This window comes from Miniopterus schreibersii, assembly GCF_964146895.1.
Source record: "Miniopterus schreibersii genome assembly, chromosome: 6".
In the NCBI taxonomy this organism is placed as follows: domain Eukaryota; kingdom Metazoa; phylum Chordata; class Mammalia; order Chiroptera; family Miniopteridae; genus Miniopterus; species Miniopterus schreibersii.
The window spans coordinates 14,407,991-14,538,972 of record NC_138107.1 but is presented as its reverse complement, the minus strand read 5'-3'; the positions used below and the strand labels follow the sequence as shown (position 1 = coordinate 14,538,972).

At 52.7% G+C, this 130,982-nt stretch overlaps 3 protein-coding genes across 12 annotated transcripts in view; 1 reads left to right on the top strand and 2 right to left on the bottom strand.

Annotated features, from left to right (window-relative positions):
• Positions 1–7,823, bottom strand: part of CAPN11 (calpain 11) — a gene marked incomplete at both ends in the record, with an annotated part of 13,482 nt that extends 5,659 nt beyond the window's left edge. Inside the window, 6 exons of the mRNA XM_081140605.1 lie at positions 1,145–1,313; positions 1,507–1,640; positions 2,666–2,784; positions 4,238–4,307; positions 4,670–4,923; positions 7,820–7,823. Coding sequence (XP_080996731.1) covers positions 1,145–1,313; positions 1,507–1,640; positions 2,666–2,784; positions 4,238–4,307; positions 4,670–4,923; positions 7,820–7,823 — 750 coding nt within the window. The remainder of the gene's footprint in view (positions 1–1,144; positions 1,314–1,506; positions 1,641–2,665; positions 2,785–4,237; positions 4,308–4,669; positions 4,924–7,819) is intronic.
• A 9,387-nt stretch (positions 7,824–17,210) lies between these two features.
• On the bottom strand, positions 17,211–41,795 carry TMEM63B (transmembrane protein 63B). 4 transcript variants are annotated; one of them, XM_081141577.1, is made up of 24 exons: positions 41,454–41,795; positions 35,017–35,199; positions 34,660–34,739; positions 34,389–34,427; positions 33,385–33,475; positions 31,964–32,001; positions 30,948–31,090; positions 30,803–30,854; positions 30,267–30,375; positions 29,281–29,351; positions 26,197–26,277; positions 25,573–25,696; positions 24,817–24,950; positions 24,548–24,685; positions 24,266–24,419; positions 23,259–23,365; positions 22,922–23,008; positions 22,667–22,732; positions 21,324–21,486; positions 20,658–20,763; positions 19,516–19,683; positions 19,156–19,271; positions 18,906–18,986; positions 17,211–18,632 (listed from the first exon to the last, which is right to left on the bottom strand). In XM_081141577.1, the coding sequence occupies exons 2-24, from the start codon at positions 35,173–35,175 to the stop codon at positions 18,447–18,449; spliced, it is 2,493 nt and encodes an 830-aa protein (XP_080997703.1). In that variant the 5' UTR covers positions 35,176–35,199; positions 41,454–41,795; the 3' UTR covers positions 17,211–18,446. The 4 variants fall into 4 exon arrangements, with proteins under 4 accessions (XP_080997703.1, XP_080997702.1, XP_080997705.1 ...); XM_081141576.1 differs by lacking the exon at positions 41,454–41,795 and adding an exon at positions 40,872–40,997; XM_081141579.1 differs by lacking the exon at positions 34,389–34,427 and having other exon boundaries at positions 41,454–41,748.
• MRPL14 (mitochondrial ribosomal protein L14) lies at positions 41,122–53,283 on the top strand. 7 transcript variants are annotated; one of them, XM_081141584.1, is made up of 4 exons: positions 42,245–42,335; positions 48,524–48,606; positions 50,621–50,712; positions 52,773–53,283. In XM_081141584.1, the coding sequence occupies exons 3-4, from the start codon at positions 50,642–50,644 to the stop codon at positions 53,137–53,139; spliced, it is 438 nt and encodes a 145-aa protein (XP_080997710.1). In that variant the 5' UTR covers positions 42,245–42,335; positions 48,524–48,606; positions 50,621–50,641; the 3' UTR covers positions 53,140–53,283. The 7 variants fall into 7 exon arrangements, with proteins under 7 accessions (XP_080997711.1, XP_080997706.1, XP_080997709.1 ...); XM_081141585.1 differs by lacking the exons at positions 42,245–42,335; positions 48,524–48,606 and adding an exon at positions 41,122–41,197 and having other exon boundaries at positions 50,622–50,712; XM_081141580.1 differs by lacking the exons at positions 42,245–42,335; positions 48,524–48,606 and adding an exon at positions 41,185–41,484.
• The last annotated feature ends 77,699 nt before the right edge of the window (positions 53,284–130,982 follow it).

Genomic DNA, 130,982 nt, shown 5'->3' with positions numbered 1-130,982 from the left:
TCTAAGCGAGGATGTTGGTGTGGATGCAACTGATCAATTTTATACAGATTCCCTCACTTTTACTAGTACTCACGTGTGCGTCCTAAATAGTTTTATCACGTGTAGTTTCTCATATCCACCACCAGTTCACGGCAGATTTCCATCATCCCCAACACCCATCTCGTTGCCCTTTTATGACCTCTTCTTACTACCCTGCTCCTTAACCTTCGAGACCACTAAGCTGTTCTTCATTTTTCATTTTGTCATTTCAAGACTAATATAAATAGAATCATACAGTATGGAACCTTTTGGGATTGGCTTTTTTTATTCAACATAACTCCCTTCAGATTCACCTAAGTTGTTGCACTTGTCAATAGTTCGTTTTTTTAAATACTCACCTGAGGATAGCTTTTTATTGTTTTTTGTTTTTTTTTTAAGAGGGAGAGAGAGAGAGAGAGAGAGAGAGAGACATCGAAAGCGCCATGACCGGGGATTGAACCTGAAACCTAGATATGTGCCCTGATGGGGAATTGAACTTACAACCTCTTGGTGCATGGACGACACTCCAGCTAACTGAACCACCTGCCAGGGCTAGCTCTGTGTTTTATTGCTGAGTAGTGCTCCATGGTGCCTGCACCACGGGTTATTCACCCTTTGAAGGACCTCTAAGTTGTTTTTAGTTTCTGACTATTTTGAATAAAGTTGCTATAAACACTTGTGTTCAGGCTTTTGTGTGCACATGTCTTTATTTCTCTGGGGTAAATGCACAAGAATGCAATGACCGCATCACATGGTAGCACTCCAGGTTCATTTATTTATCTGAACAAATATTGCTGAGTAGCTATTGCATACCAAGTGCCTTCCTAAGTCCAAGGATCAGGCAATGAATGAGACAGTAAGACCACTGCCTTCATGGAATGTGAACACAGTCTGGAGAAGACAGACTATGAGTAAGTAAGAATTTCATATCATAATTTCAAAGTAGAGAGGAAATGGGGGTAGGGGCAACTAATTTAGATTGGGAGGCAGGAAAGACTAGCCTGAGGAAGGGGAATTTGAACTGAAATGTGAATGAGCTAGCTATGCAGGTATCTGGGGAAAGAACCCTCTAGGTGACAGCAACAGCAGGTGCAAAGGTCCTGAGGCAGGATCAAGCATGGCTTACTTCGATGGAGCAGCCCATGAGAGAAGATCGGTCTATGGCCTTCCTAAGCATTCTCAGCAGGTTCTTAGGGGGCCTCTGGAGGTGGAAGCTCTGGGTCACGCCCCCCGTGAAGTCCTCAAAGCCCTCCACCGTGTTGCCCCCTGACAGTGCTTCATAGGACCCGTTCAGCCTGTGGGCACAGAAAGGGCACTGTTTGGGCTTTGGGATAGAGATGTGAGCTTGGACATTAGAGGGTATGGTAAGGGAAGGGAAAGATGCCCTGCCACCCCCTCCCTTTTCCCTGGATTCCAGCTGCCCCCATAGCTGCCAACTGGTGGGGCAAGTTTAGAGGCAAGCCCAATTCCTTGGCTCAGGGCACTCACTTGGCATATGCCTTCTCCAGCAGAGCACTCCAGAACTCAGTGCGCTGGCCTGAGTGCACGAACACCAGCTTGCCATTCTTGGTGGGTAGCAGGTCATCCACCACCACATTCACCCACTGCCCAAACTGCCAAATCTGTGGGCAGCAAGGTGGGCTTCAGTGGGCCATGAGGCATCTGGCTTCTGTCTGCCCCTGCCCCGCCTCCCTCTCCCACCGCCACACACACACACACACACACACACACACACACACACACACACACACTCCTTGCATGAGAGCTCTGTTGCACGGGTGCCTCCTGGTGGTCAGGTTTAGTGGTGACCGGCCAGCATCAAAGAGCTGACTTCCCCAGAATGGCTGACGAGTGAGTGAAAGGAAATGAAAAGCAGGAGCTTCGCCACCAGCCTCAGCTCCAGGCTCCGCCAGGGCCTCCAGGGGCACCCCGCCCGTCTTTTTGACCTTGGCCGACTTGAGGATTCCTGAGGTCTTAAAAACTTGTGATTCTCAGAAATGTTTTATGCCATGGGGAATTTATCCACATGTTGCTAAATTTAAAGAGCAGATTACAGAAATTATGTGCTGAGACTTCCAGTATCATACGTACACTCATTATGTATATGTATGTGTGTGTATCTACTGGGGGAGAGAGAGAGAGAGAGAGAGAGAGAGAGAGAGAGGGAAGGAGCAACTGTGGTAGTGAGCAGATCTGTCCCTGATAACTAAGTAAAACCCCACCCTATTAAAAGTACTTTTTAAAAAATCTTCGCCTGAGGACATGTTCATTGATTTGTAGAGAGAAGGGAGGAGAAGGGGGGGGGGAGAGAGAGAGAGAGAGAGAGAGAGAGAGAGAGAGAGAGATGGATGTGAGAGAGAAACATCCACCGGCTGCCTCCTGCACGTGTCTGAAACCAGGGCCGGGGATCCAACCCGTAACCTAGGTGCGTGCCCTGAAGAGGGATCGAACCCGCGACCTTTCAGCGACAGGACCACGCTTCAGCCACCTGAGCTACACTGGCCAAGGATTAAATGTCACTTTTTTAAAAAAAGAAACACAAAAAGGTAAACTTCACAGCACATAGTAATTCTTTCTCTCCCTCCATACTTCCCCTCCACATACACACCCCACACAAAGCACCCCTGGCTTTCCAGTCGCCCTTCACCTGAAAATGGAAGATGCCAGCATAGTTTTTCCTGAAGTTCTGGCCCTTGGGTACCACGCGGTACAGCAGTTTGGGGCACGTGGTGAGGGAGCCGATGGCAGCCAGCAGCCAGCAGTCCCCTGGAAGGACAGACAGGAGCTTCACGCCAGCACTCCATATGTGTGTGCGCCCCAAAATCCAAGCCATTGAGGAGCAGGAACTGGTTCTGTGGCCCCCTCCCTGGCAGGCCTTCCCAGCTTAGGAAGCTAGCAGGGCAGAAGGGACAGCTTTTGGGGTGGAGTAAACTCTACCTTTTCTTTTAAGTGAGGGATTTACAAATTAGAGCCAGGTGCTTTTGTTTTGGGATTTGAGGAGGGGGAATTTTTGGCCTTGGTGTTGCTCCTCACTCTGGGACCAGCTTCCTTTGGGAGAGAGTCAATCATCTCCTGTCCCTTGAACAAATCCAGTCACCTTCCCCCACGGCCCCCACCTCGACCCCATGGTTACACTGGTGTAGCGATCAAGATGTTTCTCCCTGAGGTCACCCACATAATACTGGAGACTCAAGGGGCTCAGCCTGTGCCCCAGCGTCTCTGGGGCTAGGTGTTGGGCACAGGGCAGTGTGCCTGGTCGGAGGTCATCCACTGCCATCTGTCTCCTGGGATCTCAGGCCCCATGGGCTGGGGCTGGGGGGCAGGTGGTGCCAAGTTGAGGCTGAGGGCACTGGGAAAGCCTCTGTGGTTACCAATGGCCTCCTGGCCACTGGAGGTACCAGGAGGGAGGCAGAGGGCGGGGAAGGAAGGTTAAGGACACTTCGATCCATCATTGCCAAAAGGGCACCCAGGGAAAGGCCAGTTTTCTTCTCCGATAGCCCAGGACTGCTCCAGCCCAGGGAGCCTCAGAGGTCTCCTTGGCCTGTGCCCCGCCCCGCACTCTGCTCTTTCTTCTGCCGCAGATCAGACTGAATTCAGCCGCGTGTTTGTGCACGCGCGTGTGTGTGTGCGTGTGTGCGTGTGCGTGTGCGATCTGAGACTAGGTGGTAAGGCATCATGGCTTCCTCCTGGTTCTCTCTCTTGGGTCACTCACTTGGGTGGAAGCTGGCTACCATGTGGTGTGGACACTCGGGCCTCCTGCCGTGAGACCGCACAGTCCAGGAGGCGGGCCCTCCAGCTCCCGCCCAGCCTTCGGGTGCCCGCGGCCCTGGCTGGCCGGCTGACTGCAGCCCCACCGAGCTATGCTGCTTAGGAATTCCTGCCCGCAGACGCTGTTGCACGGCAGCACATTTGCTGTGTTTTCAGGCACTGAGTCTTGGGGTGATTGGTTGCACAGCAGTCCCTAACTAATGTACCACCCAGCGCGCTCCCAGACCCAGACCTCAAGGGGCGGGTGGAACCCAGATTAGGGGGGAGCAGGAAGACCCGCCTGACACTCTGCTACCGGCTCCTCAGAAAGGGAGTGACAGGGACACAGAAGAGGTTATCGGAACCTAAGGGGTCCCAGCCTTAAGAGACATTTTGGCACTCCCCCCATGACCCCCTCTTCCCTGATTCATCCTCTCTCCAGTGGAGATCAGCCTTCCTGCTCCCCACTTACCGAGCACCCCCTGGCAGATGTCCGTGGGGCTGACTCCATTTGCAATGAAGTGAGGGTTTCTTGTGATCTCCTGCAGTGAAAGAATAAAGGTTTCAGAGAGCCCAGGAGACCCCCTCCTGACCTCCCCCACCTTTCCTGGGGAATGATGCCCACCTCCAAGCTCTAGGGAAAAACACGAATGGGGGAGGAGAGAGGGTTCAGGACCAGCTTGGCACAGTTGTAGGTTGTGATAGCAAAGGGTAGTGAGTGACTTTCCCAGGGGTTATCTGAGGAGTTTGGCTAAGCATGTCCAGAACTGTCCCCAGCCCTGAGGGAGGTGGAGCCTAGTGCCAGAGCCAGGATAGGGCAGTGGGGGACTGGCAATGATCAAAGTGACTGGGGCATGTCTACACTCTGCTCCCCGGGAGTCCATGCTCCCCTCCCAGTGCCCACATTGGGCCGCAGCCAGTAGATGTTCTTCACATTTTTGGAGTTGGGGCCCAGATCCTTGAAGCCCAGTGAAGTGGGTTCAGCAGGAAATACGGGGTCCTTGAACAGTTCCCCCTTCTGCAGGCAGAGAGCTCGCAGCTCCTCAAAGCTCTGGTTACTGTAGTTCTGGGCGTTGCTGTGTTGGCCCAGGCCCTTGGCCTTGAGTCGGGTGTAGTTTATGTGAGCTGCCATTCCCTTATCGACGAACAGCGACTCCACTTAATAATGAAAAGACAAATAATCCCATTAAAAACGGACAAAGGATCAGAATAAATATCTTTCTGAGAAGGTATATAAATGACCAATAATCATGAAAAAATGCTCAGCATCTTTAGTCACCAGACAAATGCAAACCAATGATATGCCACTTCACACCCACTAGGATGGCTGTAATCAAAGACTGATAATAGCAAGTGTTGGTGAGAAGGCAGAGAAATCGGAATCCTCATACACTGCTTGTGGGAACGTAAATGGGTGTGGCCACTTTGGAAAACAGTCTGGCGGGTCCTCAAACAGTCAAATACAGAATTACCATATGACTCAGCAATTCCACGCCTAGGTACATATATACAAAAGAGAAATGAAAACGTACGTTTATTCAAAACCTTGCACACAAATGTTCATAGCAGCATTATTTATAATAGGCAAAAAGTGGGGGAAAACCCCAAATGCACATCATCTGATGAACGGACAACTAAAAGGAGGAATATACATACAATGGAATATTTTTCAATGATAAAAATAAATGACGTATTGACACATGTATGAATCTTGAAAACATGATAAGTGAAGAAAGCATTCACGAAGGACCGCCTATTGTATGATTCCAACCATATGGCCAATCTAGACAGAGACAGGCGGTGATTAGGGGTTGCCGAGGACGTAGGAGAATGGGGGAGAGTGCAAGTTGATCCCTAAAGGGTATGAGGTTCCTCTTGAGGGATAATGAATATGTTCTAAATTTGACAGTGGGGATGGTGGTACAAAAATGGACAAAAAGCCACTAAATGAGTGAACTGTATGGTATGTGAACCTATTTCAATAAAGCTGTTTTAAAAAGTGACCCCAGCCCTGGCTGGCGCGGCTCAGCTGGCTGGGCGTTGTCCCGTGCCCTGGAAGGATGCCAGTTCGAGCTCCTGTCAGGGCACATGCCTGGGTGTCGGGATCCCCGGTGGGGGTGTGCAGGAGGCAGCCGATGGATGTTTCACTCTGAGACGTGGATGTTTCTCTCTCTCCCTTTCCCATTCTCTGTCTAAAAAAAAAATTAAAAAATCAATAAAAACACTTTTTAAAAAATGACCCCCAGACCTTGCAACAGACACTGCCCTTTGAGGAGAGTGGAGACAATGGAGTGTAGAGGGCGGGAGGGCAGAGGGGAGGGGGCTGCTCACAGGGAGAGTCCAGTCCCGGGGTGCGGTGGCTGAAGCTCTGAGAGGAGAGGTCAGGCTGGCTGGCAGACCCCAAGGCAGCCGTGCAGCTGGGGACCCAGGACACCCTGCACACAGGTCCTCCCATGGAGAGACTGCAAGCTGCTTACATCCCTTCCTGAGGGTGGCTCCCCTCCTACAACACATGGGACCAACTCCCCTCTGTCACCAGCAGTGGACCCAGGGGAGGAGGAATAGGAGGTGAGGCCACAGAGCTGAGATCAGCTCTGAGTCTCCAGTCCTACTCCGTCTGGCCCTGGGGCCATCCTGCCTCAGTCTCCTCACATTCTCAGCTGATTCTGGAATAAGGTGGAGCTTAGGGGGAAGGGTATGGTCTAAATTAAACAGAGCCTGGCTGGGGCCAGCATGTGGGAGGAATCTGAAGGAGGAAAGGAGGGGACAGCTACAGAGAGGGGCTGTCTGGAGGTGAAACTGAGCCCATAGAGGGCTGAGTGTCTCAGAGGCAAGGGCAGAAGCCTCAGTGATTCTTCCCCATTGAGCTGACCCACAAGAAGGGTTGTAATGGCAAAGCTCAAGGTTCTGAGCACCTGCTCTGTGCCTAGCACATGGGCCCTGAGGTAGGACCATGCAGACCTCCACTTACCAGAAGAGGAGGCGGGAGCCCAGAGGTCAAGCAGCTTGCCCAAGGTCACAGAATGAAGGCTGGGCCTGGGACTGAGTCTGAGTTTAGACCCCAGACTAGGCTTGTGACCTTGACCCTTCCACGGCCTCCAGAGGGAGGTGGCTCTCCTCAGGGGGAAGGCTTGTGGAGCCAGAGCCGCCTTCCTCAGCTAAGGGAGTCAGGCATTTGTGGCTGAACTAATCTGATATCCCTTACTCTTTCCACTGAGCCAACCCATTCTCTCATCCCACGTCAGTGTTTCCTTGGGACTTCCCTAGGTCCAGTAATGACCCCTGTTGTCTCCTCTTGTTAGCCTGACAAATGCAAACTAGGCTGCCTGGGTCCAGCCCAGCACCTTCTGGGACATACTGCCTTGGGTCAGCTGCGTTGGACTGTTCCCACCGCCGTGCCTCTGCCCAGAATCATTCCTGATCCTACGTACACACCTCGTGCACTGGGAAAGTCCTACTAGGCCTTCCAGTCCTTGCTCAATGCCACCTCTTCCTTGAAGCTTCCCTTGACATGCCCCCACAGTTTGGGGCCACTTGAGCGTCCAGCACTTTTCCTTTGTTGTGACACCCATCACTGTCTGCCTGCTCTGAGTTGACCTGTATGTGAGCTCTCAAGGGTGGAGGTGGGGGGCCCAGGCCCACCATTGGGTTACTTCTGTCTCATACAGGGCCTAGCAGGGGCTCAGGCAGTCTTTCAGTGGATGAATGAATGAATGAATGAATGAATGCCTCGCCTTGCACTGTAGTAACTTTTCATCTATTTGCAAATCTATTTCCTCTCTCCTGCCTGCCCCCCTAACTCCCTGTCCCACTATAGTCCCCAATGTACTAGATATTTTGTTCACTAGCTGCCTCCCTCACTAGAGGGAAAGCTCACGAGGATGGAGAGTTTTGTCTATTTTGTTGCGGCTGTGTTGGGCCCATAGTAAATAATAAATGTTTTGAATGCCTTTCCCCGGCAGCTCCTGGAAAGGAGGTCTGTGCATCTTAGTTCCCTCACAGGATTAGGGCCCAATAAGAATCTGGGGAAGGGATAGATGGGTGTGTGGCTCACCCATGGAACCCTCCATTCCATTAGGGACAGCCTCCCAGAGCTGGTGCTCAGTATATGGTGGGACCTGCAGACTCGGGCCCAGTACTGCCCACAGGCCATGCCCGGGCTGGGGCCAAAAGGAGCCCAGGGAAGCCAGAGCATTGGTGCAGGTGATGAAGAGAGGTCCTGGCCACAGCATAAGGGCCTCTCAGGGGTGCCATTGGGGTACCAGGGGCCTGGAGGCTCCTGGCCACACTAAGGAAAGTTTATTGGCCATAAGGATTAGGGTGAGTTTGCTGAAGAAAAACTTGGGGTCCTATCCTTTGCTTCTGCCACAGAGCCTGCAGCTTGTGATGGCATATTAGGAATTCGCCCTCAGTTAGAAAAGTAACTAGCATTTACATGGCATTTATAAAATGATAGTTAACCGTTGGAGGACTTGGCACGTGCGTGACATGGTTATAAACACTTTACGTGCATCAACTCATTGAATCCTCACAAACCCTTCTGGTTAGGTTTATTATTGTCCCTGCTACAGAGGGAGAAACCGAGGCACAGAGAGATTGAACTTCCTCGAGACCGCACACCTGGTGGGCAGCAGAGGCAGGGTCACACCGAGGCTGGCTGGTCCATGCTCTCACCCATCACACCCGCTGCCTCACTGGGAGGGAGCTTTGTGGAGGGGCAGAGGCAGAGGCTGTGTTGGAGGGTGGGTGGGTGGGTGGTCCATCCCTCCCTCCCCACCTTTTTAAAAAATATGGGTTTATTTGTTTGTTTATTTTTAAAATATGTCTTTATTGATTTCAGAGAGAGGAAAGGAGAGGGCGAGAGAGCAAGACAGAAACATCAGTGATGAGAGATCATTGATCGGCTGCCTCCTGCACACCCTGTACTGGGAATCGAGCCCACAACCCAGGCACATGCCCTGACGGAATCAAAAGGCTATCTCCTGGTTCATAGGTCGACACTCAGCCACTGAGCCATGCCAGCCAGGCCTCCCTTCCCCCTTTTACTCCAGTCTGTAGGCAGTCTTTGTTAAACCACTTCCCCTCAGCTGAGAGGAGATCCAGAGGACGGATAGGTGTTGGAAAGGGGCTGGGAGGCAGCTGATTCCTCTTCAGCAGATCTAGTGCCCTGGCTGCACTAAGCCAGGGTGAGTAGCTGTGTGATCTTGGGCAAGTTGCTTGGTTTTCTCATCTGTATAAAGAGGCTACTGTACCCTATCTTGAAAGGTGTTTCAGGATTAAATGATGCAATGTACATAAAAAAAACTAGTGTTCAGTTGGTACTTAGAAAATCTTAGTTACCTTCTCCCCGCTAACCTGGCTGGTCAACTAGTATTGTTAAAAAACATTCATATTGATTTTTAGATAGAGAGGAAAGGGAGAGGGGGAGAGAGATAGGAACACTGATCGGCTGCCTCCTGCATATCCTGTACTGGGGATTGAGCCTGCAACTCGGGCATGTGCCCTGACCAGGAATCAAAACGGTGACCTCTTGGTGCACAGGACAAAGTGCAACCAACTGACCTGCTAAGCTGGTCAACTAGTATTTATTGAGTTCCTACTAGGACCACATGGCCCCCTGTACACCCCTCCTTCATAGGACTTACTGATCAGAGGAGAGCAGCAGACACACTCAACATGTCAGGAATACCTGTGTACTCTTCTGTCTCTGCCACTAGGTTTGAGCTCCTTGGAGACAACAGGAGCTCATGTCAGCCACCCTTTGACTCCTGTGCTGGGCACTGAGGAGTCAGAACTGAACCCTTCCCCACCACATGGAGCTCTGAGAAGACCCTCCCCAGGCTGTCCCTCCTCAGGGTCAGCTCCGTGGGCCAAAGAGACAGGGAGAAGGTGCCTGGGCAAGAGGCATCGCAGGCCGGGGATAATCAGGGAGGTTCTGGGGAGCGACTGCCTCCTTTTACCTGCTCTCAGCTCACCCCACTCTCTTGGGGTGGAGTGCACCCCCAGATCCTGGTTCCAGAAGAGTCAGGGTGAGGGGCAAGGAGGCGGGTGGGTGGAGCCAGAATCTGGGAGCTCTTCCTCCTGCCCTTTCCTTCCACCCTCTCTTCCAACTCGAGCCCTCTGGGCTTCTCTTAGAAATAGTCCAGGAAACCCCTTCCCACTCCCTCAGACTGGGGGAAAAGGAATAGTATGTGTGTGTGCATGTGTATGTATGTGTAATATGCGTGTGTCTATGAAGTGTGTGTATCTGTGAAGTGTAAGTATGTGTTTGTGAAGTGTTTGTGTCTGTGACATGTAAGTATGTGTGTGTCTATAGAGTATGTGTGTATGTGAGAAGTGTGAGTCTGTGAAGTGTGTGTATGAAGTGTGAGTGTGTGTGTGAAGTGTGATTGTGTCTGTAGAATATGTATCTGTGAAGGGTGAGTGTGTATCTGTGAAGTGTGTGTGTCTGTGAAGTGTAAGTATGTGTGTGTCTGTGAAGTGTGTGTGTGAAGTGTGCGTGTGTGAGTGTGTGTGTTGGGGATACGTGACCTACTTCTTTGTTTAAGAGCGGGGGAGGCTGTGAGGGGAGCCTGTGGGAGACCAACAGCAGGGCTCCTTCGGATGACGAGGCTTCAGAGAGGAGGGTGAAGGACATTCCTGAGAGCGGTGGGGACCCAGAGCTTGTTTGTGTCTTCACCGGGTCCTTATCAGCGTGGCTGGCAGGGCCGGAATGACTGTTCCGTCTGACCCAGAGCCGCCCAGGGCCCGCCCAAAGAAGTTAGGTCAGTGGTTATTTACTGGGGAGGATCATGCCCCGGGGAACGCTTGGGCATGTCTAAAGACATTTTTGGTTGTCATAACTGGGGAGTGGGGTGGGGGTGCTACTGGCATCCCGAAGGGAAGAGGCCACAGCTGCTGATAAGCATCCTACAGTGCACAGGACAGACCCACGACAATTATCCTGCCTCAAATGTCAAGAGTGTCGAGGTTGAGAAACCTGGGTTAAGTGAATGGCGGAGGGCACCCACAGTGAGGTGAACTGCTCTGTGCCCAGGCTGTCCCCAGGTGTGTGTGCCGAGCTCTCTGGGGGTCTGGAAGGACCACAGAAGGTGCTGGTGCCAAGAGAACATCGGAGGGCAGACAAGGCGATCAAAGTTAAATGTCACTTCCCTCATCTCCCTGGAGGCCTCTGCCCTGGTCATCGCCCAGCTCCAGAAGCCACTGCTCACCTTCCTGACTGCAAACCTTGAGATCTAGTCCCCGGGGCTGATCTCATCACTCAGCCGGCTGGCAGGGAAGCCTCACACCCGCCCACTCCACCAGAGTTATCAACAAAGTCTCCCCAGAGAGGGCGACAGGCCCAAGCCCTGTCATGCAGGCTAGGTAGGGGCGTGGACAAGCTGAGACAGATAGACAGACAAGGCAGGCTATGGGAAGGACAGGCAGATGGCCAGAGCATGAATGGATAGGAAGCTTTCTGTCCCCATTCATGTCCTGCCCCCCCCCATCAGAATGAGAGTGGGGGCTGCAGCTGTCCCCCTCATGACAGGACAGCTGAGTATCCACAGCTGCGAGGAGATGAAGGTGTTGTCTGGATTCTCAGGGAACTTCTGAAGAGCCAGGACTGGGTTGGGGTCTTCTCCTGGGGCTAGGCCTACACTTCCAGGGCTCAGGCAGACGAGAGGGCCCGAGAAGCCAGGAGGCTGGGTCCAGGGTCTCCTCCTGGGCTAGCTAAGGAGCAGGGCTGAGCCCTTGCTGGCTGGCCGGTTGCCTTCTGACACTTACCTCCCACCCCACAGAACAACTCAGTTCTGCCGGCCCCTTCCTTTCCTCCACTGCTGTCTGCTGTGCTCCCCTAGCTACACAACCCCCCACCCCACGCCCCCAGTCCTGAGGTCTGGTCCCCGGCTGCAGCTGGATCCAGACTTTCTGCACCGAGGGGCCTGCTTTTCTAGGCTGGGGAGAGGTCCTCTCTGTTCCTTGAGCTTTATTTCTGTCGTTGGGGTTTCTCTCATGCAAGCCTTTTCCCCAGGCGGCTGTGACAGTGGGTGACCGGTTCCTCTCCTCTCTCCAACTTCAACCTCTCAGTGGGGACGCAGGGAAAGGGCTCCTATGGCCTGACCACCAGCAGCCTGTTCCTTTCCCAAACTGTCTGAGGAAGAGTCACCCTCAAGGGGATACAGCCCCTTTGCCGGGGGGACCCTAGTCTGCAGAGGTGTGGGCATGGGACAAGCCCCCATCAGCCTACCTGAAGAGTACAGCATTTTGGTGGCTGGTATGGTGCTTGACAGTTGAAGATTCTGGGGGGAGGGGAGGAGGACCCCCACCCCCACCCCCACCCAGAACTCTCCAATTGCAGTGGGGTTCCTAGGTCAGTGGCCTGTTTTAACAGCTGCCTTTCCCTTCTCTAATTCTTCCCACTGGGCCCCACAGGCTGGCCCTACCAGTAATGTAGCCCCTTTCTCTTTTTATAAAATGTTTTTATTGATTTCAGAGAGAGGAAGGGAGAGGGAGAGAGAGAGAGAAACATCAATGATGAGAGAGTCATTGATCGGCTGCCTCCTGCACACCCCCTGCTGAGGATCGAGCCCACAACCCGGGCATGTGCCCTGACCGGGAATCGAACCCGGATCTCCTGGATCCCAGGTCGATGCTCAACCGCTGAGCCACACTGGCTGGGCACCCCTTTCTTTTTAAAAATAATTTTTAAAAGATATTTTTACTGATTTTTAAAGAGAGAGAGAGAGAGAGAAAAACACTGATGTGAGAAACATTGATCGGTTGCCTCCTGCACACCCCCCAACAGGGGATTAAACATGCATCCCGGGCATGTGCACTGACCAGGAGGGAATCAAACCAGCAGCCTTTGGGTGCCCACGCCTCCGCCCAACCAACTGAGCCACACGGGCCAGGGCAGTCCCGTAGCCCCTTTCAACCTGCCTGGGCCTCACCCTCCAGCCTGAGGCCGTCTCCCTGCAGGAACTGGCGACAGCACCCCCACCCCAGAGGGCCTCTACCAGGCTGGCTGTCCTCACTGCACAGGGTGGGGCAGAGGTGGGTTCACAGTTGTTTGTATAGAAAATAATACAATAATTAATAAATAATAATACAGGAATAAACTCTGTGTTTCTCGGACTCACAACTTTTGCCCCACTCTGTATATCCAGCCAGGACAAGTCCTGGTCCCTTCTCCTTCAGCCCCAGGCTTCTGGGAAGCAGTTGTCCCTGACACCCCAACCTGACTTTTCATCCTGAAAGCCTCTTCATTCCCAAAAGCCACTTTTGCACTGACACGGTGCTCTCCCTGCCTGTCCCTGTCTTCACATGCCGTCCCCTGCATCTCTCTCCTCTTCTTACCAAGACACCAGCTGTACTGGATTAGGGACACCTTATTCCAGCATGACCTCATCTTAACTCTTTACTTCTGCAACGACCCTGTTTCTAAATAAAGGCACAGGCTGAGGTACTGGGGGTTAGGACTTCAATGTATCTTTTTTGGGAGCTACAACTCCACCCATGACACTCTCTTTGGCACGGTTAGGCTGCCGGCCTGCCATGTCTCCCCATGGCACGGAGTGACTCTACATGGGGAATTCTGCCTTGTAGGACAGCTTTATGGCACTGAATGAGGGCTGCTGAGGACGGGGGTGTCCTGGTGCCCCTCAGCCCCGCCGGGCGGTGCGTTGGGTGCAGGGCAGACCCTCAGGCACCTGAATGGAATCCCAGAGCCTTGTTCCAGGTGGACTTCGGGGAAGTCCTCCCTGCCTCCCTTTCTAGGTCTCAATTTCCTCACCTATAAGAATATAAATTACAGCTTATTAACTTCTTATTATGTGCCAAACACTGGACGAAGAACTTTCCACTTCTTTAACCCTTAAAACAGCTCGAGAACATGGTATCATTATTCCCACTTTATAGATGAAGAAAGTGAGGTCCAGAGGGGACATAGTAGAAAATATATATTTGGTCTCTGCCCTGGCTCCTGACACAGAGCTCCAGAATCTGTGAGAACTTCCAGAGTGACAGGAGCACCTTTGGTTCTGATGAGGTGACTTTTGGGGGCCTTCTCCATAGCCTCAGGATGGAGGCTTTCGAGTCTCAGAAAGACCAAGCCACGATTAAAAGTTTGGAACTTTCTGCCCCAACCTCCATCCTCCAGGAAAAGGAAGAGCATCTGGAGATTGATAATGATAGATTAATAATCTATCATGCCTAAACCTAAGATGGGAGGGAAAATAAGCATCCAATGAAAAGCAGGTCCGTACAGGAAGAAGGAAAGGGACCGGAGGCAACACAGGTGGAAGCTAAACCCAGAGCCTGAGTCACCCCTTTGCCCAACGTACCTATGATGCAGACCAGCAATTTGCAACCGGTGTGCTGCAAGAATTTGTAAAACATGCAATGCCTGACTATTTAGTCAGGGGCACTGACCTCTTTTTCCTTAGGCTGTCAAATAAAAAATGACAACAGCCCGGCCGGGTGTGGCTCAGCGGTTGAGCACTGACCTAGGATCCAGGCAATCGGGATTCAAGGTCAGGGCACATGCCCGGGTTGCGGGCTCCATCCCCAGCAGGAAGTGTGCAGGAGGCAGCCGATCAATGACTCTCATCATCGATGTTTCTATCTCCCTCCCTCTCCCTTCCTCTCTCTGAAATCAATAAAGATATATTTAAAAAAAAGACAACAGCCAACACAATGATAACCATTGGTGTGAAAGAATCAAAACTATACCTATTTTTTTTTGGTCAGGTTTTCAGGAAATATATTTTTGGTGTGCCGCAGAATTTTAGTAATTAGTTTATGTGTGCCATGAGATGAAAAGGGTTGAAAATCGCTACTGTAGACGCTGCCTGCCTGTTAGTCGCTGAGTAGCCATCTCGTTTAGCAGATCGGTTATCAGAGAGAGACTGAATTTACATAACTTTTACTATAGTATATTGCTATAATTGTTCTATTTTATTTTCAGTTATTGTTGTTAATCTCTTACTGGTCTTAATTTATAAATGAACCTTTATTGTGTGTGGATGTAGGAAAAACATAGACTATACAGGGCAGTACTCTCTGCAGTTTCAGGCATCCACTGGGGCCTTGGAACACATTCCCACAGATAAGGGGACGACTGTAGTAGAATACAGTACATTATATAAGTTACAATGCTATTGTCACCAGGAACCAATATGTTCATTGTAAGAGAAAAAGGCACATAAAATCAAAAGAGTAAAAAAAAAACAAACAAAAAACCTACCATGCCTGTGTGATGAAACCTCCACAGCACCTCCTAAAATACAAGGTTCAGAGAGTTTCTGGGTTGGGGACACATCCACATGCTGGAAGGGAGGCAACTCCCATCTCCACAGGGACAGCTCTGTGGTTCCTCCTGGACCTCGCCTGGTGTACATCTTTATCTGCCTCTTCATTTGTACCTTTATCAATAATAAACTGCTAACTATGTGTCCCCAAGTTCTGTGAGCCGTCGTAGCAAATCATGGACCTGAGGAAGGGATTGTGGGAACCTGCTTATAGCTAGCTGGTCAGTCAGAAGTACAGGTGACGACCCAGGATTTGTAGTTGGTGTCTGAAGTGGGGTAGTCTTGTGGGACTGAGCCCTTAACCCACGGGATCTGACACTAACTCCGGGTACACAGTGTCAGAACTGCACTGAATTGTAGGACTCCCGGCTGCTGCCTGGAGAGCCGGAGCATTGGTTGGTGTGGGAAAAGCTCCCCCACATTTGGTGTCAGAGGTACTTTGTGTGTAAAGGGTGAATTCTCCTTTTTGAGAGGAATGAGACAACTGGCCCAAGGTCACACAGCTGGTAAGTGGCTGAGCCAGGATTTGAGCCTAAAGCCTCAGCTCCTGTCCAGCTGTAAAGAGAGGAAGTGAGGTGGACTTTGGGGCTCCCTGTGGCCTCCAGCTTCCTCCAGTGATTCCACCACTGTGCCTCTTGGCTCCTTTGCAGCACCCGGCATGGAGTTGGGCGCTCAATTCCTGCTCAGGAAATGTTTGTCAAACGACCTGTGGTAATTCAGCCCTGCTTGACCTGGGTTCTGCCCATGAGGAGGCGCCAGGGGCAGGGTGTGGGCCGGAGCAGGCGCTCTCGTCTCTTACAGCCTCCCACCCTGGGGCAGGGCTCTCCTTGGACCTTCATTCTGTCTACTGTTTGGGCATTACCTGGAGTTTCACATCTTGAAACACCTGAACTTGGCTTTCAGCTCAGGTCCTTCCAGCAGACCCTGTAAGGTGGGGTTAGGGGAGACCCTCCCCAGAGGAAGTGAAGGCATGGGGGCAGTGAGAACCAAGGGGTCTAGGCTGACCCGAGGTCCAGGCTGAGGTCTGTCCAAGCCATGCTGTACAGATGGACAGTGATGCCAGGCAAGTGACGGTGGTGTGTCTGCCCCTGTGAAGAAACAGGCTTCAGGAGTCCCGAGGGGCCTTCTTGAGCCAAGGTTCTTGGTTCCAAAGCAGTCCTGGCTGCTTCTTAAAGCCAGCCCTCTGGCTGCCGCTTTGCTCCCTCGTCCTTGGCCTGGTGGCTCTTGCAGCCACAGGATTTTGGGATTTTGGGACTCATCCCAAATCTGCAGATCTGCCCTGAAAGCTGAGGCCTGGACCACAGCCTTCATCTCCACTGTGTTTGGCCCACCCTCTACCCACAGCCAGCCAGCAGGAAACATTGGCCATCCAAGCTGTTTGTTGTGCAGGTGGCATCTCTCACCCCAGGCACTGTTTGCTTCCTGCCCCTTGCTGGCACCTGGGCCATTGCTATCAGGCTTTCTACTGTTTGCTGTTCCCACTCTGTTGTTTCTAGTAGACAGTCTCCAGGCCTTTGCAGACCTGTTACTCCTCCTCTGAGCTCTCTTCTCCCCTGGGAGTTCCTTGACTCACTTTCTCCTTTGTTGGGTCCTGCTGGTAGCTGGTAGGGGGTAAGAGAGTGCTCCAGGGCCTTAGGGGTCACCTAGTCACACTCCCTGATTTTACTTATGAGGAAACAGGTCCAGAGAGGACAGGTGGCTTTCCCAGGATTGCACAGCGAGTTAGTAGCAGGACCAGAGCTGGGGTCTATGTCTCCTGGCTCCCGCTGCATACACAGTATATATATGTACATACTCGTGTGTGTGGTGGGGAAAGGGCTGACTGTGTGGCTCTGTGGGCCTCTGGGGGACGGGCACAGCAGGCACAGGAAATTTCTCAGAGAAGGTGAATTTGAGTTGGGTCTTAGAGGATGAATAGGATTTGATGGGGGGTGGGGAGGGGGCATTTTGGGGAGGGCCTTGAACACTCCTGAGAGGTAAGGAACAGATGGGCTGGGGCCAGCTCACTGAGATATTCAGCAGGATCTTTCAAGATCCCTCCCAGGCTGGTAACCTTGGGCAAACCCTAAAACCCTCCCTGGGCCCGTGTCCTCACCCACAAAGAGGAAATCCACACCTACTTTGTAGGTGCTATTAATGATCATAGTATTAATTATAGTTGAAGTTTATTGGGTGCTCATCGTGTGCCAGGTGCTGGGCCAAATGAACATGTGACATATATTACCTTATGTAGTCCTCACAGCAATCCCACACCTGCAAGAGTCATTTAGCATAATCCCAGGCACTTAAAAACTGCTCAATAAATTGTCCTAATAGTGACAATAATGATGACAGAATTTGGTGGACTACTGTGGCCCTCTTTTCTTGTGTCTCTTCCCCTCCAGAGCAGCCTGGTGAGCCCCTTCCTGGAAGCAGCTGTCCTGGGACCTTCCTCCTCCAGGAAGCCTTCCTGGACCAATGTGGAACTTGCGGCTTTTCATGGCCTTTCTCCCCTGAATCTCTGTTCTATTTGCGTAGTTCTTGGGGATTCAGTGTTGGCCTGTGTCCCTGTCCCTCAGTTGGAGTGGTCCCAAAAGCTCCCCAGGGCAAGGGGTGAAGGCAGAGCGGGCAGATGTGTGTGTGTGTGGGGGGGGGGCAATGTTAGCACAGCAGGCCCCTCCCTGAGATCCCCCAGAAGTCTCCTCACAGGAAGGCTGCCCAGGATCATCTGGGGACTCCACACAGGTCCTCCAGACCCACAGGAGGGTGGCTGGACCCCAGCCTGTGTCCAGGGCAGCAGCACAAACCAGCACCTGTCTCAGAGCTTTTCTTTCCGTTTTTATTTTAAAGGAAAAAAACCCCAAAAAACCAGTGCAAAAACCCATTTTCCAGTGTCAGCCATGCCCACCCCCACCCCAGGTCACCCCCTGGCTCAGGCCTGACTCTTCCTCCCACTCGGTGCCCCCTTCCCTCTCATGCAACCCTTAGGGGCTGGAGGCTCCACTTCCCTGGAGTGTCAGATCCCAGGGGGCCTTGGGGGACAGAACTGGGGGCTGCCCTGATCTGCCTGCACCCCCGCTTGTCTCCAGCCATGACACCAGGTACCCATCTTGGCTCTCATTAACCCTTTTCTGACCACACTACTAGCCTGGGGGGGGCACTGATCTGGGGGAACTGTGTCCATACCCCTCTGCCCCGGGGCCGGCTCGGGGCTCTCCTCACTGAGGTTGGGGGGCTTCCTCCCCGTCTGTGGCGGGGGAGAGCAGCAAAACCCCCAGGTTTAAATACCTTAATGAAAGCAGGGGATGGGGAGGAAGGGGCTTTAGATCTAATAAATTATTAGCGTTTTTAGTGTCCACGAGGGGTGGATGGGGTGGGGCAGGGCGTGGCCTCCAGGGCCCCTCCCTCCCCTTACTGGTGAATCTCATTCTCTATGAGGCTGTCCTCGCAAGACTGGAAGTCTGTGTCCGTGAGGCCGTCGGGGGGCATCAGCAGCTCCTCATCTTGGGAGGAGGATGACGGGGGCTCGTCCCCCGAGCTTCCAGGGCCCCCGTCCCCGTCCCCCTCGGAGTCCTGCAGCACCTGAGCGATGTATTTCTGAAGAGGGAAAGGAGCGAGGCGTGAGGTGGCCGGCCGCCCCCCCTTGCAGGAGGGGTGGTGCGCGGTCGCAGGGCCGGCAGGGGAAGGGGCAGCACCCCCTGCCCAGGGCAGGCGGGCAGCCCCCCGGGAAGCCGGGCCTCTCCTCGACCCTGTTCCACACAACCGTGGGGTCTGGAGCAGGCCTCCCTTTCTGGAGGATAAGGGGGCAGCCAGCTCTGGGGCTGTCTCAGAGGTCCCCTCTCCCCCTTGGCCATGGAGTGGAGCACTTACCGCAGATTTGGGGACAGCGGCAACAGTGGGGGGGCGGCCATTGCTTCTGGAGTCCACGGCATCTGTCTCTGTGTGCTCAATCTTGGGGGGCCCAGAATGAGTCACGGGTTGGGGGGAGTGCCCTTTCCGTCAGCCGCAATCATGACCCCACACACACCCTTTCGGCAGCGTTGCCCTCAGCTCCCAACCATGCCCCTGCACACCCCTGAGCTCTGCCCTCAGCCACGCCCCTGCCCCCCTCTCCCCACACCTTGTAGTTGTGGGCACTGAGGTATTTGAAGTGTCCGAAGCAGACGTGGCAGAGACAGATGACAATGGTGATGACCAGGACCACGAATGTGAACATGGACGTGGGGGCTAGAAATCCTGTAATGGGGGGCAAAGAATGGGGCTGCCACCTCTCTTCTGGGCCTCCGTTCCAGGGGCGAGCACCCCACTTTGCTGCTTCTGAATGTAGCCCCGCACCCCCCTGCGCTGCTGACTCTCCCAGGCCTCTCGCCTGTGACCCCTGCCCCCTATCAGGGACCTTCCTGGGGCCTGCTTCTGCCTTGACTCTGGAGGAGAGTCCCCTCTGCCCCCACCCCAGCTCCCCGAGGGGACCGGCCCTCACCCGTGCGCATGGTGGAAAAGAAGAGCAGCCAGAAGAGGCAGAGGATGGGTGCGGCCACCACCTGGTTCACAGCCCCCGAGTGGATCTTCTTGTCCAGCTTGGCCGGCAGGTAGGCGTAGTAGAGATTGTACCTGTCTACCAGGTGCTTCAGCAGCATGTACATGAGCCCTGGGGGAAGCCACACGGCCCTGACCTCGGAACCAGTGTTGCAGGACTTCTGTGCGTCCATCACAGGTTGTCCTGGTCCTTCCGAGGTCCCGAAGGGCTGGCCTCCCTTCTCCTGCCTCAGCCCCATACAGGGGAGTTCCCCGAGCCCCCAGCAGGACCAGACCTCAGCTCCCTCTGCTTCGACCCTCCGCCTGCAGTCCCTCGCTAACAATTCTACTACGAGAAATCCATTCATTTGGGTCAACAAGCATCCTGTTAAAATCCATACTGTTTTTTTCCTACCCCTGCTCCTAAACAGATGAGTATAAATTAGGAGGTAAGTTCTATTTTCCTGCAAACTGAGGGAATGGAAGCTTTTGAATGAGAACAAGGTGGTTAGTTTGGGAGTTTGGAGCCTTCAAAAACCAGGGAAGGTAGTTAAGGGGTTAGGATGTTATTGGGGCAAAATAAAGGCCACTAGTGAGGGCAACAGTTAGAGAAACTGCTAAATTCAGAAGGAAGGACTTGCCTAAGCCACACAGCTCAGTTATGTAAGCAGGGATCTCCATGAGTGGCAAGGACCCAACCCACCCTGGAATCCAAAGGTCTTTCCTGAGTTTATAGGGTTATGTACAAGTGTGCCCATGGGTCCTGTATAGACGTGTGTGTGTGTGTGTGTGTGTGTGTGAACACCTGAGTAGGTGACGCGTGTCCCAGGATGTCTAGTTGAGTGAAAGCCTTGGTGTGGGTATGGTCATGTTGGGGTGACTTTGCCCAGGGGTCCAGCACACCAGGTGGGTCCAGCCTGAGCTGACTTTTCCCCTCTTCCCCCCAGGCCGGGTCCCAGACTGAGCCAGGAACCAGGCGGGAGGCCGGAGGGGCCGGTCTCCCAGCCAGGGCCCTGTCCACTCGGGGTGGCCTGCCTTACTGGAGTGGAGAAGGTGAGGGCTGGGTCCCCCCGAGCAGGGCCCAGGTCCCGGCGCGGCGGTGCCTACCGAAGGGCACGATGATGGGGCAGGTGATACTGTAGGTCATGACCACCGTGAAGACGCACATCATCCAGGCGTAGGCTGCGCCAAACTGGAACTCGTAGGCCTGATGCTGGGGGGGAGATGGGCAGGAGGGTGGCTCAGGGAGGGGAGGGGCAGGCTGGAGGGGCACAGGGCAGGTGGGAGGGGAGAGGGAGCCAGGAAAGCAGCAAGGGGTAAAAGGAACCCATGTCCGGGGTAGGGGAGGAAAAAGCAGATGGAGAGAGGAGCTGTGGCTGAGGAGGAGGTCAGGGTGGATAGTGACAGGGCTTGGGGAGGGGCCTTCAAGGGATCAGGGGCTGGCAGGGGCGTGGGCTTTGGAATGGGAATGCTCAAGAGTCCTCCGGTGGGGTTAGAGGACCCAGGGACCCTAGGTGTAGAGACCTGGATCTCCCCCAGCTCCCACCACAGAGCACTAGACTGTCAGAACTGGCCAGGGCCTTCAAGGTTATCTATGTCGACCCATTCCTGCGCATAGGGGAAAACTGAGGCCCAGATGGCAAGGGGAGAGCCCAGGGCCGCGGAACTGGGCGGTCCCAGCACCCTTAAGCCCCAAACCCCTGCACGCTGCCGCTGTTTCCGGCTGGGCCCGCCAGGGGGCGCCGTGCGGGCCGCTGCGGCCGGCGGCCGTACCCGCTTCACGTTGCGCCTCTCGGCGGCCGAGCGCGCCAGGCAGAGCCGGATCATGTACATGAGCAGGCCCGGGATGCGCAGCAGGTCCATGGCGTTGCCGATAAAGGCTGAGGCAATGACGTAGTTCACGAAGAAGGCGCCGTTGTCGGGCAGGAACACGCACCTACGGGCACCAAGTGCTCCAGCACTGCACCCCTGGGGGACCTGGTGGCCTCCTGCCCACTGCCAGCATGACAGTGCCACACCTTCACCCCCACCGTGCCTGTGAACGCCGTCTGCCCCAGCTCAGCCCTCCAGCGTATGGGTGTCCCAGTGCCCCTGAGTGTGAGCCCCCGAGGCAGGCACCAGAGTGTCAACAGACACCTCCCACACCCTCGATGTGCATGGATACAACCTGAGCGCCTGAGCCCAGAGGCACCTGAGAACTTGTGTCCCGTGAAGACTCACGGAGAGAGTGCTTGAGACCCCTAAGGCCACCGATATTCAGGGCATGACTGCCCCAGATCTCCATAGACAACCCGTGAGACTCCCCCTTCCCGAAGATCCCTGAGGGCGTGAGCCCCAGGAACACCCAGAAGGCTCCCTTCTTCAGGCCTTAACTGAACCCAAAGTCACCCCAGAGTATGAGCCTCAGCCACCTCTAGAACACAGGCTCCAGAGACCCTCCCCTAGAGACCTTCAGAGGGAAGAGCCCAGGACGCTTCGTGACACCCCAAGTATGAGCCCAAGATCACCACAGATGGCCCAGAGCAAGACCCTGAGAGCTTGCACCCACATTATAGCCCCTAGACACCCTCCCAGGGATTCCCAGAGAAGGGGCTTCAGAAAGAACGTCACATCTCTGAAGAGAAGCCTGAAACGTGTTCCCAGAACCTGTGCCTTTTAAGTACTCCAAAGCGTGAGCTCTGGAGTCCCCCATAGATACTCAAAAGTGTGGGTGCCGGAGACCCCCAGGGATACCTCTAGGAACCCCCAAGTCACTCCTGCAGTATGACCATAATCCCGCTACATATACCTCTCCAAACCTCCTGAGTGACACTCTAGATTCCCAGAGTTCATCCCAGAATATAAACCCGGAGCCTTTACAACCTGCCACCCCCCCTCCCCAGTGGGGGCCTCAAATACACCTTGAGGGTGACCTTGGAGTGAGCCCAACACAACCCCAGGGACACCTCCCAGGTATAGGCCTGAGCCACCCTGTGAGTCCTTTGGGATGATCCCGGCAGCCTCTCTCCTGCCAGCCGCAGGGTAGGGAGCGTTACTGTACCCTCCGGAAGGAAGTGTCTCTCGGGCATACCCACCCCTCCATCCAGTCTTCTTCCCTGGGGGCCCCGGTCACTCACTCAAACCGAATAGCTGCCTCAGCCAAAAATTTCTTGTCAAAGAGCCAGCGGAAGAAGAGGTCCAGGCTGGAGAGGAGGAGAGGTGTGGTAGGGGGCTGGAACAGGGATGGGGCGTCCCAGCCAAGAGAGCCTCTGAGGATGCCCCCTAGACATGGGGTCCCTGGCTTGGCAGGGGAGGCGGGAGCCCGAACTGCTCTCTCTCCCCATCTTGCGGTTTCCCCCTACCCCAGCTCCCATCCGTTCCTCCGAACGCACCTGCTCAGTCCCAGCGAGGGCAGGAGCAGCACCATGAAGATGAGGAAGGTGTAGCACTTGTGCATGGTGGTCCTGTTCTCCCCGGAGCTGAGGCAGGGGCAGAGCAGCAGAGGTCAGGTGGGCCAGCCCCCACGCTGCTCCCCTAGCCAATACAGTGCCCCAGAAGGGTCCCCTGGGAAGAGGAGGGCTTCCCAAGGTGAGGGTGCTGGCACCATCCCTTCCCTGCCAGCTCTGGGGCCCCCGGGCCAGGGAGCCTAAATGGCAAAGGACTGTCCAGTGGCACGGGTGTACCTCTAGGGGGCCATAGCGAGGTGCCACATATGTGGAGGGGTCTCACCGTGTCCAGTGGGCTTCAAAGAAGGCAGAATAGTAGACGATGGTGGGGAGCAGGGCTGAGAAGCACCACAGCAGCAGGGTGGGGAAGAACTGAGTGATGATGGGGTTCTGCGCGATATGGGGTTGGGGGGCTGCGTCAGGCAAGGGTAGTCTAGTGGGCCCAGCTGGCTTTGCTACCTGCCCCTCCCCACCGAGCTCTGGGTCCCACAGCTCTCAGGGCCCCGTCAAGAGTCTGGAACATCTGGAGGCCAAGGGTTGAGGGTAGGGGGTCAGGGCTAAATGCACAACCCCAGGGTGCAAAAGATTAGTATTTGTTGAGTAGGCACCATGTGCTAAGCACTGATCATGTACTTTACATGTATTCCTCATAACACTATTACTCCATTTTACAGATGAGCAAACTGAGGCCAGAAAAATGATTCAACAGCTTGCCCAGCTTGTAAGCAGTGGGGTGGGGATTTGGACCCAGGCAGCCTGGGTCTTACCTACTGTGCTATTATCACTCAGTGATTTTTTAAACTATCTTCCTTTGAACTGTGTGGCAGGAAGGGTGAGGGGAGACCAGGTGAAGTGTCCCCCCCTGCACTGACACCTGTGCAGCCTTGCTTTCCCACGTTGGGTTTCATGTAAGATTCCTTTGGAAAAAGGCTCTAAGTTTGGAAGCCGCTGACCTAGTCTGAACCTTCCACTCTGCCGCTGGCTGGGGAGAGCGAGGGATGCGGGGAAGGACTTATCCTGGTCAGTTAGGTCTGGGCCTAGGCTCTCTTTCTTCCCTGGGTGTCTCTCTAGGTGTGTGGATACGAAAGGGTGGCCTCTCCTGGGGGGAGGTGGCAAGGAATCCAAGGGACGCACACAGAGGGACTCGCAGCCCATGGTCGTGTGGGAACTTCTCAGTGGGGCAGGGCTGGGCAGGAGGCATCCTGGTTCCCGCCCCTTCCCAGGAGGGACTCAAGAGCCTGATTTCTGTGTCTCGGACACGCAGTGCAGGGGCGGGGTACGTGGCCTCACGTTGAGGTACTCCACGGGCTTGGTGACGTTGAACTTGTCCATGGTGGTGATGATGATGGCCGGGGTGGTGAGGAAGAAAAGGAGTATGAAGAGGATGACATTGATGACCAAGCAGCGCAGCCACCAGATGAAGCCACGGATGGAGAGGTGCTCCCTGGGAGACAGGAGGCAGTCACTCCAGGGACCAGATGCTGATTGGTCCCCAGTGACCCCTAGGACCTCCCTCTCCCCCTCCCCCCACTGGAGCCCACCCAGGCCCCATGAAGGCTGCCCTTTTCTCACCAGTAGATGTTCTGGGGGTCAGGGGCATAGGACACGGTCCAGTTGGAGATGTGCAGGGAATCGCTGCAGGACGAGGCGCGTGGCTCCCCGCGGCAGGTGCAGCCCTGGCATTTGCACACGTTGAAATCCTTCAGGATACTGTGGGGATGGACACCAGTTACCGTAGCACTGGCCGATGAGGACCCCGCTGCCGACAGCTGGCCATGAGCGCAGGGACCTGGGAGTCCCGGCGGGTCCCTGGGGGACTATGGCTGAGGGAGGAGGCTCACATGGCGGTGATGGTCTCATTGTGGAAGGTGACAAAGGCCATGCCAAGAGGCTTCTCGTTCACCTTCTCCCTCTCCCGCTGGTAGTCCTCCTTCAGCTTCTGCTCCAGCTTCGTGTAGTACTCGATGGCTTCCACCTGCCAGGGAGGTGTGAGGCAGGCTCTGGGCAGAGCGCTGGGCTGGGGCCCATAGCACCAGCCAGCACTGACCTGTAGCTTCCTACAGGCCGGGCACTGCTTTAAGCTCTCTCGGTCTCTCACAACAATGCTTTGAGGTAGGTACAATGAGCCCCATCTTACAGATGAGGAAACTGAGGCACAGAGCTGTCAAGAAACTTGCCTAAAGCCACTGAGCCAGTAAATACAGCACAACACTGTCCTCTTGGCTGACTTCTTCTGATTCAGGTTTTGAAAATTTGGTCACTGTAGGGACAGGGGACAACCCAACAGTGGGAATGGGGCTGCAAGGATTATAGAAACAGGTAGAGATCTGCAGAGAGAGGGGCTGTGCCCTGCTCCCAGCTCTGGCTCCAGCCCAGCCTGTCCTCCTCTGGGAGTCTGTTTACCCTTGGGTGTTTATGTGCAGGCCTGTTTATGTGTGTGTTCCCAGGGTTGTGGGACATGCATCACAGGAAACATCCATCTCTGCTGTGACCTGTCCCTCCAGGACCTTCCAACTCCTCCCCATGCCACCAGCAGCTTTGGGGCCCTGAGGTCTGAGCCCAGGCTAGGCACGCCCCTTGGCCAGCCCACCTCATACCTGCTCACAACCTCGCACCACACAGCAGCAGAGGTGGCCACAGGGCTTGGGGTTGATCATGGTGGGGACATTCTCTTTGCTCTGGAGGTTTGTAAAGTACAGCTTTCCCCGCTCAGCCTTCTTCCTGCAGAACCAGGTGCCTAGTCACATACTGCCTGGCTGGGGCCGAGGCCTGGGCCAGGGCTGGCTGGGAGGACGGGTAGGGAGCCCAGCTCAGGGATCATCTAGTCCACCCCCCAAGGAACTGCTATCTTGCTCTTGGGTTTGTTGAGGATGAGTGGTTCAAACATGTCTCCATCCTAGGGTCTCCTTACCCATTCCTTAAAGGCCAGAACTTCTTCCTATAGTCTGGCCTCAATTTCTTATACTGTAGTTAAGAAAGGTCTATCCTCAGATAGGGTGGGGATGGTGAGCGCCTTTCCTTCTGTAACCAGCTCTAACCTCTAGGCCTTGCTCTCTCCAGAGCTCAATTGATAAGCACTCCAGGGACTGAATTAAAATCAAATGCCCTGGGAAACACCTGGAAGGGGTGCCAGGCTCCTTTGTGGCATTCAAGACACCCTCCACAATGGGCAGGGGGCCCTCAGGTGTCACCTCCCCACCTCCAGTCCCTGGCCCCATTACCTCTCTGCATCGAGGAACATAAGGCGAGCCACGTTGTAACATGGGCGGGCTTCCAGAACCGTGCAGTTGGGGTAGGCCTCCCTGAAATACAGTCCGCCGTCATCTTCTGCAGGAACCCTGCCCACGTGCCCCAAGTTTCATGCATGACCCCATCACATTCAAGACCCCCCCCCAATTCAAGCTCCCTTTTTCTTAGTCTACAAAAATGAGAGTTCCCCAAGAATAAAACTTTGGCATTTCTCCTCATGCTTATCTGAGTGGGGGAAGTGTGCACACAGAGGTGTGGGGGACTGTGTGAGTGTAGTGTGGGCTGATGACCCAGGACGTGAGTGTACAGTGCTTGATGCTAGGGCAGCCACAACTGTGGTCTGATTCTTGTCCAAGGCTGTGAACTTTGTTGAGAGAGGCTTTCTACTCATGGGTTGGTCTCTTTACCCTGTTCCAGAATATCTGGGTACAGTTCAATACTTAGCCTTGACCATGGATGGACCCCAACCAACCCAGAGCCCCGTCTACAGAATGATCTCTGCCCCAAGACCAACCAGGGATTGATCCTGAACCCTGACCTGAGATTGACCTCTAACCCTAGACAGAGACTGATCCTTTACCCTGACCCAAACTGATCCATAACCTAGACCCAAGAATGATCCTCTAACCCTGACCTAAGATTGACTCCAACCTTGGCTTGAGACTGACCAGAGATAGGCAGTTCCTGGCTCTCAGTACCTGGTACCTGGCAGGGCTCGAGAGATACCTGCTGACTGAGTGTAGGAGCAGTTCCTTTTTCATTCTTATCACCCACTGGTCCTTAATCTTAATCCCTAATCTAGGCTGAGACCTATTAAAAATTTTTTATGAAGGACCAACCACTAAGTGTTAAAGATGCATGAGATATGATTCTAAAGTAACACAATAGATCACACAAACCCATGAGAATTTGGAAATTCAGGAATGAATTCTTGAAAAGCACTCCCTGGCCTTTCTCCCTGACAATGTTGTTTTCAAACCATTTTAGGGTTCCTCTTGGGAAGGGCCTCACCCCTGTGGCAGGATAGGCCCTCATTCTCACCCGACTAATCTCTAATCCCTTAATCCCCACCACACAGGCTCCCTGATTTTCCACACAGAATATTCCCTAACTCTGTTGGGTCAGTCCTTTAATCCAGACACACCCCAGACCTGGACCACAAGCCCTGCTCAACACTGTCAGCTGGCCCAGGAGCTCCACTAGGACAGGCTGCCTCTTGTGTATCACCATTTACCCATGCCTGAACCAACAGCTTGCACATAGTAGGTGCTTGATAAACATGTGCTGAATGACTGAATCAGTGAAACGGCTATTCCTTAATATTCACTGCATTGATCCCCCAAACTCCAATTAGGACTACAGTCTCCTCACCCCTGCTTACAGGCTAACCACCAATTTTAATCACAGACTGTTTCCTCAACAGAACCACAACCCAGACCCCTGAAACAGACAACTTGGACCATGAGCTCCCCACAGACAGCCACCCTGTCTTCTTCTTCTTTGTCTCCCTGGTATGAAGCACTTAGTAGGTGCACAACGAATGTGTGCGGAATGAACGGATGGTTGGCTAGTGGGGTTCACTCCCTCACTGCATGCAGGTCTCTGCTCAAATGCCACCCTGTCAGAGTCCCCCTGCTCACCCCATCCAAACACCCTTCCTGACTCTCACTCTGCCCCTCTTCCTGCTTTGGTTTTCTTAACACCTACCCCTAGTAGACACAGCATTTGTTTGTTGTCCTCCTCAGCCCCCTAGAACGTAAGCAGATGAGGGCAGGGCTTTTTCTTTTCCATTTACTGTTATTTCCCCAGCTCCTGCTCTAGTGCAGCCACATGGCAGCTAATAGATATTTGTTATTAAGGGACTCATCAGTATAAGCTGATGACGGATTCCAACTGGACAGTAATATTAAGATGTCACCTAACGCTGAGCACACACTGCCCTTAATCCTGACCCAGATTAACCCCTCTTGCTGATTACGGCTTGAACTCCACAGAGAGGACCCCAAATCGTTCCCTCATACTGACTGGGTTTGATTTAATTTTGACTGCTGTTCTGTAAATTGTATGAGGGTGGGCCTGTTTCTCACTTACTTATGCCTGGGCTATAGAAGGTGACTAGTAAATGCCTGCTGAATGAATGAGTGCTTATCTACCAATGCTGATCACAAGTCAGTCATTCTCCTGTAATCCTGACCAGATGTGGATTCTCAACACTGTCTGCATCTGGAACAGCACCTGACCTCTGATCCCAGCCAACTGACAGTGAATCTAGACCTCGATAAATCCTGATCCTGACCAGGGACAGCCCTGATCCAGACCATCAATGCCCCTTATCAAGACCACTGGCCAACTCCTAATTCTGACAACAGACTGACCTCAGACCAGTCTTTGATCAGACCCTGGACTGGCTCCTAAAGCTGACCTCCATACTGTGACCCCTGAGAGTTCGATGATCTTTTACTCACTTTAACAGTCCCAAGGCCTGCCTGACTTAGGCCTTAGCACTTGAGGAATTTTGCTGAGTGGACAGAGGAATGGATGCTAGGATCCCTGATCCTGTACCCAGGTTGTTCTGGCCACTTGGGGCTCCCAGAGGTGTACATTCCCTTCCCTGCTGAGACAGACTTCCAGAGTTGAAAAGAGCCTCAGAGAACACACAGCCCAGGTACTCCTGGGCTCCTTGATGATCCGCTGCTAGTCAAGAAGCTTCTCCCTGCCAGTCTACATACAAACTCCAGACTGTCACATATAATTTTGAAGAAGCTACACACAATGGATCCTCAGGCAACAACCGATGACCCAATTCAAGTCAGAGAACGGCGGTTGTGGGGTTGGGGCAACCAATCAAGGTCTCTTGTTTTCCTAGAGGTGCCTATCACCCAGCCCAAGTGTTAGACCGCCCTAGAGTCAGAGAATTCCTTAGTCTAACCTCCACGCTCACAGCGGGCCAGACCTCTGAGCAAGAGGAGTGAGAGGCACGTGAAGAGGGTCTTGGGGGTCGAAAGGCAAAGAAGAGTCTGCAGGGCCTGGGGATGGGGGTTAGAGTGGCTACTCACTCAAAATGCTTCTTGATCTTTTCTGACTCTGCATATTTGGAGATTCCATTGATGAAGAGAGTCCGCTTTACCTGGAGAGGCAGGTGAGAGGGACCGGAAGATGCAGGGAGGGGGTGGGGCATTGGGGAGCAGACAGGGGCAGACACGGGTGGGAGAGGCCTTTCTAATTTCTAACAGAAATCAGGCAGTGAGTGCCCTGGCTGGTGTTGCTCTGTGGTTAGAGCATTGGCCTGAGCACCAAAGGGCCATGGGTTCGATTTCCAGTCAAGGTCACGTACCTGGGTTGCAGGTTTGATCCCCAGCCCTGGTCCGGGCACGTGCAGGAGGCAACAAATCGATGCCTTTCTCACATCAGTGTCTCTCTCTCTCTCTCTCCCCTTCCCTCCCTCCCTTCCTTCCACTCTCTATAAAAAAAAAAATCAATGGTAAAAATATCCTCAGGTGGGCATTAACAAATAACAAAACAAAACCAAAACCCAAACAACAAAAAAAAGAAATCAGGCAGTGAGCCTAACGAAAGAGCCATCTGGCCCCTTGTTCCGTGAGGGGTTGGGGGGGAGGGGAGTGGGGTACCGGTCTCAGATCCTCAGGATGTGAAGATCCAGAGCAATGGCTGGCATGGAGTGTGGATGCTCACTACTAGTTTAGCGAGTGTTAGAAGGGGAGGGAATTTTACTACCATATCATCAACCGTGGCTATTTCCTGAGTGCCAGGCACAGCACAGGGTGCTTTCCATGCATCGCCTCATTTCACCTTCCCACCAACGTTGGGAGATGCACTGCTGTTATTTCATTGGTCAGAAGAGGAAACCGAGGCTTGGGGAGGTAACTAACTTACAGGATGGGGGCTCCTGAGCTGCTGGGCCAGAAGTCAAACCCAGCTGACCTAACTCTGGGGCCAACATACCTTAGAGCTGAGGCAAGAGAGGCCTGGGGGGAAGGGAAGAGGCGGGGTGCGGGGCGGGCCGGGGCCCTGCTCTGCTCACCAGGTCGTCCTCCTTGTAGCGCATCTTGGACGTGTGCCTGCGCATGCTGTAGACAGTGAGCAGCAGGTACAGGAAGGCGAAGGAGGTGTGCAGCCATAGCAGGTTGTTCCTGGGCGGAGCAGAGGGTGTGGAAGCCACAGGGGCTAGAAACACACTCAGAAAGCCCCCACCTCTCAGTGCGAATTAAACTCTGGTACAGGGCCCCTCTACTGCCACCAGTCTTCCGGATCTGGCCCCAGGGCAGGCCCCACACGACACATCCTCTAGACCCCAAGACTGCTCCATTCCAACTGACATGGTCCCGGAGGTCATCTCTTCACGCCCTGTCCCCCGGCTACACTGCCCTGCTCCTGCCCCGAGTCAGCCTCACCGGCCCAGCCTGCGGTTGCCTCCTCCTCTGCTTCCAGCCTCAGTCCTCAGGGCGCCACAGCCCCAGCCTCGGCCACCTGCCCCCGCACACGCCCCCGTCCTCCCCGCCTCGTTAGGGCTCAGGCTCCGACAGGCCCTGGCCTCACTGACCCGCTTCTCAAACTCACCCTGATTTCAAGTTGGCAATCGTGGTTCTCCCGAAGCTGTAGGCATTGTTCTCTGGGGGGGGTGGGAGAGGACGGCGGTGGGTCACGGCCTGCCCCTCCTGTCCCTCCTCGCCCCGCCCCGGCCCCCGTCCTGGCCCTCACTGACCCAGCAGGTCCCCTGAGAAGTTGACGGGCAGCACGATGCCTACGGAGAGGACGCCCACGACAACCAGCAGCCCAATGATGTGCCTCTGGAAGGACAGGTAGTGCACCGCGTCGCCCCCGCACTTGTCCCGGATCTCGTCATCCCTGGGGTGCGGCGGACAGAGGGGTCAGGTGAGGACCAGGGCCACGGAGGCGCCACGATGTGCCTGCCCTTGCCCACCCCCACCCCCAGCCCCCAATCTGGCAGCAGTGTGGGGTTGAAATGGGGTCTCTAAGTCCCCTCTTTTCTGGGAAGAGAAGGGGAGGGAAGGGAAAGGGGAAGAACAGAGAGAAGGGGGAATAACAGGGGATCAAGGGGGGAGAGTTAGGAAGGAAGGGGTAAAAGAAGGGAGGCTGCAGAGAGAAAGAAGAGAAACGAGGAATGGAGAGAAAAGAGAAAGGAAGAGGGAGGTTGAGGCCAGAGGAGGAGGAACGGTGAAGGAAGCAGAAGCAGGAGGTTGGATGGGGGTTCGAGAAGCAGCGGCACCTTACGGTGCTGGTGCAACACGGTACACGGTACACGTGGGGAGGGGCCCTGGGGCTGTGGGGGTGGCGGTGCTGACCTGTCCGGCTTCCTGCCTCTCTCAGCGCTCACTGCCTGCCTGCCGCACTCGGCTCGATCTCCTGACTTCTGCCTGCTGGAGACTGGCTCCTGCCTGCGGCTGGCGGGCTGCTCCCAGCCTGCCTGCTGCCCCCACCCACGGGGGTAGGGAGAGCTGTGGGCAGAGTGGGGCCTCCCCGGCAGGGGGGGCGCTCAGGAGACCATGCGGGGTCAAGCGAGGCTAGCTCAGGGACAGCGGAAGAAGCCAAGGCCCCAGGGCCCCAGGGCCGGGCCTCCTGGAGTAGGGCGGAGGGTGCCGGGCTGGCTAGGAGCGCTAAGGCCCTCAAAGCTGCTGGCCTCTGGGTTTTGTGGGGAGATGACAGGTTCTGAAGTTTTTCTCTGTTTCTTTCTTTAGAGCCTGAAGACCATTCACTTACTTTATCCTGAAGATGGCTGTCAGCCAGGAACAGAAACCCTGGGGGGACAGAGGGCTATCAGCGGCAGCCCCATCCCACTCCCTGAACCTCCCCTCCCCCTCAGGTCCCACTCACCCTGGCACAGCTTCCACAACCCCCCCGAGAAACCAGCTCACCCCAGAGAGGGAGAGAGGGAAAGAAAAGGCCCAAGGCCAAAGTGGGTTATCTGTGCACTCTCATGCCCAGAGCTACGGATCCCCGCAAATACCCCACAGGGCAACAGAGCCAGAGCGAGTCCTGCAGTCCTGTGGGCCAGGGTAGGGATGGGTGGGATTTGGGGTTCTAGGAAAAGTATTGGGAACTTCCTGACCTGTAGCTAATAAGAAGAGTTTACAATATGCTGCCCAAAGCAGAGGGCTGGCCACAGTGCCTGAGATCCTGCCAATTATCCTCTAGCGCTCCTCAGAGGGACCAAAACCCCAGCCGCTGTGAGCTGCAACCTCCCACCCATGAGTCCCGAGACGTGCCTTCAGGCAGAGACCACCCTCAGAGGAGAGGACATGAGGGGGACGGCTGGGCAGGTGGCACCCTCCCCACCTTCCTACCAGGAAAAGGTCGAGGCTTAACACAGGATGGGGGAGAGAGGCAGGACTGTGCTACCTGTTGCCAATGTCACCTGAGTCTGGGGACCATCTGGACACCTCTGGCTGGCATGGGTGATACCTTCGCTTAGCCACTTACCAGTATGAGTCCAGTTCAGGAAGCTGACAGACTTCTTCTGCTACAGCTCTCAGGAGCTGCTGCCCCTTGGGCCCCCAGCTTAAGCTGGAGTGACCAGGGCCACCCTAGGGCCTCAAGATTAGAGTTCCAACCAGGACGTTTGCCCTGGCGGAATGATAGGTGGCCAGGCAGATAACGCCAAAGTGTTGGATCTGATGTGTAAGGGGGTCTGGGGACTGCTGTGAATCACCAAGTACAACCAACCCTTATCTTCAGGGGCCACAGCCACTCTGCTCCAATCCACAAGTAGGTCAGCTGGCCCCACCCACTCAGCCAGGGGCTGCCAGCCTGCAACCTCTGAGAACACAGTGGATCCTGCATGTTTTGCTAGGCAGAGTGGAAAGCTCATTATTACTTCTAAGACCATGTCTAAGGAAAAAGGGGTGCTTGGAATTAATCAACAGAAGTGGGCACAGAACTCCACTGTGGTATAAATTTGAAACCACAGATTAGGCTTGTGCCAGTTTGGAGCTGACATGGAGGGCAGAGCCAGGAGTTCTGGGTCTGGGTGGTTACCCTGAGGCGCTCAGAGCAGCACTGCCTTTCCTGAGAAGGCCACACTCCAAAGGTCCCTGACTCTGTTCACCGGAAGCTAGAGGCTGCTGAGCCCACCTGCCCTGGAGGACCAGGGGGTGGCTGAGAAGTCCGGGGAGGGCACTCACATTGTCTCTTTGGTCAAAGTCGACGGAGCTGGAGACAGACGTGAGACGCTCATACCGGTCATGACTGTCCCCGTGCATAGCTGAGGCCACACTGGGGGTGAGGGGATGAGAAACGAGAGAGCCTGTGAGTCTGAGCCGCTGGGGAGCAGGGGTGAAGTGGGTGGGCTCCCGGTCCAGAGCTCCAGGGGTTGGACAAGGCACAGAAAGCGCAGTAGCTGAAGCAGGAAGAAATGACTGCCCTCTCCCAGCCTCCCTTAAATCCACCTCTTCCCTTCAGGGGGTTCTGAGGGCACAGACACAGGCCGTGGGGGAAGGGAAGAGGGTGTCTTCATCATCACCCCCTGGGGGTTGAAGTAAGAATGTGAACTGGCCCTGCAGCTCAGAGCTGACAGAGAGCAGGGCAAGGCACGGGGCAATGGGGCGGTGAAGGGAAGGATGCACTAGGAGAGCCCCAGAAGGGTGTCTCACAGATGGGTCCTGATCCACCCTCTTCCCTGACCCCAGTAGCTGCCGAAATTCCAACACCAGTTCTATAGACAGAGACCGTGATGTGACACAAAGGGCCAGGCTCGGGGCTCCTTGGGCAGCCTCCCTCCCAGGCCTCCAGAAGAAGTGAGCGGGAACCCTGGAATATGAAGAACTAGCTGTTAGGGAAGCCACGGGTGACACCCAATCTTGTCTCTGTGACCAACAGTGTGAGCATACTGTGAATTTCCGGGAGGATGGACCCTCCACTCCAGCCAGCCATGGCCAGGAAGGCTGGGTGCACGAGGCGGGGCTTCTCCCAGCCAAAGAGCCAGAGAGAGAGATGGGGGATAAGGCAGAGACAAGTTGGGGTGCCCCCCGCTCTGCAAAGCACACCGCCTGTGTTAATCCGAAAATGAGCCTTCAGAGGAGAAAACTGCAAAGAGAAACCAGCAACTTGGCAGGAAGAGAAGAGCAGCATAAGAGAAGAAAAGAGAAAGCTGGTTTAGTGGGGGTGAGGGGGCTGGTGCCCCACATACTATTCCTGTTCCACTCGGTCCCTCTCCTGCCGCCGAAGCCTGGGGGCAGAGAACAGACAAAGTTAGCTGGGGGGGGGGGCGCCCTGGGGACTGGCAAGGGACCAAGGCCCGACTGGGGGCCCTCATGCCCCCTTGCCTGCTCTGGGACGGGTCCCTCTTTATCCCCCCAACAAAGGGGGATGACAGAGGGCTGGCTCTTTCCTATACCTGAGGAGTGTGGAACAAGGTGTGTGTGCGTGTACAGGGGTGGGGAAGAGTCCCAAAGCTTTACCTGTCTGCATCTGTCACCAGGGCCAGCCGCCCATAGTCCCAGGCTACCTTCCGGAGAATGGAGAACAGGAACAGCAATGCCTGAGGGAAGAGGGAGCGGCTGGCAGGCGGAGGGGGCCGCTCACCCACTGGACTAGCCAGGAGGGCAGGGGCAGAGGGGCTGGGATCTTGTCTTAGAAGGGGTGACCCTGGCTTGGGTGAATGGTCAGAGGCTAGGCTTGGGCTGTGTGGTGGGGATACCTCCTGCAGTTAAGCCTGGGAGTCAGGGTCGGGTGGGGGAGTGGCTAGAACTGCAGGTATTAGCAGGCTATGTACAGAGTGTGGGTGCCAAGGGAGTGGGTGGCATGTGGGCACTCACAAGGAAGCACATGAAGTCAAGAGCCAGCACGGTGGGGACGCCCCCAAAGGGCAGGCCCTGCAGGACGGTGCTGCGGATGCGGGCACTGTAGCAGTAGTCCTTGGGGTTGCTGTTGTTGAGGGCCGTGGTGCCCAGTGTGGCCAGCAGGAAGGGTAGCATGGCTGCTACTGCCGCATGGTCCTCCTGGGCAGAGGGCAGAGTGGTCAGCGAGGCTTGGCCCCTAACCCTCTCATAGCTCTAGCAGGGTGGCTGTGGGGAGGGGGAAGTGAGGGCAGGTCACTGGGCTGCCTGGGTGGGCGGAAGCTCTGGCTTCCAGAGATAAGAGCTGGAAGGGGACGGTTGAGTCACATAGATTTACCTTCACTGGCTCTCAGGCTGTGGCCCCACCCTGGGTCTGGGGAACTGGGCCCAGATCTGGACTGGGGAGACTGGTTTTTCTGAGCTAGAAGTCGTCTGTGAGTCTCTAACACCTATTGCCCACCGCCTCCACACACACGTGCAAACACTCTCCAAACACACGGTGTCTGTCTCTGCCTCTCCCTGTCTCAGGCAGGGGGCAGAGCTGAGCCTGACGGAAGGTGGGAGGTGTCCTCGGCCTGAGGATCCAAGGCTAAATGGAGGGGTCTCCAGGCCAAGCGAGGATGGGTCAGGAGCCAGCTACCTCACCCTGATCTTTGCGTTCTATCTTTATTAGGAAAACGGCATGTTTTCATTTGCTTCGAGTTTTCAACTCCGTTAATCACCTTCCCAATATAACTGACTTCAAAATAAGATATCCAGCTTCAGAGCTGCCCCCTCTGTTCCCAGAGCAGGGGGTCTGAGAATAGGATCAGAGTGGGAAGTCAGTTAAAAAGCAGGACTTCTGGATTTGCGTTACCTGCTGACTCAATCACTGCTCCCTACTCTCATTCCTTTCCCCCCGCCCAGGCAGCAGCTACACGTTTTTCCACTCCGACTTCCTCACCTCTCTCCAGTTCTATCTGCACGGGAGTCACCTGAGTGGTGTGAGACCTGAGTGGTGTGAGGACTACAACTCCCGGAGTGCCCTGCTCCGGAGGCAGGAGCAGGGCAGGCTGGGAATGCCTTGCCTCCAGCGAGCTTTTCCATTGGCAAAGGAAGGGCGAGTGGGCAGGGGCCTCTCAGCCTGCCTAACCCCCTGCAGCCAGGGTACTGCCCCAAGCCCGGTTCCCTGCCACTGCCCGGCTGTCCTGTCCAGGATGGTCCGAGGCTCCCGGCGGACAGGGGTGCGAGGGAGGAGGGGTGGGGCAGGCAGCCCGCCAGGTGCCTGGGTTCTGGAAGTGCCTGGGGACCGAGTGAAGCTGGGCTCTGGGGAGGCTCCCAGGGCGGAGAAGTGCGGCCTTGGCTTCACTGCCCCACCCCCGTTTTACTGGAGGGCCCCTGGGGGCCCCTTCTGCTGACAACACTAAAGCTCTGCCTTTGGGGGGGTGTCTCCAGGGAAGAAAGGAAAGCAGACAAAGAGAACAATAAACTCGGAATAGGTGACTGCAACTCTGGGAGCAAGTGTCCCCGCAGTCCCCTGGGGTGACTCAGAGAGTTTTTCCTGCCCACCAACCCCTGTCCCCCTCCCCAACTTTAACCGCAGGACAAGAGGCACAAGCTCTTAGATGCAGGGGAAGCTGGGGTTGTTTATGTGTTCCACTGGGTCCCAGGGAGTCTCTGAAAGTCTGTGTTAGGAAGACCAAAGGAGTAGCTGCCCTGTGTTATGCCTCCCTCTTCCTTTCCAGCCTAACTTGCCTTAAAAAGAAACAAACAAAAACACAAAAACCCACTAATTTAGTAATTGTAGCTGATGCCATTTATCAAGTACCCACTGTTTCAAGAATACATACATGAGCCCTTGGCAATCCTGAGTTAGATGCCATTGTCATTTTAAGATGAGGGCACAGGGGCACAAAAAGTTTAAGCAACTCCTAAAGTTGTTAGGGGCAGAAACAGAACCCCGGCTCTGCTTAACTGGCTCATGTAGTGACAGGCAGCCCGGAACCATTCGTCATCTGGTTTCAAAGTCACACTACTAATAAAATGATGGGCCTGAGATTCAAACCTAGTTCAACTTCTTTCTAGTTCAAAGCATCACAGTGCTTTTCTGATGTGCCTAGAATAGGACTCTGCAGAGCGCCGAGGTTTTGTATATGCTCATTAAATGTCCTCTGGCTAGAGAACACTGGAGCACTGTGGGCGCGTATTTAGGTTTGTAAATGCATGTTGATGTGTGTATTTGCTAGTGTGTGGGGTGGTGGTGGGGGAAGCTAGGTGACTGCAAGGCCCTCCGCAGAAATGAAGTGTGTTGGTCTCTAAGTGGGGGTGTGTATATGGGTTTGTCTGGGAGCGTTGGTGTGTAAACATAAGATGCTCAGAACTCTGGGGTGCCAGGGGAGGTCACAGGTATCTTGGGTCTGTGGTAGTTGAGGGGCATGTACATTAGTCCTCTCATAACCCCCAACTCAGTGCACTCCAGAAATCAAGATAGCCCATTTCCACTCCTTGCCTGTTTCTCTCCCCAACGCCAAGGCTCCACCAGGCCAGAGTATAATGCGTACAACCTCCTGGAGCACCCCCACCCCACCCCTGCCATATTCTCTCCACTTGGAAGGAAGGTGTGGACCATTCTGGGAGCTTCTATATTAAAGGAACCGGGTAGGGTGGGTGAGGAGAGTCTAGGTAGAAACTTAGTAACTGAAATCACCATGTCCATCTGGGGACTCCCCTTTTATAGTCACCAAGCACTCTGCCCTCCAAAATTGCACTGATCTTCCCAACTACACCATGAGGAAAGCAGGACAGGCTTGCTCAGATCACTATCCCCATTTTCAGGGACCCAGGGAGGAAAAGGCAGTCAAAGGAGGTCACAGGGCAGGTAAGGGTGGAGCAAGGGCTGGTGGCTCTGCTTGCTGACAGGGTTACTCCAAGCTCTTAATTGTGGGGGTGGGGTTGCTGGGTGGTTTCACCAAGGGCAACTGTTCCCTTACTGAAAGCAGTGGAGAGGGAAGAGAATGAAGCAGAATTTTTTTGGGGGGGGGAGGGGGTAGGTAGTTGAGGAGCAGGGGCAGTTCCTCCACTCCACTGGGTTGCCAGAGCCAGCTGTATCCCAGAATTTCTCTAGTCTGACACTGAGGCTTTTAGCTGGAAGTGTGTAGAGAAAGCGATGGAAAATTTTATTTCTAGCTAACGGAAGGCTATTCTTTTACCATCAAGAAGAGTGTTCATGGTAGGGGTGGGGGAGTTATAAGTTCTTTCTTACAGAGTTACTTGGGAAGATTTAATTTAGGGCTTGGGATCATAGGAAGGGAGTGTGGTCTAATGAGAGGAGATGAAGGAGGCTAGCTCCGTTACTATGTAACCTGGGCCACAGTCTTCTAATCTGTAACATAATTAATATCCTCTCTCTGCTCCTACTAACTTCAGAGGAAAGGGCAAAAATGTATCCACATATGAGGATAAAACGAATAGCAAGAATGCATTTTCAAATACTTCTTTAACTCTTATTCTGTGCCAGGCACTGTTCTAAGTGCTTTACAAATATTAACTCATTTACTCTGCATCACAACTCTAGGAGCACAGTGCGATACAGAGAGGATACATAACTTGCCCAATGTCGTACAGCCAGTCTGTGGTAGATTCTAGGCAACCCATTTGAAGTTTATGCTCTTAATCACTGCACTTTGCTGCCTGGGCCAACAGAGCATCCACTTCCATCAAAGAGCTGGGGGCTGTCAGCTACCACTCTGGAGAAATGCCACACCCTATTTTCTACCTGTTTGCCTTCCCTCTTGCTTGTAACTCCTAGACCCTCAGGCCTTGGGTTTGTGATTTTAGGTTCTGAGACAAGTGTAGGGAACAAGGCAGAGAGCCTGGTGATTAAGAGCACAGGCTCTAGGATGAGACAGATTTGGCTTGACCTGGGCAAATTACTTCACCATCCTGAGCCTCAGTTCCTTCATCTGTAAATTGGGATAATAACTCAGCCATATGGTTGTTTGAGGATTAAACAATATGACTTACGTAAAGCTCTTAATACAGTTCAAGGTACATAATAGGTTCTAAAACAATAGCTACAGTTATTAAAAACTGTTAAGAAATCAAAATAAAAGAAAACAGAATTTAATATGACAGAGCTCCTCAGTTGGGATGGGCTTCTTGTTTCAACCTAAGGGCTTATACCACATTTGGAACTCTGCCACTGGGAGGCAGGGAATGTTCCCAAACTCTTCAATCATACCGCTCCATCGGTAGCAGGCTGGGAAGTGGGAGTACAAAAGGGTGATGCTATGCTAGAATGGGTCAGAAGTTCAGAGAAGAGAACCCATTATCGATCAACTACCAGGCAGGGTGTCAGGCTCTACCTATGTTGTCTGGTTTGATCCTCATGATAAATCTTGAAAGGAAGTGATAGTAAACATACTTCTAAATAGAAACTGAGGTTCAGACAGGTTAGGTAACTTGTCAAGGTCACACAGCTAAAGGATGGCAGAGCTGGAATTTTAACCCAGGTCTCCAAGGCTGTTATAATTGGGGGGAACTTGTTGGATGTCCAAATGGGGGTTCTTAGCTACCCACCACCTGCCTTTTGCCTTGCCACATACCCACCCACCCACCCATGGGCCAAGACTGAGTCAGGTGAGCCAACAACAGGCCTCAGCATGTGCCACCTGGGGCGTGCCAGGGCTTGGACCCTCTGGTGCCCTGGAGGACAGTCCTGCTGCCAGCACACCCCCGCTGGAAGCCTGGCAGACACTCCCACTCCCCTACTCACAAGTGCCCCGGAGGGAGGGCAGGGGGCCCTCCTCAGGAGAGGATGGGCACAGCTTCATCCTTCCTCGGCTGCTGGAGACCCAGAGTGGTCCTGGGCAGAGAACCCGAGTACCCCCCCCTCCACCCCACACCTTTCTCCCCCGGGAAATGTAGTGCTCAGCAGCCAGACTTCCGCCGAAGGGACCCAAGCAGGTGGCAGCACAGAGCCCCAAGGGCAGTCGGCCCCTCTGACCTCTCCTCTCCACTTCCCAAGCGCCCTTCTCTTCTGGGACACAAGGTGCCACAGCCTCGAGACCGTCTTCGCTACGTGGTCAGGAAGGCCAGGAGGGACAAAGCGCGCCCCCTCCCCCAAGCTGGGCCTTTGCCCTGCTCCCGGCGGCGCGTGAATCCTCTGCCCACCGCACCCTCCGCGCAGGCCCGGCGGCTCATGAATGAACTGCACCGTGCGGGGCGCGGGGAGAGGACGCGCTCCCGGGATCGCCGCCTCCCCAGCCCGCCGACCGGTCCCCCGCCCGCCGGGGGCAGCGCCCGGCCTCGAGCCAGCACCGGGGACACATGCCCTTCCCCGACTCCAACCCCTGCCCCGCGACCGGCTCCGGGGGGACTCGGCCCCGGGAGCAGGAGAAAATATAAAAGAAACCGAGGCCGTCAGACTTGGAGACCCTGGAATCCAAAACTCGGGGGCGGGGGCGGCCGGTTCCCCACAGCGGCGGTGGGGTGACCGGGCGCAGCTGGAACCCCGGAGGGCCGCGGAGGGGAGGCGCACCTGGACCCGGCAGGAGCGAGAAGACCGGCCCTGGGGTGGCGGGGGGTCCCACCCCACGGGACCTCCGGAGGGGTGGGGACAGAAGGCGGTGCACATCTGGACCCCTGGCAGGGGTCGGAAGACTCGCATTCGGCTCAAGATGGTGTGAGGGCAGGGGCAGCGCGCGGCACCAATAGGTCCCGCGGGCCCGGGCACCTCTGGGTCCCGCAGGAGGTGGAAGGGAGGGGACGCGCAGCTGAGCCTGGGGTTTTTTCTTTGGGGGGTGGTGGGATCCTCAAAGAAGAGAGAGGGGGCTGGGGAAGGGTCGCGTACTCACCCCCAGGCGCAGACTCGGCTCCAGCTCGGAGCCCCGGGTTGGGGCGGGGCGGGGCGGGGGGAGGGGGGGGAGTCGCTGGGCGGCTCGAGCTCCGGGCTCCTGCGGCGGCCGCGGCAGAGTCAGGGGAGGGAGGGGGGCCGAGGGAGGGGGCCGCGCAGGCCCCACCCCCGACGCAGCTCACGCAGGACGCGCGCGCACGCTCAGATCGGTGCCCTCCCCGCGGAGTCGGCCGCGCAGGCGCAGAGAGAGAGGCGGCGTGGGGTGCGAGGGGAGGCGGCGCTTGGCCTGTGGGGCCCGCGGCGGGCTATTCCCGGGCTGCGAGAGCGGTATGGCGCGGGGGCGGGGGCGGGGGCGTCCTGCTCCTAACTCTTTACCTCCTCTCTCCTCTTCCTGCCTGCGGTAGGGGAGGCGCGATTCCCGGGGGGGGGGGAGCGAGGAAAGGCCGGAGCGGGCCCTTTGGGACGCGGGCGGGGGAGGGGAGGGGAAGCCTCTGACGCGGACCCTCCTCCCTCCTCGCTCCCGCCCCCGAGAGCGGCGGGGCTCCCTCGGCCTCGGCGTCCCGCGCCCCCGGCCGGCGCTCACCTGCCTTCCCAGGGACTTGGGGCCCGCCGAGGTAGGGGCGGCTGCGGTCAGGGCTTCGCGGGGTGTCCTCGGCCGGTCACTCTAGCGCGGCTCCTCGAGTTTGTCTGCTTCGCTTGCCCTCCCCCCCTTCCCGGTTTGGATCTGGAGATGACTTTGTGACTCGCTTGTCAGGCGCTTTTGTGGTGTGGAGAGTGAGTCCGCTGCTTTCACTGTCGTGCGGATGAGTGCTTCCCGCCTCCAGGGGCTTCCCTGGTTTCTCATTTCATCGGCGGCAGCGTCTGCCGGGGATTAGACTGGGAGGGAGACCGAGATCCACGGTGCGTGCGGGCGCGCCGCGCATGTGCATACCCGGGGCTGGGAGGACATCACCCACACACACAGGCACGGGGGACCAGCCTGCTCATTTAATTTTGGGTTCCTGGAAGGTTCTCTTCCCTTCAGTCTTGAAGGGGGTTGGTTTAGGGACAGAAAGAGAAGTATTGCTTTTCACACCTTTGCCACCCTAGGAGATTGAATGGACTGAATTTATAAAGAGGTTAACAGAAGGGCCCATGATAGAGTCATTTTGGGTTATTGGGAAAAGCTGGGAGGTTGGGAGATGCTTAAACCTGGGCTGCTGGACAGGGGCAGGGCACTGCCTACCTGGGTGTGTCTGGTACTTGTGGGATGTCAGTGCCTCTGTGGGCTGCTTGCTTTTTAAAGGGTTCATTAGTAACTTGTGGAATGAGGCTATCAGGTTTGACCTATTGCAGTTCAAATTGAACTCCCACTTAAACTGAGTCCCATTGGTTAGTTGGAAATCAGTTTAGTGGATCACGACCATCATTAAAAAAAAGAAAAAAAAGAAATAGAAGATATCAGAGCGCATTTTACTTGGTAAGGGTGAGTATTGTTTCTTGACACTTGTTTCAGGTGTACACACATGCCTGAGCCGTATTAAGAGATGTTAGACAATGTTTCTTTCTGTGTGTAACAGAAAAGGTTGAAACATATTGGCCTCCTGTTTGCCTTCTTGCCTTTCTTAACTTGAGTTTTCACTAATTTAAAACCATCCTCAAGGATGTAGTTAGCATACCAGGAACATACAGTATAGAACAGAGTGGGTCTCTTTCTTCAGGAGGATACTGCCCAAGAAGAAAAACAGCCACTCTTCAGTCATTGGAAATGTGTGCAATTGAAAAACAGAATTTTGTTGGAGGGGTAGGAAGTAGGCTGGCCTACATGCAGGGAACAGACCAGTGATGGGGTGAAGCTATCTTTGTAGGTTTAGATTCTTTTTTTAAAAATATATCTTTATTGATTTCAGAGAGAGGAAGGGAGAGGGAGAGAGAGAAACATCAATGATGAGAGAGTCATCATTGATCAGCTGCCTCCAGCATGGCCCCGCCGACTGGGGATCGAGCCTGCAATCTGTGCATGTGCCCTGACTGGGGATCGAACCACGATCTCCTTGATCCTAGGTTGATGCTCAACCACTGAGCCACGCCCCGCCGGGCTGTAGGTTTAGATTCTTGGAGTTGTTTTGGGAAGGAGCAAGCAGTTTAGATGAAAAGGCATCTACTCTAGTTATTTGTTTTTTTCCCCCTTGGATAGAATTGTCCATTTTACCCTTTGAGCTTCTTGGATGTATATTTCCTATGAAACTTTTTTACATATTGAGTTGATTTTATGGTTGTAAAGCTGCCATGAACCATTGCCAAATAGCACTTGAGGTGGATATCTGGAAAGTGGAAATGGAGGCATACTTATCTGGTTTTTTTTGGACCTGTGAGGATCACGGAAGGCATTTATTATGTATTATTATTTTTACTAATATTATTAATCTGAATATGTGGATTCCTGATCTATTTCTGCCAGCGACTAATTAGGGTCACCACATGTTAACAGACAGAGAGAAGAGGGGACATTTCGGAAAGCCTGAAATGAGAATAGAATTAAGTGCATTGTGGAATCCATGAAGGAACAGTCGCCAAATGTTTCATTACTGACCCTGAATATGAAAGGTAAAAATAATTTCTGGAGTCCATTTTTCAGGAGGTACTCTCATGAACAGTGAACATGATTAGTTAGGCTCTCCTTAGCAACTAGGATCTTAGATGATGCAAGAGTTCCTAAAGCCTATCTTGCCCCACTCCTGTCTTGGGGGTTATGACAGTTGGACCCACCTTAGGTGGATTTCCCTATTGTTTAGTTTTTATGGCTGTGTGGGAGCTTAGGAGGGTCTCAAAAACCAGGTTATGATTTAGCCTTTTTAAAGGCTTATGGTTTGTTCTGGGTTGTAGCTTACCCTGGTGCGATTTTACATGTGTGTTAACAGTAACAACCAGCATGTGAGAGAGAACTGTGATTTAGATCCCAGAAATGTTGCTCTGGGTCAGGTAATATGCTCTCTTATTAAGAAAGGTACTAGGTTGCATAATTATTCTTCACTAGTGAAACAACTCAGAGTGAGAAAGTGTCCCTGTCAAAAACTTTAAAAAAAAATCATCTATGTCCCTAGAAAAGAGAGGGAGCACTTTTTCATGTCTCCTGTAAGCCGAAAAACACTTTTAGGACTGAGTGATCTTAAAGAGGCCAATAGTGCTGCCCTGAGAATCAGGGAGTGAGGCTGTTCTCCCTGGAAACAAACTGCTTACCCTGCACACCTAGTCCCTACTGGTTAATTCAGAAAGGAATTCTCCACTTAAAAATGATCACTTACATGAATGAAGCTAAAGCACGTTCATGTCCATGCCTCTTTGCTCTTCCCAATTACCCTTGCTTGGCAGGGAGTCACTGAGGCCTGGAAAAGTTGATTCCAAGGTCACAGACTTAGCAGAAGAGGGGAGGGTGGGGTGGAGGAGATTCACTTTCTATCAGCAGCATTTCCTGTTTGAGTCCAAGGACTCCCCTAGGCTTTTCCTTTCCGTCACTGCCCATCTTCCCAGCTCCATGAACCTGGCTCCTTGCCACTGGCCCACTAAAGGTGGTAATGGGAAGGAAATACGAACATGATTAAGTAGAACTGAACTTTGCTTTGTGCACTTTCCCTGAGTTTGACCGTATTGATTATTACAAACTTATTTCTGGACTATAGATGTTTGCATACTTATGAAGTGGGGATCAAGGGGGAACAAAGCCAGAATAAGATAAAATCTACACATTGAAAAACCAGCCTGAATAATTGAGAATTGTCAGGTATATTTTAGAACCACAGCTTTAAGTACTTTTGTGACAAGGTGGGGAGAAGTGAATAAATAAATACAGGACAAGAGCCCTGGAAACATTTTTCTTTTGTGAAATCAAATTGAGAAATGGGGTCCTCAGTGGCAGCCCAGGCAGAAACAGCTCATCGTGCTATTGAGGGGTACTTTGCTTATTAATAATGACACTTTGAAGACTCACTTTGGCAGGTCAATCAGGTCAGTTTTAGCTTTTGTCCTAGGCTGTGCTGGGTGTAGTGCAGATGTTTATCGAAAAGACAGCTTTTTAATTCCTGTGTTTTTAGAGATTATGTGACAGCCTTGATAGAGAAGAATGAGTCCTTGCCCTGTGTGGGGTGTGTTTTCTTCCATGAACTTTATTAGTAGTTAAAGCAGCATCTTAGCTGTGCAGGTATTGTGCAGGGTGTAATGGAAACAACCTTCTAATCTTGGACAAGTCAACAAGGTGCTTAGTATTTCAGACTTCATTTCTAGTCCGCAGAATGGTACTTACACTATTGAGCCCCCAGAACCATTCAGAATCCTTAGCTGATTCAGTCCCCTGCAGATTGTTGCTCTTTGTTATTTGTCTTTGTGTTTCCATTGGGTGCTCAGGTATGAAATCATCCAAGAAAGTGATCTGTGTGAAAGTACTTTGAGAATTGTAACATGTTATACTTGTGTGAGGTTAAAAAAAGATTCATGAAAGAGGATGTTGGACAACAAAACAGGAATGAGTTTTTAAGCAACAAATGAGAGTACTTGTTGGTCCAGAATAATTGGGGTGAAACCTGCAGGAGATGGTAGGGTCCTGGGCTTTCTTTTTCTTGATTCCTTGAAGCTTCCAGGCCTCTGCTTTTCCCTGCTTTAGCTAAGGACTTTTGCATCCTCAGGCTTGTGGAGTTTGTCCTCTTTGTGGCTGCTTGTTGCATTTGATTTCTCTTAGTGTTTCTTTTCTGCACTGTTACTTAGTAACATAATCTCCTTTAAGCACTCCTTTATGATTGCGGAACTTTTATTTGTTTAGTCTCTTTTCTGTAGAGCCCATTCCTGTTGAAAGGCCTTTGAAATGTATGTAACATGCCTCACCTAAAGATGGAAATTATTCACGTGGAAACATGTATAATTACATATAGGTCTGTGATACCAAGTGCATTTCCACGATCCTCAAGTTAATGATCCTCAAGTAATGAGCATCCGAGGTATAGGCCTTTGTGTTTGTTTTTTTTTAGCTCAATCTCTGTGTATTAAAATTAGTTAAAAATGAGCTCTTGGTGGGTAGGAGGCTCCCCGAAGTTACTGGGAGCCTGGGAAAAAGGCACAAGAAAGACCACTGATACCCCACCACGGAGCCTTCTGGAGCTGGGGATAAACTGCAATTGCAGAGTAATTGTATTCACTTAACAGATACTCACTGAGCTGCATTTGTGTGCCAGGCACTGTTCTGGGTCCTGAGTGTGTAGCATTGTACAGGGCAGGCAGGCAGGCACAGCCCTGCCCTCACTGAGCGCCCTTCCAATGGAACCTATAAGTTGATGCCAAGTGAAAAACTCACCTATGTGTACCTGAAAAGTTCACTCCTCCCTGGCTTCCATAGAGAAAGGGAGATCTTAAAATTAAACCAGGGTGGAAAATGCACAGGGCTCCTGGATTGTAAGTAGTTTATCCACCCTCCCTTTTCCCCTCCCCTCCCTCTTCCCCTCCCCTCCCCTCCCCTCCCCGCCCCGCCCCTCCCCTCCCCTCCTTTTTTCTTTATTTCCTTCTTTCCTTCTCTGCCTTCTTCCTGCTCTCCCTTTGCCCTCACCTCCCCTCCTCCTCCCCTCCCCATCCCCCTTCTGGAGAGGTTGTGATTCATAGTCTAAACCTGAAGGGCAATACTCAGTGTTCACCAAAAAGTGACATGAAAAGCTATCTCTGGCATTGGAGTCTTCTGAACACCTGGCCTCCTCTGAACGAGAGTGTTGTAGAGGAGGAAATATCATTGGGGTTATTTTCCATGCAAGCATAAGACTCAGTGTTGAAACAAAGCATTATATATAGACTACATCTGAAGTGAATCAGGGCCTGTGTCTACAGGAAGGATTTGTGTTAGGAAATAACATCAAGGCCAATCAAAGTTGCTTTGAAGTGAATTGCTGCCTCCATTCTTACCTGATTCAAACCAGTTATTTAGTGGTAGGATGAGGTGTTTTTCCACAGTGGGCAGTGTAGGCAGCAGGCCTGGGAGATGATCCCAGGGGCCTGTAAACGTAGCATGGGCTAATCCTCCCACAGACAGCACCATGGTTCTCCTAAAGCAGAAGTGGGACCCTTTTTTCTGCCAAGGGCCATTTGGGTATTTATAACATCATTTGAGGGCCATACAAATTATCAACTTTAAAATTAGCGTGGCTCAGCGGTTGAGTGTTGACCTATGATCCAGGGGATCGGGGTTCGATTCCCGGTCAGGGCACATGCCCAGGTTGCGGGCTTGATCAATGACTCTCTCATCATTGATGTTTCTATCTCTTTCTCTCCCTCTCCCTTCCTCTCTCTGAAATCAATAAAGATGTAAAAAATAAAATAAAATTAGGCATGAAAAAAGCTCCAGATTTATTGAATTTCTAGTCCTGCTTGCGGTTGCGTTGGCAGGGCCAGACCAAATGATTTCTCAGGCTGTATATGGTCCTTGGGCCTGATGTTCCCCACCCCTGTCGTAAAGCATGTTTGCATGTGATGTCCTGGTTCCTTATAGACAGATAAGAGCTCTACAGTGTGTCTGGAGCTCTGAGTGGAGATGTCTTTTCATTGGCTACTTCATTTATTTTATTCAACAAGTGTTTATTGCACTGCTAATCCCTGAGGACCTGCTGAGGTCTTTTGCTGGGGCGGGAGTGGAGGGGACCACATACTTTTTTTTTTTAGGAATAAGGGATGTATATGCAATAAGTGAATATATTTGGTTCCTTTGGTCTTTCAAGTTCAAAGGAAGGTTTACTGTTGTCCATTTGGTGTCTTAAGTCCTTTGGGTTTGAAGATCATTATTAGGTTACCAAGAGCTCTGGAGAAGTCTTTGAATCGGGCCCTTTCTTATGAAATCGTAAGTGCTCCCTGGAGACGGGAGTGTGTTACTCTTGTGTTTGAGGACAATATAAGTAACCCTCATGACCTGAGTCTGTGTGATCCCTGAATTCCTGCAATGAATTCAGATGCCAGGTTATCAGATTTCTGTTGTTTCTGAGTTTGAGATAGTGAGTAGCAAGAACTAGAATGTTAAGGGATATCAACTTTATTTCAAAAACAGTATCTAAACTTATTCAGTGTTTGTGTTTGGATTGTGAAAGTTGGAGCAATGAGAGTTCCTTTGGCATGGGACGCTCAGATGTCCTTGGTGCTCAGGAGGGGTAGCATCTGATGCTGTGGTTTTACACAAGGCTTCATGGAGGAGGTGCACTTGGAGCCGGCTCAGACTTAGCTGGGTAGAGATGGGCGTAGGCCAGGGGTCTGTGAGCAAGGCACTGAGAGGCCTGGGTTTGAATTTGTTTACAGACTGCCCTGAAGAGTTTAGGGAGGCACCTTGAATGATGGGGTTTGTTATACCCAAGTCAGGAATGTTCTGGAAAGCCCCCAGCACTTCTGCAGTTCTTGGACTAACATAAGTGTTATTGAGGAAGCAGAGTGGTGTGAAGAGGCTGGGTGTCTCCTCATAAGAGGAAGTGTGGGTGGTGCTGGGCTAATCTTGAGGGTTCTGTGGGGGAGATGAGGAGCCTCCTCTCTCTCAGGGAGGCAGAGCAAGTGCCCGCCAGCATCAGATGGGAAAGCTTGGCTGAGATTGGAGTTAACTGCAGCCTGGACCAGAAGAACTGCTTTTCAGAGCTATGGTGTGTGTGTTGTGTGTTTTTTTTAAAGCCAGTTTTCAGTTATTACTCAAGTATGGAGCGCTTCTTGCCACTGACACCTCAAATTGCCTTCGAAACTTAAATTGGACTAAAGTGAGTAATTTTCACCTGGTGTTCGTCTACATTTCAGTAGATTCAGCAAGCGTTGAGTTGGGTTTGAGTAAAATGTGCCTGCAGTGTCACTATTCTTGATGAAACCAGGATGATTTAACAGTTGGAAAAATGTTAATATTTAAATTAAAGTTACCATGTTAATTAATTCTGTTGACTAAGAGCATGGGTTCAGGAAACCAACTACTTGGGTTCAAGTTACAGCTTTGTCACTCCTAGCTGTGTGACCTTGGCCACATTATCTAACCTCTCTGAGCTTCATTTCCTCATGTATAAAATAAGGTTAATGATAGTGCCCATTTCATAGAGTTTTGTGAGGTTTAAATGAGATGATAATGTAAAGTATTTAGTCTAGTGCCTGATACATTGTAATAACTCAGTTTTCATAAAGGAAACAGAAAAAGACCAGATTACCCTTAGAGCTGCTGATTATCCTGAGCTTCCTCGTGTGAAGTGAGTTTTGTATGGTAGAGTAAGGCTATAGGGTGTAATAAAAAGAATCTTGGACGGAAGCTGGGTTCACTTCTGGTTCTGCTGCTGCCGTTGGCTAGCTGTGGGCTTTACACAAGTCACTTCAGCTCTCTGTATCTCAGTTTCCTAATCTTTGAAATGAAATGTGACATGATGATGATGATGATGAAGACAGCTAACAGGTACTGAGTGCCAGACATTGTGCTCTGTGCTTTGAACGGATTGCATCATCACCACTGTGAGTATGTGATACAAGTGGGGAACCCTGTGTTACAGATGGGGAAACCAAAGCTAGTCCTTCTGCAGGGTTACCTAGCTATCAAGGTAAAGCTTGCCTCATGTAATAGTTCTCAATTCTGTGTGTCAGATGCTAGTAGTTCTGTAAGGTAGCTGACTCCTTTTGCATTTAATTTTCCGACTATAATTCTCTTTTGGCCAGTGCTTACTGGGTTGTCATAAGGAAAACATTGGAAAGTAAGCTTGTGATTTGAGGCTAAATTATAGTTTAAAAGCATTTCTGAATTGTCTGTATATTCTGTGGAGGTAAATAGTGGAGTTTCCCTCATCTTTATGAAATAAAATCTTATCTGAGGTGCTTTGAACTTGGGCAAGTCAGACCTGTATATGTAAATACTGCAGTGGTAGAGACCTTTTTCCCCAGAGCACTCGAATGAGGCTCTCTGCAGCCAAGCATTTGGAGGGAAGACCAGGCATGTTTTGCAGTTGGAAATACTGGCTGGCTGTAGGTTTTCCTTAAACACGCCCCTACCTGATGCCCAGGTGTTCCATGATTGTCATGTTGTTGGTCCTAGGGAGCCAGTGGGTTGAGGTTCTGCAAGCTGGGTCAGGGTTTGCTCTTTTACCTCCAACTTGCTCTTCCAAACCCTCCTTTTAGCTGCAGTATGGGGCAGGTAGTTTTTGTGTTATAATGTTGTTTGGGAGACTGACCCAAATAGAGACTTTGGTCAGTGACTTGGCAAGGGCATCGTTTGGCTCTGCTTCCCTAGCCTTGAGCTGTTGAGGTGTTCAGGCTTTCACATTTGGGGGAAAGGTGATGTGGTGACAGACAACCTGGGCAGTTGCTCAGATAATCTGCTTTCTTTCAGGGACTAAAAGTTCTGGTTTCAGGAGGCCATGAGTGTCAACAGGGCAATAGTGTACAGATTTTCCTCTGTGGAGGACTTGGAAAGTGGTCGCTGGCTGGGTGTGTACCAGGGACCGTGGAAGTGATGTGATGGTGAAGTCACTCTCTGTGCTATTGTCCTTCTTGTGGGAACTGCTGTGGGCCATCCCTGCTCTCTGATCCCAGTTAGAATATGAATCAACAAAATTGTAGCTGGAGTTCTAGCTAATCATCTGCGTATCTTTTAACCACTAAGATTTATATTTAGTGACTAATGATCTTGTGCTGGACGTGCCATCTCCCACACAAGTCCCCAGCAATCTTTTAGTAAAAAACAACAAAAACTGGCTCTGAGTAAGGACACTGACTTAAAAATAATCCTTTCCCTTTCTTTTTCTGCAGGATTTGCTCTCTTGGGATCCCATGGCTTTCTTTACTGGGCTAAGGGGTCCTTTTACCCATGTAAGCAGAGCATTCAGCCAGCGCTGTTTCAGGTAATTTTTCCCAGTAACTTTTCTCAAAGCTGCATCGTTGAGTAAACCTCTCATCAGGGCTGGGTGTTATGGTGACTAGAATGGGGGTGGAAACTCAGGGAGGTGGGCTTGGGGTCAGGGAGACTGAAGAAATCAGACTGAGCTGGGGCTTGGTGAAGGCAGGTGAGGGGCAGAGATAAGGAGATGACAGTGCTGTTAGAGGCAGGATCGGGAATGGCACTTGGTGGAAGATGAAGCTTTTCAGTCCTTGCCAGACTTTAGTGAATCTGATAAATCTTGACCCTATGATTCCCCCAGTGCATTACAACCTTCTCTTTTAAAAATGGAATTATTTTTTAAAAGTTACTTACTACCAAAAACTCAAGCATGATAGGAGTGTGACAACCTTCCCTCCTTCTAGATGCTAAACCAGGGGGAGAGCATGGGCTGCATTCCTGTTGGCAAACATGCCTTTTGGCCCTGTTTGCGCACTCCTTTCACAAGCATTTACTGAGCACTGTGTCTGGGGTTGGTCAGAGAGAGACGAATAAGCGTTGCTTCCTGCCCTGAAAGAGTTCTCACAGTTGGCCATGGGAGCAAACTTGGAAACAAGTAATTCTAAGAAAATGTGACAAGTATAATAATAGAGGTTTGTATGGTGCTGGGAAGGCCTGAGACCAGAGCTGCTAATGGAGGAGGAGGGGGGAAAAGGAGAGTGGAGGCGGCCTTCCCAGAAGGGGAGAGGCTGTGAGGGTGGTGAGCTTAGAGCGCTCCAGGGCTTCCCGGCCACTGGGACGCGGAGCAGGTGTGTGCGTGGTAGGAGATGATGGACCTCAGAAGGCAGGTAAATTGGGACCAGGCTGTTGACAGTGTAGAGAGTGGAGAACTATTGAACACTTCTAAGCAGGGGAGTGGCCTCGTTTTATATTCTAAAAAGAGCTCTTGTTGGGCAGAGTGAGATGCGCTGGGAACCAGCTCGGACACTAATGCAATAATCTTGATGTAAGAGAGAGAGCTGCTGAATTCAGGAAGTGCTGATGGGGTGGAGGGAGAGGGCAGAGATGCTTAGGGGGTAGTGTCAGTAGGACTTGGCAGAGGTGGATGTTGATAGAGAGGGGTGTGCGGCTTGCTATGGGAGCTTCTGGAGAAGCCATTATCTTGATATGAAATGCAGCCGCAGGAGGAGAATTGCAAGGGGAGGCAGCGAGGTCAGTGTGGGACCTCCTGAGTTTGCAGTATCTGTAGGACGTGTTGTGAGTTTAGAGTGGAAATATAGGACTAGAGTACAAGAGACAGGTGGGGCTGGAGCTAGAATTTACTAGTAGTAAGCAATGGGAATAGATAAAATTGCCCAGAGTGGGCTGGTAGAAGGAAAGGAGAGGAACTGGGATTACCCTGGAGAACATCTGCACTTAAGGTGCCAGCATCGAGAACATAGAAATCCCACTGTCATCAGATTACTTAATAATAGCTTATCTGCCTTTAATAGGTACCCATTTAAAAACAAATTTCTAAAAATAAAATCAAAAAAGTAAAACAGATTTCTTTCTAGTGGGGAAAAATGCATTGAAACGGAAGATTGTCACCTTGATGTATTTTCAGTTTCTGCTGGGCTGTGCCAAGGACTCCCGTAGCAACCTGCTCATGCATATCTTCTGGTTCCCAGCAACATATAGATGAGAAAATTTGGGAATCAGTATATTCTGGGGGAGCAGGTTTTGCAGGCAAGGCAGTAGGTGAGGCCTGGCCCATAAGATATTCCCTTAATACTCGGAGTCCTTTTGGAAATCAGAGGCTTTAAATTAAGGCTGCCATGAAGTTTCTTTAACAGAAAATCGGGTTCTCTTTAAAACCCATCCAAGTCAAGATCTTGACCTGGTAGCAGAAGGTTTTGTCTGTGTGGAGACTGTTTTGGGTACAGAGAAGTCCTCAGAAGCACCTGCCTCTCTGTCAGAGCCCTGGGTGTCCTCTGTGCAGCATGTTGTTGCTAACATGTGCTCTCTCCCAAGCCTGGCCCTTGCAGAGGCCTCTGCACCTTGTCCAGGAGAGATACAGACCTCAGACTTTTTCTTTCCCACCAGCACCACCGGGACCCTCAGTGCAATTCAGAAGATGACTCGGGTACGTGTGGTGGACAACAGTGCTCTGGGGAACACCCCATACCACCGGCCTCCTCGTTGCATCCACGTCTATAATAAGAATGGGGTGGGCAAGGTGGGTGACCGGATCCTGCTGGCCATCAAGGGACAGAAGAAAAAGGCGCTTATCGTAGGGCATCGCATGCCTGGTCCTCGGATGACCCCCAGGTTCGACTCCAATAATGTGGTCCTCATTGAGGACAATGGGAACCCTGTGGGGACCCGAATTAAGACACCCATCCCCACCAGCCTGCGCCAGAGGGAAGGCGAGTTTTCCAAGGTGCTGGCCATTGCTCAGAACTTTGTGTGAGCAGAGCCCAGGCTGCCGGCTGCAGTTGGGCTCATGAATGGAGCAGTTCCAAAAACCGAGCCCATGCTGATGAGCTGGGCGTCCCATGGCTGGGGAACAGTGTCCTGTGAGAAATAAACATTTTCACATATGTTTTCTTCCTGAGCTTTCTGGAGTGTGGTTGTGAGGTAAATGGCACTGAAGCAGTTAAAAGGTGGCCAGCCCATGTCTGCCCATACAAGACTGCAGGTTTTGCATGGAGCAGCCTAGGAGCTCCTCCAGGAGCATCAAGCTCTGGAAAATGAAGGCACGGACCAAATGCCCATTTGTAAATGCACAATGGAATCTGTCCCTTCTAACCAGGCAACCCCCCCCCCCCCCCCAAAGTATCCTCTTCCTGGGCCAGAGGGCTTGAGATATCAAATGGTTACGAAGATTACTGGGTTATCGTGAAAAAGAGCAGAGCGACTTTAATCTAGTGGGATGTTGCCTTTAGGCTCTTGACTGGACCCAGACAGTAATCCTTTCTCTACTGTGGAGTACCCTCTGCTTGGGACCAAAGCGCTCCTCCGTGCCCGCAGCATAAAGCTTCCTTCCTTGATTGTTGGGAAAACAGACTAGACCTTGTTTTTTGCAGGTCTTGTCATTTGGATTCAATGACAGTTTATCTCCCATTTATTTATCAGTCTCTCTGGGGAGGTTTGAGGTCTCTCTTGGTTCCTTTGATGCAACCTCATGAACTCATTTATGAGTTCATTTATTCATTCAAAATATCTTGGGCACTAATTCAGTAGATATTCCAGTGGCCTCTGAGAAGCAGAGTTGCATAATGATTAAGAACTCATGCTTTGTAGCCAGACTGCCTGGGTTTTTTATCCTGACTCCACCACTTAACACTTAGTGACTTTGGGCAAGTTATCTAACTCCTCTGTCCCTCAGTTTCCTTACCTGTAAAGTGGGGACATAATAATGGTACCTGCTTGACAGGGCTGATGGGAGAGTTAAATAGGCTAGTGCCTGTATGTGCCTGGCAATAATAAGCACTGGACAGGTATTAGCTATTTTCTGCTATTACTGAGCATGTGCAAGCACTGGGAAACAGGTGAGTATAAGCAGGTACGGCCCTTACTCTTGTGGAGCACGCAGAATCTTAGGGGAAATCGACACAGATCACAATACTTAAATGCAGATCCTTCAGTGTAGCAAATGCCTGTGAGAGGGATTAGACTTTTTCAGGCAGCTTCCTGAGAGAGGGTTGCATCAGCCTCATTCTGAAGCATGAACAGGTGTTGTCTTAGAAGTCCAAACAGTGGTTACCTGGGAGTGGGGAGTGTAGACTGAAAAGGAGCAGGAGGAACCCTATGGGTGCTGAATTGCTCCAGACCGGGATCTGGGTGGGAGTTACATGAATGTGTACATCTGTAATTATGAAGCTATGTACTTACTTTAATGCACTTTCTGTACTTTATTCCTTAGTAAAAATAAATGAATAGGCATAAGCTGGGTGAGAGGAGAGGGAAGAGCATGTGCATAAACCCTGTGGTAGGAGGGAATGGGGTAACTACCAGGGACCAAAGGAAAAGCCGGTGTGGCTGGAGCAGAGAGAGCAGAGTGAGCATGGTGAGGGGGAGGCTGGAAGAGGAAGGAGCAGGGCCCAACCCTGCAGGGCCTCATAAGCCCCCGGGAAAGAGGTTTCCTTGTTGGAGGCCTTGGGATACTGTTGTAGCATATTTAGCAAGCAGGGCAGGGGTGGTGGGAGGGGAGACATGGTTATGTTTGCTCTGCGGAGAGGGCCTGGATGGGCACAGGCTTGTTGGAGACTGCAAGAGGATGACATGTTAGACTAGGATGGTGGTGATAGAAGGTGGTAGAAGCCTTTAGGAGGTAGAGTGAGTTGGGCTTGGTAGTGAGTTAATATGACAGGGGGGTGCCAAGAATGAGTCCTAGGTTTCTGGCTTCCTTGTCTGTATGGTTGGTCCTGACAAGCCCTGATCTGGGCTTCCCTAGGAGAGGCCTGAGGTGGGGGGGATCTGAATGGATGTGCCTTTGAGACATCCAACAGATGTCAAGTAGGTAGCTGGATATAAATAATCTCTTGAATTGGAATAGCACTTGGCATCTGTTTTGAAAGCATTTGTGTGTAGATGCATGTTCTTGTTCCCCAGTCCTTAGGTTTGACAGGCAGTGGCCTCATTTTTTAGATGAAGACACTGATTTCTCAGGGTCTTACAACTAATAGGTGGTAAGGCTAGTCTCAAAGCCAGATCCCCTGACTTCCAATTCAGGTCTTCCCACAACGTTCTGGAGTCTTTTATTGTTGATGAGTCCTCTCCATCTTCAGTTGGTTCTCACTGGCTGTGATCTTAGGGGGGAATGATCTGATTCTCCCGTGTTCAGTGGGTCACTTGGGAGCCTCTTACCTGCTAAGCCCTGACTGCAGAGACACGAACAAAGGCTTTTAGTTTCTGTCTTCCTGGTTGAGGAGTGCACTGCTCCCCAGGGCTCCTCTGACTGAGCTCGATTCCGAGCAACTCCAAGTATTTTAGGAGCTAATATCCCTCTCCATCTGGCCTCTGGAAGGGCCAATAGAATCTGACATGCTCTGCTACAGTAGCAACTGTGGCCAAAGAGGAGGAATCACACCCAGACCAGGCCTGCTTTGCCAGTGGTGAGTGTCTCTTCAGCTGCAGCAGCTGGTACTCAGCAAGCTCTTAATTTCTGTTTTCTGGGCTGCTTCCCAAAGGCTGCAGTAGGAAGAGACCCCAGCCTGAGGTAAAGGAGAGGTGGAATTGGTATTCTTGGCCTGGCACCATCTGCTCAGTGGCTGGGCCTTCGCTCTGACTGGGGCAACTTGACCTGAGTTGCTTTCTAGCTTTGCTGGTCACTTGCTTTCTATGGTCAGGCTCACTTCTTTATCCTTAGTCAGCAGAAAGTGTACTCATCCTTTCACGAGTTTGCAGGCAACTGGCTGCTCAGCCGCATCCCTTCACCCGCCTTTCACGTGCTAAGGTTTATCCAAGTCATTCAAGTGACTGTCCTTGCTGCCCCCTCTTCTGGTCTTCCGTGGGCTCACCACTCCTCCCAAGGTGTTCTTGCTGACCGCTGGACGGCTATGGTTTCCACAAAGCCACTGGCCAGAGCCCACACTCCATTTGTGACGCAGGCCCTCGCAGCACACAGCCCAGAATAGCCTCGGCGTTACTGCTTTTCCAGCTGCCCTATCACTTTGCAAACTGGGATCTAATTTGCTGTCCACCCTCCACACCCCAGTCTCTCAGCCAGTACTGCTTTCTTTGCTCATAAAATATTTATAATCACAGATTGTGTTTCCCTATAAGTATAAACTTGCTTTTGTTTTTTTCCCTTCTGTGCTGTTAAGAAGCTGCTCCTGCCAGGTCAGAGAGCCTCATTTCTCTGGGTTCACAGACTTCATCACAGTGTCAGCTGAACTATCTGCCAAAATGTCCGGCCCCACTCATGGTTTGAATCCTTCTGCTACACCACTTCCAAAGAAGTGTGGTGGAAAGGGCTGCAGATTGGTGGTTGTGGTTGGGAGGCCTGGGTTCTAGTCGGGCCTGTGCTGCTAACTTGTGTTACTTTGGGCAAGCCACACCTTTGGGGGTTGCATGGAGGCCTGGTGCTCAGGGGACCCAGCAGTGGGCTGCCTCTGGAGTAGATCAGGTATGGCTCTGACTGCAGTCCTTGCGCAGCCACCTTGAAGGGCGTGCCCTTGGCTGCAGTTGGGGACCCAGCCAAAGAATGTGCCGAGATCATCCTGTCACCATCAACACTCCTAGAAAAACTGAGAAGCCAGCCACCTCTGGCAAGGGTGGCCAGGCCACTTCCTGGATGATAGGCAGTTCCCTCCAGAGACTCTGGAGCTCAGCTTTGTTTTAGTGAAGGTGGCTGAGGGCAGTGAGAGAGCTCACTGTTAGGCAGAATTCATCTGAGGCATGTCTCCTCCTGCGTCCCAGTGAGGAGGGAGCTCCTCTCTCAGCAGGGGAGCAGGTCCCCAGGCTTGGTTGGGGCCAGTGGGGTTCTCCGGCTTCACCTGACACAGCCTCCTTAGGTTCCCTACTCCACCCTCTCATTGCCTGTCTTGGCTTCTCATGTTCCCTCACGTTCTTTGAGAATTCTTGGTTTTGACGAAAATTGCATGATACTGGAATACTACACTGAAATTCAAATCTGCCCCAGCAGCTGCATTTGCTTCCTCCCTCTAACTTGGTAATTCAACCTTTAACAAAACGTTCAGGGGTTTTCTCTTCTTTCCCACCTGGAGGATGTATGGCTATAGATCACAGTTCACTTCCCCTCAACATTTTAGACAATTGCTGAATTGTTTTGCCAAATATTAGTAATTTTCCAAATCATTTGGGCTTCCTAGGGTCCAAGTGGTAATAAGTTTGCTTCTCAATTTTCAACATCAAGGCAGTTTCTCTATGTTTAAGCCAGTGGTTTCCAGCCAGTTTCAGGAACAGGGATAATCTGTTGTCATTTGCTTGATATTATGACGGGCTACTCATAAGACATACCAGGTGCCAAATATTTCATAAGACATACCAGGTGCCAAGTATACCAGGTGTCAAGTATTTCATTTAAAAATAAAAGTTAATTTGAACTTATTTTGTTTTGAGAATTTCATAAGAGCTGTTGAATAATTGGGATGCCCTTGGATATTATGAAACCTTGATTGGCAGTTGATTTTAGGCCAAATGTTTACATGGCAAATAGAGTCAACTCTTGGTCAATTGGGACTGATCAGAGCCACCCGTCCTGCTCCCCACTGATTTGTACCCCCATCTGAGGGCAGGGAGGGGAAAGAGAGGCCTTGAGAGAAGGCTGTCCCTCCCACGTGCTGGCCTTTTCAAGGGATGCCATGCCTGGCCTCCAGTGGACTTCCCGGGCTGGGAGTGGGCTGTGCTGCCCCATCCCCACAGGCTAACCCAGTGCCCTTGCTGGCTGGTACCCATGGGCCAGGGAGCAGGCTCTCATTTGTCCACTTACCTCACTGGCACTGTCCTTAGCCAACTGAGTTAACTCGTCATTTTGCTGCCAGCTCTGGTTAAAGGTTTTCTGGTTGAAAAAGAATGAAACCCTTGCTTGAAATGAGGTTTTAGGGTTGTCTGTGAATTTTGTTTCTCCAGGCTGGTCCCCACAATATACAAACAATTGAGAATTAGTTATGTTGGTCTCCATTTATTTTGACAGCCTTTGCTGCAGGTCTGTCCCATAGGCTTTCCTTTTTACTTAATTAAATTGCTTTCTGGTAGATAACTGCTTGCAGAGACATAGTCCGTTTATCTCTGTTTTTTCTTTCTTTTGTTACATATAAAAATTTTAGTTTTACCCATTCCCTTTATAAAATTATGTATTTATGTTTTTTTATTATTTTTGCTAATCTTCACTTGAGGATATTTTTTCTATTGATTTTCAGAGAGAGTGGAAGGGAAGGAAGGAGGGAGGGACAGACAGACAGACATCAATGTGAGAGAGACACATTGATTGGTTGCCTCCTGCATGTGCCCCGACCAGGGTGTGGATCTAACCTGCAACCCAGGTAAGTGCCCTTGACCAGGAATCGAACTCATGACTCTTTGATGCATGAGCTGATGCTCTAACCATTGAACCACACCGGCCAGGTCTTTTAAAAATAGTTTTATTGATTTTTTGAGAGAGAGAGGAAGGGAAAGGGAGAGAGAAAGAAAAATCGATGTGAGGCTGCTTCCTCCACCCCACCCCCCACTGAAAATCAAACCAGCAACTTTTTGGTGCACAGGACAATGCCCAACCAGATGAGCCACATCGGCCTGTTGCTGAAATACTTAGTGAATTGTCATGGTATCTGCAGAACATCAACTGATGAATCTAAATGAGTATGTGGTGATTGTACCATTCTTTATACTTTTTTAAAGTTTGACGTTTTCAAAATAATGTTAGGGATAAAAGAAAAAGGAGTTATTGCTTTAGAAAAATAAAAGTAATAAAAAGGAATTATTGCTTTAAAAAAGTTCTGATGATGAAATCAAACTTGTGCTTGAAATGTGTTCCCCCTGGTCAGGGCCCAGACTGGGTCTGCTGAGCTCGTAGCTCTACACCGACCAATGGGGATCAGATGGTTCAGAGAGCGGGAGCCTGCACCTGCTGTCCACACTCCACCCTCTGGCTCTGCCTTTCACCCTACCCCTCTCATCCCTGTGGCCGGGGCTTGGGTCGTATTTTTCTTCCAGTTTAGGAATGTGACTTTCATATTTCTTTTAACTCCGTGTTCTGAACATCTGGCACATAGTAGGTGTATGTGGTAAGTTTCAAGTTAATAAATTGCTTCTTTTCAAGTTTGTGGTGAGTTTTTAAGGGAAAGGAGAACTTTGTGTTTTCTAAGTAACCACTACGAGGAGTGTGTACTTTGAATTTCCCTCTGGTGACACGTGGTTGGGAATGCTTAGGGCACCTTTCTCACCAAGGGCAAGGGCATGGCAGAGCTCACCCACCTGTGGCTTGAGTTTATTTCAATACAAAACGGGTATGATTTGGACCTTTCACTATGGCCGTGTAGACTTGGGGGCTGAGGAAGCCCCTGAATTTCACAGATGAAAGTAGAAGATTCAGGATGAGAACTCGGATTTTCTGGTTTCCAGACCAGTTCTTTTCAGTGTACCTCACAGCATCAGTGAGCACTATTTTTGACCACTGAGTTTAAAAACATTGGATGGGGCTATGCCTACCTGGCCTGTAGGGTGGAGAGCAGCGTGGCTTGTGAGGAGTTGGGAGAATCTCAGCTGCCCTGATGAGCGGGAGGTCTCCCCAGGTGTGGTGACATGGTTTGGGTGCGGTGGTGAAGGGTCCGGGAGGAGCAGGATGCCTGTGCTGCTGTGGTCCGAAACCTCCCCTCTGACCCCTTCATTCCCCACTGGGCGCCGGAGCTTCGGAGCTTGGGGCAGCCTCGCTGCTTCCTCTTCCTACTGAGGAGCAGAGCGCCTCCTCACCGGGCCCTGTGGCTTCTGAATAGCGCTGCGGCCGTCTGCCCCTGCCGAGCGCTTCCATTCTACACCATGGTCTCACCTTCGAGATCTCACCTCCCCCTGCTGCTGTCTCCTCCAGCCTTGGTGACAACTGTGGGTGGCAGATGGGGCTGGCGTCCTTGTTTTATAGATGAAACGAGTAAGTGCACAGTGGAGTTGGGCCCAGGGGTCTTTCCGCTACTACTCTGAGCCCCGCTGTACCCGCGCACTCCAGCGTAGTGCTTTCACACCTTGTAACTGGCACTGGAGCAGCGGGGCTCGCTCACTGCTGCCCCCTCATGCTTAGTTGGTGTGCACAAAATATTGGGTGCTCAAAAGTTAAATTTGGATTCTGAATTTAGGAGTCTGTGTACAGATAGATGTCTAGTGTAGGAGTTGGCAAAAATTAAGACATTTATGGAGTATTTCCAAGGACTGGTGCTGGACAGGGTTGCATATCTCTGTAGATCCTTACCCAGTGGATTTCACCCACACTGGCCGGACGCCCAGTGCTTCCTGCTCGTGGGATATTCTTTCCATGCCAGGACTAGACTGATAACCCTGTTAAACTGGAGTTCGCATTCATGTCCAAAGAATCCACGTGTGCTTTCTTGGAGGGAACCCATGGTGAGGTGTGGCTCTGGCCATACCTTTGATGTCTGGCCAGGACTAGCCAGAATGAAAAGGAGCCCTTAACTGGAACTTGGTTTCTTTCTTTTCCAAGCATAAAATGCTGTACCCTATCCTAAACTTGCTTTCAATCACAAAAAATTTAATACCTTCAAATATTCAGGCAACAATGAAAAGATAGCTACAGGTGAGTTGTGAGGCAGTTTTTTCTGCAGCGGTTCAGAGGGCAGCAGTCTGGGTGGATGTGGGATGGGTGTAAGGGCTGGAAGGGTAAGGTGAACTGAGACAGCTCAGGCCCTGGCTCACATTCAGTGGTGTCCTAGGAAGCACTCAGTAGTCCTCAGGCTTAGGCAGGGACAGAAAGAAAGGGAGTAAGGGTGGAAAGCGAGTAGGAAGATGCAGGTGGTGGAAATGACAGGGCAGCACCCTGAGTTGGCCTCAGCTCTTCAGTACCCAGGCTGCTGGTTGCTCCTTGCTGACAGCGCTCTCCCACCTCGCCCATCTGATTCCCTCCACCCTCCCCACCCAGAAGGCTGTTGAATAAACATGCTTACTAATGGGCTACCGTTGGATTATTAAAATCTTCACATTTAGGAGAAAAGAAAGCTGTGGAAGGGATACTGCAGTGGTCTTCACCTGGGGACGCTGGTCTGGAGACACTGTTGGCTGTTACAACCAGGGGTGGCATCTGTGGGTAGGGGCTAGGGATGCTGCTGGACATGCTGTGATGCACAGGACCTCCCCCAACAAAGAACCATCCAGCCCCAAGTGTCGATGGGGCCACAGGCGAGAAACTCTGGGGTAAGACTAGATGGGGCCTTTTGTGTAAGGGGACAAAGGATATCTGGAGATCAGTGAACTGTTGTTTCCTAAATAATGGTGTAGAACTATATTGTGAAATCCACAAAACTCTGCACCCGACCACTGTTTATCTGCCCATGGCCCTGACTTGAGCCTTCAGGTGGAGCTGGTTAATGGGGAATGTAGAAGGGCTGCAGTTTACTGAAGAGTTGAGAAATAGACCAACAGAGTCGAGGCCACCAGAGCACTGGGGCGTTTGGCTCACAGTGCAGATGGAGGGACTCGGTCTGTATGAAGGCTGGGGTGGGGTGGGGTGGGGGTTGAGGGCAAGGCTGCAGTTAGGCTCAGCCTCTTGCGCATGGCTGGGCCACCTTGGCGGGTCACTTTCTCAGAGCTGCCCATTCCCTCGTTCCCCACGTCTGCTGCAGCAGTGGCACCAGCAACCTTCCTACCTTACAAATCTTACAACTTTGGAGTCACTTTTGCGTTTGTCCCGCTTTTCCTTGCCCACTTTTAGTTTTCAGAAAGTGCTGCCTGTTCTCCAGTGGAAGGCGCGGTCCTCCTTGCCCTCCATCTCAGCGCCCTAACCCAGCCTTGCCACGCTGCTGCCAGTTACTGTGACAGAGGCAGAGGCAGGGCCCGTGTGGAAATCACCCAGGGGCTGAGAGGGATGTGGTTGTAGGAGCAGAGAAAAGAAACCAGTGTACCGAGGGCTACTTTGTGCCAGGTTTGTACCAGGGCTTTACACGTCCTGTTCCAGATGATCCTCATGATGACACTGTGATCATTGTGCCTGATGCATGAGTGAGAAGCCCAGGCTGAGAAGAGTGAGGGGACAGACAGTGAGTGGCAGGCTGGCTCGCCTGACCTCACAACCCCTGCTCTTTTCTGCTGCACTGACCTGTGGTGGAAATATTTCTTGGTAGTTTGCCCTCCCTCAGCTATTAAAATCGCCTTCCGGAAGCATCAGTTGGATGACCACTGCAGATACTCACAGTTGCTTCCAGTTGCCACTTAGGTCAGCTTCTTCCAGCCAGCCAGCGGCAGAGCTTCCTGCTGTAAGCTTGCTCCCTGCCTATTTATCAGCAGCTTCCTGTCCCTTTGAACTCGAGCATCTACTCTGGCCAAGGAAATGGGCCTCTGCCTTCCACTCTGCACCCAGCCAACTGTGGGCTCCCTGGGCTCCCCGTGCAGCCCTCACACCAGTACTGAGTGGGCTCTCAATGTTCGCTGAACGTTTGTGTCCTTACCCCTATGCAAGGCTGCCTCTGCTTCTCCAAGCCCATCTCTCAGCTGGAAAACCCAGGCCAAGGAAGTCCTGTGTAGGCCAGCCTCATGGCTCTGCTCAGCCTGTCCCTCCAGGGTGGCGGTGGGGTTTGTCATACTCGCTCTTGGTTTCTCCAAGCCCATCCACGGGACTGCCCCCTCCATGCCCAGCATGAGTCAGGCTGAGCCCAGCAGGAGGCAAGCTGCACCTGTTAGGCTGGGAATGCCCTTTTCTCCTGGAGAGGCGGTCACTCATTCTGTGGTCACGCATCCTGTGCAGCCCTGCTCAGCCATCTCATCAGTTAAATTCTGATCTGCTGACATTTATTAAGCCCCGGGATTTACATCTTAATTTGCCCTTCAGGGTCCCTCTTGCCCCTCCCTGCTCCGTGCTGGGAGACTGACTTGAAAGGACTGCATGCTCCCATGCCCTCTGACTTCCAGCAGGGCTGGGCCAGTGGGAGGCACCAGCAGGAGGTGGAAGGACCGGAGGAAAGGGTTTGGGGTATTTATCACTGCTTTCACCCTCCCTCCCCGCACCCTCCCTGCATCCCCCACTCCCACCACTTGCCACTTTCTCCCAGCAAGGTTGGTCTGTGTCACCACTCCTCCCAGAGGCATGGCCCCAGGGCACCGCAGTACCCACTACAGTGGCCCACACCCTTGCAAATAGTCCCTTTGTTAAACCCTCCTCAAATTATCCTAACTGGAGTGGGCCACCTGGTACCTTCTTGAACCCTGCCATCTGTGTGGACCCAGATGGGCAAAATATGGTTCCTGCCCTGGAGAAGCTCCAGGGAGGTGCTGGAATTGGTTCATTCTACGGTGTCAGGATGCCTGTTTGCCACGACTCCCATTAGCCTGGGAGAGTCAGAAAGGCTTCCTGAGGAGGTGCCTGGAAGCTGGAGGATTAGTCAGAGTTAGTCAAGTGACCGTCTAAAGTGCCAGTGCCTTTCAGCCCAGCCGGAGCTGAGGGTGACACCCAGTGGGATATACCTGGACCTGCTGCATTTTGGTTCCTAGGGGGCAGCAATGAGTGAGGTAGGAGGTGGGAGTCACAGGATGGGCTAGGACTTAGACCTCCTCACTGCTCTGCCTTAAATGCTGAATGACTCCTCTTCCCAGATACGCATTTGTGAAGATTGCCCAGCTGCTGTGCAGAGGAGCCCTCTGAGGGGACAGGGTGGGGCCAGGCAGATGGCAGGGAATCAAGTTCAAGAGATGGTAAGAGCAGTAGGGAAGGGCAAGTCAAGGATGGAGGATGGCAGTCACAAAATATTTTGGGGAAAGTAGATATTTAGCAGGTTGAAATAGGCATAGAGGAGTCATGTTGGGAGACAGGGCTGGGGTTCAGGAATTCAAGTTAGCACAACCAAGCCTGGGGGACAGGTTATTAAGAGCTGAGCTTCATGTTCAGAGGAGCTGTGTGCTGGGAAGCAGTGAAGGAGGGTGGGTGGGGAGGGGAGAGCCACTCCTAGGGCAAGCTACAGCTCATGGAGGCCCGCTTGGCCAGCTCAGGGGTGACTGGCGGTGGCCTGGGCTGAGGAGGGAGGAGGCGATGCCCCCAGCATCCCTGTGGTGGTGGGAGACCTGTTCAGACTTCCCTGTGACTGGGGTCATAGGGTTTGCGCCCCCCCCCCTTCTGTGCAGCTTCTCAGCCCTGCCCTTGCTGCCCCTCCTCTGAGCCACGTCCTTGACATAAATGCATCTGTCCTTGAAATAAATGCATCCATGCATCCTGCACCTTGACTGTTAAAGCTGCTGGGCCATCTGATTGTCAAACTGCCCCAAAAGTGGAATAGGCTGGATCTGGTGAATGATTGCAGCTGGGAGGGGGCCAGGGGGCCTTCTTTCTAGGCCTACCAGTGTGGGGTGTTGGTGGGGGTCCCCATGGGATCCTGGATCCTGGTAGGGGTGGAGAGGAGGAAGGGCGTTCTTTTCTGGTTGTCGAGCTGTAGGTGTTCGGGGGGATAGTGGGCTATACTAAACACAAGGCTGGGGAGAGAACAGAGCAGTTTTCAGAGCCATCAGGACGCACATGGTTCTTGACCGTGAGGTCACCTGGGGAGAGAGGGAAAAAGGAGCAGTAAGATGGGGCAGAGTGCTGAACACTGATGCTTAAGAGGCGGATGGGTGGAGGGAGGAGCTGGGCAGGAGATCAAGAAGAAGTGGTCGGGGAGGGAGGAAGAGGGCTCGGGAGTGGAGTCCTGGAGAGAGGCACGGTGCAGGAGGAAGTGATTGCTTGGTGAGATGTGGCAGGGCCATTTGAAGTGAGGTCTGCAGAGGGCCGGGGGCCATGACCACACGGCTGTCACGGTGGAGAGCTGGGTCAGAGGCAGCCCACAGTAGAGGGTTAAGTAGAGGATTGGAAAGGGGGCGGTCACTGGGAGTGTGGGGACTTCTTCAAGAGCAGAGGTAGGGGGTGACATGAGACCTGAGCAACTTTTGTAGACAGGTGGGCTCTTCCTCTCACTGTGAGGGGACCTTTGGTAGGATGTCAGCATGTGTTAAAATAAAAATCAAACGGAAACCAGCCTTGAAATTTCCCTGAGCAGACAAGACCAGTGTAATCATACAAGCAAAGCTTAATTTAGGTCACTGTGGGAGAAGAACTTCACCTGTGTCATTTCTTGTTTGTGCTCTGGAATTCATACACAAAACGTAAACCGTTTCCCAAGATTGATATGAGGTATTCCCTGATCAGTTCCCTACCGGTTAAGGAAATTCTAATATTATAACCCAAATCTGTGAAGAATAAACTGTCACTGCCTTCTCACTGTATACGCTACTTTACAGCAAAACACCCCTGAGCCTCAATCCGTGTGTCGGTTTGAGTTGTCCTGGTTTGCAAACTGTCTTGGTGTGTGCACAATAAACTTTTACTAATTACTACTTGGTGATTCATTGGTGTAACTTCTGTTATTTCTGAACTTTTGGCGCATGGTAAAGCGATTAGCATTAGCAGCCTGAGAAGACCCATTGGCATGGTCGGTGCTTCACTCTGAAGACCCTCCCTCTAGTGACACCCAGACCCCAGGAAGCTGAGCCCTGAGAGGACAGTGGAACAAAACTGCCTGCTGGAGAGCCAGGCCCTGGGTGGAGATGGCAGCCCCCCTAGGAGGGATGGATTTGGGGGTTCATCTGACTTAAGCTGAAGGATGATTTAAAAAATTTTTTTAAAAATATGTTTTTATTGATTTCAGAGAGAGGAAGGAAGAGGGAGAGAAAGAAACATCAATGATGAGAATCATTGATTGGCTGCCTCCTGCACGCTCCCTACTGGGCATTGAGCCTGAAACCCAGGCATGTGCCCTGACTGGGAATCAAACCGTGACCTCCTGGTTCATGGGTCAACATTCAACCACTGAGCCACAGTGGCCAGGTGAAGGATGATTGGATGGGGACAGTAAACAGCCATACAGTGCCACCCCAGATTCTGCACCCTGATCACCTGACGATCTTTACTGGTGTGTGTGCCCTTTCGGATACTGTGGGTGTTGTCTAGGGGTTAAGGCAACAGCAAGCACATTCAGTGAACACTCCTGCCTGTGAGCTCCCTTCAAGCATTTCGTGTGCTGATACCACCTTGTCTTCCCAACGCCTTAGGAGAAGGTCTGTCAGTCTCACTGGGTTTTGCCCCATGCTACAGATGCAGGGACTGAAGCTCAGGTTGGTGGAGTAACTGTTTGAGGCCCCAGGGCTGGGAAGTGGCAGGTGGGGGGGGGGGCGTAGCCTCTGCAGTGCTGCTGGAGGCCAGAGGAGGCCTGGCACAGGGAGGAGCAGGGGAGCTCGACCAAGGGCACCTCGGTCCCTGGGCCTGGAGGCAGACTGGGTGCTCAGGGAGCCCAGTTTGTGTGTAGGTGGGGACAGTCTGCAGTCCTGAAGTCTGCAGTCCTGAAGGCCTTGCGGGGGGGAGGCTGTCTGCTGAGAGTGGGAGCGGGGAAGGAGGGGATCAGCTGCCCAGAAGGAGGGAGAGCCGAGCACGGAGAAAGGTCTGTCAGCGCGCTGCCCGCGGTTTCCCACCTGTGCAGCGGAGGGTCTGCCCAGCAGCGCTCAGTGGCCACGGGGGTGGGGAGGAGAGGCGGTGGCTGGGTGGTCCTGAGGCCCTGCAGGGGACGTGCCCTCTCTCCCCACCGGGTGGTGGCCCCAGGATAGAGTGAGTGCCAGCTGCCTCTTCTCTCTCTGGGTCTTGAACACACCTCGCTTCCTGGGGGCCACACACGGTGCTGTGCTTGTTGAATTAGGAGTCTGCCTCCAGAGGAGTGTCACGTCAGACTCCAGAAGGAAAAACAAAGACTTCTGTCCCCAGCACTTCATACGATGCTAGCACCTGGAAATCTCTCTTGAACCCAACTGTCTTGTTTCTGTCCCCTGTTAGTTTCTCAAGGACAGGAGCAGCTTGGCGCCTAGTAGGTGCACTCAAATTTGCTCCACCATCCTGGAAACTCCTCCAGGGCAGGGGCTGGGGCTCCTGTCTCTCAGAAACCCTGACCCTCCTTTGGTCTCTGCTTCTCCCAACACATCTGTGTACGCTCACACACAAACACACACTCACACACACACACACACAGGCACACATGAACACATACACACTCATGCACATGAGCTCACACTCACGTGAATGTACACCCACACACATGCGCACACATACACTACTTCAGTCTGAGCTGCCCCTGAGCAGGACTCTCTGGGTGCGGAGCCTGTCCTGGGGCCTCCCAGTGGCCTCACTGTGGTATGACCCAGAGAGGGTGGGCGGGAATTCTGCTCACAGCAAATCGCTCCTAAATTTGCCCATGGGAGATTTAGACTCTGAGCCTAAGGGGGTTGGAGGCTCTGGGTGAGCCTTGGGCCCTGCCCTTGAGAAGGTTCTGGTTGCCTGACGGGCCTGGCCAGAAGTGCAGCAGCACGTATGTGGGCTCTAGACAAGAGGTGGTGTGGGGCAGGGGAAAGCCTTCGTTTCACTCACTCTTCATACCTCCGCAGCTGGGGTTACCCCCCTCACTTTGTAAAGTGGACACTGAGGCTCAGGTGTTAATTAGTTGCCCACAGTGAGGGATGGAGCCAGGATTTTGGCCTAGGTCTGGCTTCAAAGGTCCTCTCAGCCTTAGATGGAATTCTCGTTGGCAAAACCTCTGGGAGGAAGAGGCTACGCGGCCTCCCTTGTTCCTCCGAGCACATAACATGGTATTGCTACGGGAAGGCACAAACATTAACGTGGGTCAGTGCTTCTTAGCTTTTAGGGGCCCTTTGCAAACCTGAAAGCTGGTAAGGGTAATGGACCCTCTCCCAGAATAGTCCATACATGCAGAGGCACGCACAGATAACTTAGGGTACGATTTCAGGAGTTCAAGGCCCCCCAAGGCCTCCAGTGGTTCCCAGGTTGAGCATTCCCATGAGAGGTGTTCCTTAACAGTGTGATGAGAGGAGGTGACTGTCCGTCCCCTGCACAGGATACATATCAGTGCACAAGGAGGTCTGTTCGCAGGCATTCGTTTCTGCCCCATTTAAAATAGCAGGACCTGGAAACAACATGAATGACCATCGGCAGTGGGCTGATGCAATAAACAAAGCCCTTCCATGCAAGAAAACATCGCACAACAGTTCCAAGCAAGGATGGTGTAGGTATAAATAGATGTAACCCTCCCAGGCATATGGTTGTGTGGGCAGAAAGCATGTTGAAGAGTGATACACACACATCATTTATGCAAAATAAAACAAAATAAGGGCACCCAACAATAGTACTTATTTCCTACACATGTAGAAGGTCACATGTGAATGCCTGTATAAAGGAATGATATCCAGGACGCCGCTAATAGTTGGAGTACTTTGGGGAGGGTAGAAGGTCCTGGTCAAAGGTGACACAGCACAGCCCTATCTAGAGTGCTTTAATTTTTTTAAAAAGAAGAATATATCCCTTTATTATTTGTAGACTTAATACTAATTTTAAAATGTGGCACACATACTGGGTGTATGGGGAAGGAGGGATGGGGGAAGGGGTTCTGAAGGAGGTGGTGTGGGGCAGGGGAAACCTTCATGTCAGACAACCTTGTATTCCAGTCTTCACCTCGACAGTTACCTGCCAGTGGCCTTGGGCAAGTCATTAGGCTTGAACTCTGAATTCTTTTTCTTTAATATATCTTTATTGATTTCAGAGAGAGGAAAGGAGAGGGAGAGAGAGATAGAAACATCAATGATAAGAGTCATTGATCGGCTGCCTCCTGCACGCCCCCAACCGGGGATCGAGCCTGCAACCCGGGCATGTGCCCTGACTGGGAATCGAACTCCGATCACCTGGATCCTAGGTCAACACTCAACCGCTGAGCCATGCCCGGCTGGGCGAACTCTGAATTCTTGAGGCTTGAGGGTGAACTCCCTGAACCTCAACCTCCTCATTTGTGTAATGGGATGATAATATCTGCCTTTCAGGGCTCCTGTGAGGATGAAGCAGGAAAAATAACTCATAGCATATAGTAGGTGCTTGATGAATTATAGCCATTATTGTTATTTCAAATTTCAGCCCCAAAAATAGGAGCTCTTACTAGTTGACAGCTGGGTTAAGGGCTTTGGGACCACATCTGATTCAATCCAAGATGACTTCCTGGAGGAGGAGGAGTTTGAGCTACTTGAATATATGGGAAATAGAGCAGCAGTGAGTCAGAGAGAAGGCTGTGCACAAAGGCTGAGAGGAAGATCACAGACAAGGACACTTGGGGTTTCTACATTAGTTGCCCATAGACACAGCGAGGAAGTGCAGAACCGATCATATGGAAGGGATGCGCTTAGGAAGGAAACTTGGGAAAATGCAGAAAATAGGTGGTTCTGCGGGAGTGAAAAGAGGGAAAGAATGGGCTTTGGTACCAGAGAGACTCCTGAAGGCAGGGATGTGGGGCATTTCATGGGCCAGCGTAGCCTTGGTGAGCACCCAGTAGAGGCGGGGAGGGCAGGCCCAGGGGAGACAGCAGGACCTAAGGTCTTACATTTGCAAGATGCTTTTGACGGAGGCCACCAGCCAGCAGCTCTCCAAGATGACTTCCTGGAGGAGGAGGAGTTTGAGGCCCTAAGGCCCTAGTGGAAAGGATTTGGGAGGGATGCCAGGCTGCACCATCCTAGGAGGCTGATGGTCTCCTAGGTGAGCTGAGAGCTGGCTGGTGGTGCTACAACACATGTTGGCAAGTACGCTGTGACCTAGCAATTCTGCTCCCTAAGTTCTCGGAAAGGGTCACAGGGGTCGTGTGCAACGATGCTCATGGCCAGGTTATTCAGGGGTGTTGGAGGGAACCTTGGTGCCCAGCACCCTCAGAGTGCGGAAAGAAATGTGGAGGGTGCCCACCAGAGACTGAATATGCCCATAGCAACATGGTTGGATTTTTAAAATACTAACTATGAAACGGAAAAACACATGCTCATGTTTTGCAAAAATACATACAAATCTTTGACTGTGGGGTAGGGGTGAGGAATGGGGATAAAAGTGAGATAAATACAAAGGGTGTGGGGTGAAAATTCAGTCTCTCTTTAGGTGAGAGGGGAGGCCCACGGGTCAAATCTACATTTCTGTGCGCATCTCGCCATCTAGTGGGCACGAGGGCTCCCTGCTCCCTGGGTCCCAGGGTTGGTGTGCGACCTTGGTGCCCCGCCACCCTGGGGCGCCCCTGGAGCAGAGGGGCTGCGGAGGCCTGGCTGGGGTTGGCTGTGGGTAGGCTTCCAGGTCTGGGCGGGACCTGTACTAGTGCAGGGTGGGGAGGGTACAGGCAGGCTTGTCTGCTTCCCCAGAGGGGCCCTCTGATATCAGGGGAGCTCTTCACCCCAGCTGTAGGCAGGCAGGTGGTCCCTGAGGGAGCAGAGCCTGAGGCCCAGATGCCAAATTTTCACAAGCAGCCTTCACTTCTGGCAGGATCATCAGGAAAGCAAAGAGTAGAGAGAACATGACTAAGTGAAGACCGAGCCCAGCACTAAGTAGCGCCTACACCCAGATCCTGGCACCAGATGGCCCGGGTTCCAATCCCTTGGGCAAGTCCCTCATGACACAGTTTCCCCTCCTTGGAATACAATATGTTTACCTTGTAGGGATGTTGTAAAGATGCAATGAGTGAAAATAAAGCACTTAGAGCAGGGGCCCTCTCACTGAGGGCTGTTAAGTGTTGGCTGCTATCGGTATCTGAGGGTCAACCAACACTGTGAAACTGACACCCCACCCTTTATGCTCCCAGATAATGGGGCTATGCCTGAGCAGACAGCCCTAGGATGGTGAGGGTTCAATGGCATCAGGGCCTGGGGCTATCGGTTAAGAATGGACCAAGGACCTAGGCCAGGCCTGAAGGGGGGTGGTGGAGCAAAGCAGGGTGGGGTCGTGGGCTGTGGCACCCCATTTGTGGAGTCTGCAAAAATCCCTCCCCTACCTACTGCCTGAGCTTCTCTGCTCCCCGAAATATCCCCAGCCAGGTCATGGAGGTTAAGTGTGATCAGGATAAATATGCTGCTGGGGGGTGGGGACTGACAATGCTGGTTATTTCTGGGGTGTGAGGGGCCCTCCCTGCCTCCCCGCCTCCCTCTGCAGTTCATGACTCACCACCTCTTTCCTTCTCTCCTTTCCTCATTTATTTTAGCCGTCTCTTCCCCCGAGCCCCAGCCTCTCCTGGCTCCTGCACCAAAGGCATCTTCCTGAAGCACAGAATAGCTTAGCCTGCTTGAGAACCTTCCTTGGCTTCTCATTGTCTGAGAGTCAATTCAGACATCCTGATAGTCATTCAGTTTCCCTTGGCCCAGCTGCCTTCTCACACCTGACTTCCATTCTCTGCAGCTCATCGCTTCACCCCCCAGAGAGGCCATGTACCCCCCATTTCTGCCTTTGCACCCGCTCTCCCTTCACATTGAATGTACTTCCTACCCACTTTTCCACCCGGTAAAGTCCTCATCCTTAAAGGCCTGGTTCAGTTGTTAGCTCCTCCCCATAGCCTTCCCTGGCGAACTGGCCGCCCCACGCCCCTGTCATTAAGTCAGTTGTTATTGATCACTCACCAGTCACATTTGGAACAGCCAGCCTAGTGCCTGTTCAGTGGTCAGAGGAAAGATGTCACGTGCGCTTTGAAGTCAGATTGCAAGGTGGAATTTCAGCTTGGCCACTCACCAGCTGTGTGACCTTGGGCCAGGTAGTTAACCTCTCTGAGTCTCAGTTTTCTAATCTGCTAAAAGTGAATAAAGCTCTTTTTTTATCATTATTTTTTATTTTTTCAATTACAGTTGACATAGAATATTATATTAGTTTCACTTGTACACCCTAGTGATTAAACATTATAAAACTTATTATCTTCCCCCAAAATCTCATACCCATCTGACGCCATATATAGTCATTAGAATATTATTGACTATACTCCCTATGCTGCACTTTACACCCCCATGACTACACTATAACTACTAATTTGAACTTCTAAATTTCTCCCTTTTTCACCCATCTTCCCATCCCCCCTCCCATCTGGCAACTGTCAAATTGTTCTCTGTATATATGAGTCTGTTTTTGTTCTGCCTATTCATTTATTTTGATTTTTATAATCAATCATTATAGATATGTATTTATTGCCACTTTATTGTTCATATTTTTATCTCTTCTCCTTTTCTCCTTCTCCTTCTCCTTCTTCTCTTTCCTCTTCTTCTTCTTCAAAAGATCCTTGAACATTCCCTGTAGTGCTGATTTGATGGTGGTGAGCTCCCTTAGCTCTTTCTTATCTGGGAAGCTCTTTATCTGAACTTCAGTTCTAAATGAGAGCTTTGCTGTGTAATCTTGGTCGTAGGTTCTTGCTTTTCATCACTTTGAATATTTCTTGCCACTCCCTTCTGGCCTGCAAAGTTTCTGTTGAGAAATCAGCTGACAGTCATATGGGCGCTCCTTTGTAGGTAACTAATTGCTTTTCTCTTGCTGCCTTTAAGATTCTCTCTTTGTCTCTAACCTTTGGCATTTTAATTATGATGTGTCTTGCTGTGGGCCTCTTTGGGTTCCTCTTGTTTGGGACTCTCTGTGCTTCCTGGACTTATATGTCTATTTCTTTCACCAGGTAAGGGAAGTTTTCTATCATTATTTTTCCAAATATGTTTTCGATTTCTTGCTCCCTCTCTTCTCCTTCTGGTACCCCTATGATGGGAATTTTGGAATGTTGGGACACTTGAAGTTGTCCCAGAGACTCCTTACACTGTCTTCATATTTTTTGATTCTTTTTCTTTTTGCTATTCTGGTTGGGTGTTTTTTGCTTCCTTATATTCCAAATTCTTTATTTGATTCTAGGCTTCCTCTACTTTACTGTTGATCCCCTGTAAATTATCCTTCATTTCTGACTGGTCCTTTTTTATGTTGTTGATGTTCTCACTAGGTTTCTTGAAATTCTCCCGAAATTCCTTGAAGTTCTCAGTAAGCTCCTTGAGCATCCTTATAATCAATGTTTTGAACTCTGTACCTGGTAGTTTTCTTGCTTCCATTTCATTTAGTTCTTTTTCTGGAGATTTCTCCTGTTCTTTCATTTGTGACATGTTTCTTTGTCTCTACATTTTTGCTGCTTCTCTGTGTTTGTTTGCATGTATTAGGTAGAGCTGCTATGTCTCCTGGACTTGGTAGAGTTGCCTTGTGTTAGTAGGTGTCCTGTAGGGCCCAGTGGTTCCCTCCCCAGTCACCTGAGCTGGGCACTCCAGGTGCACCGCTGTGTGAGCTGTGTGCACTGTTCTGTTGTAGTTGAGCCTTGATTGATGTTGGCATCGCTGAGAGGGATTGACTCTGAGCCAATTGGTTGCAAGGATTGACTGTGACTATAGCAGAAGAGGAGCTGACCCTATGGAGCAGGACTTGCTTCAGTGGGGCTTTGGGGCTCACCAAGTCTGCACCTTGAGCATGTCACTCATGGAGGTGGTAGAGTTGTAATTCAGTGTGATATAACTGACCACCAGATGCATTGGCTCTGGGGACTCCCGGGAGATGCAAAGTCAGCCTCTGCCTGTGCCCTTCCTGGGGCCACCTAGCATGAACTACAAAGCAATCTGTAGATGGTTGCTACTTGTGTTGAGGTTGGAGATACCCTGGAGATACCCAAGCTGTGAACCAGGGTGGGCTACCACTAGTGCCAGGACTGGGGCCACTTTTTGAGAGGCACAGGGCATGCTGATGCTAGTTGCTGCTTGTTTGAGAGATTTTAGGAAAGTCTGAAGCATCAGGCAAGAGAGGCCAGTTGTATGGAAAAGCCACTGGAAATAGCTTGGATGAGCCTACAAGTAGGGAGGGACAGGGTCTCACAGAATTACCAGGGCGGGGTGAAAGGTGTGAGCCAGGTTGATGGTGATTCAGGCATGGTGCAGCCTGTTGGCTCTGTGGTGGGAGGGCTCAGCAAAGGAGCAATGGCTTCTTCCAGCACTTCTATCTGGGAGAAAGCTGCCTCTCCAGCTCTTGCCCTGAATCTAGGCAAGTTAGTTCCCCCCGAATGTCCCAGATTCCTTTCAAGCTGCTGCCCTAGTGCCGGAGTTCTGAGGGAGTGAGTCCAAGTAAGTCTGTGTGCCAGCCCTTTAAAGGGAACATCTGGGACTCTAGCAGCCTCCATGTCACTCAGTCACAATCCAGTCACAGTCCCCACTGGTTTTTACAGCCTGAAGTTGTGGGGACTTCTCTTCTCTGCACTGTAACCCTGGGCTGGGGGGCTTGATGTGGGGCAGGGACCTCTAGAACCTCAGGGAAACCTCCATAGCCAAGATATCCCCTCCTGACTTTATTTTATTATTACTTTTAAAAATATATCTTTTTTGACTTCAGAGAGAGAAAGAAAGAGGGAGAGAGAGATAGAAACATCAATGATAAGAGAGAGTCATTGATTGGCTTCCTCCTGCATGCCCCCTACTGGGGATGTGCCCTGACTGGGAATCGAACCACGATCTCCTGAATCCTAGATCAAAGCTTAACTGCTGAGCCATGCTGGCCAAGCAATCCCTTCCAATTTTAAACCACCAGACATGACGTGGGACCAGCCAGTTCCTCGATTCTATCCCATATCTCTGCCCCTCCTACCAGTCTCCATGTGCTGCTTCTTTAATTCCCTAGCTGTAGGACTTCCATCAGCTAGATTTCAGATGTTCTGAATAATGGTTGTTCTGTATTTTAGTTGTAAAGTTTGATGTGGTTGTGGGAGGTGGTGAGTACCACGTTTACCTACGCCGCCACCTTGACCGGAACCAAAAGGGGATAAAACTCATTATACAATGGAAACTCCTTCCCATGGCCTGCAAGGCCTCGCCTGACCCAGCTCCTTCCTGTCTCCCATGGTTCCCACGCTGTGGCCAAGCCAGTCTCCCAGCGCTTCCTTGAACATGCTAAGACCTTTCTTGCCTCCTGGCCTTTGCACTTGCTGCTCTCCACCTAGAACACTTTTCCTCCTCATCTTCCTCCGCCTCATTTAAAAATATATATATCTTTATTGATTTCAGAGAGAGGAAGGGAGAGGGAGAGAGAGAGATGGAAACATCAATGATGAGAGAGAGTCATTGATCAGCTGTCTCCCGCACACCCCTGACTAGAGATGGAGCCTGCAACCCAGGCACGTGCCCCGACCGGGAATCGAACTGTGATCTCCTGGATCCTAGGTCGATGCTCAACCACAGAGTCACACCTGGCCGGGCCCTCCACGCATTTTTAATGTCACCTCTCAGAGAGGCCCTCTGCAGCTACCCTCTAAATCGCCACCTTTGTCTCAGCTTCTCTTTAGTTCCTTCTGGGGCTTCCCCCAGCCTGCACTTTCCCTTCATTTTGAATTGGTTGTCAGCTCTGAGGAGGGGGCTATTGTCTCTGGGATCCTAGGGGATGAACAGACTTGGTAAGTGTCAGCAGGCCTCGCCTGGTCCACCTGCCCGCCTGGGGCGTGCCTCCTGTCTGTGCATTCTCAGCACGGGGCCTGGCCCGGAGCGGGCCCTCTGTCTGAGTTTGTCGCCTGCCCTCTCATCCTGTTACCCTCCCTTCTTTTCCTTTCAAGGTCCTCGTGCTCAGCTAATGGCTCCTAATGCATGTCAGGCTGAGCCTGGCATCTCCCCGAGGGGGCTGTGCTGGACAGGCCCCAGGTCTCTGCCACTGACTTTGCTTCCAAACCAAAGACAGGATTTTAAGTGGGGAGTTTGGGGCATATTCCTGGCTGTAATATAGAGGCCTTGGCTATGCCCTCAAGACAGTGACCTAGAATCGTTTAACCTGAGAGTATTGGAGAAAGCCAGAAGGTCCCAGAGATGCCCATGGACCCCTTTCAGGTAGGGGAGCATGAGCTGTGAGTTGCCCAGGATGAGTGAAGAAACCTTGTTTGGTTCATAGAAAAGCTGGTCCCTGAACATGGCTTGTCCCTTCTTAAGCCAAACTGGAGGTCTCGTAAATGGGAGAATGCCATGGCTCCACTTCACCCTCTCTGCGGCTGGAGGACAGGCCTCTGGAACCAGGACCAGGCACCAGTCTGTTGGTATGCAGAGATTGCCTCGAGGCTGTGGCACTGAGTCAGTCCATGACTGTGGGGACCTGGGTGGGGGTGGGGTGGGGCTCTGAAAAAGCTACCCTGGCAGGGACAGATCCCAGAGCCCCACCCTCCTCCCACCCGCTGGGCAAGTGAGGCAGGATTCACCCTCTGCCTGAAGACGGAGGCTTGTGTGACTGGCAGGTAGAGCCATGCTCCTGGGATTTGAAGATTTGCCGATAAAATTTCAAAAAGTCATTTGGGGAATTCATGTAAGGGTTGCTGGCGTCTTATTTTGTTAAATAAAGACACAAGGATATGCCCTGGCTGGTGTGGCTCAGTTGGTTGGGCATAGTCCTGTGCGCTGAAAGGTCTCTGGTTCGATTTCCAGTCAGGGCACGTGCCCAGGTTGCAGGTTTGGTCCCTGGATGGGGCACGTACAGGAGGTGACCGGTCAATGTTTCTCTCTCACATTGATGTTTCTCTTCTTGCTCTCCCTCCGCTCCTTTTCTCTCTCTCTCTCTCATCAATTAAAACATATTTTAAAAAACGACATAAGGATAATGAAAAAAATAACTTCCTATTATACATCCTAAAAAGTGAATGTTTTAATACCCCCCAAAATTGAAATAAAGATTAGTTAGTCTCTCCTGAGAAAGGTAGATAGACATCCGTACACTGGCATTTGAGCTGTGGACAGGTGGGAACACGGGCAGGGAGCAGCTCTTGGGAAGTGTTGGCTCAGGGGTTTGGGCGTGTGTGCTCGTGTGTGTGTGTGCGTATGTGTGTGTGCACGTGTGCGTGTGTGTGTGCACGTGTGCGTGTGCTGAAGTGGTGTGGAAGCAGGTAGCCGCCTAAGTGGTGTGACTGGAGGAAAAAGGGGAGTGCTCCTCCACCCCAAATATTTCTTGGATGAGTCCAGGAATTCTTTACTTTTCCATATCACTTAGGCTTTCTGTGGATTAACTAATTTTCTCTTTGAAAGAGCAAACATCCCATGGGCAGGGTCCATCAGGGAACCTGGATGAAATGCTGCCACGTGGACAGCCCCTGGGAAGGTGTTTTTCCAGGTGAAATCTGGTTGAGATAAATGTCAAGGAGATGTGTGGGTAAAGGGAGGGAGGAAAGGGAGCAGCCACGGCGGAGCCTCACTCTGTCAGGTATTATGTTTGGGCTGTTCCACGGGTGCGAGCTCCCTGGATTCTCCCAAACACACGGAGAGCTGCTGCTTCTTATCTCCATTTTCCAGATGAGGAAACTGAGGCCCAGAAAGGCACAGTGTGTGTCCAAGGTCACACAGCCAGTGGTGGAGCAAACTGGCTATAAAATCCAGGCTTCTCTGAACTCAGAGCCAGAGCTTTTGTTTCTCGAGTGGGCTGAGGCACAAACATGCTTAAGAACTTGAGAGTCTCGTGTCTGTGGCAGCACAGTGTCTGGGAAACTTGTGTTGGGCTTATGCCGCCTGTCCCAGGCACTGTGGCTGACTCCGTGTCCGCTGCTCCCAGGCCCGCGGGGAATGCCGAGAGCAGGTCTGTCCAGGCTCTGCTTAAGTCACTTAAAAAAAAAAAAAACTTTTTAGAAAATTGTGGTAAAAGACACATAACACAAAATTTACCATCTCTTTTTTTGTTTTGTTAACACTCACCCGAAAATATTCTTTCCATTGATTTTTAGAGAGAGCGGTAGGGGAGGGGGAAGAGGGAGAGAGAGAAACGTTGACGTGAGAGAGACCCATGGGCTGGCTGCCTCCCAAGCGTGCCCTGACTGGGCCAGGGATCGAACCTGCAACCCAGGTACGTGCCCTTGGCCAGGAATCGAACCCCTGACTGTGTGGTGTGCAGAACACTAATCACTGAGCCACACTGGCCAGGGCAAATTTACTATCTTAACCATTTAAAAGTGGACACTTCAAGGCCCTGGCTGGTGTTGCTCAGTGGTTAGAGCGTCGCCCTGTGCATGGAAGGGTCGGGGGTTCGATCCCAGGACCTGGTCGGGGCTTGTGCCGGAGGCAACCAATTCATGTGTCTCTCTCACAGAGAAGTTTCTTTCTCTTTCTCTCTCTCCCCACCTCCTTTCCTCCCTCCCTTATACTCTCTCTAAAAAACAAACAAAAACCAAAACAACAACAACAAAGTGTACACTTCTAGTATACAGAATTCAGAAGCATTTAGTCCACGCCCAGTGTGTCTGGCTCCAGGGCCCGTTAAGCCGTCACGCCCTGTTCCTCCTGCCCCGCCCCCGGCAACCACCCATCTGCTGCCTCTATGAACTGGCCTGTTCTGAACACGTTATAGAAACGGAACCGTACAACATGGCCTTTTGTGACCGGCTTCTTTTACTCAGCACGATTTTTCAAGTCTTATCTCTGTCGCAGAATGTATCACTACGCCATTCCTTTTCGTGGCTGAATAATATTCCACTGTGCGATGTGCCCCAGTTTGCTCATCATTTACCAGCTGACGGACATTTCGATTGTTCCCACCTTTAGCTACAGTGAATAGTGCTGCTGTGAACATTCTTGTCCAAATTTGTATCTGAACACCGGTCTCAATTTTTGGGTACCCACTAGGAGTGGAACTGGCGGGCCGTAGAGTGATTCTGTTTAACGTACAGAGGCACCGCTGAACCGCTGGCCTCTGCAGCAGCCTGGTCCCACTCTCCCGCCAGCAGTGCGTGAGGGGTCCAGTTTCTCCAGCTCTTTGCCAACACTTGCTATTTTCCTTTCTATAGCCAACCTAGTGGGTGTGAATTGGTGTCTCATTGTGGTTTTTCTTTGCATTTTTTAAATGACAAATGACTTTGCCCTGAAGTCTTTGGGGCAAAGTCTCCAGCAGGCCCCTCAAGCTATCTATTGCCTCAGTTTCCTCATGTCTAAACCAGGGTACTCCCTAGAGCTGTAAGGATAAAATGAGTGAATCACATGAAGAACTTGGCATCCATGCCGGGTGGGCACAGAGTAGGGACTCTCAAGGCCATCTCAGGTCACCCAAGCCCACTCTTGCCCAGCTAGGGGAGAGGCTGGCCTCTCGGGGGACCTTCACGGCTCTGACCTGCTGGGACTCTGTGGGGTAAGTTAGAGCTGCTCGCCTCTGCCTGGCGGTCCCCGTCCCCTGCACCGCTCCACAGCCCTGAACCACACAGGAAACCATGACCCTTCCGAGGCTGGGCCAGGACTGATTTCTGTTAATCCCAGAAGACATTTATGGAGAGTAGCAGAGCCCCGAAGACCCCTCTTCTATTTCTGTGCACTCTCCCTGCCCTCCATGTGCGTTCCCTTCTGTGTGCACACTCTCTCTGCAGGCCACCACAGCCACGGGAGCACAGTGGAAGTGGAAGTGCCTGGAAGTTTATTCCCCAGGGTGACACCCGCCAGCACGGTGTGCGGGGTCCAACTTCTTGTGAAACACACTCACAACCAGCCACAGAGTGGCCCTGGAGAATCTCTGTCCTTTGTTAAATGAGAGCAGCTGGGGCCAATGACTGGGGTGCAGTTGAGAGAAGGTTCGTTCAGCTCCCTGACCTCCAATGGGACAGTCCTGAGGTATAACTTACACTCCAGAGTTCCCTGCAGGACAGGCATCCTCTGTACCTTATGCCCCTTTCTCTCCCGTCCTGCTTCCCCCAGTCCCTCTCCTGTCCCCGGGCAGCACTCCTTCAGTAACTCACGCAGCCAGGAATCCCCATCTCAGGGTCTGCTTCTGGAGAACTCAACCTAAGACACAGAATACCTACTGTGTGCTAAGCCCTGTGGAAAATGCTGAGAAAGACAAAGATAGACAAGATGCAGTTTCTTCCCCAAAGGAGCATACAGCTTGGTTGGGGCTGGTTCTGACATCAGTAGTAATGCTAATAGACAACATTGCATGCCTACTATGTGCCAGGCACCAGGCTGAATGCTTTAAATACATCACTTCTTTTAAACTTCAAAACAAGTCTGTGAGGGGATGGCATTATCCCCACTTTACAGATGAGAAAACTGAGGCCCAGAGAGGTTAACTAATATATGTTCTCTCTCGGGTTGTACAGGTTGGAAGTGGCAGCACTCACCTGAACCCCAGCTTTGTCTGCCTCCAAAGACCGCGCTCCTGCCCACTGTATCATGAGTTATTTCTCTTCAGAGGAACAAGCTTCAGGGGAAGGGGGAGGGGAGGCCCCAGCTGCTCTCATTTAACAAAGGACAGAGATTCTCCAAGGTCACGTTATAGCTGGTTGTGAGGGTGTTTCACAAGTAATTTGTTACTGATCTTGGTTAACTTTCTTTTATTTTTATAATTTAATTTTTTGAGTGGGTTAACTTTCTGTGAAAGTTAATTAAGGAAAAATATAGTGAATTCAAGCCCATTTCTCTGATAGTGTCACTCCCTGTTCAAGCAAGAGCAAGAGACGAGTGCAGGTCCTGCCCGCCTGCCAGTGCTGGCCACTGGCTGGCCCGGGGAAAGACCCCATCCCACGTGCTGTGGTATAAACAAGGCACCCCCACCATGGCAGATGGGGAGTGGGTGTCTCAGGCTCCCGTGGGGGAAGAGAGTGTGGCCATTGGCCTGTGCCCCTTTGTGATAAAGCACTGCCCCCACTGTCAACAACCATCAGACCCCTGGAAATCAGAAGTACTGTTTAGGAGAAGCCAGGCTGTCGCTCTCTGAGAGGGTATTGGGTGGTCAAGAGCACAGACTCAAGGCAGACTGCCTGGGATCCAATCCTAGCTCTGCTGTTTATGAGCTGAGTGACTTTGAGAAAGTTACTCACCCAGGGCCTCAGCTCCCCCATCTGTAAAGTAGAAACAAGAATAACATTGGCCTCTTAGGATCATTGTGAGAATTAATTGAGATAATATACACAAGGCAGATAGAACACTGCCTTGTACATACAGTAGCCCCCTCACCTTCTGGGAATACGTTCCAAGACCCCCAGTGGGTGCCTGAAACTGCGGATATCCTGAGCCCTCTACATACATACCTTGATTAAATTCAATTTATAAATTTGGCACAGTAGGAGATTAACAACAATAACTAATTATAAAAGAGAACAATTATAACAATATACTACACTAAAAGTTACGTGAATGAGACATTATTAAGTAAAATAGGGGTTACTTGAACACAAGCACCACGATACTGCTACAGGCCATCTGATAACCACTGAATAACTTAATGAGCCGGTGGTGTAAATGGTGTGAAGACACTGGACAAAGGGACAATTCACATCCCGGGTGGGATGGAGTGGGGTGGGGCACGCTACTCAGAACAGCATGCCATTTAAAACTTACGAACTGTTCATTTCTGAAATTTTCCATTTAATATTTTCAGACCGTGGTCGACTGCGGGTAACTGAAACCACAGAGAGCAAAACCACAGATAAGTGGGGGCTGCTGTAGTAAGAACTGTAAGTGCTGGCTCTTCTTATCACTACTGTCATGGAGGGAGAGCCTGGGCCCGGTGGAGACTCCTGACTTAGTCACCCAGCAGCCCCCTAGAGAGTCCCTGAGTCTGGACAGAGGCTCTGGGTCGGTCCCTCTGTGTTCCTGGGGGCAGGATAAAGGCTTTTGCCTTCCTTTCTCCAGCCCCCCTCTCCCTGGTTTGCAGCTCACCCATGCAGGGCTCCTGGGGGTTCTGGGGGTGGGACTGGGGGCTGAAGGGGATGGTCCCGGGCCTGCCACCCTGGGCTCTGACCAGGGCACTCTGTCTACCAGCCTACAGGTCCATGGTGGTGGTGGGGGGGGTTGGCCTCTGGTACCTGTGAATAAGCCAGCTCTGCCACTACCCGGCTGTGTGACCTTGGCTCCCTCCTCTGTCCTAGTGACAGAAGGAACATTTATGAAACATTGCCTCATTTATTCCTCAAACTCCCCAGGACTCTGGTTCTCATTATACTGACGTGGAAGCAGAGGAAGCAGGAGGGGAGTAACCACAGGAGCAGAGGGAGTCGGTTGGGGAGAGGCTGGGCTTCTCCTCACTCGCAGGAGCTGAATTCACCGGCGTCTCCTGTTCCAGGCTCGGGCTGTTAGGGTGAAGAGCCTGGGGCCGCCGGCAGGTGGAGCTGGAACCAGACCCAGGGCTGCTTTGGGGGACCAGGGCCTGAGCCTTGGGCCATAGTAACGAGGGCCAGGTGTGGGGGGAAGGGGGAGGCGGTGCAGGCCTTGGTGCCGGGGCCAGGCCTCTGTCCCCCATGCGGCCCCTGGCCAGCAGGGCTGCCTGAGAAGATGCAGCTGGGAGGCCCTGGCCACACAGAAGACGGGGGCCTGCGTCTCCCCTATCAGAGTGGGGGCTCCCTGAGGTCAGGGGCTAGTCTCCTCATATGGAGACTTTCTCCCTGGGAATTTTTTTTTAGGTTCTACTATAGAAACTTTCAAACATACGTGTAAATAGAGATAAAGCATAATGAAGCCCCATGCACCCACTCCCAGGCGCAGCAGCCACCATTCACGGTCGATCTGGTTTCACCAATCCCCACCCTCTCCCCTGCCCACCGTTAGGCGACTTTGAAGCACATCTCAGACTGCGTGTCATTCACGGATATTTCTGAATGTGTGTCTAGAGATAGACTCTTCAAGAAAAGGGGGGGAACCCCTTAATTAAGAGATTGCTTCTCATACTCCACCTGTGTCCTGCTCAGGTAAACCCACTGCTCTAGGCGCTAGAGAGCAGCGCAAGCTGGGTGGGGCTGAGTGTGCATCGGACTGATCTTGGCCAGGACCTTTCCCTGCCAGGTGGTGGGGGTGGGGGCCTCTGAGGCCAGCCCAGCCCCGACCCTCGTGCACGTGGCTCCCCCTGTGAGCCTGTGCTGAGGTCCTGGGGACCACCCGCCTCAGGGCCCTCAGGTGCAGAGTTAGCTTCACTCAGTCACTTGGGCATCGCCGGCCTTTCTTGTTTTCTTTGTATGTTTATTACTTTTCACCCCCTTCCACCCCTTCCTTTCTCTCTGCGTTTGCTGCCCATCTTTCTGTTTGTAGGTTTCCTGCAAATGGCTATTGCTGTTTTATAAACATGTTTTGTTTTTTTTTTAAATATATCTTTATTGATTTCAGAGAGGAAAGGAGAGGGAGAGAGAGAGATAGAAACATCAATGAGGAGAGAGTCATTGATCGAGCCCGCAACCCGGGCATGTGCCCTGACCAGGAATCGAACCCAATCGCCTGGATCCTAGGTCGATGCTTAACCACAGCCATGCCCGGCCAGGCTAAACATGTTTTTTATTTTGTTACTTTGGTAAATGTCGTGGTGCAATAGCTCCCCTTCGCTCAGCACTGTTTTAACAACCTAGCCTTGTTGCTTCCAACAGTTTCATCGCACTCCGTGATGTGCAGACCCACACATTTCTGCCCCCTCGAATTAACTGCATGACTCCCCGGGGTGGCTGGCGTGGCTGGGCTGAGATTCTGGGGTGTAGTCAGGAGTGGAGCTGCTGGGTCACAGGACATCTGGTGTTTCATTTCACTAAGCACGGACAACCCCGAGTGGCCGACCAGGCTACACCTGCCGAGCAAAGGGCTTCTGTGTCCCCACGGCCCTGCCAGCGCTGGGCGCCCTCCAGCTTTCCCCTTGCTGCTCATCTGCTAGAGGTAAAGTGATGCCTGGTTTCCAGCACCTCTTCTCCGGCTCGTCGGCTCCTGGGGTCTTGCCCCTTTCTCGGCCTGTCCAGCGCTGTCCACTCTCGGGCGGGGCTGCTGGCCTCTGACTGCTCTGCGGACGCTCCTTGCACCATCCAGCCTAGATATTAATCCTTTGTCAGTCCTGACGCGGCGAGCACTCACCCTCATTCTGTCATCCTCGAGCCCTTTGAAACCTAACTCCTCTCCCTCCTGCCTGCCTCCGGCTCCTTTCTGAGTGGATGGCACAGGTGAGGCCCTTCTCACTGTCTCTGCCCTTTCGGTAAATGCCAGGCGTCCGGAACAGGGTACAGCCTGCACCAGGAACTTGCTCTTAGCACGGGGCCCAGGCGTGGGGGAGGGAGAGACTGGCCAGGGCAGGACAGCAGCTGCCTCGGAGCCCTACCCCTACCCCGTGGGCGCCCTTGCCCCTGGCGGGTCTGGACCCAACTGCTCAAGGTCCCTTCATCCCCCCCCCCCCCCCCCCCCCGCCCATGAGCACTGTTTGGATCATGGTGTTGGACCTGGGGCCCCCTACTTGACTAAGACTGTGACTCTGGCTTCAAAACCTTCAGCTCAGTGGTGGGGAAACAGCACGCTCACTGACCAGGGTGGCAGCCAGGCCTCAGAGAGAGGGCACGGGGTGGACCACTGCTGGTGCTGGTCAGGGAGGGCTTCCCAGAGGAGATGACTTTGGTTTGGGATTTGGAGGAAGCACAAGCATTTTGCAGGCCTCAGCAAGGTCTTAGTGAAAACCCTGAGCGGGAAGAGGAGTGGAGCTTTCCACCCCCATTCCAGGAACATGGTTTCTTGGTCTTTCTTTTTCGTGGCATTTGAGGGGTCCTGGCCTTGGCTTTCTTCCTGCTGGAGTCCCAATCCACTCTCCCAACCTCCTTGTTTCTCTGCGTCTCCCTAGAGTGTGCCCAGGGGCTGGATGCCCATGAAGCCAGAGGATCCCTGAGGCTCCTTGGTAAGCCCCAGCCCTGCTGCACATACTGGCTCTGAGGAGGGGCTGGGGTGGGGGCTCTGGGCCTCACATCCTGGGAAGTCACCCCCTTCCTGAGGTTGAGAAGGGTCAGCCATGGAGGAGGTCACCCTAGAGGGACTGGAAATGTGGGCTTTGGCACTGGCCTGGCATGTGCCAGATGTGGGCAGCCTGAAGGGTACGTGCCTGTCCTGCCGGGAGCTGCTAGGCTATCAGAGGGGAGTGAGGGGGCTGGGATACCTGGGACGTGCAGGGACTCATGCCACCTGGGAGTGTGTGTGCACACATGCATGTGCTGGTTGTGCTGGCCCAGGGCACTGCAGGCCCGGTCCCAGAGGCAGTGGTGGGAGTTCTGGGTTTAACACTTAACTTGCCTTCATTTAACAAACTCAGCAATGTCTGGGACCTAGCAGGCCTCTGACCTGTCTGCACTGCTATTATTTTTAGTTAGGAGCCTAAATCACATTTTCATCCCCCCTAGGCAAAGCCTGTTTTCCACAGGAAACCCCAGCTGGTGGAGGGCTGGGAGTGGGTAGTAAAGTGAGCACTGGGCTGGGAAAGCAGCGACTCAGCTGAGCCCTGGCTCCACCTCTCTTCCAGATGCAAGGCTGTTCCCCTTCTCTGAGCCTCAGCTTCCACCCCTCCAGGAGGGCCACAATCACTTGAGAGGGTAGTGATGAGTCTGAAATGAAACCCAGCGTGCAAACTGTGTGTAAAAGCCACAGCACAAACCTTACTTCTTCTGGGAGCTGCGCAGGCCCAGGAAGGGTGATTGATGGACCCCGGCCTCCATTTGTTAAGGATTTAGCCCATGCCCTGGAAAATGGTTGGGTTGTCTTCGCCCCTGAGATATAGAAGATGGTTGGGTGAGGTTCGCTGGATAACTGAATGAGTGAATGAATGAATACATAAAGAGACTCCATCAGTGCAGATGCTGAGGCAGAAGGCTGCCCCCCACTGAGAGATCATGGGGATGCTGAATCAGATGGTATCTGAGGTGACTTCCCACTGCTGGTCCTCTTCATGTTCTGTGACTTGAACTGAGTTCTGAGCACTTTTGAAGACCTTCTTGTTCCCAAGCCTTCCTGTGGCTTGTGCTGAGCTGGGTGTACCTGGGTCAAGGGGTTCTGGGGTCAAAGTCTGGGGAAAAGCCACAGCTGGCAGAGCTGAGACCCATGCAAGACCTAGGTGATGGGTGATGGGTGAGCAGGGGAAGGAAGGATATATATAGTTAGAAGGTTGAGGCTGGGTATGTGTTGGGTGGAGGGGAGCACTGCAAACCCTTTGTGGATCAGCCTGGAAGGCTTCCTGGAAGAATTGGTATTGGATCTCAATGTGGGAAGCACTGGGCTGGCTCCTGGTCCCAGCCACCATGGGCTTGGGGTGACTAGGATACACCTACACTCTGCTTGTCCCCCATGTCCGGTCCATAACTCTAGAGGGCAGGAGGGAGGGATGTTCTGCTGTGGTAGCAGAGGAGTTCTGGCCCAGGTGAGCATGGGAACTCCTGGGCCTTCAGGTCGCAGTTTTGCTGGCTCACTTGGGCAGTCTCTTGGGAAGCTGGGGCCTCTAGGTGTGGTTCTGACACTGCCTGACCTTGACGGGTTCTAATCTCTCAGAACCCATTTCCTCCCTGCAAAAAAGTGGTTCGAAAAGGTGATCAGGCCCCCTGGTGTTAGGACTCTGGGTGGGTGTCTGCTGGGAGCTACCCGGTCAGCTCAGCTTGAGAAATTGTGCCCTGGGGTGAGCTAGGGGTGGGGGTGACTTTTCTCTTTGCAGCGCCAGTACTGGAGGGCCTTTTGGGGGCTGGAAAGAATCCCCAGCAAAGTTCACTCCCTGGCGTCTGCCCCCCTCCAGGTCCCTCTGCCCCATTTTGTCCCCTTGGTGTTACATTCCACAGAGGAAAGTGATCCTTCACTCAAGGCCTGAGGATTACAGGTCGAGGAAAGACTGGGTTGCCCTGGGAACCCTCACGTGGTCCTTTCCCACTGGTGCCCTCCTCCTCCTGCTAAAGGCCAGGGTGGGGCGATGATCCTGGCACACCCCAGGCTGAGGGAGCAGCAGAGCCTCTGGGGTTGGGGGTTTGGCTAGCCCTTCCCTTCCTCCCTGGGGATTAGTGACCCCAGGGTGGGGGTGAACTGTGCTGAGCTTCTAGTGGGACCTCTGAAGGGGTGGCTAGGGAGTAGGCCTTGGGGCCTCCATGAGCCTGGGCTTGCCTGCCTTCTCACTTCTGTCCTGAACCCCCTTCTAGGGTGACGCCTCTCTTCCATCCCTACTAAGCTGGGGATTTCCGCAAGCTGAGCCAACCGCCTGACCCTAATTATGGCGCCTTCATCCTGTTGGGGTTAAGCTCCCAGTGGCCTTCCCTGCCCCCACCCCAGAGGCCAGGCCCGGGGTCAGAGATTCAGGAGGCTCAAGCTCGGTAGGCCCCCTCTGGGAAGGGCCGATAGCCAGTAGTCTCCCTGGGAGCCCTGGGGGTGGGTGAGGAGGCAGCTTGTCCTGGGGTCATGATGGACAAGTTAAGATGCCCAGGGAATGTAGGGGACAGGGGCAGGGTATTCTCTGGAGAGTCCTCAGGGCAGGGGGAGCCCTGGGGAGCTGACCTCTGGAGGGCAGGGAAGTCTGAAGATGGGAAACTCCCAGAAGCCCCATTCTCAACCCTGGCTTCATGTAGAATCACCTAGAAAGATTCTAAAAAATGCCTATACCTCAGCTCCACTCTTACTGATTTTGATTTCATCAGCCAGGGATGAGGCAAGTATTTAAAAAATTCTCCCCAGGTGATTTTCATGTACAGTCAATTTGAGAATCACTGTCCTATCCAACACCCCATGGTGCCCTCCAGGAGACTAATGCTCAGCCATCAAAAGCCCCTTGAGGGAGGTCACTCTTACTTGGGCAAGGCTGGGTTGGAACTTGGGCCTTCTAACCCCATAGCAGGCCACTTTCTCTGTCCCCAGAGGCTTGCTGGATGTCCCACCCATTTCATTGTTTGGGCATTAGGAGCTGTGTGACCCTGAGCAAGTTGCTTAACCTTGCTGTGACTGATTTCCCTGTTGTGATAATAGGCCGAAGTGATAAAAAATGAATGAGATGGTGCATATAAGGCACTAGCAGCACTGGGGCCAGGGCAGGGTCTGAGCAGAGGCTTTCTTCATTATCCTGCCCATCAGGATATGCAACCCGCAGGGCTAGAGCTGCTCTCAGGGAGTGGGGCGTTCCCTGGAGGTTCTCTGGGCCCCAGGAGGAAGTTGGGAAGTGCAGGGAAAATACTGGAGAGAATGGCTCCCTCACCCACCAGACCTCATGCCCTTCCTGTTGTGGGGTGTCACTGGTCCGGGTCCTGCAGCTCCAGAAATGGCCACCAGGTGTCACCCTCAGCTCATACTTGAAGTGAAGGCAGCACAGACGAGAAACTGGGAGGAAAAAAGGGGTGGAAGAGTGGCTGAGCTTGGAGAGGGCCCAGCCTGCTGGGATGGCGGCTAATTTCTTCAGGAAGGTGATCTGCAAGGGTTTATTTGTCTGCTTTCAGAATTCTCCTTCCTATGCTGACAGCAAATCACAATTCAACAGGTTTTTTATGGGCACCTGCTGCACACAGGAGGTAAGAATCTTATTGAACGCCTACTATGTGCTACACCCTGTGTACACAGTAGGCATTAAATATTCACAATAACCCTGTATAGTAAGTATGACTATTAGTCTCATGTTACAGATGAGGAAACCGATGCTCATAGACTGGCCCAAGCTGGACAAGGATTGAGGCCAGTCTAGAGCCTGAAATCTTTCTCCTATACCAGGCTAACTTCCAGAGAGTCCTGTACCATGTTGGGAGAGAACTTGGCAGGTGGCAACCCTACCTGGCTCTGCTAATCAGGAGCTAGCGAGGAGCTCAGACAGGCCATGCTACTAGTGGGCAGTGTGGGAAGCTTTGGTCACTGGGGTGGGTGGAAGTGAGGTGGGGTGCACGCTGGATGTTAAACATGGGCAGCCTGCAGACACAGCAGCAACGAGGAGCTTTCTCTATCTGCCCATGTGTTCCTCTGAACAAACTTCCCAACCCAGAGTTATTATATTTTTCTTACTTGTCAATTCCAAGGGTGGATTTTATTTGCTCATCACTCTGTCCCTGCCCCCTGCCCTCTGCCAGGCTCTGAGCTGACCACTCCTCAGGACAGATACTAAGGTGGACAAGACAAGCCACCCCCTCCCACAGCCACCCCACCTTAAGCCTAGACCAGTGGTCTTTAAATTTTTTTGATCATGCCCCTAACAATAAAAAATTTGTTGAGCATATACCTGTAATATAAGCATATTTTTATATTGTTTACCTTGTAAAACACACTCACACTAAAGGAAAAAAAGATGAAATGGAAAAAAAATGATGTCCTGATATCTTCCTCCTGCACCCCTGGTAAGACCCAGCTGTTCCAGGAGACGGGACGGCAGAGGCGGTCCAATCCCATTCGGGATGGGTGTGTGGTCAATGATGCAGAACACCCCTGCCCACCCCTTGGTGCCCTAGCAATGGAAGGGAGGAACCTCAGGGACAGGAGGCAGCAGGTGGGATACAGAGGCATGACCGGGGAGAGACCCAGATGATTTTTATTTTAGACCCTGATGCTGAAAGTTTTGTGATTCCTTTTTATACTGTGCCAGGACGTGCAGAACCAGGACACTGTGTCTCAGGTGGTATCAGATTTCATGTACTTGAGGTGTTTCTATTACATTTCCAACAGTTTAAGACATCCTCCGCCCCCCCCCCCTTCTGGAAGTTGGGGATCACTCCCCATGCCACACACACTTGGGACAGAAAGGACAGAGCCTGGCTGGGGAGGCCCTTGGTGCCCCTCCTCAGGGGCATCATCCCCCGGTGCCCCTCCTGGGCTGAGGGCCCTGTGTCCCCTTTGCCTGGGCAAGTCCACGCAGGGCCCAGGCCTTGGGGGCCTCCATGAACATGGGCTGCAAGAGAGGAGGGGGCAAACGCGGCATCTGAGGTACAGAAGGAGCCCCTCTCAGAGGCCCCCTTACTCAGAGAAGTCTGGCCCGGCTCTGGAGAATGACCAAGTGGCTTGTGAAAGCGTCTGTCTGCTCCCAGGGTGGCTGCCAGGGTGGCGGCCATGACGGCCGAGTGGTGCGGGTGCCTTTGTGCTCAGTGACTGGGTGTCTGTTTCTCCAGTCACTGGGCGCTTGTTCTGTGGGGTGAGGGGTGTGGGGGTGGGGGCACAGCCTGTGGCTGGGCATGTACGTGAGTCTGGGCACGAACAGCCTCCCTCACCAGCCCTGTTCCTGCCAGGTAGAGCCAGCTGCTGGGACTGCCGGGCGCCCGCCTCCTCCCTTCCCTGCGCATGGCCAGGCCAGGGGGCAAATACGTTGGCGAGCACCTTCCCTGGCCTGGACGCACTGGGGCAGAGCAGGATCACCTGGGGCACAGCCTGGGGTCGCAGCTAGGCGTGTGCTCTGCCAACCCCCGGCCCCACTCCTCACCAGGGGGACGGGGCGGTAGGCACAGGACGGGGCGCAGGGAGAGCTGTGTCCCCGCTCCTCTGCCAGGCTGTAAATGGGTAGAGCAGGGCCCAGGGAGCTGAAGGAAGGGCGAGTTTCTCTGTTTGGGGCCGGGAAATAATTCCATGCAAATGAGATGCAAACTCCCTAATGAGTTTGCAATTAGGAAACCGAGGCTGTCATGCCCGGGCAGCGCCTGCGAATTTTATGAATGGGCCGGCGTGGGGGATGGGGCGGCGCCCGGCGTCCCCACGTTGCCGCGCCGCGCCGCGCCCGGACATGCCGCGCCGCACGTTGCCGCCTCCAGCCCCGCCGCGCCCTGGCGCGCCGCCAGCCGGTCAGCTGCTGCGGATGGGGCGCGGGCGGCCGGCGGCCAGAGTCCCCGCCACGCCGCCGGCCAGCGACGCGTCACGCCCCCTGGGGCCCGGCGGGGCTCTCTGCCGTTGGGACTGGGTTCCTGAAGCTGGAGGGAGTGAAATTAGCCTTCAGGCCCTGTTTCCCTGAGGATGGGCAGCGCCGGGAGGTCACAGGCCGCAGGAGGGGGGTGGTGGCAATGACCTTGGGCAGGCTGGAAGTACAGTCATTCCTAGGCGTCCTGGGGTACCCAGCGAGGGATTGGTCTCAGGACCCCTGGGAATACCAAAATCCGAGGATGCTCAAGTCCCTTACATAAAACGGCAAAGTGTTTGCATAGAACGTGCATACATCCACCTGTATATTTTAACTAATCTCTAGATTACTTATAACACCTAATACAATGTAAATACTATGTAAATAGTTGTTATACTGTGCTGTTTAGGTTATGACAAGAAAAAATCTGTACATGTTCAGTACAGAGCAACCATCATAGGCTTAACCATCAGTAACAAGGTAACATTTTTAAAAAAGAATATTTTCGATCTGCAGCTGGTTGATATGAAGGGCCAGGTGGCCAGCTGTATAGATGTAGGAGAGGGACCAGTTCCCAGCCCAGAACCCCCTGCACCTCCCCATTCCTTCTCATGCTAGTTCCCACCAGCCTAAACCTCAAAAGGCCCATTCCCACCACCCCAGGGCACCCGCTTTTTTCTACAGGGCTTTGGGCTTTGCTCTGAACTGGGCCCCAAGAGTGTATCTCCCAGGTGGGTGGGTTCTCTCAGCTCACTCTGGTCTGGACTCACCAGAGTTTGAGGGGTTGAGCCCTATATGACCACAGACCCTCCCTTCCCTCATTGCTTTCAGAGAAATTAATTACCTCCAATTAAAACGCCCTGCTCTCTGTTCCCTCCTGGGCCTCAATCCCTGCCCCTGGGAGTCCTCTTCACCCTGGCTGGGTCTGGAAGAGGGCTTGGCCAGTAAGGGGAAAGTAGTGCATCAGTGAGTAGAGTAGGGGGAGGGATAGGAGGGAGGAAGCCCACTTCTTGGGAGTGGTCCAGGCAGCCAAGCCCTCTGTCTTCCTTGGGGTCTGGGGACTTGGGTTCTTGTGGGGCCTCTGAAGGTCAGAAGCAAGGGCTGCCTTTGGAGGTAAGACCTGGGTGAAGGGCCTGTTTACATGCTGAGGCCCTGAGGGCAACCCTCTTAAGGAGGAACAACTTGAGAGGCAGGTTCTAGAAACTGTAGTCTCTGGTGGCACCTGCCGCCTCCCTTACCCAATACACCAGGAGAGACCCCAGATGTCTGTGTGTGGGGGGGGGTCCACCCCATCCCTCCTCTCTCTAACCCCAGTCCCTCTTGCTACAGCAGTAAGAACTCCTTCATTTTCCCCCTCCTACCTCTCAGTGGCCCTGAGGCACAGATCCTAGGTTTAGCAGGGCCCGCTCTACCCTGACACCACCCTGGCCCACGTGTGAGACGTGATTGGGAGGATGCCTGGTGGCTGGAGTCAGGGTGATGGGTTGTTGACCTGGGTCTTACCTCTTGCAGAGCTAGCCTTTCCTGAGACACAGCAGAACCACAGGAGGCTATGACTCAGGCCCCTACACCACCTTGAGCCCGGTCATGCCAAAAACCTGGGTTTGGGCCATCCTTGTGTATTTGGGGTGGGGGTGGGAGCAGTGATTTGTCAATTGCAGACTTCTCTCTAGAGCCAGGCCATGACTGGAAGGCTCAGAGCTTCCAGCCCTGGTTGTTCCTTCCAGCCCACCACCCCAAATAGAGGCTGATGTGAGGGCCCCTTGGCTGGGCAACAGCATCATCAGAATTAGGGGCAGGGCTCTGCATACAGGAAGGGCTGCCCCCGGGGTGTCTTGAACCCCCATCTGCCAGCTTTGCTTGCCCTCCTTGGTCCAATGAAAGCTGGATCAAAACTCCCACCTCCAGGAAGGCTTCAGCATGCCTCCCTGATCTGTGACCAGCGGGCCACCACTCTCAGCTGGCTCGGGGTTTTCACTGTTTCCCAGCTTCTTACCCTACCTCCAGACCCTTAGCTTGGGCAGCACTCTGTTCTTTCCTGCACTTCCTAGTGGCCAGCAGAGGGCGCTGCCCCAAAACTAGGGAGGGAAGAGGGGAATCCGCTTCTCTAGATCCAGGCACTGTGCAAAGCACAAGCTCCTGTGTCCGTTTGTGTGAAATGAATGTGGCCCAGGCTGCCTTCCTTCATGGGGATCTAGACTTAACCTGTCAGCAGTGGGCTAGAGGTTAGGCCAAAGATTGAACCCAGGTGACCCTGGCCCGGAAGGAGAGGATGGTGGCGCTGCCCCCTCCCACCAGCTGAATGGGAGAGGGGCACTGGAAGTCCCCAGCTTTCCTCCCTCGATGCTGGGAGAAGGGTTGGGAGGAGCTGCATAGAATAGCTGGGGTCTCACCCTGTGGGAAGGGCTGCTGTGGACACCTGGGCCACAGCTGGATTCCTGGCAGGACAAGGGAGCTGGTCTGCTTGGGATCCTACAAGGATATAAGATCCACGCCTTGGTGGCTTCTCACGGTTACATTCCTGGGGAGCTCTTTACAAACAGGTGTATAGGGCACGGCCCCCATAGTGCGGTGAATTCATCCCAATCTAGGAGGGTCCCTCCTGACGCGCATTCCTTTGAATATGGCCCTAAGGGCCTGGGCAGGAGCCTATCCTTCTGGGTCACCCAACCTTTCCGCTGACCTGTCTGAGCGCGCATGGTGAACTGCTGGCTTTCTCCTTGTGGAAATACTGGGACATGGGCTCTGGTGTCCATCCTGTCCATGCCTCTTCCTCCGGGTGGGTAAGACAGAGAGAGAGAAGGGGAGGTAGGTTACAGTAGCTCTTAGGGACCCCACCCCATGAAAGGCGGAATGGGGTAGGGTGTGCTGTTGGGTCATCTCACACAAAAGCCTGGGAATGGGCTTGGGACCTGCAGAAGGGAGAGGGGGCAGCCGGAGTGATTCTTTCCTGAGTTTGGTTTCTTGGTTCTGGGGAGGGGACGGCACAGAGAAAAACCCTCTTGGTCGGCTAGGTTCCAGGACGCCAGGCAGCGAACAGTGGAATGGCTGTAATGGCCTTGCAGAAGGGAGCGACAGCGAGGGGGGAGCGGAAGGGGGAGCGCTGCGCCCACCCGGGCTCTCCCGCAACCCCTCTCCCCCAGCTCTCTCTCGCCCCGCCGTCTGGGGCCCCTCCTCCAGATCTGGGCGCCGCCTCCCCCTCCCCTCCCCCGCCCACCCCGCGCCGCAGCTGCTGCCGACGGACCATTCTGCACGTAGCGAATGGAGGAGACGCACGAGGGAGGCCTCCAGGGCGCGCGCGCGTGCGCGGGAGCCGGAGCCGGCGCTGCGCGGGCGGGGCAGCGGCTGCGGGCGCGCGGGCACGAGGCGCGGGCCGGGAGCGGGCGCGCGGAGCGCTGAGCGCCGGCGCGCGCGGCTTCTCCGCCAGCCGAGGTTGGGGATGCGCGGCTGTGCGGCCCTTGCCCCTCCCGGGTTCTCCGACGGCATTCTGTCCCCCTAGCCACGAGCCCCACCTCTACCAGGCCCTTTCTTCTTCCACCCCAACAGCACGGTCCTTTGCCCGTAGTAGGTGCTTCATGCTGAAGGGGTGTTGGAATGAATTGATTCCCTCGCCCCCCTCGTGCTCTGGGTCACTGCCGCTCACCCCTCCTGTCTGCCACTCAGAGGCTGGAAGGAGGCATCTCCTGGCTGTGCGGCTGCGCACACGGCAGGTGCAGGGCCTCGCCAAGGGGTGTCTGAAGAGAATTAGTTGCCTTCTGGGCCTCCTGCCGTGGTAGTGGAAGCGAGCTGAAGGGGACTGGTCAGTGGCATAAGGTTGGGGGATGAAGGTGGCTGAGGGTTCTTTGTTGCATATGAACTTAAACTTAGTTTGATCTCTCTGAGCCTGTTTTCTGGCTACTGGTAGTATAGCAATCACCTAGTTGAGGATTAAAATGCAGTCTGCATGTAACCTGCCTCACTGTTGAAGACAGATGCTCAGCAAGAGCTCAATCTTTTATTATTATTATCATTATTATCATTACGTGTGGACTGGTTAAAAGGCTGGAGGCATTTCCCTCAGCTGTGTATCCACGGATAGAGTGAATTCAAATCCCAGAGCCGACAGCTCCTTGGAATTTGAAGGTGGTGGGGTTTTGAGAAAATGATGGAGAAACCAGCTATATGTCATAGTTCTGTCATCATCCAAGAATGAGCCATTTCACACTAGTTTTCCAGACATAAATATCTAAGACCTTAACAAGGTATTTTAGATGGAAATCACTAGTGGGTATTATATTCTGCCTTCTTAATCAGAGGTTACAGAACATGTGAGTCTTTATGACTCAGAGTTGTTGTGGTTACAAGTGAAAATTCAAGATTTTGTTGGACCCCACACTAAAGGCCCATGCCACGATGGCTACGTTTTCATAGTTCTTGTGTCTACTTTTCATAGCTCTTCATCACGTTATCGGCTGCCTCCCTATTAGCTGTCCTTCCACTACCAGCAACCTGCCTACCTCAGGGAGGCTCCAGCCACCTCATTCCTCTCAACGTGCTTCTAGTCTGCTGTGGGCTGAGAAATCAGAGGAGCACATCTGTTAGAGGATATGAAAAACAGCAAGAGTTTTTGAACTTGACAAATTATATTAAAATTCATCTGGAGAAATAAACGCCCCAAAAGAGCTTGGAAAATTCTGAAAAAGAGACATTATAAAAGACGACCAGAGCTACTAAAATGTTGTATAGAGCTTCCAGTAATAAAACAGCTGAATACTGGCAGGAGAACAGACAGACAGATCAAAGGAACAGAGGAGAGTACAGACACACACCCGTGAGCAAATGAAAATTAAATATATGATAAAATGACATTTTAGATCAGAGGAGAAAAGACGAATTATTCAATCAAATTGTACAACAGGCTAGCTGTTTAGGAAAAAAGAATAAAGCCAGTTTTCCACTTCATGCCTTATTCTGAAACAAGTCCCAGATGGATCAAATACTTAAATGTAAAAAGAAAATCATAACCTTACTAGAAAACATTGATAAACTAATTTTAAATATATAGTCTTGGATTGGGGAAACTATGACACAAAACATAGGAGTCACAAAGGGAAAGCTTTTTAAAAATTGGGTATATAAAAAGGCAAGTAATGAAGCAGAAAAAATATTTTTCAATCTATATGACAGGTGAGTTCTTACAAGTCAACGAGGAAAAGCAAGGCAACTAGAAAACCGGGCAAAACTCATGCACAGAAAAGGGAATATGAATGGCTAACCGATAGGTGACAGTGCTCACTTTCAGTCTGAGAAATGATAAGGTTCTCTTTTTCCCCGATCTGCTTGACAACAACTAAAACAGGCACCCCTTTACTCTGTGGACACAGGCAGCCTTGAAGTTGGTGGGAGGATAATCGCACCTGTGACGGGAGTTGGTGATATATACGAGAAGAATTAATTTAGAAACTGTTGGTTCAGGGGATCTATATCTAGGAATTTATCAGATGCATTTTCACAAATGTTGTAAGTGTTCAAACTATATGCACAAGTGTGTTCATTGCAATATTGTTTCCAAATCTGAAAAACTGGAAGCAACGTCAAGTTCGTCAAAGGGGGACTGATTAGCTAAGTTATGGGGCATCCGAGCACCAGAGTGTTATGCAGTGGTCAAAAAGAATGAGGTCTATCTTTATGCCTTGAGGTTTACTAAATGGAAAAGCAAATGGCAGGACTTTGCTTGGATGCTGCTAGTCAACAAAAGGCATGCCCTCCAGGCAGCACCGGTGGCAGAGGCTGTTAGAGACCCAGAGTCCTGGGTGGCCTCAGAAGGACTGGGTCAGGAACCATGGAGCTGGGGCCCAGCAGTCTGTTTTAACACCCTCTCTAGGGGATTCTGATAGGTCATGTTTTAGAAGTACTGGTGAGGAGAGTCATAATTTGTGTAAAAAAATGGATATAAATCTATTTGCCCTCTGCTTGGAAAATCTGAGATTCACTCTGAGCAGAACGAGGTGGGGCTGAGCCGAACTTTCGCTTTTTACTTTATTCACATCCGAACTCTTCAGACTTTTTGCCCTGAGGAAATATTATTTTGATTTTCTAAAATAAAAAATTTAAAAAAATTAGTTAATAAACAAGCTACCCCAAAAGACAAGCAAAAAGTGGCATGTGCAAGCAGGGGAGTATTATTAAGCCTTGTAAAGGAAGGAAATTCCAACATGCTACAACGTGCCCACATCCCGAGGACATCATGCTAGGTGAATCAGCCAGTCACGAAAGCGCCAGTACCGTCTGACTCCACTTTAAGGAGACACCCATTTCATAGAAACGGAAAGTAGAACGGTGGTGTCCAAGGCTGGGGGAGGGGTGAAAGAGGAACTATTGTTTAAAGGGGACAGAGTTTCAGTTGGAGAAAGATGAAAATACCCTGGAGGTGGGTGGTGCCGATGTCCACACAACAATGTCGCTTACTCAATGCCGCTGAAATGTGCACCGAAACATGATCAAGATGGTGAATTTTCACCGAAATGTGCACTTAAAATGGTGAATTTTATGTTTTGTGTAATTTACCACAGTTTTAAAAATGTTTCTTAAAAATAGCTACCTGCCCAAAAAGGTGTGTAAGGTAGGAACGAGGGGTGAAGCTGGCAGGTTCTGAGAGCCTCCCTCTAGATTACAGAGTCTGAACTGGAGGGTTGGGCTCTTGCTGCTGTGGAGTCCGGTCGCAGCAAGCCTTGGCGCCCGAGAAGAGAGGAGAAGGGAGACCATATCCTTGCCCACACAATGCGAAGCACGCCTAATGAACTTGCCACCTTGAGGGAGGGCCTGGGCTGGCACTGGGACGGATAGGAGAGTGGTTTGGGAGCAGAGGCATGCCAGGTTATTAGGGAAGCTGGGTGGTTTGCTGCCCCTTGCTGGCTCTCCACGTGGGTGGGAGCTCTGCAGAGTGTGGTGAGCCCAACGGCCTGGGGGAGATGGCTCCTGTGGGGAGAGGAGGGAGAGAGGGCAGGTTGAGCAGAAACTGACAGGGCAGGGCATGGGTTTCTTGGGGACAAGTCTGTGCTTAAGCATCTGGCTGGAGCAAGGACTGTACTTGAAAGAGGGATGATGCCAGGGTGGGGCTTGAGAGGGGAGGGGGCACTGACCAGGCTGGACTGAGCACAGCCAGCTGGCTGGGGCCCAGGGGCAGAGGAAGACACGTTGGCTTCCACCAGCCTTTCTGCCAGCTTTGGGAAGTGGGCTCTTGCAACAGGCTCTGAGGGCTTCTCCAGGTGGCCCATTCTGGCCTGGATGCACATACGCCTATGCATCTAGGAGCCTGCCTCGCCTGGACCCTCCCTTTTCAGGCACCAGGAGTCCTGAGCTGCCAGGGACCAAGTGGGAGGGCTTGTGGCCAAGGAGGGTCCCAGAGGTCTTGCAGGTGGCGGAGGGAAGGGGAGAAGATCAGGAGAATCTTCTGAACTTCAATGGGTTCTCTAGGATTAGAGCAGGAGACACGGATGAGAAGACCCTGAGGTTGAGATTGGAGGCTTCCTGCCTGAACCCCCACCCCCAGGAACAGCTCAGGCTGGGCACTTAGCCTGGGCCCACTTAACAACTTCCTTTCAGGAAGCAGGAGACCAGTCCCTGACCTCAGGGAGCTCACAGTCTGACTGGGAGAGGGCCACCCTGACTCAGGCAGAGTGGGTGCCGACCGCAAGCCTGGCTGTCTCACTCCAGGGCTGGATCTGCCCTGGCTCTGCAATAGTCACAAGCCTCCGTCCCCACATCTGTAGAGTGGGTTGCTATCTCAGGACACTCTCAGCCATGGTGATGCCCAATTCTCAGAGCTAGGTGGGGAGGCACACTCTCTGAGCCTGCCTGGGGGTGGGGTTGTCAGTGGAACAAGGAGGGCGCAGAGGTCTTGGCTTCCTCTGTGTTCACAGCAGCCCCAGTGCTGCATGGCCCTGCGGTTCATTCCCTTGAGAGGGCTGTAGGAGGTGAGGAGGAGGTGGGGAGGTGTGGGGGGAGACGGCCGGGAAGAGCCTTGCTGCTGGTGCGGAAAGGTGATTAAGGATTTGGGGAGGGACTGCTGGGCCTGTCCAGACCGTTTCCTGCTTCCTTCACCACCATATGTGCCCACTCCAGGGTGGGGCTGCCCCATCTTGGTGACCCATTTGGGTAGGAGGCCTCCCCTGTCCTCTAGTCCCAGGGGTGGGGGGTAATGCACAGGTTAAGTATAAGCTGACAGGGCCTGGGACCCACTTCTTGTGCCGACTTGGACTCGTGAAAGGAGCCTGCCTAACTTGGCCTCCCCAAGCCACAGAGGCCCAGGCTTGTCTGCCCCTCCCCATGCTCAACTTCGGTTCTAGGGGTTACTGAACCTGCAGACCCCTCCAGCTGAGGGCGGCCAAGTGTGAGATATTGATGCCGAGAGTGCAGCTCTCTCAGCTGGGTCCCCACCCCCCCAGGTCCTGGCAGGCCCTGCACACACACCCTGTGGGTCCGCCTTCCTGTTGGCTGATTAGACATGAGAGACTGGGACTAGACTGTGGGAGGGACCACCCGGAGGGGTGAGTGGGTATGCTCTGCTCACCGAGGCGCCCCTGTCAGTGAGTGTAATTGTCCCTCCTCAGGATGGGGGCTTGTTAGGAAGTTGATTCTTGTTGACTCCAACCAGTCTGAAAACTCCAAATGATGTAAATGGTGGATGAATCACCTGTTCTAGACGTAAAGGAGATCCAGTTCAGATCCATTTTGATGGGAAAGAGCCCCTGCTCTCAGGGAGCCCCAGGCTGAGGGGGACACAGCCCTGCCTAAGGGAGCCCCCACTTGATGTGCTCCCTATTTCCTCCCTCCTTGGAATGTTATTTTCCCTCCCCAGCTCCATCCTCTGCTCTCCTGGAGGTTTCCTTCCTTCCAAGCAAGGACTGGGTTGGGGGCATCGGAGCTCCCGGCTCATCTGCTCCCTCCTCCCTGCTGACTCCCAGCCTGCTCACCGAGTCTGCATAAAGCCTGGGGAGCCTGAGCTTGAGGGCTCCAGCAGGGGAGACTGAGTCATGGTGACTCAGGGGTGGACTGGACCACGGTGTCCCGGCAGAAGTGGCTGTGTGAGAGACAACACTAGGGCGAGGGGCAGGAAAAGAAGGGGCCCGTGGTCACTCGCAGCCCCGGCAGCGCTCTCCCGGGCGCTGGGGCCGTGCATGCGTGGGGGAGAGTACGTCCTCGCGTGGAGTGAATCATGGAGCAGGAGGTGGATGTCTGGAAGCCAGATGTGGCCCAGCTGTTCAGGGCAGCGAGCCCAGCCACCCACAGAACAGATGTGGCGGCACTTCTGTCCCCCTCCACCCTCTCGGCCTTACAAGCTTTGGGAAAGCACTTCTGGGGGAGGTTTCCCTGCCAGGCCCAACTAAGGAGTGTTCCTCCCTACAGTGAGGAGTCGTGTCCTGTGTCCCGTGGCCCCCCCCCCCCCCCCCCCCCCCGGCGAAGGGGTCCTCCCCACATTCACATGTGCCCACCCTCTGCTCTTGCCCACAGGCTCCTGGGCACATAAGCTCAGAAAATGAGCCCCTTCTTCCCCGTCAGAGGAGAGGGTCTCAAGGCAGGCAGGAAAGGTGACCGCAGGCAAGTGGCCCTCGGACAGGTGCTTCCTGACAGGGACGCCAAGAGCTGAGGGCCCTGGTGGCAGAGCTGGGTCTCCCCACTGCACTGTACTTCCCCAAGGCAGATGCCAACACAACCTCCCTGTCAGAGTGGTGTCCCCTGAGGGCAGACTGGGGCTCACTGAGGGCAGGGTTGTGTGTCCCCATCACCCCAGAGTCCCCACGGGGGCAGGGCTGTATCTGGCCCCTCAGATTGCAACCTCCAGAGTCCTTGGAGCTAAAGTCTGCCACTTCCCTTGCTTGTCCTGCTTGGCCACCTCCCCACTCCTCGAGGCGTCCCTGTGTCTCCTGTGGTCACTTCACTTTCAGGGGCTGGGGAGGCAGCAGATTCCCAGCATCTTTGACATGGCTGGTGACTCAGCCCCCTCAGCATTTCTCCCCCTGCCTGCAGCCTCAGGCCCGGACCATGGGGATTCCCTCCGCTTCCCTCCTTCTCTCTGACTCTCTCTTTCACCTCTGCCTGCCTCCTGTGTCCCCTCCCTGCCCTGCCCCCTCCTAATCCACTGGCAGAGATCATGAGGAGGAAATGCATCACACACGTGGCTTCATTTTATTTCACAGCCTAGGAAATAGGTAGGGAAAGTGATCTGTATTGGACAAGTGAGGGAATTGTGCCCAGAAAGGTTGAGGGAACTGCTCAGGGTCACACGGCTCCTGGGTAGCAGGAGGGGACTGGAAGCAGGGCCTGACCATGAGCCTGTGCCCACGGCTTGCTCAGCCTCTGCTCCCAGGGAGCCCCAGCTTGGGGTGTCCGTGTCTGAGTGAGCTCCTGCTTGAGTGACGCTCTGCCCTTGGGTGCTGCCACCTTTCCTGTCTGCCATTAGACTCTAACCTGATGAGGGACACATGGCCTCCGCCCTGGGTCTGCCCTCGTTGGCCCCACCACAGCACTGACAGCCTTCCTTGGGAGAGGACAGGGAGAAGCCATGCTTGTGGAGGGTTCAGTGACAGTGCTTGAGGCAGCTTTGCCACCAGGGCCACCCTGCTGAGCATGCTGGTGGCCTGCGGTAGAACCCGAGAGCCAGAGGATGAAGCCGCCCTGTGGGTTTGGCCCGAGGTCGTGGAGGCTGGGATGGTGGGTTCAGCTGGCCAGACAGAGGACATTCTAACCACTCCATGGAAGGACACCTTGAGCTCTGCTGGGTGAGGGGCAGGAGTGCCTTCCATGTGTGAGGCACCTGCTGCTGCTTTTCCTCACACCACCACTGTGCCCACTTTCTAGACAAGCACTGGCCCAGAGAGGGGGCTTCACTTGGCCAAGAGCGAGACGTTCCCTGCTGGGCTCGTGTCTATCAGACCCCACAGCTCCTGTTCCTGGGGAGTAGGAGGCTGAGCGTTGCCCAGGGCTGTCCCTGCTCCTGCTGTGCTCCGTTAAGGGCTGGTTTGCTTCTTGACCTAGCCTGCCTGCGTTTGCATCCTGACTCTGTCCCTACCGGCTGTGTGATGGTGGGTAAGTTACACAACCTCTCTGTACCTGTTTCTCCATGTGTTAAGTGGCTATGATGTATTAGTACTTATTATACTGAAGTGTAATTGGTATTTGTGAGCTGGTGACTCAGAGGAATCATACAAAGATGCCAGCGTCTTCCTTGTCTCCCACCTCAAGCCCCTCAGTCCAAGAGGAGAGATGAGACTTGGCAAGACAGGGCCAAGGTCTCTCTGGGCATGGAATACGCCCCAAAGGGTGCTTAGGCCCTTCTTTGGGAGAGGGGAGGAGCAGGAAGCCTCACTGCCACCCATCTCAGGCCTCTAGTCCTCTCCTCACCACAGAGTGTGAGCACGTGGGCTCCTGGCACATCACATACCAGGTGATAAGGGCCACCCAGCAGGCAGGACGTGGGCTACGTGAGGGGCCAGCGGAGGCGGCTGCTTTGCCCAGCAGCTGACTGCCAGGCTCAAGGGGCCAAGGCCAGAAGGCTAGGCTGTGGGGTCCATTGTCTGCCTGCCCCCCCATCCCCCGTCCCCCCGCCTCTTGCAAACACAGGCTCAGCAGCAGCCGGCAACGGGCTCTTGGCAGAAGCTCCGTCCTGCTCCCCCCACGCAGGCACGCCCTGGGCTGCACGTCCTCCCCTGGGCCTCCAGCCACTATGACGCTGCCCACTGTGCTGGCCACTGCTGCTGCTGGCCTCCAGGGGCACTGCCTGGGCACCTGGGAAGTCCCTGGAGGGCGAGCCAGTGCCTGGGCCTCATATTGAAGTTGTCAGGGGCTCAGTCCACCAGGTGAGGCGGACTGAGAAAAGGGCAGGGGAAAGGTGGTCCACTGGGCAGGGAGCTGGGGCAAGATGACCTAGATGTGGCCTTGAGAGTTATTGAAACGTCCATGTTGGATTTTAGGTCTGGAGGTGGGCAATGGAGCAGGGAGCTGGTGCTGACCAGTGGCGTAACCTTGAGCTTCCTCTCTTAGGCCTCAGTTTTCTCAGCTGTGCCATGCAGGGCCTGGAGAAGACCCACCGCCAGGTTCAGTATTCTGTGATTCATGGCACCCTTGCCTTTCCTGGCTGAGCTCAACCTCAGCTGAGATCAGTGGACAAGATGGGGCAAGTCCTGATCTGTGTGTCACTCTGCCCTTCTCATCAAAGTGGGGTGAGGGCTGGGGTCCCTGCAGCCCAGTGCCCTTGGGAGTCATTGAGGTGAGGCTGGCAGCTCACTTACCCCTCAGAGACCCCAGCCCCAGGACACCCAGGACCGGAGCTGTGGCCTCTGATCAACAGGTTAAAAATAACCCCATGGGCTCTTCTCCCTCCACAGGAATGGTATTTGTGTTGGCATCTGTGGCCCCTCTGGCCCTGCCAACTTCCACAGCATGTGACATTGTCAGGGGACCATAGGTGTGAGAATATCAGCCTAGGGGCTCGTGGGCTCTGACTCCAGGTGAGGGCATGATGCAGGGGGCAGGATGGCTGGCAGGGGCACCTGTGGCCACGGGGCTGCCACGGGGCTGAGAGTACGTGATGGGCAAGGTGAAGCCCACTTGTGGGCAGAAAGTGATGAGGCTGCAGGCAGGGCTGTCAGGTGCTGGGCTGGGGGTGCACGGGGCAGGCTGTGCGGCCAAGTCACCCCCAGGCCTCAGATCCCAGAGTCAGAATCTCAGTATCACAGGATCGTGGAATCAAGGAATTCTAGACTTAAAAAGCAATCAGACACATTTGCAGTCCAGCCCCTGCCCAGACAGCAGAATAATAGCAGCTCACTAGGGAATATTTATGGAGCTTGTCCTGGGTGCCAGGCTCTCAGCTGGCAGCCACTGAATTAATCTCCGCAGGGGCCCTCTGAGCCCAGCTCTGGTTTTGTTTTTTAAACAGAAGAAGCAAAGGCACAGAGCAATTAGGTAATTTTTTCCAAAGTGGCTTCAAACTCACCTCTGCGAGTCCCAGACCCACGCCTAGAATCATTACCTGTCCTGATCTGATTCTGCGGAGTTGGGAGCAGTGGCTCAGAGCTATAGCCATTGGCTGGAGGTTGTGCTTAGGGTTGCAGGGCGCTTTTATCCCCCGACTCTGTCACAGCTCCCTCCACACCACAGCTCATCTTGTGGGCAGCCAGCATCTCCCTTAGGGCACCTGGATCATGGTGACTTTAACGTAAAATCATTTTTTTCCTTGTTTGCTGCTGCAAGGAGACATGACAGCCCTCAGTTCCCCTCATAAAGTCCCTTAACAGCCATCTTGCTCATAATGTGACCATCTGCTTTTCCCGGGGAGTTTTAAGAAGGGCATCCCTAACTGTTGGAGACAGCATTGAGGTCAACCCTTTCCCTTCCCTTCCCTTCCCTTCCCTTCCCTTCCCTTCCCTTCCCTTCCCTTCCCTTCCCTTCCCTTCCCTTCCCTTCCCTTCCCTTCCCTTCCCTTCCCTTCCCTTCCCTTCCCTTCCCTTCCCTTCCCTCCCCTCCCCTCCCCTCCCCTCCCCTCCCCTCCCCTCCCCTCCCCTCCCCTCCCCTCCCCTCCCCTCCCCCAGCAGGACAGGCCCATGCCTTTCCCTGCCCTCTTAGGCCTGTGTTTGCTCTCCATGTGGCCTCTGCTGCCCTGCCTGGCCTCTTGCCAGCTTCTTGTGACCAAACATAGACCTGCCAAGGACCTGGCCTAACTGCAGTGGGACAGCAAGCTCAACCTTGGCCACCCCCCACAAGCCAGGTCTCCCTCATACTCTTATCCCCCACCTGTGCCCTTAGGATTCTGATGGGGAGGAAGGTGGGGCTCTCCCAGGGCAGTTATGACTTGATCTTTAGGGTCCCCAAGGGCTTGGGCTGCTGTCCTGGGGTGAGGAGCCCAGAGCTCTTTCCCTAAATTCGCACCACAGGCCAGTCTTTGTTTCTTATACCCAGGGTAGGATTTCAGCATCATCAGCAATGAACAGGATGGTTTCCTGAGCATCTGCTCTGGGCCACACATGGTGAGAAGCATGACATGGGTCGTCTCCTCGAATCCTTATGACAACTGGTGAGGTGGCGTCCATTGTAATCCCTCTTCACAGGTGAGGAATCCCAGACATAGAGAGTGGCTGGGGGCGGCATTGGTGTAATGCTAGGCTGCTGCTGTGGGTTTTTAAAATCACTTTATGTTTGCCTTGAGTAGTGAATCAGTAAATGCCCACTCCCAAAGCATGGATGGGAAAACTGAGAGTCAGACTTGGACAGTGAGGTCAGGCCAGCCATCCTGCACTCCCCACCTCCCCAGCCTGGCTGGCTGTTGCCTGAAGCATTTTCCCAAGGTATTTCCTTCCTTCTGGATATCTCTCCTCATCTCACCCACTTACCTGGTTCTTTCCCTCCCTCCCTCCTTTCCTCCCTTCCTCCTTTTCTTTTTTAATCCATCCATCCGTCCACAGCTTTTCATGGAGTTTAGTCTTCCCAGAAGCACTCCTCCTGGCCTCTCAGGGCATGCGGAAGGAAATCTAGTCCAGGGGATGTCTCCTCTTCCAGGCACCCTATGTGTCTCACCCCACCTAGCCACACATGAGTTTTGAAGGGCTTATATGAGAGTTAAGTTTGGTTTATACAAGATAGACATGCATTTTTTGCTCATGTACTTGAAGTCTGGAGGTAAACACCCTGGGCTGGTGTGACAGCTACATGCTATCAGGGACCAGTCTCCTTCTTTCTTATTGATCTGCTGGGTGCAGTTTTCATTTCCAAGGTCATGTCATTGCTCAAGATGCCTGCTGTAGCTCCCGCCAGCAGGACGGAGGAAGAAAAAGCTGAAGAAGGACATGCCCCTTCCCTTTAAGGAAACTTCCTGGAAATCATCCACACTGCTTACATCCCATAGGTGAACACAGTCACCCAGCCTCACTTAGCTGCAAGGGAAGCAGAGCACCAAAGTCTTCCTATGATGGGGCCTGACTGAAAACTGAGGAGAAGGGACGAATAGATGTTGGGAAATCATGTCTGCCACAAGGCCCTTGTTCCCTTTAGTTTGCAATTGGCAAAGGGTAGGTGGGGACTTCCCAACTCCCTTCCTCAAGCACCCTGGTTCTCTCCTTTCTTTGAAGCCTCAGTTCTTCCTTGATATTGATTTGTTAATGGCAACAGCACAATGCCAAGAATGGCCGCCATTGGCCGGTGTCCACCTACTGCAGCTCCAGGCCACTGCACTCATTTATTCTCATGGCGGCACGAGAGGCAGCTAGTCTTAGTCTCATTTTAAAGTTGAGGAAATTGAAGCCCAGGGAGATTAGGTTGTGAGCCCAGTTCCTGTTGAGCTTCCCTGTAGGAGTGGATCTTAGGGTCAGACAGAAGGAGCTGGATGGTCTGGGTACCAGGAGTGGCCTGTCTAGGAGGAGAGGGCAAGCAGGGGCGTGACCTCACTCCGCAGGTGTCTCTCCAGCACTTACTCAGTGCTTGGTCAGTGAGCACGTATGAACAGGGTCTACTGACGGTTTTGGGGATTTCTGCTGGCGCCAGAAGCTGGCCACTATAGCCACTTCCTCAGATGCCACTTTCCCCAGCATGAGTATCCTAGACCCAGCAGAGAGGAAGGGTAAGGATTGGCTACGCCCACCGCTTCCCCTTTCTCCCTCTGCCCACCCTGGTGGGGGAGGGCAGCAGGGACTGAGTCTCTACCCAAGCTGGGCTGCCTCGGGGAAGGGGGGTAGGGTGTACAACCAGGTCTGAGGGGAAGGGACCGAACTCTGGGCTTCTCAGGCAGACGAGGGTCATCCAGGCCATCCGCTTGCCTCTGGGATGGCTGGCCCTTGCTTGCTGCTGACCCCTAAGGGTGAGGTTGTTTTGGTATTGGGGCCTTGGGGGAGGTGCTCTGCACGTAAGTGTGGTCACGGCCGCGACATGCGGTTAGTAATTTTACTGTAATATCTGCTCCCCATCTGTAGCTGAGAGGAAAGGCTGATGAGCTGTGAGTCACAGCTGGCAGTCGACTATCAGGCTGGCCACGCGCAGACGGCTCCAACGGGGGAGGGGGGGGAGCGGGGATGGCCCTGAGACCCAGACATGCCCTCTGCCCTCTGGGAGTTCCCGTCGGAAACAGGTGATAAATAGGAAGAAAGATGTGAGACTGGAAGCCCCTGCTCCATGCCCACCTTCACCAGGAAGTCTTCCTTGATTAACTGCTTTGGAATTGCCCCGGGTTGACCTTGAGTTCCCAGCTCTGGCAAGGAGGGCTTTTTTTCTTTTACTTTACCATCCTGCCAAGCTTGAGCACTGAGCACCTATGGGTTCTGTGTTAGGAGCAAGGGTGTGGACAGGAATATGGCACTTTAATTCAAGACATTCATTCAACAAATGTGCCAGGGGCTCAGGACACACTGGTGAACTCTGAGGACTTAATCCTGCTTTCATGGAGCCCAGATGAGAGGCTGAAAGTAAATGGTCACATAAATATAAAAGAGTTGCGAACCTGGCCCAGGGAGAGCAGAGCTTGGGGGTGGGGAGTGGTCAGAAGGCTTCCTGAGGCTGGGCCACTCCTGGTGGGCACTGGCCCCCCTTGCAGCCTCTGTTCTACTGACAAGGGTTCTGCAGGGAGATGGCTGGCCTGCACGGTGGCACGGTGCCCGCCAATGGGGGCTGTGCCAAGCATGATGTGATGTGTGCTGATCGCTTTCCACTGCTCGCTGAAGACCAGCGCCTGCTCTTCCAGCAGCACAGCGAGCCTGAGGCGACTCTCCCATCACACCCAGGGAGTTTGGGGGAGATGTCAGGGTGGGGACAGGGTTCCCCTTGTGCTGCAGGCAAGGGTGAGTCTAAAAGAACCATCCTACAACACCGAGTAAATGGGTCTCCTGGGCACTGTCTAAGGCGTCAGTCCCCTCTGCATCCCACTTGCACCCCTGCAATGGATAGAGGAGGCGGTCCATGGACCCTGTGGCTCCTCTCACCCTCCAGGCCTCGAACCTCTCTCTCCAAAACATGTTGGAGACAAGTTGTCGTGCTCTCTTTGGCTCTCTGCCTGTTTAGGCCCAGTTCCAGGAGAGAGAGCAACTGAGGGATCTTGGGAGGACAGGGTCTCAGACCCAGAGATGCTTCCATCCCCCCAGAAATACCCAGTGCAGGTGACTGCGCTCCGTCTCCCCTTTCCTTCTGTGGGGTCCCGCTGTCTGAGACGGGGGCTGTGCTGGGCTGGAGGAGGTCCAAAGCTGCCATTGTACTTAAATGTAGACTTTTGGGTCCCACTCACAGAGACTCCAATTCTCAGAGTCTGAAAGAATCTGAGAACTCTGCATTTTAAAAGAACCACCAGTGTGGCTCGGTGGGTTGGAGCATAGTCCCATGCACCAAAAGGTTGTAGGTTCGATTCCTGGTCAGGGCACATATTTTATTTAAAATAAATAAAATAAAATAAAGTAGAAGTCTCTCAGTGTTTGTGACATGAATGGTGGAGGTTCCTGCTCTACTTTTGAGGGAAGAGCCTGAGCTCTTCTGGAGGTAAGAAGTCTTCAGTCCTGACCTCAGCTCCTCCTCTTGCTCCCTGAGTGGCTTTGGACACTTACTCTGGAAGCCTTGGTGTTCTCGTCTGTATAGTGGGACCGTGATACCTACCTTGAAGATTAAATGGGCAAGTGCAGGTAAAGTGCAAGCATCAGGTCCGGTGTACAGAAGATGCCCAATAAACAGTGCTCATTCTGGTTATTTACCCAGGCTGTCTTCAGACGCAGCTGGCTCCTTTACTCTCTGGGCAGGGTTGGGGCCCCTTGCCCCTCCCACCATTTAGGGGATCTTGGTGGGTGAAGGAGTGGATGCAGAGGTTGGGAATAATGGATGTGCAAGGATCAGCTTTCCAGAGGCTGCTGCTGGAAATGGGAAAGGTGAGAATTCCCCCCACCCCTGCCGCAGCTCACAGGGAGTCTCCCCTTAGAAATAATAACCTAAACCAAACGGCACTATGTACTAGGCCTGTCCTGAGTTCATTAACTAATGCAATTCCCATGAGATGTTATTTCATTTTACAGATGGGAAAACTGAGGCACAGAGGGGTTAAGGAAGCTGCCAAGGTCACACAGCCAGTGATTGGCAGGGCTGGGGCTTGAGCTCAGGCAGCCTGGGTCTGAACCATCACCTCTCTGTGGCATGGGGTCCCCTGGGGAGAAGAATGGAATTGCCTTTCCTCTATCCCCTCTCTGGGGCGTTTTGAAGCCAGGCTGTCTGCATGGGCCTCTTGTGCTCTGGTGGAAGGGGCAGGACCCACTGTACCTCTTGGGGTCTCCCAAACTCCAGCAGCCCTGCCCACCCTCCCCTGGTCATCTCTGCTCCTTTGCGGTTGCCACCGCCACCCTGCCCCCCTCCCCCTGCTCCTAGGTCAATATACACTTTCTCCAGCTGTAAGCATCTGGACCCCCCTGGAGCTGTCGCTGGGCTCTGCCTGCCCCAGGCTGCCTGGCTCAGAGCCCAGAATCAGGGAGAAGTGAGGAGCTTCCTTCTGAGCTCCAGCCGGGCCCCACAGCCCAAGACCAGTGGCCTCTATCCACTGCTTCCTCCATCCTTGGCGGCTGTGGGCTCGAGGGCACTGGCCCTCCTTGAGCTGCTGTTTATGACCTGGTAAATCACTCATTGTCCCTACCCTTGGCCTTAATGAGGGCCAGAGCCTGCTACGACACCCCAATTAACCACACCATCTGTTTCCCTTTAGTGGAAACAGTGTGGCTGGTGAGCAAGCGCCCAGAGCGGGATGTTGTGGGGTGGGCTCAGGGGCCATTTGCCTCCCTGGAAAATGACTTACCACCCACCCCGACCTCTACCTTGCTTCCTCTCCCTCAAAGGGGGAGGCTGGTGGCCCCCAAAGGGCACACTTTTCTGTCCCACAGCAGCGAGCTTCTGCCACTGGCTGGATGTGGGTACAACGGTGACTCAGATGGGTGCAGCCTTCCTGGAGATTTGAGAGGCCAGATGTCAGTCTCAACAAAGGTGCTTGAGTACAGGAATGGGCAGAGGTGAGGATGGGGAAAGGGAAGACAGTGGTTGGTGAGGTCACTCCTGAACAATGGAGGTGTTCTTTCATTGATCCAGGGGTTTATCGAGTACTCCCCAAATGCCTGGCACTGATTGGACACAGAGACGTGTGAGGGCGCGGCTTTGGGGAGTCCAGAGGTCAAGGTTCTTCCTGGAGGAGGTGTGAGCTTACTTTTAGTTCAAGAAATTAGCCCACTTCAGCTCCAGCGCCTTCCTGAGGTCGACTCCTGAGGTCAGGACCCTGGTGAGTGTGAGAACTGGCGCTGGAGAGGGATTAAGTTGGGGAAAGGAATCAGGAAGCCCTGGGAATTGTTGGTAAAATAGGTCAATGAACAAATGCTGAGTTGGGGAAATCAGAGGGAGGTGTCACTAGGGGTGGACGTAGGGCTGGGAAGTAGCCTGAGTAGTATATGGCCGAATAGACCCCAGTCTGGCTTAAGCAGAGAGCACCTTCATTCATTCCTCCCTCAAATATAAGCTTGCACTTCTGCGCCTGCTGGCATCATAGCTGATCAGAGTGCTCTCGCCTCTGAGTCCAGAAGCAGCTTCACTTCCTCTCACGCATTGGTCCAGGCCTCACTACCAACTGATCAGAGTTGACATGAAATGAAAATCTATTTACCACCCTGGATTGGGGTCCAAGCATGTTCAAGGGACTAAGGAAACTCCTAGAAGAAAACTCATCCAAAGGGAAGAGAGTTGGGAGGCAATCTTGGCCAAGTGACAGGGCCTCACTGTCAAAGGGCAAGGGCAATTGTAAGCTAGCCTGTGGTTGTCGCTGAACTTGCTCTGGCCTAGCTCTCTGGTAGACTCGTATCTGGGGTGGAGGGGAGAGAGAGAGCGAGAGAGAGCGCCGGGAGTAGAACACCGAGCACTGCGTACCAGGCTTCATTGCAGAGGACAGAGGACAGATGACAGAGGACAGAGGACAGACCCACTCTGGCTAGTTGAAACGGAAGGGATTTATTACAGAGCATGAACTATTGGGAGGGCCAAAGACATAGGCTCGAGGTTGAGCTTTCAGAAACAGTTCTCAAAGCCACACTGCAGAACTGGGCCACCAAGGGAGCTGCGGCCTCTCAGTAATCATGAGGTCACCAGCTCTGGGACCACATGCAATACCAGCATTGGGAAGCTGTTGCTGCTGCGTGCTCCACAGTGCACCTGCTGTGATCCACACTGGTAGATGGATGTGCTGTGCCTCCCCTCTTGACCCCCTCTGCCAGCACTGAAGCGAAACAACAACAACAAAACAACAACAAATGCCACCCTTCCCGCCCATCCCCAGGAAGCCCAGGAGCTGCAGAAGCACAACCTTCTGGATCTCATGCAGTGCCTCTGATTGATTATATCTGAATCTAAATCCTGAATCCTAATAGCAAAAGGGACTGGGATATGTCGTTTTAAAAAGTTTTCCCTGTCTCTTCAGTCTAGGAAGGCACCTAACAAAGGGTGAAATGAAGGGATGTTGAAAGCCAGCCTACCACCCCCTCTCTCCTAAAATTCTGTAAGATGCCAGGCACAAGCAGCCCTGTTTTGGATTCTCTTGGATGGGAATGGAAGGGGGAGATGCATTTTCCCCTCTTTATCAAACACCACTGTACAGCTTTGGCACCTCGAGGGTTTAGGCACATCGATGGTGCCCTTTGTGGGTGGTCCTGGGGGACTTCTGGCACCAGTCATTGCACCAGGCCAGGAACTTCCCAGGCCTGTCTGGGAATAGTTGGTGGGACAATGGAAGAAACTGGGACCAGCAAATATTGGTTATTAGGGTCTCAGCGATTTTATTTAACTCCTGGCCTGATCTATCTTTGGAAACACTAACATGAGCACCTACTACGTGCCAGGCATGGTATAGGGTTTTGGGACTACACAGAGAAATGGAATGCAGCCCCAGCTATCCTTTGTGTTTCCTTGTCTAGCCAAAGAATAAACGTGGAAAACAGATAAAGGATGCACATGGCGCTGAGGGTTCACAAAGGAGGACAGGTCCAGGAGAGCTGGGGAGTGTCCCAGGAGAGGGGACATTTGAGCAGAGTCCTGGAGAGCCTGAGGATGCTGAAAGGAGGCCTGGGTGAGAGACAAGGGTATAAATGAAAAAAGCGCCAGAATCTCAGAGAGCGGGCCAGAAGGGCTGTGGAGGGTGGAAGGAGACAGCGTTTGGGAAACCAAATAAGGGCTTTTCCGAGGTCTGAGAGTCGGCCTCCTCCTCAGCTGGGCCCCTACACCGGCCAGCCTGGCAGGTTGTGCCCTTCACTCCGCAGGCTGTAGGCAGGGGTTTGCTGCCTCTGCTCGCACAGGCTCCTGGGAATGACTCACGGCGAGGGGAAGCTGGTGGAGTCATGGGCTGCTGCCCAGGCTGGAGGCTCGGTGGCGGCCTCTCCCCCGAGGCTGATGGCAGCAGAAGAAAGTGGCTCTTGCGGGCCGGGCAGCCCCATCCTTCCCCTCCAGGCCTCGGGACAACAGGACCAGGTGCTCGCTCAGCGGAGGGAGCCAAAGGCGGCCGAGCCCCCAGCATCCTCCCTCCCTGCATCTCACCCCACCCTGGTGCCAGCCCTCCCTGGCTTGCGCAGCCTGGGGTCCCACGCTGGGGTCATTACAGGACACAGCCGCCTGAGGGTCAGAATGGAAGAGGCCCAGCTGTCAGCTGGAACCCATCAGAGGCCAAACCCAGCCCTGGCAGCAGGCAGGAGGGGGAGGGCGGCTCAGGAGAAAGGGGACCCTGCTCGCTGCAGCCGCAAGGCTTTCCTTAACCCTTCCCGCTCCGGGCGACGGGGCGGGTCCTGAGAATTTCCCACCGTGACAGGTGGCTCCGGGTCCCAAGTTGTTCAACCCAGGTTGGGAGGCGTGGGGTGGGGTTGGTTTAATTGAGAGACCCTTCCCTGGCTCAGGGAGCCCCTAGTCTGAAGCAAAAAAAACCCAACAACATAGTCCCTGTGTTCAGGGAGACCTTAGTCTTGTGGGGAAAATGCAGCTCAGACCTAGTCTGAAGGGAGACACAGCCCTGCCGATACTGGCTCAGGGTCAGAGATGGGGGAAGTTTTGTCTCCTTATTAAACTGAGAGATTAATGTAATGGCACCACTGTTGACTTCCTGTTTTAAGTGAAGAATCAGAAACTTGAACACATACCCTGTGCTCTGAACACCCAGGAATAAGGTGCTTGCCGATCCAGAGAGATGTCTCCGAGGGTCAGTTGGTTGCCCTCTTGAGGTCAGCTGCCCTCCTCAGCCACCTGCTTTTCTGAGACCCCCTCCTCATTCCAAAAGCCACTCAGCAAGGGGGTTCTTTTCAAGAGCTGGTTCAGTGCCTTCTTTGGTATCCAGGAAACTTATATAACTCACAGCTTTCAATTAACAATTAAACTTGGTGAGCAAGAGCACAAAAGGAAACATGTCTACGTGCAACTGGCCCTCCTTCAACGGCGTGGTTTAGATGTCTCTGATTTATTTTCCACAATTAGTGGCTGGCCTTCTTCCAACTTCTCTCCCAGTGCTCTTTGTAGGGCCTGCGGCTGGCTGGGCATAGCCGCCTGGCAAAGCTGTGTGAGGGCACCCCTTCTTCTGCTGGGATCACCCAAGAGTTCAGGCCTCTCGGTTATGGGCTGCACGAAGCTAATTATTAAAATCTCCAGGGGAGGGGGTGAAGAGAAAAGGCTCAGAAAATGCTGGTGCATTTGCAAGACTTTGCTGTATTCTTCAGCTTGGGGCAAGTCATTCCAACTCCCGGGCCTCAATTTCCTCATCTGTTAAATGGGTGTGAACAATTGGGTTAGATGGTTCCTGAGTCTCTTGCACTTGGACTTTAATACTCTTGCTTGCTTCCCTCTCTACCCCACTATGGGTTTTTCTAACACCCTGTTGTGACCACAGTGGGTGGGTTAATCATTGACCAGCAGCCAACCCAAAGAGCTGCAGCCCCATCTCTTCCAGCCTTAGTCTGGCACTCCAATGTCAGAGGGCAGTGTGGATCTGCAGGCCAGTGGAGCTGTTTGGCCACATTACCTAGGACACCTCTGAGCCAGTCTCTGGGCCTCACCCTGCAGTGAGGTAGGTGTGTACTGGAGACTTGACACGTGTGAGTGTTGCAACCACCAAATATTTACTGAGTGCCTGCTTTGAGCCAGGTCCTGGCTGGGCATGGGAATGTCAAAGATGAGTAGGCCATCATTCCTTGTGGTGCTCAGAGGCATGTGTGTGGGCTGTGATGTCTGCCCCCCAGATTCAAACCCTGGTCTGATGCTCCCTTGGGCACTGTTCTTAGCATCTCTAAGCCTTGGTTTCTCCATCTGTAAAATGGGGATGCTAGCAGTACCTCCATCACGGGGTTGTGGTGAAGATTAAGTGAGTCAGGGAACATGAAGTGTTCTGAGCCCAGGGGGTGGTCATTACAACTCTCATTTTATGAGCACCACCTCACTGGCGTGGCATTTGCTGTAAACTAAACCCCTTATACGGAAGAGAGGTCGCTTCTGACGTGGCTGAGGGGAGAGGCCTCATGGGAGAGTTGGTACCACACTGAAGTTTAAAAGATGGAGCTAAATACAATAGGTAGCAATGGGGGAGGGCGTTCCAGGACGAGGGAACGTGAGTAAAACCTGGAGTCAGGAAGGCAAAGGAAGCACTGAGGGAACTGAAAATACCAGAGACTAAGGCATAGGGGAGACAAAATTGGGAGGCAGGTTTAAACCAGGGGAACTCCTGGACCATAGGATGTGGCCTTTATGCTGCAGGCAAAGGGGGCCACAGGTGGTTGTTGAGTGGGGGATCCTGCAGGGAGATGAAGCTGCTGTACTTAAATGAGGAGGCAGGGTTGGTGTTCCAGGATGAGGGTAACGACAAGAACAGTAAGAAGCCTTTCGCGTCTGTGGGTCATGTGTCCACCAGGGGCTGGGCTGCAGGGGCAGGCACACCTTTGTCTGACCACATGGCCGCCCGGGAGTGAGCTGAGAAGAGATGTCACCTCCGCTTTCTGGAAGGGAGGATGAGACTCATCCAAGGTGGCTGGTAGGTTTGATGGCAGAGCCAGGAGGGAGATAAGTCCCCACCCTGTGGCTGCTGGGGGGAACTGGACCACCTTCTCAAGCCCCATCCGTATGTCGTCTTCTTGTCAGGAGGCTTCTGCCTCATCTTTAGGGCTTGCGAGCCAGTGTGTGTGTGTGTGTGTGTGTGTTGTGTGTGGGGGGTGGGATGAGGGTGTCTGTGTAAGGAGCCCCGTCCCAGCCCCATTCCCCTGTCAGGCCAGGGCAGGGTCTGCGGCACTTTTGGCCCACTGCCGGGGGCCAGCCCACCTAGCACACAGTAGGTGGGCATCTAACTTCTGACTGGTACTGAGAGCAGTGTGACATGCTTGGAGGGTGACTGGGCCACTGCTTGGAGGTGTGATGGGGGGCAGGGCTCCAGGGGGTGGGGTAGGTGCACACACAGCTCTGCCCTTACAGCGAGCCCTTTACTTCTCTAGAAGCCCCAGGTGAGCAACAGCCAAGGAGGTTGGGAAGAAGCTTCCAGTTGCTTTCCTTCTCCAGCCGCTCCTCCTGTCTCCTCTTGTTCCTGCTCCAGGGCTGGGAGTCTGGCTGCTGACATCCCAATCTTAGCTCTTTCCTCTGTTGGGATCCTGACTGTCTGGCTGACATTCCCTCCCTTCCGTATTGGGGGTTTCCTCCTGTGATGTTTTCCAGGTCCCCGAGTTCCCCACCAGGGCCTGGGCTGGGGGTGGGAAGGAAATGGCAGAGCCCCTGGATTCCTACCCCTGCCCCCTGCCTCCCACACCAGGACAGGCTTGTCTGCCTTCCTGGGGACCCGGCCTAGGGCTTGCCTCTTGGTGCAGTCAAGGGCGTCTGTTGATACTGTCTGCCAGGGCCCCACTCTTGTGGGGAGCCCAGGAGCTCGAGGGACTGACAGTGGACCCATCATCATATCAACCTGAGAGCCGCCCCAGTAGGGGGAGGGCGTGGAGCAGGCGTGGAGGCAGCCGGGGACTTCCTGGGCTGGGGTCTTCACTGCGCTGAGCCTGGAAGGGCCTGGGGCTTAGAGGGGGAGGGGACTATGCGGGGCATTCTTCCCGAGGTGGAGAGCTGGCCTTGCTGAGCGGTACACAGCTACCCCATGGGGGGAAGAGCAGAGGGAGGTGTGCGTGCTTGCTCACCAGCCCAGGACCAAGTGAGTACATCATGGCCCTAAAGGCTGGGTGCTCATGGGTTGTTGATTTATTCACTCACTCACTGACTCACTCACTCACTCACTTATTCACTCGCTCACTCACTTATTCACTCACTCATTCACTCATTCACTCACTCACTCATTCACTCACCCACTCACTCACTCACTCACTCACTCACTCACTCACTCACTCATTCACTCACTCACTCATTCACTCACCCACTCACTCACTCACTCACTCACTCACTCACTCACTCACTCATTCACTCACTCACTCATTCACTCACTCACTCATTCACTCACTCATTCACTCACTCATTTACTCACTCACTCACTCATTCACTCACTCATTCACTCACTCACTCATTTACTTACTCATTCACTCATTCATTCACAATTGTCCAGCACCTCCTCTGTGCTGGGTGCTGTGCCGGGGGCTGAGGGCTTACTGACATTTTCAGCTGGGAAGGCTGAAGAGCAAACGGGCTGCCTAACACCCTGAGCTCAGAGCCAGGAGAGAGGAGATGCCGGAGTCCTGAGAGCAGAGGGGAGCACTTGGGCTTCTGACCCTGGTGGGATACAGGAAGGCTTCAGAGGGGAGGGGGAGCAGAAACTTTTGGGGTAATGTGTGAGCTGGAGGAGAGGCCTGGAAGGGGATGAGAGCATCCCGGAACTGGGGGTTGGGGGTGTGTGTGTTCCAGAGAATGCCGATCACGGTACAAGGCGGGGTGGAGGTGAGGCGCAGTGGTGGCAGGGGTCAGATCCCACTTGTTGTGTTAGGTTAAAGGAATTGTCTGGAGGGCACTGGGGAAGTTTGGAAAGATTTTAAGCCAGGGCTGGATGGAGGGCACCTGAGGGAAATTCTCTTCCAGGTTCAGCTCCAGGACCCGAGGAGTGCCTCCTGGGCACAAGCCCCATGAGGCAGGGTGGGGGCCTTCTTGCTCTCACCCCACAGGCCTGGTGGGGGGTGTTGCCCAAATCCCATTAAATGAGGCACCACACGGCCCTGGCTGGTGGCCCGGCTGCTTGCCATAGGGTCCCTTCCTCTGGCTGGGTACAGTCACTATGATGACGGCCCAGCTCTCCCGGCACCATCTGGGAGAGGTGAGGGGCTGCATTCTGGGCGAAGGCTGCCAGCAGGAACAGGGAAAAGCCAACCCTCAGAGGAGCCTTCAGATTAATTCATTAATACCTGCATCCCCTCCACCCTCCCACCCCCAGGTGATTCATTTGTCCTTTAAGAATAAAACACATGATGAGCTTCCCATTGCCTGGGGATGGGGGTTGTTGGGAGAGAGACAGTTTGCCCCAGATTAAGCCTGGCCTGTGACAGATGAAGCCCCAGGGATGGAGGTAGAAATGAATGTCACAGTCGAGGTGACAGGTGTCATGGGCTGGATTTCCAAGGCTGCCTGCCTAAGGAAGGATGAGGGGTCGCGGAGCCTGGGCCTTTGGGGCTACACCCCACTCCTGAGCTGCTCTGCAACCTGTGTGGGCTGGGGTGCCAGTATTCGGGAAGCTTCCTTCTCCCCCACTTCCCACACAACTGGTCCTCCTAAGGGGAGAGGGGAATGGGAGGGCAGAGGAGGGCTGCTTGGCCAGGCCACCAGTTCAGCCGGGCCTGGGAACCCTGCCTGAGGCTCCTGAGACAATGCTGGGAATGAAGGCTGGCCTGGCCCGAGGCGGGCCTGGGGAGAGGCGTGAGCGGTGCCCACTCCATTCACAGCCCTGGCCCCCGCACAGGCCCACAGCATCCTCCCCTGCACTTTGGGCTCCCTGCCCTGTACCAGGCTTCTGCTCACCCACCCCTTGGCACTACCAGCCATGCCGTCCTCCCAGAATGCCCCTCTCCTACCCAGCTCCATCCTGACCCTCTGAGGGACGAGTGTGTGTGTGGGAGTGTGGGTGTATCTGAGTGTGCTGTGTGAACGTGTGTATATGAACTTGAGTGTGTGTGCACAGCATATGAGTGAGTGTACGTGTGTATGAGTGTTGGAGGGTGTCTCTGTGGGTGTATATATGTGTGTGAGTATGTAAATGTGTCTATGAGTATGTGAATGTATATGAGTGTGAGTCCGTCTGAGTGTGTGTGTCTGTGTACATGAGTGTGTGTGTGAATGTGTGTGTGGTGGGGAAGCAGTGAGGAACCAGAAGCTGTGCCCACTCACCTCAGTCCACCCCTCCCCCAGCTACCCTGGCTGCATAGTGGGTGCCCTGCCCTCTAACCCAGGGACGAGTGCTGGGCATTTCTCAGGACAGCCCTCACTCAAACAGTCTACCCCCACTGCCCCACTAGTGCCATTTATTTTTCTGACCCACACATACTCTCATTCTGGGTGGAAATTACAGTCGTATCTCTGGGAGCCTCCTTATCTAAGAGTTGGGGGAGACCCCCATGTTCTCTCCACCTAGCTAGCCAGAGTGGGGCTGGTGGCTGGAGAGGGGGCAGTGCAGGTTATAGGGGAGATGGACCCCATTTATGGGGCGCTAGGTTGTGGGGACAGGCTTCCCTGCTCCCAGCCCCAGGCCTAGCTTGACTTTCCCAGTAGGCGACAGTGGGAGGGAGCTCTGGCCCACAGGAGAACTGGGATTTGGTTATTAAACCAAGTGGCAAGTTCAGTTGGCTTTCCAGCCAACTCTTCTTCCCTCCTCCCTTTCTTCTCAAGATAATAGAAATACCAGGGAGGGTTCCTTTCCCTGCTGGCCAGCTGGGGGAGGTGGGGCCCTGCCATTGGCCCAGGCCCCTGTCATTGAAGGCACACCCCCTGGACCTGGGCCAGCTCCACCCCCACCCCACCCCACAAGGGGGAGCAATTTCATCAGCTGCTCTCTGCAGCTCCAGCTCTCTGGGAGAGGCCTCTGACCTGCTCTGACTAGAGAGAACCTGCTCATCCTAAAGGAGGAATGTCATTCCTGACACGACCTCATGTTTGACTGTCTCTAACCCCTGCCAGGCCTTGCAACCATGGCAGCAGCAAGGATCAGCTGGGGTATTTGCCTGAGTTTGAAACCTTGTTCAGCCACTTCCAGCTTTGTGACCCTCTCTGGGCCTCAGTTTCCCCATCTGTAACTGGGGATGACTATAGTGCTGTCCCCACAGGTTTGTTCTGGGGACTCAGTGAGTTAATATTTGTAAGGATCTAGTGATTTCTCTTGCTCCATATAAGGGTTGGTTAGCTAAACACATCACTTCCTTATGATGGCTGGTAAGGAAGAGATGGATGGGTGGGTCCCACCCGGTAAGGAAGAGATGGATGGGTGGGTCCCACCTGCTAACGCCAGCTTCATATCTGGGTCCCACCCGCTAACGCCAGCTTCATGTCTCACCCCCCTAATGCCAGCTTCATGTGTCAGCACTTGCTCCTTTCCTGGCAATTAGCTCCTACCCTGCATGGCCTATGAAATGCCTGACTTCCTCCCCACTCCTCAGCATTGAAGTCTCACCCCCACCATTTCGCCCTGTCCCAGGCACTTCATCTCCTGGGGAAGGACATGGCGCCAATGGGGTTTAGGAGAAAGTCTCTCTCACCCTGACCTGTCTCCCTGCTGCTCTTTGGCCACAGCAGCATCCCCAGACGTGGCCTGCAGGCGGAAGAGTTGTCCACATGTTTTCGTTTGAGAACAGAAGAGATTCACTCATGGAAATTCACCCGCCTTCCTGAGACAGTGACCCTGATTCTTTACCAGCCGTCCATGCTGGGCCAGGGTGTCTGCAGAGCTGCCCTTCAGCCTGCAGGGGTGATGGAGGGATTCTCTGTCCTCTCATACCCCTCCCTCCCCAGCTTCGCCCTCCCGTCCAGGCTTAGATCCCACTCCCTCGCCACCTCACTCTTGCTGCGCTCACTGTAGGCCTGGAGACAGGCAGCTTTGTCCCTGGGCCTAGGGCCTGCCTGAAGCCCGGCTTCTTGGTGCTCAGAGTCCTTCATCTCAGCCCTTTTCTCAACCATTTTGCGAGCACACACCCTGTGCTCTCCTGTACCTGGCACTGGGGGACCGGGATGGAAAAGGCTCAGGTACTTTTGATCACCAGGGAGCTCCCTGACCAGAGAACATCCTTCAAAGGAGGCCTAAGGGCATGGAATTCCTCCCAACCTCTCCTTTCCTCCTAAATGTGTTACTGAGCCCCTCCCTTGTAGCAGGCATGTGCTAGGCCCGCCATAAATGAAGGCTTACCCTGCCAGGAGGTTCAGAGGGAACCCCACTGCAGGATCCTTCAGGGGTTTTCTTTTCTTTGCATTTCATAGCTCTGCTTCCTGGGGACTCTTAGAGGCAGAAACTGAGTCTCCACCATCAGACCATGGGTTTCCTGAGGAATAGGCTGAGTCTCCACCATCAGACTTAGGGGTCCCTGAGAGAAAGGCCTGAGCTCTATCCCCCTTGATCTTCTGAACTGAGCGATTCATTGATTCATTCACAGTCACTCAGGGGGTGCCTGCTATGTGCTGGGCTCTTGCCTATTGGCCGGCCATGCAGATGCTATCTAAACCTGTTCCTAGTGGATGGAAGAAGCTGGTCTTGGGAAGGGAGTTCCAGGAAGAGAGAGTAGCGTGTGCAAAGCCAGGAATCTGAGGGGCATTGGAGGCTGGCCCTGGGCTGATGTAGGAAGGGGCTTTGCAGTTGCAGTGACTCATGGAACCTTGGAGAAGGAGGTTTTGGGAATGACTGGAGATCTCACTACTGTAGCAGGAGATAAAACCCAGGAGAATGTCAATATCTTTGCCCAGAGGAAGAGGAAAATGTGGAATATCTGACTCATCCATCTCTGGGGCAGGAGGGAGGTGGGAGAAGGCTGGGCTGCTCCGTCTTTGGTTCTGGCCTGTCAAGAGGCTGGTCAGCTCCCTGCCCACTGACTCCTCCCTCCCCTGCGTCCTCAAACTCCCTGCCCTGTGAGGAATGCACCCTGGGGCCCTAGAGTTCATCAAGTTCTTCCTATTGTCTAATCATAGTCTCCTGCTGCATTCTTGCCTGTCCTTGGTGGAGATGGACCGAAAGTGAGGCCTGCAGTCTCTCCCATCCCCCCAGGCCCTGGCAGAGACCCCCTTCATTCCTTACTGGCCCCAGGTACTGTCCTAGGTCATCGGAGCTGGGTCTAGGGCATGGGGCTAATTTCTGGGAGATAGCTTCACTCTTAGGCCCACTCCAAGCCTTCACTTTGATCTCGGATGGACTGAGGTTTTAGGTCACACTGAGAGGGTGGAGGGGCTGGGGAAGCCCAAGCTCTGTTCTCTTTTTTACTATGACTTTTCATTTTTTTCCCTGTATTTGTCTCTTTCTCTCCTCAACTCCCTCTCTACCCTCTCCCCACCCCAACCCATCTTTCCTTGGTCCTGTCTCCACCTCCCTCCTTCCCAGTTTCCTTTTGTTTCTTCCTCCCTCCAGGTCTCACTTTCTGTCCCCATGTCCCACTCTCTTTCTAATGGTCCCCGGCAGTGTCAGAAGATGAAAAGGTAAAATTGTGAGGCTGCAGGCTCATCTGTGCCCAGCAGTGTGCAGGTGGCCTGGCAAGGGGCATGGTGCAAGGTTACCCTCCTCCTCACTAGAGTCAGAGGAGATTCAGGGGACAAGGTCTCAGATCAGTGGCCTGACTTCCATCCCAGGCTGCTGGAGGAATTCATAATAAAGGGCCAGGCACTGAGCACTTTCTAGAAGGAAGGCGATATAGCTGCTTCTCTAAGCTGGAAACCTTGCCCATTCCGTCAAGGGAAGGAAGAACATAACAATAGTTGGACTTTGCCTCCCCTGCAAAGGTTCTACCTCCCAACTGCTGGTGGGATTGAAGACACTGTTTTGTTGTGGGGAGGGGCCAGGTTTAGAGGCAGGAAATAAAGGAGGAAGCTGACCAGCCTCTTCTCTGGCTGATCAGTAGCTCCCTGGATATGGAGCTGGGCTGGGTGTGCCCAGGGCTTCTTTATGAGTATCTGAAGGAGGCTGGAGATGGGAAGTGCTGAGTGTGAGAGGAAGTTAAGCTCCTGGAGAAGAGACAAGCCCAGACAACAGAAACAGATTTCTAGAGGGTCCTGGGGGTGGTGAGGTGGGCCAGCAAAGCAGGGTAAGGGAAGTTTTCTCCAAATGGAAGGCAATACATTTTAGGAAAAACATGGAGCTAAGCTGGCCAGAGGCTCATGGCCCTGGAAGTCTGATGGGCCTGGGCCTCTTGTGAGGTCTGCTGAGACTGAAGGGTGGACAAATGTTGGTGGGGTCTTGCAGTCTATACCTGAAGACCAAGCCCAAGAGCTTAGGACTCAGAGAGGGAGATGTCTTCCTACTCCCTCCAAGAGATGGGTGAGCCTCAGGCTGTTCTATCTGAGAATAATAGTGGGGCAGGCAATGTTCAGGAACTTTCCTGGTGATAGGCTAAGTATGGGTGACTGAGGGCACTGGGGTAGAGAAAATGGGACCCCCCCCCCCCCAGCCTGCATGGCTGATGGAGGACGGGCGAGGGCTGGGGTGGGCAGAATCAGGCTTCCTGGGCAGAGGCAGCTATATCCCTACCCCGGGCCTCCACTCATTCTAGGAAAATTATAAGAGCCAGCCCCATGGTGGCCAGTGCACACAAAGCATATTGTTCCACTCCCCAGGTCTTTGCCTCTGTCCCTGTCAACTTTGTTGCCAGTTCCTGGTGGCAAGCTGGCAGGCTCAATCTCTGAGCCCTGGACTGCCCACCTGCATAGGTGGGGCTTCCTTCCCTGCTTACTGGTTGTTCCCAGGCAGGAGACAGGAACAGGGGCCACTCTGGGGCAGGGGCATGCATACTGGGCCTGCTGACCCTCAAGAATGGCACCTATGCCCCACCCTGCCAGCAGCTCACTCTGCACACCCTGCCCAATTCCAGGATCTGCCCAGGCTGGACTACCTTGCACCCCCACCCCAGCTTCATGAGTCTTTGCAGAGTCCAGTTTTCTTGTAAGGGCAGCTCACCTTCCTTCATTCCATTTCTTAAGCTTCAATTCCTGCTTGTAACTCACCTCCTCTGGGAAGCTTTCTTTGATTGCCCCTTTTGCATCTCAGGTAGCCCATTCCCCCTAAGCCCTGACAAATTGCTGGGCTCACAGCAGACACACTGCTTGAATAATACCCTTTCCTGGCTGAGCGCTGTTGCAGGGAACAGCCTGATGAGAGGGGAGGTCACCAGCACTGGCCACCAGCCACCACCTGCCATGAACTTCCTGTGCATTATTATTATTATTATTTTTTTTGAAAAAGGGTACTACTAGACTTAACTTTATTTTTTTAAAAGGGTACTACTAGAGTTAACTTTATTTTTTTAAATTTTGTTTAATATATCTTTATTGATTTCAGAGAGAGGAAAGGAGAGGGGGAGAGAGATAGAAACATCAATGAGGAGAGAGTCATTGATCGAGCCTGCAACCCGGGCATGTGCCCTGACCAGGAATCGAACCCCAATTGCCTGGATCCTAGGTCGGTGCTCAGCCGCTGAGCCACGCCCGGCCGGGCACTTCCTGTGCATTATTCGCTTCATCCACACAGCAGCCCTTGCAGGTAGAATTTATTATTCCCATTTGACAGATGAGAAAACGAAGATTCTGAGAGATTAATCAACTTGCTTGCAAGCACTGTGGATGGGCCTGGAGGGCGAATCACTTCTGAATGCCACTGCCTACAACAGAGCTTTCAAGCTGCAGGTGATCTGTTAGTTGGGAGGAAAATTAATTCAGTCGGTTGGGACCAGTATTTAAAAAACACGAAATAGATTAGAATAGAAAAGAGTGCCTTACCTGTAGTAAGGGAAGCATGGTTTTGTGGAATGTTTATTTCAGGCTCATGCACACACACACATGCTGGTACTGGGTTGAAAAGTGAGAGTATGACCGGGTGGTGGCAGGGTCTGGCCCCACAGTGCCCTATGGAGTGAATCTGCTCTTTGACACCACAATCCCACCCTCGTTTCCCTCCCTCTAGAGTCTGTTTCTTCCGTCTCCTCCTCTGGCTATGTCTGTGCTAGACCTGGTTCCAGGGTAATGATCCTGCTATTTCTTTTTCCTGGACAGTCCTCCCCTCTCATCTTCCCCCAGTGCTCCCTTCTTCCTGGGCTCCCTATAATCAGGCCCTAAATACTCTGCTGGGCCCAGGGCAGCCCTCAGACAAAGAACAGGGGGGCCCTGGCCTCAAGAAGGGAGCAGCTGTGCTGGGTCATAGCTGCACGGGGGGCTCAGGGAATGGAAAGCATAATCGAAAGGAATATGTGACAGGCACTGAACCTGGGAACCTGCCAGACAAAGGCTCCTCCCCCAGGCTGGGCCAGGAGGGGACCTGCTTCCCCCTGGAGGCCCTTGATGGAAGGGACCACATGACCTCATCCAGAGTCCCTGCTTAGCTGTCACCCCCTCTTTTAGGGCCCTGTTGATACCCTGTTCCCACTTTAGGGATGTACTATAATTTATTAAATGAATGCTCTATAAATGAACCTCTAAGTGTTTCCACTTTTTAAAAGAATTGTAAACAATGATAAATAATGCGGCAATGAACATCTTTGCACCTCTCCCTTACCACATCTGAGCTGCTGACTGCCAGAGGCCCATCATTTCACTTCCTATTTCTCATATCTTCATCCACACATGGTCCACATTCCTTTGCTCCTCTAAGTTCCCAGATGGCTGAGCTTTATGTCATGGGGCTAAACATGAGCCAGAGGTCTGGAAAATGTGATCTTCCCCCTCAGGCCACACACCCTCTTTTCTCATAACGACTCATTTGGTTTCTTCAGCCAGGCTTCCCAAACACCTAGCTGTATCATAAGAACCCTTTGACTGCAAGTAACGGGAAACCCAACTCAAAATGCTTTAGAAAACACAGGAAGTGTTTATTTCATAAAAGAAGTCCTGAGCTAGGATGGCTCCAGGGCAGTTAATTGAGTGGCTCTACCACACCATCAAGCATCCAGGTTCTTTCTGTCTTTCTGCTTTGCCCTCTTCAGGTGCTGGCTTGCTCCTCAGGGGCTATGGCTCCCCTCATGACTACAGGATGGCTGCTGTGGTTCCAGGCATCGCGTCCAGACGTGATATATCTGGAGGTTGAAGGGGTGCCATTGCTCTCTGCAGGTCTATTTTTAAGATCAAGGAAACGTTTCCCTAAAGTGCAAACTTACCCTTGGCTCTCATTGGCCAAGGTTAGGGAACATGCTCACTCCTTTGTTAACTCTAAGTAGGGAAAATGAAGCTCCCCTGGTTGGCGAGTTATGGGGCCGTGTGAAGGGGTGGGTTGGATTTTAAAGGAGTAAAGGGGTATGAGGACAGAGACTGAGTGAACAACTCACAGTGTCTGCCAGGCAGGCTGGTGGAGAGAGTCTCCCCAGTCATGAGAACGTGGTTTCTGTGTTTCTTAACCAGCTGGATCTGTGGCTCCTGCCCAGGAGACTTAGCTTGACTCTGATTTAACTAGAAATCTGTTGTTGAAGGAATGAAATATGGCTCATCCTTGAGGGTGTTTGTTGCAATGCAGGAGAGGAGAGAGCAGAGCCAGGGTACAGGGCCAGGGAAAGAAGGCGTCATCTGCTGAAACTGGAGACGAGACGGGCTCTAGCCCTTCTCTCGGAGGGAAGAAGCTCCTGAGAGGTCCCTGTTCACGCTGGGATGGATGCAGGGGACTGACTGGGACAACCTTTCAACTGGGCTTCTAGTGCTGGGGCCAGCTCTGCCTTAGGGATGGGGAGACCAAGGTGCAGGAGGTACAGGGGTAAGGGGGGCTTTTATCCCAAACTAGGGTCCCCTTCGTCCTTGCCCCCGAGTCACAGAGGGCCAGGAAGGGAAGAAGGAGGGCTGAGAGTCAGGAGTCTACCTGGGGACAAAGAAAAACACAGGAAGTGACTCAAGGCTACAGGGCAGCCAGGTGGCCTGCGGTGCCCCTGGACAGACCCTGAGGGAGTTATTTGAGGGCAAGGGTCCCCTCCCCAGAGGCTGCTGGTGGACACCATCATGGCTATTTCTGCCAACCATGTTGCCCACAAACTCTTCCCCTCCTTACCACAGCAGGCCGCCTGCCCACTCGCCCACAAACCCAGCCACCAGCTGTTGCAATTCCTGGCTCTGGTCCACCCCCTGCATCCGGGAGGGCTCATCACCTCTGACCCCAGAAGATGGGTCAACCCCTTTCCGTGCCTCCTCCCAGTTCATCTCCCTCTGCCCTCGCACCCAGAAGGGAAGAGGACACTGGAGCCACTAGAAGATGAGGGTCTTCTGAGCAAAGCAGGTGCTTCTGTGCACCGTGCAACTGGGCTATCTTCAGGGTCAAGGATTGGGCCTCAGGTGGAATGGTGGGTAGAGGTGGGGAGCACATGCCTTGTGAACTGCTGAGTCCTCTGCTGTAAGAGGGGACTTTGTCCCATTCACTGGAGTTCAGGTTTGAGGCCAGGACCCCAACTAGTACTACAATATTTTGCCTCCATTTACCACCACTGTTCTTATGCGTTAAGCTTCCTTAGAGACCTCTGAAGGAGGAGGAGTGGCTGGGCATAATTAAAGCACATTGTTTTAAATATTATTGTACAAATGTAGGTTATATGACATGTAAGTTTAGCAACTTGTTTTTTCACTTATTATCTTAGACATCTTTCCATAGTTGTATAGCTAGCTGTCTTACTCTTTTTAATTGCTGCATAGTACTTCACCCTATGGATGCACTATAATTTATTTAGCCAGTCCTCTATAAATGAGCCTCCTGGTTGTTTCCCCAACTTTTAAAAAATAATATATATCTTTGTTGATTTCAGAGAGAGGAAGGGAGACGGAGAGAGAGAAACATCAATGAAGAGAGTCACTGATCAGATGCCTCCTGCACGCCCCGCACTGGGGATCGAGCCCGCAACCCCGGGCATGTGCCCTGACCAGGAATCGAATCGTGATCTCCTGGATCCTAGGTCCATGCTCAACCATTGAGCCGTGCTGTTCCCCCAACTTTTAAAAATATTATAAACAATGCTGCAAGGAACATCTTTGTTCATTTACCTTTGGGCACCTGTATAAGTGCTTTTGTAGGATAAAGTCCTAGACTTTAAACTGCTAAGGCAAAGAGTATGAACATTTACATTTTAGTAGATAAGACCTGATTGCTCTCCAGAATGTACTGATTTCCTTCCACCTAGCATTGTACAAGACAGCCTGTGTAACCACACCTTCCACAACACCAAAAGTTACAACTCTTCTTAATCTTTGCCAATCTGATAAGGAAAAAATTATATCTTGTTTTCATTTGCATTTAAAATTGTAAATGAGGTGGAACATTTTGTATATTTTTGTTAACCAGTTGTAATTGTGAGGGGACTGTTTATTTCTTTTGCACATATTTCCCCACTAGATTGTTGTCTTTTCCTTCTTGTTTCTATTTTTGTTTTTTTAAAAATATGTCATTTTTAATTAGGAAAATGAGCATTTTGTCATATGTGCTGCAGGCATTTTTTTTTCTTATTTTGTCTTTTGATTTTGCTTATGTTTTTTAAATTTCTATGTAAAGATTTCTTAATCTCAGCTATGACTTCTGTTTTGTTTCATGGTTAGAAGAGCCTTTGCTACCTACCTCAGGATCATAAAAACATTTACACACATTTCCTTCTAGAACTTTTATGGCTTTATTTTTCAAATGTTTTATTAATTTTTTTTTCTTTAAACCTTTGATGCAGTTGGAATTTATTTCAGGTAGGGAATGCAGATTTATTTACTTTGTTCCAAATATCTGGCTAGTGTCTCAATTTATTGAATGGAATACTCATGTTTATTTGGGCCAGTTTTAAATTGCTGCATTCTTTACTACTGACCTGTCTGCTTGTACCAGGTTCATATTATTTTAATTATTGTAACTGTGTAATATTTTAAAAAGTGTTTTATGGGGCTACTCCTCCCTTGTTAGTTTACTTTTTTCCCTCCAAAATTTTTGTGGCAATTCTTTTATATTTATTTTCCCATGAATTTATAATCATTTTTGTCAATTTCTCTCCAAAAATCCCACTGAATTTATAGATTCATTGTGGGGACACTGACATGTTTACAGTGCTGTTGACTTCTTACCTGAGAGCAGGCACGGTCTCTGTCTCTCCGTTTATTCAAGTCTCTGTTTAAGGCCCTCATTTGGGTTTATAGCTCTTCCTGTGTAGACTTATGCATTTCCCCCCCTGTTTTATGTTATCTTTCTGGATAGGAGCCTATTTCTTGTGCTTAGGTAAGCTTGCTTTAAAAAATAGCCACCTTGCCCGGCTGGCGTGGCTCAGCGGTTGAGTATCAACTTATGATCTGGGAGATCATGGTTCGATTCCTGGTCAGGACATATGCCCGGGTTTCAGTCTCGATCCCCAGCAGGGGGCGTGCAGGAGGTGGCTGATGAATGACTCTCATCACTGATGTTTCTCTCTCTCTCTCTCTCTCCCTTCCTCTCTCTGGAATCAATAAAGGCATATTTAAACAAAAAAAATAGCCACCTTGCTAAATTGCCCGATTATCAATAAAAGTTCTTTGGCTGACTCTCTTGCAACATCCATGTATAGAATAATATCACCCAATGATAATAATTATGCTTTCTCTTTACAATATTTACACCTCTTATTTTATCCTTTTATCTAGTTGCATCGTGAAGTGCTTCCAGAGCAATGTTAAATGCTAGTGGCGATAGTTTATGGTAGATGACATCGGTAATATGGGACTATGTCTAGTCTCCCATTAAATATGATGGAGTAAAATTAATCTCTTTATTTTACATATTAAGATAGTGGGTTGCCCGGCTGGGTGTGGCTCAGCGGTTGAGTGTCGACCTAGGATCCAGGCGATCGGGGTTCGATTCCCGGTCAGGGCACATGCCCGGGTTGCGGGCTCAATCTCCAGTGACTCTCTCATCACTGATGTTTCTATCTCTCTCTCTCCCTCGCCTTTCCTCTCTCTGAAATCAATAAAGATATATTAAAAAAAAAAAAAAAAAGATAGTGGGTTATGTTGTGTTTCCCAGAATTTGGCCTTCTTGCTCTTCTGGGAAGAACCACACCCAGTCTTTGTATTCTGCTTTTATTTACAGTCCTAATAGATACACTGTTCCTTAGCTCAGAACCTCCTCCTTAGTACACAGGCATGAAGGCAGGTGGAGGTGTGAGACCGGGAGTGTGGCCTCAGGGAAGGGCTGAAGCTCAGGTCCTGTGTTCTCAGCTTCCTATCTCCAAGGGAATGGGGGTACACGAGACACGCCTTCCCCCAGACTGAGAGGGGAAACAGCTGAGCAGGGGGTGAGGAGGGCAAGGGAAGGGAGGGGGCAGGCAGCCTTGGAAGAAACCCAGGGAATCTTCTGTTTGTCCCTGAAGACTTCCTGCCCCTCTGTCACCTTCAGGGCTACCTTGAGCCTTTGTCTTTTGGGGGGAACATGGTTCTGAACCTTGGGCTTCTCTCAGGTATGGGTGGATACTCCTGTGCCAGGGGAGGTGAGGCATGGCTAGGGGAGTCCTCTGAAGCTATTAGATCAAGGAAGAGTTCTAGCCTGGTTTGGCTACTTTTTTAAAAAAAAAGTTTTTATTGATTTAGAGAGAGAGGAAGGGAGAGGGAGAGAGGGAGAGAAAAATGTTGACAAGAGAGAAACATCAGTGGGCTGCCTCCTGCACACCCCCTACTGGGCATGGAGCCTGCAACCCAGACATGTGCCCTGACAGGGAATTGAACCTGCAGCTTCTTGGTGCATGTGATGATGCTCAACTAACTGGGCCACACTGGCCAGGGTGGGCTGCTTCTTCACTCGGTAGCTTCTGAGAGCCATGACTGCGTCTGTCCTCCACTCATCTCCTGCAGGCTCCTGCGGGCTGTTCTTTTGTCCTGAACATCTGACCTCACTCCATCTTCTTCCCATTTCCTGATGCAGTCATGGGGTCCTCTGACCATGACCCTTTATCAGGAACCTGACTTCGTTATCACTCTTTGGTAAATGTTGCTGTGCCCAGGGCTTGCTGGACAGAGGAGAGGGTTGGGGGAGAGAAGGAGACTTTCTAGTGTGGAGCATGACAGGCATCGAGGTGGCCAAGGGCCGCTTTGTAGATGATGGCCTGAAGCCAGATAGCTAGAAAGAGACAAGAGGGCTCTTCAGATGTCTTCTCTGAGCTGGCCTCCTCCCCCTCCTTACTACAACTGTCAGCTCCAGGAGCACAGAAGGAACAAGCCCTTGACTCAGAATCTCCGCATCTTCCAGGCCCATGAACTCCCTCTGGCCCTTAATTAACCCAGTCATTTATGAGGTAAGGAGGTGACTCTGTGGCTGTGTTTATATTACCCAAATGGGTATAGATACACCCTTACTCTTTTTTCAAGAGAGAAGGCCAATAGCATACAGACAGGTGTGGGGCAAACTGGGTTCCAGGCAAAGTGAGAAAGAGCCTGGGCAGCCACTGTCAGGAGGCCAGCAACAGTGAATGGTGGGCAGTCTGCCCGGAGACAGAGGACTGAATGCGATGACCTCTGGATGCTGATGACACTGTGAGGATGAAAGGATTCTGAGTTTTTTCCTGCTACTTTTGGTGCATCCCAATAGGGTCAGCTGGAGCTAACTTCATTTCCTAGCCATGGGAGGCTGGGGTAGAGTGGGGAGGTTGGTCAGCAGGAAGGGGCTCCATCAGACTGGAGCTCAGGGCAGAAATTCAGCTTCTGGCAAGACAGTAAGAGCAAAACAGATCTCAGTCTTGGGGGAATCAGGACCCTGGGTAGACACTTGAGGCCGGGGTTTGGAAAGAAAGAGGCAAGATGGGCCCTAGAGTTTGGACGTGGGCTTCCAGAACATGGAGGGGGACGTGGCAGAATGGGGAACCCTTGAGACATTTGAGTTAGCTACTGTCAGCCACAACCCAAGAGGGTTTTCCTTAGAATCATCTTGCAAAATCATGATGGATTCTCCACTGATGTGGCTTCCGGTAGAAAAGTTAGTTCCACTGGCGGGTCCTGCTAAGTGCCCTGGCATGTCTTACTCATTTCCAGTCTTCTCAATTTCTGCACCAGGCCCAGGCCCCAGGAGGAACTGCTGGTAAACGTGTCCCAGATGTGCGGTGTGAGATGGAGCCAAGATGGTGAGATGACTGCTTTTTGGAATAACAATGCAATTTCCTCAGAAAGCCTTC

Coding starts and splice junctions, on each gene's coding strand:
- TMEM63B (XM_081141577.1), bottom strand. CDS start 35,175: ATGCTACCCTTCCTGCTGGCCACACTGGGCACCACGGCCCTCAACAAC. Junction 31,091..31,963: donor ACAGCCATCTTCAGGATAAA/GTAAGTGAATGG, acceptor GCCGCACCCCAG/GGATGACGAGATCCGGGACA. Junction 26,278..29,280: donor AAGATCAAGAAGCATTTTGA/GTGAGTAGCCAC, acceptor ACTGTATTTCAG/GGAGGCCTACCCCAACTGCA.
- MRPL14 (XM_081141582.1), top strand. CDS start 48,493: ATGGTGTGTGTGTTGTGTGTTTTTTTTAAAGCCAGTTTTCAGTTATTA. Junction 48,607..50,620: donor GAAACTTAAATTGGACTAAA/GTGAGTAATTTT, acceptor CTTTTTCTGCAG/GATTTGCTCTCTTGGGATCC. Junction 50,713..52,772: donor TTCAGCCAGCGCTGTTTCAG/GTAATTTTTCCC, acceptor CTTTCCCACCAG/CACCACCGGGACCCTCAGTG.